At 39.7% G+C, this 144,179-nt stretch overlaps 8 protein-coding genes across 9 annotated transcripts in view; 4 read left to right on the plus strand and 4 right to left on the minus strand.

The window, feature by feature from the left end:
- Positions 1-8,487: 8,487 nt before the first annotated feature.
- Positions 8,488-52,975, plus strand: asap2a (ArfGAP with SH3 domain, ankyrin repeat and PH domain 2a; the record flags this gene model as incomplete). The annotated part of the gene is made up of 29 exons (XM_083885945.1): positions 8,488-8,613; positions 23,514-23,586; positions 29,645-29,790; positions 31,488-31,562; positions 36,048-36,097; positions 36,442-36,468; positions 38,389-38,518; positions 38,807-38,892; positions 38,977-39,052; positions 39,158-39,244; positions 40,467-40,570; positions 41,160-41,229; positions 42,350-42,437; positions 42,915-42,963; positions 43,288-43,454; positions 43,934-44,067; positions 44,511-44,605; positions 45,346-45,535; positions 45,669-45,754; positions 46,490-46,605; positions 46,976-47,043; positions 47,137-47,244; positions 47,382-47,583; positions 48,702-48,854; positions 49,011-49,116; positions 50,585-50,643; positions 50,756-50,835; positions 51,997-52,116; positions 52,901-52,975. The coding sequence occupies 29 exons, from the start codon at positions 8,488-8,490 to the stop codon at positions 52,973-52,975; spliced, it is 2,946 nt and encodes a 981-aa protein (XP_083742071.1).
- A 2,196-nt stretch (positions 52,976-55,171) lies between these two features.
- Positions 55,172-58,380, minus strand: itgb1bp1 (integrin beta 1 binding protein 1). Its single transcript, XM_083902926.1, has 7 exons — positions 58,341-58,380; positions 56,864-56,991; positions 56,691-56,769; positions 56,442-56,572; positions 56,242-56,334; positions 55,961-56,110; positions 55,172-55,872 (listed from the first exon to the last, which is right to left on the minus strand). The coding sequence occupies exons 2-7, from the start codon at positions 56,933-56,935 to the stop codon at positions 55,801-55,803; spliced, it is 597 nt and encodes a 198-aa protein (XP_083759052.1). The 5' UTR covers positions 56,936-56,991; positions 58,341-58,380; the 3' UTR covers positions 55,172-55,800.
- Positions 58,381-58,994: 614 nt separating this feature from the next.
- On the plus strand, positions 58,995-65,461 carry LOC310938819 (cleavage and polyadenylation specificity factor subunit 3-like; the record flags this gene model as incomplete). Its single annotated transcript, XM_083903441.1, has 18 exons — positions 58,995-59,065; positions 59,537-59,600; positions 59,976-60,073; positions 60,187-60,315; positions 60,407-60,584; positions 60,660-60,749; positions 60,846-60,996; positions 61,110-61,285; positions 61,990-62,148; positions 62,234-62,380; positions 62,467-62,619; positions 63,142-63,250; positions 63,343-63,441; positions 63,518-63,612; positions 64,323-64,410; positions 64,566-64,632; positions 64,728-64,824; positions 65,360-65,461. 18 exons carry the CDS (start codon positions 58,995-58,997, stop codon positions 65,459-65,461), a joined length of 2,073 nt encoding a protein of 690 aa, XP_083759567.1.
- A 1,372-nt stretch (positions 65,462-66,833) lies between these two features.
- On the minus strand, positions 66,834-68,468 carry LOC310941492 (uncharacterized protein; the record flags this gene model as incomplete). Its single annotated transcript, XM_083906679.1, has 1 exon — positions 66,834-68,468. The coding sequence occupies one exon, from the start codon at positions 68,466-68,468 to the stop codon at positions 67,452-67,454; it is 1,017 nt and encodes a 338-aa protein (XP_083762805.1). The 3' UTR covers positions 66,834-67,451.
- A 633-nt stretch (positions 68,469-69,101) lies between these two features.
- iah1 (isoamyl acetate hydrolyzing esterase 1 (putative)) lies at positions 69,102-77,912 on the plus strand (the record flags this gene model as incomplete). The annotated part of the gene is made up of 6 exons (XM_083906690.1): positions 69,102-69,164; positions 69,251-69,303; positions 71,698-71,852; positions 76,679-76,840; positions 76,920-77,041; positions 77,584-77,912. 6 exons carry the CDS (start codon positions 69,102-69,104, stop codon positions 77,758-77,760), a joined length of 732 nt encoding a protein of 243 aa, XP_083762816.1. The 3' UTR covers positions 77,761-77,912.
- Positions 77,913-78,064: 152 nt separating this feature from the next.
- adam17a (ADAM metallopeptidase domain 17a) lies at positions 78,065-90,574 on the minus strand. The gene is made up of 19 exons (XM_083905115.1): positions 90,446-90,574; positions 90,000-90,132; positions 89,082-89,215; positions 88,752-88,840; positions 88,413-88,593; positions 87,238-87,368; positions 87,014-87,100; positions 86,459-86,584; positions 86,033-86,177; positions 85,177-85,268; positions 84,582-84,734; positions 83,066-83,265; positions 82,841-82,944; positions 82,623-82,757; positions 82,221-82,351; positions 82,026-82,104; positions 81,856-81,944; positions 81,706-81,762; positions 78,065-79,844 (listed from the first exon to the last, which is right to left on the minus strand). Exons 1-19 carry the CDS (start codon positions 90,549-90,551, stop codon positions 79,437-79,439), a joined length of 2,580 nt encoding a protein of 859 aa, XP_083761241.1. The 5' UTR covers positions 90,552-90,574; the 3' UTR covers positions 78,065-79,436.
- A 996-nt stretch (positions 90,575-91,570) lies between these two features.
- LOC310944118 (14-3-3 protein zeta-like) lies at positions 91,571-99,420 on the minus strand. The gene is made up of 6 exons (XM_083909808.1): positions 99,341-99,420; positions 98,428-98,831; positions 95,051-95,174; positions 93,399-93,562; positions 93,214-93,309; positions 91,571-92,521 (listed from the first exon to the last, which is right to left on the minus strand). Exons 2-6 carry the CDS (start codon positions 98,707-98,709, stop codon positions 92,417-92,419), a joined length of 771 nt encoding a protein of 256 aa, XP_083765934.1. The 5' UTR covers positions 98,710-98,831; positions 99,341-99,420; the 3' UTR covers positions 91,571-92,416.
- A 26,570-nt stretch (positions 99,421-125,990) lies between these two features.
- grhl1 (grainyhead-like transcription factor 1) overlaps positions 125,991-144,179 on the plus strand; it is a 19,023-nt gene continuing 834 nt past the window's right edge. Inside the window, exons 1-15 of one of the 2 annotated variants that reach the window (XM_083885853.1) lie at positions 125,991-126,044; positions 129,132-129,321; positions 129,619-129,692; positions 131,225-131,358; positions 131,453-131,688; positions 132,184-132,257; positions 132,610-132,763; positions 132,876-132,987; positions 133,935-134,029; positions 136,387-136,630; positions 137,522-137,649; positions 139,772-139,803; positions 141,314-141,399; positions 143,251-143,336; positions 143,519-143,583. In XM_083885853.1, coding sequence (XP_083741979.1) covers positions 126,025-126,044; positions 129,132-129,321; positions 129,619-129,692; positions 131,225-131,358; positions 131,453-131,688; positions 132,184-132,257; positions 132,610-132,763; positions 132,876-132,987; positions 133,935-134,029; positions 136,387-136,630; positions 137,522-137,649; positions 139,772-139,803; positions 141,314-141,399; positions 143,251-143,336; positions 143,519-143,583 — 1,730 coding nt within the window. In that variant the 5' untranslated portion in view covers positions 125,991-126,024. The remainder of the gene's footprint in view (positions 126,045-129,131; positions 129,322-129,618; positions 129,693-131,224; positions 131,359-131,452; positions 131,689-132,183; positions 132,258-132,609; positions 132,764-132,875; positions 132,988-133,934; positions 134,030-136,386; positions 136,631-137,521; positions 137,650-139,771; positions 139,804-141,313; positions 141,400-143,250; positions 143,337-143,518; positions 143,584-144,179) is intronic. The other variant, XM_083885854.1, reaches the window with a different exon arrangement.

The following is a 144,179-nucleotide window of genomic DNA, read 5'->3' on the forward strand; positions in this document are numbered from 1 at the left end:
AACACTTTTTAAAGGTGCTATACAAAAAAACTACTCCGATACTGTGCTGCATCTGAAACAGCTTCATGTATCTTGACGTGAGCTGAGCAGGCGTGCGGAAATAAGTGGCTAAAGTGTCACAATCTCAGCAGTTTTGGATTTATTTAACCAGATAGAAAATCAATAAAAAATAGAAGTGAAACAGTAAAATAGTGACATAATAAAGCAGTAAAATGTTTTTTTTTTTTAAACTACATAGAAGTGTCCGGGTTGACTAGTTTTATCCTGAAGTGAAGGATTTCAAATGCTAAATGGTGAGGGCAGATTTAATTTCCATGGATAACTACAGGAAACGTTTTTAGTCAGGATTTTGGCACTAAAATCTAAAAGCAAACTGTTATTCCTGTTCTGAGAGGTAAAGATGGTGCCAAACCTTTAAGAGCTTTTAAAAGAACAACCATAACATTTCGAAATCACTCCTAAAACGAATATAGGAAGCCAGTGGAGAGTGGAGCGACACAGGTGTGTGATCTTTCCATGAAGACTGATTGATGAAGATATCACACATTTAGCTTATATAACATATGACTCCCAAGACTGTACCCATATGTCTCACTATTCCCTCTTCGCTTCTTCTTCTTCTTTTCGAACCGACTAAAACGAATGACGGCTTTTCGTGGAGGTGACTTTTAGCAATAAATCAATAACAGTCTAATAAGGCAGTGAGAGAACAGCTGATGTGATGAGTCATGTAGCTTCATCTCTGAGTTTAACCTAATCAAATAAATGAAGCGATCCATCATGGATATACTTTTAATAACCAAAATTGTGACACGTGAAAAATGTCCCCCAACGGCTGGAGTATTGATCAGTGTTTTCATTTACTGTCTGTCTCTGTGTGTCTGTCTGCTGCAGGACAGATTCCTCTTTTCTCCAATCTGTGTCTTGTCAAGAGGACGGATGAGGACATGATGAATGAGCTGTTCACTCAGAGGTGGGACAGATACAATCATCAGGTTACATGGACATGGTCCTCTGCAGCGCTCCCTTTGACGATAATATACCAACACATTCTCTACACACACACACACACAAGGCTCGCTTCATGTTAATCTGAAACCTCATTTCCTCACAAGACAGAGCTGAAACACAACAGTCTAAGAACTTGATACATTTTTTTGTTGGTGTCAGATTATTTGTAACATAATGGTGATGAACACTGGTTGGAAGGGCCCCCTGGGGAATTTTTGCATAGGGCCCCTACAGACTCTGGAATCGCCTCTGTATTTGAATCAGGTGTGTTGGAGCAGGGAAACATCTAAAATATGCAAGTATTCTGTGCAAGGCTTTGCATTTTTTTACATTCAATTAAAAGCTGTTTGCTTTGGATAACAGCATGGGCAAAAATAAACACAAGGTTATATATTCTTGAATCTACCCAAACAGGCTTGACCAGCAATGTTATGGCCACCGCTTATATATTCATATCTGTGTGTTTGTACTGTGGCTTAACAATTAATATCCTGTGGTTTTTACACTGCTTGCAGACGAGAGGAGATAATAGGAAATATACACACAGGGAAAATTGCATATAGCTACTGACATTTAATTGGTTCAGGAGCCAGTGAGAGTACACTGCAGGTGTTCTCATCCTCACACTTACCCTGGGGAACAACACAGAATAACATCATATATTCTGCTGCAGTGTAAGGGAAAACGAGGCATATTCTCAATCAGAAAGCACTATATATACGTTACCTTTAACATATTTGAGTTACTGCAGTGTCGAGGTGTGGGGAAACATATACATATACAAAAGCAATATTCAACCAATATGTATAATGCAGAAAAGGGCAATCAGTTACAGTTATATAACAGTTATATCAGTAATAAATAACGCAGGATATAGAGACAAACACAAATGAACATTTAGGCTTCTTTTTTCCCTTACTTATATATACAGAGCGTAAAAAAAATTAGCAATAAAGAGCATCTTATATCATGTTTTCCAGCACAACCTGGGCAATCTGATAAATATATATATTTTTTTTTTTCACCAACTATATAAACACACCTGAGTCCTCAAAATGTTTAAAATCGGATTGAATTTATAGAATTTTATAGAATCTATCTATCTATCTATCTATCTATCTATCTATCTATCTATCTATCTATCTATCTATCTATCTATCTATCTATCTATCTATCTATCTATCTATCTATCTATCTATCTATCTATCTATCTATCTATCTATCTATCTATCTATCTATCTATCTATCTATCTATCTATCTATCTATCTATCTATCTATAAAAGGGATGGGACAGACTGACAAGCAACGTGTCAGGATATAATGAAATACAGGGACACATGATATGCTCGGGCTCACCGGGCCAAATCCTAAGAGGAGGAATAATTACAGTAAAAGCCACTTGAACCTAATGATGATAGTCAAACAGCTGCAACCCCCCCCCCAGCTCTTAGCAATCACCACTATGATATATATATGTAGTGTGTGTGTGTGTGTGTGTGTGTGTGTGTGTGTGTGTGTGTGTGTGTGTGTGTGTGTGTGTGTGTGTGTGTGTGTGTGTGTGTGTGTGTGTGTGTGTGTGTGTGGCTAAAAACGTGAGGCAATTATTTTAACCAACATTATTCCTTGGGTGTCCTTCAGCGTGGCAAGGTTAAAGGGAAAAAAACCAGGAGCCAAATCATTCCTCTGGTTGACGTGTGAGGGTGTTAATGGAAAACAAATAATACAAATCAAATTACACATGGCTGTGTACAGATAATATACTGTCATCAGGAGAATGTTTAAACTCCACCATTAAAGTCCTCTGTTTTGACCCCTTTGACCCCAGCAACAGCAGTTTTCTTTGGGGTTGGAGAATATTATATACAGACTTTGATAGTGAAGTCCAGTAAATGTCATATATTTAAGATTTTACTTCAAATATTAAGTAATAAAAGTAACTTTTACTTGTAATATTATTTTAAAAAAGTGACTTTAACTTATACCAAAGTCATTTTCTGGTAAGATACTTTTACTTAAGTATCCCTTTAAGGTACTTTGTACTTATGGTCATCAAGACTAAAAACTAGTGCTGGGCACACTAACGGCGTTACCGTCGTCAACGTTAACGCATGATGCGCTTCCATGACGACTGACCGGAAAAAGAAGCGCTTGACATCATGTTTACGTGACTCCCTATTGTAAAAATTAGTCTCTAAAATTATTTGACACAGTTTTTCATGCCGCGGCACCGGAGTCCAGGCACCGTTTACCACTTAGCTCCGTTAGCTCCTTTAGCGCCGTTAGCCTGCCTACAGTCGAACTGGAGCGGTCTGTTTATCAAACGAAAAGAGCAGCGCTACAAATAACCAGCGTACCTGTGTACTGCGTGTGTGTGTTTTTAAAGTTTAGCGTTACTTTTGTGACTCAGCGTCAACGTTAATGTGCCTAGCACTACTAAAAACATTAAAACCAGACCATTTTCTGCACCATTTACAATTTTGCCTCATTTTACTTCAGTGAGTGGGACCATGGAACATCATCTGATATTCACGTAATTCATGTTTTATTAAATTTGTCATGTCAAATCCATGTATGGGTACAGTAAAGTGACTTCATTTAATGCAGTCAGAGCTCTGATCATAAAGATTGATAGATTATTTTATACAAATAAGCAGCTTAAGGTTCAGGACTGGGAGATCAACATGCGGAACAACCACTTGTTTCTTTTATAAAGAGTTACATAGTGTTGCTTTAATTCCAACTCTAGTCCGTGAAGGAGAATTCATCCATTTCATCCACTCGATTGGAACGAGTTGCCAATTATGTCACACACAAAGGAGTCATTCATTCATTCTTGCCCATTTGGACCATAAGAAGCTGGATTGTGAATTTATCCCACCTGTTCCACAATCATGATGTCATGGCAGAGTCATTTTGGAAAAAGTGACTCCCGCTCAAAGCCCCCACAAATCCTCTGTGTTGCTATGACATATCGTTGGTTCCTGAGAACACTTTTTTGGCCATTTGCGGCTCGTTCTGACCAAAGAATGGCTGGACTGACACACCCTGTGCCTTCAAAAAAAAGTCACAAACGAAAAATTGCTTTTCCAGCCCGGATCTCCGTGTACAGTATGACATCTGCTTTGGCTATTGTTCTGTCCGCAGCTGTCTGGCAGCATTTGGTTTGGTTTTTGTTTCATTTTTTTTTTTTTCGAAAAACCCCATCAGCTTTTCTTTAAAAGGAAAGTGACAGTAACACAAAGTTTCAGGTTTGTGGCTCCTAAAATGCTTGAAGATTTAGTTTAAACACAGAAAGCCTGAAGTGACGCAGAGCCAACAGGTCTCTGACTTGTTAGTGCAGTTTGCATGCAAACAAGGTCTGTATTGAGGATGAACTCAATGGTGAATGAGGCTTCTGTTCACTTAAATAAAGCAGATAACAGTTTTTCAGTGCTGCAAATATAGATATATACATATGATACAATAATGTATATAGGTCATGTAACTGTGACACTGTTTCTTTGTTATACTTCCTCATTGAAATGCATGTTTTTTTTTTGCTTTTTTCCAGATCCTGTACCTGATGCATGATCCCCATTCACCTTACAGTTTACGGTTTACAGTGACGCTCTTCACCGAGTGGAAAATCAAACTGAAGCAGCCACTGGTCTGGATATTTACCTGTTTTTTCCTGTTTAAAACCCCCCACTATAATCCAGTGTGAAACTGAATGAATGAATGTCTTTATTTATTTCCGTTAAATTCATATAAAAAGTAAACATAAAGTGAGATCCTTGAACACAATTATGCCAATAGCTGAAAAAGGAATAGGCTTATTTTTGAAATTTAGAAATGTGGAGAAAATACATTGCACTTAGAATTATAGTAGTAGACTTTCAATTTGCATTAAAAACCGCGCTGACGCGACAACAATCAATGGCCAATCGGCGTTGAGATTCTCTGAATGACGTCACAAACTTGCCAGCGTCCAAACTCCGCTCAGGGAAAAGTGTCAGCCTTTCGGTTGTGAGCCGCTCAAACCGAGCTGTAGCATCTTTCTTTTCTTCTTCTGTAGGAATGCATCCCATTCCCTGCGTCCAGACTTGTACCGCCACCCGATGGTGAAGTGAGATACTACACAAGATATGCGACATGCACTTCGCTGCATGCAGCATGAGCACAGAAGTATATAAGGCTACCAAGACCAAATTATTATTATTTTTCCTTTGAAGCAATTATACACACACAAAATCCTAAGCCCCTCCGAAATCTTACATAGTGGACCTTTAAGGAACAGAGACAGTATGAACGCATGACTCTATGTCAGTGATGGAGAGCGTGGCTGGTGTTGTTTGATCCCCGCTGACCTCACTGACTGAGCTGCTGTTCCTCTGGGCAACAGATGTTCACTGGAATTGTGTGCGTGTTCATTTCATACGGGGGAGATGACGCCTGAGAAGCCAGCGAGGGTCAGTCTGGGTCTCATTCTCTTCATTTAGCAGCTTGCCAGGAGACGCTGCCGAGCTGAAAAAATGTGTGAACACTGCCCAGATTCTGATTTAAAGGCTGCCCATGGTTTTTTTGCCTTTCCGCCGCTGCGATACTATTTATACTGGTCGCTGTCTTTGCCAGAGCTGAAGAAGCTGGGAAACATCAGCGGATTTTTTTAATCCAAAAACCACCGGAAAAACACAAGAGTCTTGGGAGGAGAGGTTGCTTTTTATATATATATAAAAACTCCTATTGACAAAAATTCATGCATGGGAGAGTTTTCACAAGTTTCCTGCAGTGCCCAACAATAGAATGTTTTCATTCTCCTCCACCTTCTTCCCCATACAGCAGGACTGATGGAGACACTGATTGTTTTTGGTCTTGTGTTTGTATTCTTGGCTCTGGCCTATATCAAAGCACATAGTGGGACAGAACATGGGACATTTGTAAGCCAGGAGCTACATACAGAGCACACAACGATTGGTATAGCACTCAATACTGGTCTCATTAGACTTTTTTATCTGTATACTGTAACAGCCAGAGGTGGAAAGTAATGACATTTTAGATAATTTTAAATCACATCTGTTGCTGAGTAACAGACAGGACAGGTGAATGATGAGGAGTGATGAGGATAGAGGACAGGGGAATGATGAGGAGAGGTGAATTGGTGCTAATTATGGTCGCTGAGTGAGTGAGAAAGCTAAAGCATTTGTGACCTTTGACCCATGTTGACTGGCATGTGATGTATTAATATATTTCATATTGTCAGCACTTTAATTTGTAAAGGTTTTACCTTTAACTAAAAACAATTCATGTCAGATTTGTGTCCCCTTTTTGCACGACACAAGAAAGAACCCCAACCTAAATTTTAAACAAGCTACTTTTTTAAACCAGTTCTTTTTACTTGTAAAATCTTATAAAAAATAGTGGTATTTTATTTTAATTCAATACTCTTTCCACTTCTGGTAATAGCACAGCATCAGGTCTCATTACTGTCAGTGCTGCCTCTGTCTGATCCCTCTTTTTTAATGGAGGACTTTAAATTATTCCTCATCACATAGACGGCTACGTAATGCGCCTGTTTTTACATCTCAATGAGGTAATTTGTCCGTCAAGGCCCTTTTAACTGATTAATTGAATTTCAATTAAACGAACCTTCAGACAATACAGACAAGGTTCCATTTAAATATGTACCTTTGGCCTTACTGTCAGAGGTCCAGGAAGGGGATAATAAATAATTAAGCATTTAAAGTATATTCCATTTCAGGGTATGCATGGATTTTTTGTTTTGTTTATACACAAACTTGTGGCTGAAAAATCCATATTAAAATGTTTGGTAATGTCAGAGGAAAGTTGCCTATAACAAATGTCTTGTCACAATCAGCTTATGCGGCAGTGTAGTTTGTAATAATGTAATAATACTAACATCATTGCTTGATTCAAAAACATAAGATACTTGCCCACAAGTGTATCAAAGCAACCTTCCTCCTATTCCTTCTGCTGCAATCAGTTTCGCAATATCTTTTAGATTTAAGAAACAAACTTCAGTTTAGTGGCAATGAAATCGAGGTGTTGCGTTCAGGTGCTGTCAGAAATATTTGTATCACACACTACAGCCTGAACAGTAAGTGAAAAACAGGTCGAATATATTTTGAATCTTGGAAACTGCAGTGCTGTAATAACTGTGTCATACATGGTACTCTTTTTACGAAAATGTTTGTATTATGTATATGGGTTAGTTGAACACAACTGACTGTCTTTCTCACAATTGCCACAGCAAAACAGTTAAATCTTTCTAGTGCACATATACTTAATTAAAATCAGTACTTTTTGCACACAGACCAAATAGTGATTGTGAAATTGACCTCTGCATTTAACCCAGATGTAAGGAGCACCCCCAGGCCCATTTGAACTGGCAACTTTCCGGGTTACAAGCCCAACTTGTTTCCTTTTCATCATTTGGTGCCAAAAATAACAATAAAAATAGCAATACGTACTGAATGCTACCATTAGTTGTCAATTCCACCTGAAAGGGCTTAATTGTTAATTTGTTCCATTAACACATAGTTATTGTGACTGTATGAATATCACTTGATGGTAAGACATGAAAAATGTTACCTTAGCTTAACACAGCTAAGATTAATTTACAATTAGAAGTCAACCAACTGAATGACCAGCTAACTAATGGGGACAATTGAATTGAATTACAGATAGTAATGAATGAATGAATGATTCCTCTGCTCACCCCTCACTTTCCCAAGCGTGTCAAGGAATTAAATATAAATAAATAAAAACGTTTTTTCCTCAGTAACGGATGTAATCACTAAGAATAAACGTCATCTATTCTAAAAAAAGAGATAATAACACGTTTATAGTGCGAATGCCACATAGAACTAGCCTTTACGAAGAGCAAGTGAAGGCAACATGAGCTCACGCCTTCCGTGAATGCTGATTGGCTGCCAATTACCAGCCGGCGCCTGTGATTGGCTGCTGCGGGTCCATTGAATCCCCTCCTCTACCTTTGTCAATTTCTTGCGCTCCCGTTGAAACGCCTGTTTGTTGTTTCTCCTCGGGCTCCGGGAGGAAGAAGTTAACTCGTCCTCGGCTCTGTCGTGTCTGCGTCTCTCGGGCGTTAAGGGAAACGGAGAGAGTTACAGAGAAAGCTCCGCTGCCTCCCCCCCGACCACAGGACGAGGGAAGTGTGGACCTGAAAGACGGAACGGATAAAGAAACGTGAACATCACCTTGTGAGCACCGCGCGGTGCTGCTGCTGCTGCTCGAGCCAACGTGCGACACTGGGAGTGAGTGTGGAGCAAAACCGGGGAATGACTTAAACACACCCGGAGATGGTTGACTACACGCGGGGGGCCTTCACAGACACTACTACCGCTGCTACTGTGAACTGTATGTCCTAAAACTGAACATACAAAGCGAGAGAGAGAGAGAGAGAGGATTAAACAAAGTGCTCCTTCTTCTTCTTCTTCTTGTCAGCAAACGGATTAATTATGCCGGACCAAATCACAGTCTCAGAGTTTGTGGCAGAGACGAATGAAGACTATAAATCACCCACTGCCTCCAACTTCACCACCAGAATGTCCCACTGCAGGAACACAGTGGCTTCTCTGGAGGAGGTGAATATACACTTTTAAGCTTTTTAAAATGCAGAAGAATATTTATGTGCAAAGTGGGAATTGACAGTTTAGTCCTAATGCTGTACTATCTTCATAAGTGGTATTATAGGTCACTTAAAAGTGTCCTCCACCCCATCCCTTATGCTCCATCCTCCACATTATTCCAATAAGCTCAGCTCATCATTCATCAAAGGGGTTTTTATTGCTGTGTGTGCTCCAAAGTGTGCCATTATACAGCAATTTTCATCAAGAAGTTGAAATTGGTCTGTCCTCTGAGGGAAAGCAGCCAGCCAGAGCAATCTATTCACAGCATATAGCTTTTAATCCAGATTTGCCCTAAAGGATTTTTTTAGGAATTTGCTTATGGCATGACCTTGAATCTGGATAAAGGAAAACTCTCGAAACAAATGCAAAGGATCATTATGGATAGGGTTGCAACTTATATCAAATTCATAAACAATCTATTGAATACTTCTTATTATTCTAATGGTTGTTTTGATTTATTAAATGTAGGAAATGGTGAAAAACATAGAAAAGCGTAAAAAGTAGTTTGTCCACACACCAAAGATGTTCAGTTTACTGTCATAGAAAGACAAAAAGAAACCAGAAGTTCTCACTTAAAAAAGCCCAAATCAGCTGAATAATCAACAAATAACCAATATTTGATTAATTCAAATGATGTAATTAGACAAAAACAGGATTTCTTTTTAATGTATGGACTGGACACTGTGGACGTACTGTAAACACAACTTTCAACCAGTAATCAGTGAATTAATCTTGAATAAATGATTGTTCATGTCGCATTACACGAGGATAGACGATATGCATTTGCTTCAGTGTACTTCAGCAGTGCACTGTGTGTGCCCAGACAGAGAAAGAGCACTTTGTGTCCCTCACTTTAACTTGCAGGTCATCAGGAGGAAGGACACTTCCGCTTTGTTCCCTGACAGCGCTCCCTCCCTCCCTTGTTGTAGTTTCCCCACTTTGTGTAGCAGTGCCTCGCCCTGCTGCTGCTTGATAGTAAAAATAGAATTTCCCACATGAGCCACACACAGTGTTTTTAAGTGTGTCCCCTGGTCTCCTGAGTGAGTGAGCACTTGTACTGTAGGTAGGTAGGGAGCTTTAAAGTGACAAGTGAGGAGGAAAGTGTCCTCCTGGCTCCTTCGGAGGAAAAGTTTTGAGTCATCATTTTGTGGCTTTTATGGCAAAAGCAGATGCCCCGTCTTTTGAATGCTTGATGATACGTGCAGAGACGAGATAAGTTGTTGCCCTCTAATGTCAGTTTGACCCAGTTAATCCACATCTGGGCTCCGTGACAATTTCACCTTAAGCTTCTCTGATCCTCTGCACCGCGGTGAGCATATTGGCGTCACATTTATTAACCTGTATTTGTGGAGGACTGAGCCAGGAAGCTACAACCTACACCTGCTCAGGCTGACAGGTGCTACGAGGTGTAACCTCAGTGTCAGAGCAAGTTGCTTCGGTGCTTTCTGATTCATTAAAATCCCTGTTGTTTTGAATAAAGTGTAATTTGCTTTTGGCAGTCTAACTCCAATCCAATCCAACTTTATTTATGGCACACTTTAAAAACAACAGCTGAAACAAACTGCCGTACATTAGAGATAAATAAAATATAGACAAATACTACCTAAAAAAACAACAAACAATTAAAAACAGGTAAAATTCAATGTCTCATACTGGGTCGGACACCAAAGAGTGAAAATAATAAATGTGCTTTTCTGTGGAAGTAAACAAATAAGTGTGTGGGTTTGACTCCCTTTTTAAATAGTAGCTCCGCTGTAATTGGTGGCTTGTGTGGATGAATTGTTGGGCCGAGGATCCAATTCAGTGGCTTTGTTGTAATTGTCCTGCTGCTGCCTTTTGTTGAATTGTAGTTGTGCAGACGTGGAGCAGTGTGTTGTTGTTGTTGTTTCACAGTGACTGACCCACGTTCAGGCTCGGGGAATACAAGGCCCTCATTGTTTTGGACAACGAGACTGACACTTTGGTCTGTTTGACCAATTAAACAGTGCCGTTCCACTTATTGTGTGCCCAGCCTCTCAAATACACACGCAGGCAAACAAAAACACATTTACATGCGTGCACACGGGCAGGATTTGACTAACCGCCGGGTGGTGAACTCTTTCACCCTTCACTTTTATGACGATATTGTGAATTCATGAAGAGCAAATGGGATGAAAATAGAACTATCCGACTTTAAAATAATGTGCTGATTCTCCAAAAATGATTATTCACCTGTTGTTTTTTTACCCTCGAGCTGTCGGTTAAAGACGGGCTGATTGTGTAATGCTACGGTGAGCTGGTGTATTATTTCTGAGGATGCTCTGTTTTGGAAATTGGCACCTCTGCATTTCTAAAATAGTATGTCTGTCTTTTTGCCGACTCAGAGTTGTTTTTTTTTTTAATTAATTCAGTCTCTCATTTCGCTTGCGTTTTGACAATATACTTGATTAATGAGGGTTGGTGGCTACAATTCATGCATGACAACACTGTTATGAAAGCACAAACACGAGCATAACTGGTTTTCAGTCCATATTGCAAAGCCATTATTCTCGATGTTGAAACTACCCTGAAAAGGGGAAGAATTTCCCTGTGACGTTTCGGCCTTGCGTTGTAACGCGATATGATCACTTCAAATGTACCTAAAGTTATAGTGTAACTTAGCGTCTGCAGCTTCTGTCTTATCTCAGACGTAATGAAATGAGCTGTATTTAATGGGCTTTTTCCATGACATACATTTTGTTCCCAGGAGGAAAGGCACAGGTGTTAATAATCAAGGGAATGATTGCTATGCTGCATTTAGCATCCTCAGTTTCAGGTCACTGTCACTGTTAATGTTATGAGAATTAGTTATTTTTGCACACCCGCCAATTGGTGACAGAAACTTTGTTTAACCCACATTAGTAACGCCTGTCCATGTTATGCTAAACAACACAACAAACATGGTGGAAAAGAGGCTGTGATCTGCATTTCCAGTTTCTGTTGTTTTAAAATAGCTGGTGCAATAACAGTGTCACCTACTCCCAGGACGTTTTAAATGGACCTTTGGGTCTGGTTGTTTATTGGAAGGCTTTAAACACTCGAGCACACACAGGTTTTACGTACAAGGGTGCACAATGCAGTGCAATTATTTATTTCTAAGCATTACTGCATCTGACATGATCTTAATTAGGCTAGTAGTTTTAAACTGCCAGCTATTAAGAAGCTATTCACAGAGCGCATGTGTGTGTGCGTGTTGGTAAAACCACACCAATAAAAACCTGTTGATCCAGTAAGAGGATGTTGGGTCATGATGCAACAGCCTTTTTTTCCTCCACACTTTTTTAGAGAGAAGTATCAAGTTGTTCGTTGTCTCCTCAAAGTGTCCAATATAACCTAAATAAATAGAAGTAAATGGAGACTGTGTAGCAGGTCACCAAGAATGCTCTAATCTAATCTAATCTAATCTCAACAACAACTAATGTGTCTGTTTCTGTTGTTTCATTGTTATTCAGAACTTTGTAAAGAGCAATTTCCTTACAGCTCTTACTTCACTTACTTATGTAATGTCACAGCTGGTTGTTGCTGTTCAATATGTGGTGTCATTTATTGTCATTGTCACATTTTGTGGAGCTGTTGTCCAGTTGTCTTGCCACTTGTTTAACAGAAGCTAGTACATGTATATGGCATTAAAAAAAAAGGTATTAGTCTTAAATTCAATGTCTTTAAGTCAGACTAACACATGCATACCAGGGCTATTCAATTACAAACATTTTCAAACTGAATTTAAAATGTAAAACCAGCACACATGTATGAAATGCCTCTAAAATATTGCATTAAAATAATCAAAGAAAGAAGTGTACATGAACAGAATCTGAGGGAGTAGCAGTAATGTTTTTTTTTTACTTTGAAATAAGTATATGTTGCTCATCCTGTCTGCATAAAAGCTGTCACGGTTGTTTAAAATGTAAAATAAATGAGTTGTCATATTTAACCAAGGTGCAACTCAATGTGCATAACATCAAAAAGGTGCACAATATTCCCCCCTCTAGAGCTTGTTTACTGGGACAAGGGCAGTCGTCCAGTTGTAGTTCGATTTGACTGTGCATGCAAACGTACTGTTGAGCGTACATGAGCAAAAACCCCTTTTTTCACAAAGCTAATTGTCTGATCATCTATGTGTCAAAAACCTCATCTTCGCTACCACACAGGTTTGATTGAAAGGCAGCATTAGTGCTGAGGGCAGTGCTGACCGCAGGGTTAAGCACTGATGTTGGTTAAAATTCCCTTGTGCTTTTGTTTCAGCCAAGCAAAATCTCATGCGTATGTCTGCACACTGTCTGTCTGAGACCAGAAACTGGCACACATTTTCATCATCAGGTCTATTTTTGCATCTTTTTTTAATGCCCCAGTTACTGGTTTCTAGCCAGCCAAAGAGAAAACCCTGAACGACACAATCGATAAAGTTGTCTCCTTGAACAAATCTCAAGTGCATCCACTTCTCGCTCAGGTATGAAAGTCTGTCTAGAATTCTGATGTTGGAATTTAAACCTCACTGTGACAGACATTTATAGATTTAATGGTGTGGCTATTCTCTGCTAGAGTGGGTCAGTTATTGGTGTCACTGTGTTTCACATCAAATGCCTTTACATAGTGTTGACTGACTGAATACAATGGGCATGAAAACGGATCTGACTCATACAGTCGGCTGCAGAAGACTGCTGAGTGTTAAAGCCTGCGGCTGCACATCAGCCACCACTACTTGACATTGAGGACCAGCTTTTGAATTGTCAGCAGTGCAGCCCTTTGATCAGACTGTCAGTTGCATGTTGTTGCACAGACGGACAGTATCCTCCATGACATTACAACTACTTTGTAATTAAAGGGGATTGATGGATGGAGGCTTTGATGGCAATACACCCTTGAACATTACTTGGTATTGTTGCATAAATATAATTATCCACGTGAAGCAAAGTTCTGTATCTCATGTTTTTTTTTTACCATGTTTGTCCCTGCGTATTTTGTCCAATAATATTGGAAACCCTAAACTCTTTCACTATGTATAAAGCAGCTGAGCCTCTGGTGTTGATATTTTAAATGCATTTAAAACCTAATCTACCCCTTCAACTAGGCTTTTAATCTGAATGTTTTACAATTATTATTTATTCAGTTTTTTGGTCTTCACTTCGAGTTTCGTGTACCTGTACAAATAGTGCTTTACAAGTAATGTATGTATTGGAATTGACAGATTATTGAGATGATGGCAGTGGACAGATTTTATTATTGTTTTTCATTGTAGCTTTTCCATTTATTTTTGTAGAAGCTATGTCTTTGACACGAATTACCCGCCATAATACCCCACAGAGGACAGAGAGCTGCTGCACATTTTATAGACTATCTCAGTGGCAGACACCCACCCACCCACTCAGCCGCTCACACAATCACACATCCCTTTGTCCAGTTTATTCGTTTTTGGTGCATGAATAATGGCTATTTATAATCCCGTCTGCTTTTCATGGGCCAGTGCTGGTGTCTTGGGGAGTTTGGGGCGGCTGCATCAGTCCTGAAGGCTTGCATCATTAGTCTTCCATCTGGCTATTATTTAATCTAACTGAGGTCCATCACACTTGGTATGCCAGCTATGCATGGGTAAGGCATGTTGCCTCGTTGCGTGACGTTGTTGAGAGTCTATTGGGGAGTACCTCTGGGAACAGCAATGGCATTTCGAGCATGCACAGGTGGTTTTCACAGTCTGGTTCTTACAGACTGTCGTGGGGGCCTCCTGATGTCGGTGTCTAATGAGGTAATGTGGCTTGTGCAACATTAAGTAGATTTTCATTGAGCTAATGAGTGTTAAAACGTATTTGATAACTGCCTGCTGTGAGAGGCTTTATAGCTCCTTTATCCCTAATCTCGAGCCACTCTTTGTTTGTGTTACTTCTTCTTTTGTTGACACAAAATCATATCTTGTATAAGTGTCTTCAATGCTATTTAATCGTTGCGGAACTCTACTACCGCTTTGTGTTGGCCCATTTCCTTTATAGCTTATTGATTTACGGCCGATATGTTACATCTGAAGGCAAGTGGGCTCTCATAACTCTTCTCCAAGTGTTGGTCTGTCGGCTTGTGTTGATGCTGGAGTTGTTCCCGGGGCCAGGGGAAGGCCTGGCCTGGCCTCCTCCTGTGCCGATTCCTCCCTCCCAAATCCAGGAATGTTGTCAGGAACGGCCGAGGCCTGGCTGAGAACAGCAGCTGCCCCTTGGGAACAGGTGGCCTGAAGGAAAGTTTTGACATGACTTGAGACAGTTGGATTATCAATGCTGGGACAATCCACGTCCTAATCGCTTTAGAGGCACACAGATGAGCTCTCGTACACACATGACACAAATGTGCAGTCCAGCTCGAGTGAGTAGCCACCTGTAGCCACTCTGGCTAGTCTTGAATGTACTACCCCCTATGAAGCTTAATGCCTCTACATCTGCTGCCAACACTCTTCTTTGGCTGTGACATAGTGTATTTAATGCAGGCCAAGTATAGTCAAGCAAAGCCAAATACATTAAGTATTAAAAAAAACAAAAAACTTCGAACTTGAACTGTTTTCATCCTGTTTCATCCTCTTTATTTTGTTCATTTTGGACGAGCACAAAAACATTAGAGGCAACAAGCAGTTTAAATCCATGTTTTATTATTGAGTATTCAACAGGAGTGTAATTTCAGTAACTGTAATCATTCCTTTGAGATGACTTGAGAGCTCACACACTTGTGTTTCCTTTGCTAGTGTGAGATTTATTGGTGTAATAATGCTAACTTAAGTAAAAGGAGATCTAATTTCCATAATTTGTGTCTGTCTTCTTCCTCGTTTTGGATCTTTGTTTGAAAAGAGAGAGTTTGTCTGTATTCTCCAGGGCCTGGTAATTCTGTGTTTGTGTTCTAATTCTAATTTTGATCAGCATCATTCATTATGATGCAGCAGACGTCCCAATGGATTATCTTGGGGCAAAGATCATGGTCCTGTTTCAATCGATTCCAAGCAGTGATCTCTCTTATCCCTGATGGACTTTGACTGTTGAGATGTGAAATTATTTGACTCACTTTTTCACACATTTTTTTCCCTTGTTAATGATTGTGTGTTGGAACGTGGTAGTGGCCACTGTCAAACCTGATAGATCTATTTTGTTTGAAGATGGGATCACTATCACCAGAATGAAGATCTTGAAGGTTTGATCCAGCATGGTGAAGGTGATCGAGGTGAAAGGGGAGAGCGCCGCTGTCTGTCCTACACAGAGGTTAGGGGGCTGGACACTGGGGACACTTAGGATAAATGGGGAACATAAAGCTCATCTCATCCATCAGAATGTCCCCGCCCAGATTGCCTGAGACGGTTCCTGTTGATGGCTATTGTTCACTCTCTTCATTAATGAACTCTCACTATCACTGACTTGTAGTCCCAGCCACTCGCCTCTGTTGAGGCCACAGTGGGACGTTAAAGGGAGAATTCTCATATTTGTGTTGTCCTGCTGTCACTTTCACTCTGAAAACAGACCTGCATGCCTTCTCTATTTGAATTTTTTTCTCCCACATTAACTCCTCTGAGGGTCTTTTTAATTTTAGACAAGTTTTATCAGAAAACTGTTGGAGTTCTCCTAAAGCTGGGTTTATGTACAGGCAAACTTTCTTCATTCTACAAGTTTCCAGCAGAGATCAAACAAACCTTCTCCTTCTCTTAAGCCCCCAATGGCACACATACACATTTATGCTCTCTGAAGTGTTTTATTGCAGTGTTTTCCAGGAGAGAGCAAATCATCTCCTTGCTGCATCTCTTAGGCATCGTCATACTCCTTTTTAAATTTTAGGAGAACGTTTTGTCACTTTGCCTCTGGCACTACTGCTTTGACACCATTTGTTCAACATTTTTGGCACATGTCTATGTGGAAAGGGACAAGGAGGAACTCCAATATGAAGTCTGTCAAGGGGTTTCTCTCAAATTGCAGCACATTTGGTCCTTATTTCCATGCCACTCCTTCAAAGAGGTTTTTATCAGCCTCCTGCTAGTTTATTAACTTTATTTTATGCTCTCTTATAGTGGGCAAGACAACAGGTTTTTGGTATTAAATTTGCATCTTTATTGTCTGACACGTTAGAAGTTTGTTAGTGTGTGTAATCCTTGGGTTTAGAAATGCAGGAAATGAGAGAATGCTAATTTTCCAACAGTGACAAACAATGCAGTAAATTTCAATTTACTTCAAATGACGCACAACAAACACCGCCACTGAAGTATTATGACCATGAGACACTGCGGCTGTCTGGGGAAAACCAAATGCCCAGGTCTGTCACATTGTAAAATGTGAATAAAAAAAGCCTAAGCGGTCAACATGAAAGTTTGTTTTCTCTAACACATAAATTATTGCAACTGATGTTGTCATTGCAGTGTGATTTTTGGCAGCTGGCGGTCAAGGCTCTGTTCCAACAGTGGTCTTTGTTGTGCTCCCTGTGGAGCTGTAAAGCCCCAAGTGTCCCGGTGCTAAAATACCAGACGGCTTGTAGGTAGATGAAACGTTTGAATAACTCAGGAGTAACAGAAAACCCCCCCAAAAAATGCTCTCTTGAAAAATGGTCTAAGTCTCCACATTTTTTTTAGTTCAGTGTCAACTTTGTGACCACAGTGCTTCTGCAAAAATTAGCCATTCGTTTTCTCCATGTTCCACACTGAACTTGCAGGCATGGAGTTTTCCATGCTGCCTTCGGGGCAGCTTTGACTACACACATCTGAGCTGTGTGAGAGCACAGAGAAACCCTGCATGCATGGCCTGTCAGCGGTGGCCTGAATGGAACCCACTTCTGTCCAAATATTGACTTTACTCACTCAGCATGGAGAGAAGTTGTGAATGAAACACTTGAAACCCTTGAAAAGATTATTTTAGGTCGATTTTTTTCATTAAGCAGTTTGGCTCCTTTACACTGTCTTTTAACGTAAATGACTGTAAAATGTAAAAGTACACATGACATATCCTTCTCTGTAATGCCTGCAGAGCTGAACAAATGTTTGACATCTACACCTGCAGAAAGGCTGACCTGTCTCATTCTGCAATGCAGCTTCCTACTAATACTTTGATGTTTATTTTATTTTCCTTCAGGGACAGTCTCCACAGATTGCCTACAGGTGACCTAACATAACATTACATTTGGCAGTCAGGTAGGAGGAAAAACCGGTGGTGCATTATATCAACATTTCACACTCGGCGGCACGTCATTACACAATTTTCTGCTGGTAATGTGTCCAACCTGTGAACAGAAATAGACGGAGAAACTACCTCAGCAGTTCCCTTAAGCCTTTTTGAAGCAAATCCGATGTGACGTGGTGTGCCCCAGAAATACCATCATTATGGCCTGCATGTTGATTGTGAGGGCTCCAAAAGTTGCTGCACCCCTGAATTTTTATAACTAGGTGTGTGCCAAAAGCGGTGCAGCAGATTTGTGTTTTATAAGCAGCTGCATGATCAGGTGCTTCTGGATTCTTGGTGAGGAGGTTTTAATGTAATAATTAACAAAGTAAAACAGGGAAGAAATGACATGTAAGCTGTATCAAACCCTCTTTGATGCCATGTCTCTCTTTTTGTTTTATTGTAGCCTATTATAAGTCAGAGACAGTTGTAGTGTTTGGAATATATTATCGGCAGTGATCAGCAGACTTCCTGTATCCAGACTCGCTTCTTTGTTGCAGTGTGGCGCGTATTGCTATTTTAACATTGTAGGAATGCATGAAAAAAAATGTGTGAGCCCTTCTATGTACCTGCTATACACAATTCTCAAGTGTTTTAGTGTTTTAGAGCTCCAATTAAACTGCTGGCTACATATTAGTTTGAAAACAATTTTTTTTTTTTTACGTTAGCAGTATTCCCTTAAACTAACCAAGCAACTGCTTGGAGGAGTGACTTGTATTCCTGTTTTCAGTGGAAAGCACAGTGAACCCTCACCATGTAACGATACACTAAACAGTTGTCATTTAGTAGAGAGGTGTGTGAGGTACAGCAACACCAGTGCTAGTTTGTGAGCTGATAGTTGATCAAAGAGCAGAATGAATGGGATACATCTGGTGTGGACAGGAAGTATATAAATGGAAAATAAATCTGTCTTTCCTATGATGTACCCTTAAAAACAAGGCTTTTTATTTATGATCTTTGTGAGTCAAGTCTTGGTAGCTAGCTATCGTTTTCTTTGTGAAATAAAACGTGTAACATCTGGTGCGCCAATTAAATGTGGACTACACCAGCACAGATACTGTACCCACACAGGGATCAAATAAACGGGTTAATTACATCCACGCCTGCTGCCTTGTTGCCTGATTCCTTTGTATGTGGCAGACTCTTTGGTCACATGACTGTTGCAGACAGAGGACATGAGGTCAGACAGTGTTCTTGGTATGTTGTATGTGTTTATGTGTGAGGGGGGAGCTTCAAAGAAGTTGTGTGGTGATGACATTAATGCTGCTGCTGCTGCTGCAGATGGGTAGGGTTTCTTTTGGATTGTCTTTGTAAAAATGTGTGCATAAGCTGTAGTGTGTAGATGGGGAGCCTCTGAGAAAAGCAGGAAAGCTCCTTGCTCAGTAGACATGCTGTCATCAGCAGATAGTTTGTCAGCAGGGACAATGGGGCTGGGTCTCTGTCTTGTCTGTCAGTCATTCCAGCATCCAATCATTCAGGAATGCCTTTCTTCTTCACCCGGCAGAGGAAGATGTGGAGAGTGCAGCGATAAAGGCGGCTGGTTAGCTGGATTTACTTTGCCTCGCTGTCCCCCTTGTCCCTCTCTCCACATGTCTGTGTGAAGTGAGCTATTTTCTGTCTTCACACCAGCATTGTAATGGTTGGTCTTTGGCTTCATTCATCATTTGTCATTTTAATGGACAAATGACAAACCTTACACTTTCACATTCTGCAGAATTAGTTGTATATTTTCTTGAATGAAATGGGTGCTCGCTTGTCTCAAAACTTCAATTCATGATGTAATCTCAGTGCGGCGTAGAGTATCTGCTCTCCCTCAGTCCGTTCTGGAACACACTTAAGATATTATCTGTCTGCCGAGTTCAGTAACCTGACACACGTTAGTCTAATTTTTTTGTATTATAAGTGAATGGATCACCTTGGCAACAAACCCTTTTGACCCAGTAGTCTCTGAAGACTGGCTGCGGCAGATGGTGACCGATTGTAATCACGACGATGATGATGACGATGGAAGATGGCGAGGATGATAATGTCATGCATTAAGAGAACTAATTCGATATAGTTTGTGGAAACAGCCACTGTGGCTCTAGGATATAGAGAGCTCCTGTTTGGAGGAGAGAAATGCTGACATTGCAATAATGAAGAGGGCTTTTGAAGCAGCTCCAAGCTCAGACTGAGGCTGGGTCTATTGTATGAGGATTCAGCTCTGATCCTGTGCCACTGGAAAACGCGGCACAGCAGTGGAAACCCCCCCCCCCCCCTTTCCTGTGAATAGTTTTTTTTTGTGGTTAAAAGTGTCCATTCTTAAAGTGCTGCAAACAAAAGGTGGCCTGGTGCTGGATGAAGAGTCATTTTGCCCGAGCTTTGAGAGCACGTCACAGTTGAAATGTGTTAAAGTGATTGAAGAGTCCTGTGTGTGCGTGTGAGGGTTATTTAGGGCTTCGTGTTTGTTGTGTTCATCTGGTTTATTACCTCGTCTGGCTGTACCCCTCACTTGTCTTCCTCGTTCCCCATCAGACTGCCCTCGGCAGATTGAAAGGCTCTGCTGGAGCGTGATACTGCCAGATTGTGTGTGTGTCGTTTGTGAGAGCGAGGAAGACTTTCTTGACGGTTTTGGTTGGAGCCGTGATGTTCAAGTCAATGTATGTGACTCGAAGCCACACGAGCTTGTTGCAGATAAACCTGTTCTGTCATCTGGTAAATTAAAACAAATTTTTCCTTTAATGTGTCTGCCACAGACATGACAAATGTTTTCCAACTTTAAAGTTAACCTGTTTGCTACAGTTCTTATTTGTATTCTATGGGTCACATTTATGTCATAGGGTGTAAGAGCGGTAACACATGCTCACAAGCAAATAATATTACTGCACTCATTGTAATATAGGTCCCTCACCTGCATATTAAACAAGCGCGAGCAGTTCAGACAACTGCGAGTGACAAATGACTAAGCTGTGTGTGCGTCTGTGTCTGTGAAGCATTATAAAAGGGACTAATTATGATCAACTATTTGATACGTTATCGGTTTGAGTGTGTTTTCAGATTTTCCAGCTTCTTAAAATGTGAATATTTGCTGGTTTCTTTGCTCCATATAACAAAGAAATCATATCAGAACATTATCAGTTCCAGGTTTGGGAAACACCAATCAACATTTTCTGTCATTTTATAAACCAAGCAAGTCCTTGATGAATCAATAAAATGATGCTGGTGCGGCTGGCTGTCTCACATAGGTCACTATGAGGTCAGACCTGGGTCATTGCAGCGTTGTTATTGTGACTGCACTTGACTGCCTTTAATTTTTCAGTTCAACAAACAGCTGAACTCATGTCTGTGCCAGAATAAGACCAGGGGAGTATCATGCATTGATGATGAAACAGCCTTGAAACCTCACTGCTCTCTGTGAATGTTTTAGGTCAACCTAAAGTATGCATAATTTGGATTATTATTTTTTTCCCTTTTTCAGCATCTGTTAAGTCACTGCAGCTTTTTTTTTTTTTACCACAACAAGCTTCACGATTCATGGGTGGTTCCCATGAGTTTCCTCTGTGTTTCTTTAGCCGCTTTTGACAATAAAATTAGTGAGTGTGACTGAGATTTTTTAAACCCAAATAAAGCTACAAAAAAAGGGGCGATAAACACCCCAGCATTCCTGCCGTTGGTCTGCGCTGTGGTGTTTGGTTTTTCACCCCAGTGTGAATTGTGATGACAACTTAGCCTTCTTCAGAGATACTGTTCTACTGTATAGACTCCATCACTCCATCTTAATATAATTTTGCAATACCAGTGTATGAAGTACAGAAGAAGAGGATGATGATGAGAGCGAACAAATTATCTTAATGGGAATCAATCCGCCTCCTGTGAAAAGTCTTTGTTCAGACTATCAACACCACTGTATTTTAACGTTGGTGATAATAAATTAATTTAAATGATCAGGTTTTATGAAATATAAGATATTCAGCACTGTCCCAATCCCAAGTTTTATGTAGTTGAATGCACAGTGAGTGCACCATAAATGGGGCATCTGTGGCAAAAAATAGAACAGAAGAAGAAGAAATTAGCTTGGTCTTGTGTTGCCTGTGATGATGAACTGATTAAAAACCTGCATGCATTGCTGAGTCATTTGATTTAAATCCAGGATTAAGGGAGTTTATTGACCAGCGGGAATGGGGTATTTAATTCAGGCTGTCTCTTTTTACCAGTGTCAAATTATTTGTCACTCTCACCTCAAATTGTGTGTGTGTGTGTGAGAGAAACATAACCCTGCAGAGAAGTAAGTGCTGAGCAGCAGTTCCTCCCTTTTGCAGTAGAAAACCTCTCAAAGTCTTGATATGGGTGCAGCACCGATTTATGGATTTAATAAGTTTTGAGTATTATAGCAGAGAGACCAAGAGACTATGTGTGTGTCCTTGTGTGTGTATTGTAGCTGAATGGCAGCCATTGTGTGTTTTTGTTTCCAGAGGGGTCTTGGTGATCTGATATGTGTCAGTGAGATGGCGAGCAGGGAAACCCGGCGCCGCCGACTCTGACCCGGGTTTGGACGGACATACTTAACATAGTCCCTAAAAGCTAATTTCCTAAAAAAAAATCCCCCTCTTCTCAAGAGATTCCCTCCCTCTGTCACTCATACAGTTGGTGCATTGTCTGCGCTGGACATTTTGTGTTTGTTCTGGGTACAGTGAGAGTCTGACATCCATAGGTGTGTGTGTGTGTTTGCAACTCAGCTAAATCGTCCTTTGCATAATTGACCTCAGATGGTTACTGCCCTCGACTCGTCCTACAGGCATTTACTCTGGGACACACACGCGCATACATTTGTGTCGACGTAGATGCCCAAAAACACTAACACAATAATTGACAAGGGAGTTGTGGTCTATTCTTAGATTCTGCCTTGAATAATGCATGACTTGCAGCCAGCATGGTGATGTCCTCCAGAAAGCATCCACAGATGTATCTTAACACTTAACACAATATTCAATGAGTGAGTGCTTCTGCCCCCTTTTTACAATATAACTTTCACTTTTGATATCTGGCAGTTATTCAACCGTTTAGGATTTACAGTTGTTCAGAGGAAGTCCTGAGGGCTAACTAATACTGAGATACAAATGACAAGTGCAGTTAGTATATGATTCCTCTAAGCTCTATTTCTCTGCTTTCCGGTAGTTTTTGAATATTCTAGCGGTCAAGGATTTACAGTAATGAGTACACCTGCCAAATCCTGTCGGCGACAAACCAAAACCTTATTAGTGGAAACTAAATTAAAGAAGAACTCAATGGAAATACAAAAACTAAACAAAAAACAAATATGCTTACTCACTGCCCATTGGTGGATATAAACCACTGCTGTATTACACAAATATTCAGAAGCAAACGCATTCATAATTATGTACTTTTACTATCATTTGGGGATGAACAATTAATCATTTTGAAATCGAAAAATGACAATTAGCAAATTGCAAAGGCTGCCATTTAGGATATAGTTTATGTAGCTATATCTGACCCAGGGTTTAAACTAATGGTTTCAGTCATGGCAATTCATATATTCACAGTAATTCATCCTATGTCGACTGCTTTATCATCCACATGCTGGAGCATCTACATCTCTAAATAGCTCACTAGTAAGAAATATTTTTTTTTTTACTTTTACTGTCACAATTTTGACATTGTTTGCACTGTCTCTTTGATCAGGCCCTGGACGTGGACCGCAGCGTTCTGTACAAGATGAAGAAGTCTGTGAAATCCATCTACACGTCTGGTCTGGGTGAGTCGTCCTGTCCTGTCTGTGCTTTTCCGTGTCTGTGTGATTTTATTTTCCTCATTTTAACAAAAATTTCTTTTGAGGTTAAAAGTGAGAATGTTATGTTTGGTTGCGTTTTTGAATTTCTGCTTTTCGAAGTCTAAGAACAACAAAAAAGCCGTTAAAATGCGTATTTCTATTTAAGGTAATTGTCTGTTTTAATTTTGGTAAGGAGTAAGGAAGAACATATTCGCTACTGATGTTGTCTTTTGTTGATTGTGTTTATTTGACTCATTGTTGTTTGCTGCATGTTCTGTGACAACAAGACAACATTTCCCATGATCCCAAGCTTCTTTCCAACGTCATAATCATAAACAAAAAATAGGTTAATATTTTGATTGAGACAGGATGCGTTATTCTCTCTTTAGTGTAGAGCTGCAACTAACGAATATTTTCATAATCGATTAATTGTTTGGTCCATATAATGTTAAAAAAATGTTGATCAGTGTTTGTCAAACCTGAAAATGATCATGGTCTCGAATGTCTTGTTTTGTCCACAAACCAAAATGATTCCGTTTTAATGACTTCTTTGTTAGGTGGAGCAACGATCACAAGCATTAATTGCATCTGCAGTGCCTTTGTCCCTTTGTCTTTGAGGCGGGAATAAAGGGAGAAGTTTTTCTCTCTCCGTGTGTGTGTGTGTGTGTGTGTGTTATTACCATGCTCATTGCTCATTGTTGCTGGCTCTGCCAGTGTTGGCTGTTTCCAGTGTCTTTTGTTTGGCCTGCCCGACAGAACCCCACTGAGAGGCAGAGAGAGGGAGAGAGTGGGAGACCTCTGACAATGTGCTGAGCATGTCTTTTTCACAACAGTGTGGGGCTCTGTTCAGGGCCGGAGAGACAGCTGTCTGATCCAGACCCTCAGAGCAACAGCTGGGGAGGGGGCACCGACTGTGTTTGTGTTGCTGCTGTATGTTTTTGCCGCTCAGAGTCCATGGACACTAAAGTTTGACACTTGTTTGTGTGTCAGGTGAAGACACAGTGGTCTAACCAGTTTCTCACACTTTTCAGCCGCCAAAATGAATGCCCCCATTGTCGTCAAATAGCCGTCATTTGAATGTGTGTGTTTACTTAGCGCGGCAGGTTACACATGCCTGAGATAAGGAGGCAGCTGAAGTTTGTTTTCATAATGAACAAGGTAATCTGATGGCGGAAAGAACAACAGCACATTGCCTTGTTATAACCTGTGCTTGTCTGGCCTAGTAAAAACCAAACATTTAATTTCTGTATAATCAGAGTAGTTAGTATACTATACATCATTTGACAGCTACGTCAAGCATTTATGTTCCTAAAACAATTTACAGGCTTAAATCGGTAGTAAATACCTTGTAAAATCAACCAATGCCTTTAAAAAAAACAATTCACACATACTTACGGTAGCTTAAGTGGACTGTATTAAATGTGTAGATGCGGATGGCGGCAGTTGCACTGCCTTTTCTAGAGTGAATCTCTCATCTGTGTGAGAGGATGCTGAGGTGAAGCCTGAATAATGAGGCTCACAACAGGGAGCCGTGTAGAGAATACACTTGTGGAGAATACTGGCTGTCATTCTTCAAACCCCACAGGGATATTTTTGGATATGACGCCAGGAAATGATGAGGAGGAAGAAGATGATAGGGAAGAGAGGGTGATATTGGAGGTTTCATTACAACAGTGAGGATGATTATGGGGAACCTGAGAGGCTGAGCGAAGCAAATGAAAGTGCGTTCCTCTTTATGTACAGTCTGTGGCCGTACCAGTGTAAACCACGGAGAAAAAAAAAGACAGGTTAGTGAGAGAGAGAAGCAGGTGAGAAAAGGTAGAGAGAGAGACACAGGGCAAAGCTTACAGATGAGTAGGAAAGGCCTAAGTCGCTGCAGGGACTTGTCAGGTTGTCAGCTTAAAGGGTTTTGATGAATAAACCAGCAGCAGAGTCTCAAACCCCTGAAGAGGCGGGAGCTGATCAAGCAGAGCTGCTCGGGCAGACCTGCCAAAGCTGACGACTCGGCACAGGAGTCAACCTTTACTGTTTCTGCTATTGCAAACATGCAGCAATTCTTTGGGGGTATTCTGTTGGCTGCCAGGTTACCAAGAAAATAAGTGTTAATGTAATAAAACTGGATGGATGTCTCAGGGAAAAACAACCCAGAAGGTTCAGTGAGATAAATAAAGTCTATACCTCTATTCATTCAAGTTAGATATTAAAAAGAATGCTTTATGTGAGATGAAGCAGGTGGAAATGGGGAAATGTTATGTCTCCATCTTAGATAATATAAACTCTGGCTGGTGCAGTGCCTTCCCACCGAGGTTAAGATGTGCAGACAGAATTATGAGAGAGTCGGGCGCTTGTTTCCCCCTGTTGAAGTGGCTTCACTTTTATGTGTACAGATAATGTCATTGATACCGTGACTCTGGACAAACACGGCTTTCTCTGTGTGTTGGTAGCCGTGTTGTCGGTGTTCAGCGTTGTTTTCATAGAGTCTGTAAAGCATTACGAAACTGAACTGAGGTCAGCTGCGTATTGTTTGTGAGTGTCAGCTGACCAGGACTGATGGAGCTGCACGTGAGGGAATGAATGTGGGGAAAGGCACAAGAGAGGAAGCAGAGGTTGGCCTGCTACCTGGTGATTAAACTGTATGCTTGTGTGCTTGTATTTGTTGCTGCTTTGGCAGCTTTTCAGGCATAAACACTGACCTTGTCAGGATCAGTAGTCCTCATGGAGACCAAAACCTGGTCCTCATGAGGTATAGCCTCATTTCTGATAAACTGGTTTAGTATAGGGCTAATATTTGAGAATTGTGGTTAGGTAGGGATAAGGGCTTGTAGGATGTTAAATTGTCCTCTGCAGACACTTTGAAATTCTATATTATATGTTATAGCTTATTAGCAGATTATTTGTGTTGGTTGTTAAGTTTTTAATAGTATCATGGAATCCTTTTTCTTTGTCACAACACGAACTGAGATTTAAAATGCCGGCCATTGTGCATTTTCTGAATGACTTGGTTCAAAGGCTCTGAAAATGCTGCAGGTTCAAAAAATAAAAGTATGTACTGTATATACAGTAAAGCCTGTTTAAGTGTCAGAGGCTTTTATTTTGACAAATTGGCCATGCTCTAAATACAAAAAAATGACCTAAATACAATCACTCTAATTTGTAGTCGCTAACCCATAGCCTGTAGGTCTGACCATCCTTCAGTCACCTTGGTTTCTTTTGAATACGCATAGTTATAATGTGGCTTTCCTGATATTTTCAGTCAATCATATGGTCATTGATATCTCAGTGTTTTAGTAGCTTGACTTGTCTCTGTTGTTGGCTGTTGGCTGATTGTTGGTGTATCTATTTCTTTAATTTAAGCGCCAGTTCACTTGAAAGGCATAGCAAACTGAGGAGTTAAGGGCTGACATTTATAGACGCCTATATACAGGGGTCACAAGATCATTAACTGGGAGGAAACAATGAAAATCTGTTATCTGTGGTCATGGGTTTGCTTCAAGGTCATTAGAATTATAACAGACAATGTTGTGTGCTAATAAACAACATGTTTGAACAATGTAATGCCTGTGCTGCTCTAACAAAGTCCATGAATGGCAGCTTAATATATTGTAAATATTTAGACAACATGTGATATAGGACAGACCTGTGCCATGCAGCCCTTTGAGGTTCAAAGCTGCTCTTTACTGTAGACTGCACATGACAATGCGTTTCAGTCATGTTACAACAAATACACATGTAGTCACTCAGCAGCCCTGAGGGGGGTTTGTACTGTTTGAAAGTCCCGAAAAGCGGAGATTCTCATCATGTGCCACTTCAAAAACAACAGCAGTGTTCCCGCCCTGTTGCCTCGGAGCCGGGCACAGCCACAACCAAGCAGCCGGCGCTGATGTGTAAACAGTTGACTGTGGGTGTATTATGTGTGGTGAGGGTCAGTGACTGACACTTGAAAGTGATTCAGGCTTATTATATCTCTTATATCGCACTGCTTTGAGCCAGAAACAGGTTGGACAGAGCTGTTGCTGAGTATTATATGAAATATTAAGGTCAGCAAAAGTCATTTTAGTCAAAATTGAGAAGAATGAGACAAGGAGAGTCAACTCTATTCTTTGATGTTTAATATAATATGTTTTCTGTGTTTGTGTTGTTCAAGGGACTGATGGTTACTTCAATTGTTGACAGATTTATTCACCAACCACAGGCTCTGTCAAGCAATACTATCACAACTGATAGTGTTTGTGGGTACACACGGGCAGTACTGCCCCTATGCTGGCCGTGTGTACCCACAAACACTCAGCAAGAAGAAAAGCAGGAAGCCTTTTTCCAGTCAAACTGCTGAATGACCCAGATTTTCAGGAGCAGAATTCCCCTCTGGAAGGGGCTGCTTCCTTGTGTTCAGTCATACTGCAACCTCTTTGAGGCTGTCTCACTTTACTAGCACAAGGTTGCTGTTGCCATTCAACACAGCCATGCTGAGAAATGCAGAGAGAGACTTAATTAGCATTGTATGAACTAATTTGACAGTTTATACGGTTTATATTTAAAAGCTAAATGTACTATTACTGAACTGAAAAATGACTTGGTTTTAAAAGTTATTTGTCTCCTTGGTGGTGAGAAAATAAAAGTCCAACCATCTCACTCTGCCCGCTGTGCTCAGGCCGTTTCATAGGAGCCTTATCGTTCGGCTCCCGCAATCGCATCAGTTCATATTTCAGGGGCTTTAAATTAGATTTGTCTGATGCGAGTAGGTCCACACAGGTACTGACTCAGGCCCTCGGCTTTCCATTTTTTAATAACAAGATGGATATCTCTGCTGCTGAGACGCAAGCTTATCCAGCTTTGTAAACCTGCCACATCTGTGAACCGGTGTCTGGCAGCGTCTGCACCTGAATGCATTCATGTGTGTGTGTGTGGCAGAAAAAGAGCTGACACATCTCTCTCTTTTTCCTTTTCTTCCCTTATGCCCCCCCTCCCTCCCATCCTCGGTCACAATCGTCAGTGTTGTTATAGCAACAGTCCCTCGCTCCACGACTGCCCCAGTGGCATTAGCTGTTATCAGCTGCCTAGTCTGACGTGAAGTGTATTAAGTGGAATCATCTCGGTCGAAGCCTTTAGACACGCTGTGAGACTTCAGTCATGGTTCATTTATGGGTGTCTCCCCATGTGGTGTTCTAGACTTGCACGGTATTTAGTTTTGGGGTCAAATCAGTGTGTTTTTTTTTTAACTTCCTGTTCATATTTGATGGAACGCTTCCTTTGGTGTCCCTCGGTTTTCTTTTGTCTCCGGGTGTGTTGATATGATCTTTTTCAAACAGCACAGTTGTAAAAACAAGGGTCAATCAATACTCCATTTTTAACCGACTTTTTGTTGTTGCTGTGTAGGAAATGCAAAATTAGAAATACAATGAAGATAAGGTTCATTATGCATCTAATCTAAGTCAGTATGTTCACAATCTTAATTTGGTAACACTTTAGATTAGGGAACACATATTCACCATTAACTAGGTGCTTCCTAACATGCATACAAGTAGCATACTAGCCCTTTATTAGTAAATATTAAGCACGTATTAACACCTTATGTTGGAAACGTCTTAATTCATGACGTAATAGAGGTAGAATAAGGTTATGTAGAATAAGGTGTTAATACGTGCTTAATGATTACTAATAAAGGGCTAGTATACTACTTATATATGTTAGTAAGCACCTAGATAATGGTGAATATGTGTTCCCTTATCTAAATTGTTACCGTTAATTTAAATGTAAATATGAAGGAAAGAGAGGTTATTGTGCCTTGTTATTATGCCAGCAGCAATTTCTATAATTTTTTTGTTTATTAATTTTCTGCTTCTGCAAAGCACATCGCATTAGGATCGATCAAAGGAGGATTGATCAGACTAAAAGGCGGATCTTTGTTCATGTCAAAGGCTTCCATTTATTATTCATTTACAGCGATTGATTTTTGACCTATAATGATCAGAGAGTGAGAGACCTTGGTTTGATTCATATTAGCTTCCTGTCAGTGCTGACCTGTGCGTGTCTGTGTGTTTTCCAGCTCATGTGGAGAATGAGGAGCAGTACACTCAGTCCCTGGAGAAGTTCGGAGAAAACTGTGTGTACAGAGATGACCCTGATCTCGGCTCAGCCTTCCTCAAGTTTTCTGTGTTTACCAAGGAACTCACTGCACTTTTTAAAAACCTGGTGAGTGCACTGTATTTTTATGTTTGCACATTATATGGGTCATTGCAGTCGATGGAAAGCGGGAGGTATAAAATCCAGGGGGACATCCTGTTCCATCCTGTCTGTAATTGCCTCAGTCCTCTTGGGTCACTGTTTGTGTTCTCTCACAAACACATACTGAGCTCAGACCTCAGGAGGAAGCTCCAGGTTTCCATAGAAGTAGTCACTCAGACCCTCTCAAACATCAAATAAGATCCAGCCAAAGCATTATTAGAAGAATTTGACACCATCGTGTGAGGTCCATCATTCCAAGTGGATGCTTTTCACTTTCAGACCAGGAGCTTCGTATTAGTGTTATCTCAACACCTAAAGATTAAAGAAATATGAGCAGCCTGACCTGGATGTGAAGATATAATCATCGCTGTATTTCTCTTGGAGTGAGCTGGAATGAAGGTCCACTACTTGTTCGGAGATAGAAAATATTTACTGTTTGGGTTAAAAATATACAAGGCAAGAAAACTCATTTCATTCATTATTTACCCTTTCTTTATTTTCAATGATGCTATTAGAGTATGCAATGCCCAATCTAATTACACAGACTTTATTAGATAAATCAAACCTCTGTGGCCACTGCAACTTTTCACCACAATGGCTGTCATTTCATTAAAGAAAAACTACTTATGCCACAATAATTACAACCCACTACTTATGTGGCATTGTCAGTACTATGAGCTACACTATTCTCAGCATGATGGAACTCTAACAATGGTTACACAATAAGCCACAACACACATGCGCCACAGGTGCACTCTGGTACTTAATCGAACAGCAATGGACCTCTGGATTTAATCTCTAAAAGCATTAGCAAGGCTTTAATAACGGCAGCTTTACTCACAGAGGCGATGGCTCAACAGAAACTGACACTGGGGACCTGTGTAAGTCTCATAATAGATCTTCTGTTAAATTTGTGCTTATTGATGTGAAGTAAATTTTCCTGTGTTTAAAAAGATGCAGATGGTTGCTGACGGCTTATATTATATGAGTGTAATAAACATTGTTTTATTAGTGTAGTTTCTCCAGACATTGTTTCATTGTCAGTGCCTCATTTCATTCATACTGATGCTACATCGGTGTAAAAGGTTTTCATTTAAAAGGCATCCAGATTAGCATTTCGGCTCTGTACCAGAAGTAATCTGCATCCATATTAACACTCTTAATAATCTATATCATGTGACCATTCAAGTAAGCTGGGTATGTACTGCTGTCCAGGACAGACCAAGCTTTTAAATGATTGTCCATTTATTATCCTTGTCGTGTCTCCTTTTTCTGTTTTAAGTTTAATTACACAGTGAGTGAACAAAAACAGAGTCAAATTCCCTGTATGTGGACTCGTATTTGGTGTAGGAGGTGGATTCTGTTCTCTTTGCTTAGTTTCAGAAAATGTTACTGTGACAATTAACGATAATTGTGAAAAGAAAGAACAGGGATTTGTGTAATAAGACTTAAATTGAAAGTAGGTGTTAACAGAGCTGTTCTTTCTCTGATTGTCAACTTGTTGCAGAAAACAACCAATGAGGAAGTAAATGTATGTGATTACATCATTGTCGTTGTTTCTGTTTTTAGCCGTCAGACTAAAACGCTAGGGTTACTGTGGAGAATGTGCAGAATTTTTGAGAACTAATAAAATGTTTTTTTTATATCTCCTCACTCTCCTCTAGTTCCAGAACATGAACAACATCATCACCTTCCCTCTGGACAGTCTGCTGAAAGGAGATCTGAAGGGAGTCAAGGGGGTAAGAAAAAAAGACATGTTTTATGGATTCTTGTGCTGAATCATCAGTGACTTAAAAGAAATACCGACTACACAGTCAGAGGACTGTATGTTAATTCAGTTGGTGCAAGCACTGTAGACATGGGGCCTGTTTTAAACTTACTGGTTCATCATCGATTGCTCTGTTTTCTATGCAGATATAATGCATTGATTGCACACAGGACATTGTGGAAAGGATACCTTGAGGTTCTCAAATTTGCACTGGACTATTGAGGAGGTCACATTTTTATGGTGTTTATGTGGTAATGTTTAACCTTTTAGAATATTTTTTTCATTGTGAATAAACCAAAAGCCAAAATGGAAACTATGTTCAGGCGTTTTTTCCAACTCTCTTCTCTCTGGTGACAAAGACCATTTGACTTGCAACTTCTCAGCCTTCAGAAACTTTTAGAATTTTTCCGATAGCACAAACTGTCACGTAATTACGGTAATGCAAAGTGCACTCACGCAAACGTGTCGTCTTCAATGCGCTCCGTGTCAAATGTAGGTGATTTGAGTGCAGCGCCACAATGCACGAGTGGCTGGAATAGCAGGAACAGCAGGAATAACATTTTCAAGGTTTGTTGGTGGAGACGATGACAAATGTTGGGAAATTGGTATGGAATGAGTGGATAAGCACATATTTATATATTTGACTATTATTAGGTTACTTATTTCAATTACCTGTAACCTGTGACACAAAAAAGGATGATGTTTCAGACAGGGGTCCCCCTCAATGGCTCAAAGTTGGCTTTCAGTGGAGCTTGTGTCCTCCAGAATTCAAACCATGACCACAATACGCTAATGCAACACATTCCATGGTCAGCCAAGTGATCATATGTATTGACCGACCGGACTAAACCCAGACAGATGCTAATCAACAGTCTGTGCCAGTGTGCAATATAATCAGTACTCATTACAGTCTGTGACCTCTCGCTCTCCAGGCTCAGGCTATGATGCGATTAAGTTAGCCGTCTAATGAGGCTGGATGCCATAGAAAAGGCGAGTTGTCCCAATGACCTTTGGACACTTGGCTGCGTCTCGACCTCTGATCCTCCTTTTGTCCTTTCCCGCCTCCTCTGTTGCTCTTTTGTTAATCGCTCAAGTGCAGTGTTTTTCTTTTTAGCCTTTTGTTGTTTTTTTCTCTTCCACGATTTCCTGTCTTTGTCTTCTTCACGCCATGACTATCTGTTTTCCACTTTCCCATGCATATTTCCGTCTATACTCTCTCTCTGCAGCCCCGTCCCATCTATAATACTTTCCCACTCATCGCTCATTACCCCTTGGATGATTCTCATTACCCCATTGACACGGGTCTAATGAGCTGTTTGGTATTTTGTACCTCAGGTCTCTCATAAATGTCACCCCATTATACTCTCCATAAACCTTAGACTCTCAGCATCAGGAATAGTGAGTCAAATTAGGACAGATGAAATTAAGTGATTGATTATTGTTCATCTAATGTAGCAGCTGCCCAACTTGTTGCTCATCTCCGCTGCCCAAAGGCGTTTCCCTCGTCCCTGCCTTGCCCTTGATCATTTTCCTCCTCCTCTATTATTATCCTACTCCGTCTCTCAGGGAAGTACCTGTTAAAGAGGGAGGGAAAGCAGGAAGAAGTCCAGACCTTCACAACTGCACTGTTTAGACTGCAAGAAGAGGAGGAAGGAGACGAGGGTGAAGTTATAATTTGAAATATGAACATCAACGACTTGAGAGAGAAAAAAAGAAAAATGACTGGTGGTGTTGAATGCACGCGATCCACAAAATATAAATAGGTCACACAAATGTGTATGATGATAAATTATGTAATTTATGGTTAATATATTTTCAATAACACCACCTAAGTTTAACAAGTGTAAAATTGTTTAATCAAAGGAATACTGTTCACCTTGAATCAATGTCAGTATTCTAATTTAAATTCACGGCCATAATGCCATAAAGAAAAGCCACGTGCCCTGACAACATTTCAGGCATAATATTTGATTCAATTATAGTCTGATCAAAGGAAAATGAATTGTACATTTTGTAAAGATTCCACATGAATGTGCTTAAGAGACACACATCTAAATTTGACAGATTTAGAGGGTGGTTAGAGTGCTACTACCAAGCAACCTGTCACTGCTTTTAATAGCACAATTTTCCACCTCATCTCCCTCCATTTCACTGCAGAGCCTGACTGGGTATTCATGTGCGGACAGAAAGCGGCTGTGTCATTTTTAAGTCGCCATCCCTCTTTGCTTTTTAATTCCCATACTTAGAACGGTGTTGATGCAGTGAGGGACACATAATAGTAGGTAAAGGTAAAGTAAATCCCTATAAAACTGCTTTTTTTGGAGAGAGAGAGAAATACTTGTGCCCTTGTTCAGGATACAGCTCGCTCACTCCTCTGGGAGCTGGTGTACGGGTTCATTGAAGACACAGGAGTTATTATTGTTGAAGATAAACATTTAGCTTTCAGCGGAAAATGGAAAGCGCTGAGTCCACGAGAAGTTGTGCTAACAGTGGATTTTCATAGCGGACCCCCGGCATGATGTCATGCCTGCTGCTTATTGACCAGTTTGTGTGTCTAACCCGCCATGAGTCATCACAGCTTATCACTGTTCAGTCACAGTGTGTGGATATGTAGCTGTTGTAGAATGTACTTTTTGTGTTTGTGGAAACAAGTCATTGTGAGGAAGGGGGAACACTGTGGACGTGAGGATGCGTGAGGCCAGCTGTGTCTCGCCTGTGTTCGTGGTTCAGGGGGTTGTGAACATTCAAACCTACCCTATGCGTTTTCTCCATTTGACATTTTAGATAAGAGGATGGATCGCAGAGGTTTTTCATCATGTGGTTCAATACAACCAGCTGAAACATCTGTAGCATCTGTGCTTGTTGAACCAAGACTTCAAAAACAGCAGGAGTTATCGTTTAAAGGCTTGGTTCGTCCATTTTTTTTACATACAGTACGTCTGGTTTTATCAATACAGATGCACTTTAGTCATTGTGTTAAATCACATACACTTAGATCTATGCAGTGTCTTTTCATTTTTATTGAGCATTCAATGCATCCATTGTGCACAGAATGAGTCGGGTGAAGTGGTCGTCTTCCTGCTATTAAAAAAACGAGGACTTATGGTCCAAACTGAAGTAGAGTGGGAGAAGGTGTGAAGAATTTGTAACGGGAAACTGCTTTTCCTGGACATGTGTGGTAGTTGTTGGTAGTAAGAAGTGATAAGTTTGCGAATGGAGGCTGTTGATGACGTCAAGGGCATGACATTCCTCCTCCTTCGTCCTTTTAGACTTTGTCCAGACAGGACACTGGAGTGTTTTGCCCTGTGCTTTGGCTCATTCTGCTCTGCACTTCCCTGCCCAGCGATGCCTGTGTCAGGTATTTTTAGCCATTGTTGCCATTTTTCGCTTTCTTTCTCTGGCTTTATTTCCTTCCGCTCCCTGACTCTTTTCTTTCTGGCCCTCTGTTGACCTGCAGCTCCCTTTTTAAACTGTTTCTTCCATTTTTTTCTCCTTCACAGACTATATATATATTTTTAACTTAATTTTTCAGTTTTTTGTGGTCTTGACTTTTCCTCTGACGTGTTTTTGTCCTTGAGCTGGCTGAGTGAACGGCTGAGAGCTCCTTGACTCGGGCCTAATGAAGCAGTAATCCTGAGGGCTGACAGGCTGAGCTTGCCACTCGTCTGCTCTTGAAGTGGAGGTCAACAATAGGATCACAGTCCTCTGCAGCTCCAAGAACAAAATATGTATAATATGCTTTCACAGTTATCAGACAGGATTGCTGGCTCTCCCTTTAGTGTTAAAACTTAATCGTCTCACTTGTAGTTTATGGGATTTAATAACAATGTGGAGCAGTGGCACATAATCCAACATCATTTTCTTGATTCTTAAGTTTAAGTTGCAAGCCATTTCCCCAGCTTCTTTGCTCTGTTAGTAGTAGGCAACATTTATTTTCACTGAATCAAGTCCTTATGGATTGATGCAGTAACGTCTGCTTTGTTTGTCCTAATCACGGTTTAATCAACACTGTAGAAGCAGGGATGTTGTTTAATCAAGCGTTTCACTCCAGCAGCTGTTTAAAGCGACCCGCGATGCTGTGGAATTGGCTTTGCCCGTCGACTGTGACGAGAGGAATTTGTGTGTAAAAAAAAAATGCCCAAAAAACGATCACAACATGCTCCTGCGTTCTCAGAAACCACCCCCCACCAATTTACCTCGCCCAGGTCTCAGCTGAGACGGCTGAGGGTGATTCAGCTTAATGATTCATACTGTGGTGAAACACACACCTGCAAACACACACAGATGGTACATTTGTTCACTCGTGAAGGAGAAATTAAAGTAGCGACGTCTTTGTGATTGTCTGCTGTGCTAACACGCCTCTCTGGAGTTTGTGATCGTATCATATGTTCTTCTACAAAAGCTGCTCTTCTTTGTACAACTCAAAAATGTTTTTTGTGTTTTTTTTCCCCTGCAGGATCTTAAAAAGCCCTTTGACAAAGCCTGGAAGGACTACGAAACAAAAGTGTAAGAAACTATACTGTGTCTAATCAGCGGCTCTTTCACGTAGACAACTTTTGACATTTGTTTTGTCTGACCAGATTGTGTTTTACTTTTTAATTCTACTTAGTTTTTAAAGCTAGCCTTTTATGTGTTAAATATAAATGTGTGTTATGTCTCTGTCTTGCTTGTCTCGACTAACTCTCCCTCTCTAACCTCCTCCACCTGTGATAATCTGTCAACACCTCCCTGATAATGTGAATAACCAGCCCTCACTGTCACCTCTCCATCTCCACCCTGACTCACCATAGTTGATTGTGCATGGAACGAACACATGACTTTTTTATAGCACTTTCATATATTTTTACAAGCTGCAAAGGACATTCTTTACTAAAAGGGTAATGCTTCTTCCCTCCAGACTGTTTTGATCAGACACTGCAGACTTTACTGACATCACAAATCCAGCCGTGACTGCTCCTCTCTGCCCTGAATTTTTTCTTATGTTTTGACTCTATTGATGCCAAACTGAAGACCATCAATAGAGTCTAGTTGTCTGCCTGATTGAGGGGGGAAACCATTCAAACCTTCCTCGCTTCTCTACTTTGTCATTGATCCTCTGGTTTGTCTCTGATCTCTCTGCTGTCCACGGTCACAACAGCAGTCTCTTTTTACATCACAGACACAGAGAGATGAAATTGAAATGAAGTTTTGATGCAGCATCGATTTCTCATTGCCCTGTTTTGGTTTGTGAGCTATTTGCATCCGATATTCAAGTCTGATTTGAACATCCAAATTGGAGATCATCTCACGTTGAACGCTGTTAAATCAGGGAGGGGGTCTCTTAATGTTTATTTTTAAGTCTAAATCAAGAAAAGTTTCATCCCTTCCTTGAAGTAACTGCACTGAAACTAAAACTTCAGTTCTGTCACTTTGGCAGGCAGCCGATCAGCCTGGCTAACATGTGTCTCTCTATTAGCTGCAGCCCTGATGATGCTATAAATGCTGTCAGCGCTGAAGATTCATGTGCTGACAAAGGTCCTAAGTGTCCTCTCAGCAAAATCTAATTTAACGCATACACAGAGGCCAAACTAAAACTAACAGTTTGGAATTTATTGTTGCCATTTGTCAGATTTGGGCTTTCCTAAAACAACGTTTTCATGTTTTCAGTAGAGTAAGTTAAAGCTATTGTTTGATTGTAAATCAAAGCTCCAAACTTGAAATTTGAGAAAATGCAGATCGTACATAATGAACATTAGCAGTAAAACTGCACCTCACTGGTGGTTTAGGTTTGAAACTCTGACGGCTATAGAGAGTGAAATAACAGCAAATGTAGTAAAATATGAGATTTCCGGAAGGATTAACTTTCTGAATCTTTTATTGTTGTCACCTTGAGGTTAAGCCAGACACACAACTGGCAAGAAACTGACAACTGAGCTATTTATTGAACTTCCTCTAAGTTCTCCCAAGAACACTCTTGCAGTTAACACTTAATTGGGATAATGGGTTTTTGGGCAGTTGAACATCAGTGAATAAAGTCTTAGATGCATGTGAACCAGGCTGAAGAGCTCTCAAACAGTTAGCCATCATCGGCACCAACACACTCCTCCCGTCTTTCTAGAGAGAACGGAATGCTGCATTCATTCTGCAGGTGATGAAAAAGGAATGCCCTTTTGCATGGACTGGTGCTTCCCCTCCTCTGTGTGGTCTGTTTTCCCTGATTGCCCGTAGGAGATAATGTATAGTTAGTCTTTGTGAAATATCAGCCCTGACGACTGACCTGAACCTGACCTTTAATCTTGCATAATACGTATGACCTTATACCTACATTCGTTTAAGATTACCATTCTGGGATTTGCATTTAAAATTGATGCAGATTTACAGTTTGTGTAAATTGTGTAATTTACAGTTTTTTTCCAATTCTTATTTGTATTCATTGAATTTCCTTGAGCAAATGTATAATTTTTTAACTTGTTTATCCCTTTATTTATTCTCCAGTAGCTGATATTTTATTTCAGGGCACAGTTGCTTTTGATGTGTGCAGGTGATTTAACGGCCGTTTTTCTTGCTTTCATCACAAATGACTCATGTCTTAAATGACACTCCTTATGTTGCAACAGAAATAAAAACAAACAGACCATAAAACCTCTTTATTTGACCATCATGATGACAATTATACACTGACATTTGACGTATGAAAAATTCATTGCCAGACAATAAATGGGGCTGATTTTAACACAAAAACTGCACTTTTTGTGCAAAAGTGGTGCTGTCGTGCATGTGCACTGTGAGCCCTGACTCGTGATGTCATTTCCTGGCAGCACCAAGATAGAGAAGGAGAAGAAGGAGCATGCGAGGCAGCACGGGATGATCAGGTCGGAAATCAGTGGGGCCGAAATCGCTGAAGAGATGGAGAAAGAGAGGAGATTCTTCCAGCTGCAGATGTGTGAGGTCAGTTTGAATAATGAGTGTTTGTTTTTCACGGTCAATGGACAATTTGGTGGTTGGTGACAGTTGATGCATAACAAAAACATTTTAGAATATCTGGATTTGCAAAAGACTTAATGATGGGAATTTGAAAATGTTGTCTTCCTGTTTTTTTTACTTTAATGAAGTTTCATTTGAAGGATGAAGACTTTGAAGTGTTGAAGCTATGAGATGAAAGAGTTGTATATGTTTAAATATGAGTGAACCCGTCCTGACAATGTCTGACTGTTTCTGTATTCAATGTGTTCACAGTATCTCCTCAAAGTGAACGAGATCAAAATCAAGAAGGGGGTGGACCTGCTGCAGAACCTCATCAAGTACTTCCACGCACAGTGCAAGTGAGACATAGAAAATGTGGTTTTATTTTAGTGCTCTTAACAGTGAAATCAGGAAAATCAAACATGGTCATCTCTGTTGTTCAGTTTCTTTCAGGATGGTCTGAAAGCTGTGGACAACCTGAAGCCTTCCATTGAGAAACTGGCCACAGATCTGCACACGGTGAGAAAACATCATAGCAGCCCTACTCTCATGTTATTACTCTTTAATTTACATGTTTAATTTCTCTGCTCTGTTGTTCCCGGTTTTCTTTTTTCCTCGCACCAGATAAAACAGGTGCAGGACGAGGAGAGAAAGCAGCTCACGCAGTTGCGAGAGGTCCTCAAGTCGGCGCTGCAGGTGGAGCAGAAGGAGGTAAAAACGTTGCACAAATGCCGAGTTTGAAAGTCCTTTTTGACCTTTCAATGTCAACGATTACACCAAAGGGTTATCTATTTACTTATTTATGTGAAATAATCCCTGTAAATTTGCCCTGAAATTAGATTATATGTGATACCAACAACCTGTTACCTTTACAACCCACTATTTCAGGGATAATGTAAGCATCAAAAACCATCACCACCTCTACACACGACATTTCAAGAAGCAGATATTTAACTGACAAAAACTCCTCAGTGTTTCCTGCTCGCTTCAAGAGTGCTTATGCTGTTTAAACATATTTTTAACTCAGCCCAGACTTGTGTTAAATGAGCTGTAGCAGCTCCTTGTCTTACCTGAAGATTGTTTTCCTTCTCTTCTCTGCTGCCTCTGTCTTTTGTGAAACAAGTCTAGGAGAGTAAGTAGATATCTGTGGTTGTTTTTTATAAATATATACGCTTTGTTTGCTTTCACGCTAGCAGAATATTATGCTTTTTGTTATACTGTGACTGTGCTGTGTTTCGTTTTTTTCTTTTGTGAGCTTATGTTGTGCCGTTTTCTGACTTTAAATGACTTTTTCGAGTGAGAAAGGAAAAGCTTGATCTGGAGTAAACAGACCTGCTCCTCCACAATGTGTGTGTTTGCTGATAACAGCACATGCCAGTAAAATCATTAAAGCCATGTCAACGCCGACCTTCACAAGTCATCCTTTCTGTTTTCCGTAGCGTTTCCAAACAGGAAATGACATATTTCATACAAAAATAGTCCTGACCCTTTAGTAGTTTGATAAACTGCAGTCAAATGTGGTAAAATGCATTCAGGCTTTTGATTTAAATGTTCATTTTTAATCTCTTCAGAATTACTAATGAGACTAAGATACTAATTGTGGCCAGCTATGGCAAAACTGGTCACAAGTCTACTGAGGAAAATTTTGAGTTATTTACAGATTCTGAAAGGGTGATTTCTAAGCTTTGCAGACCCTTATTTCAGAATCATTATTATTTTGTCCTCATGTAGAAAATCACTCAGGCTCACAGCAGCAGTTTTCCCATTGTTGAAATTCTCAGAGGAGCAGGGGAAGCGGAGCGTAAATCAGCCATTAAACACTTCACTGACTACCATATGTGAATTTATGAATCTTATATACACCAAGTGCTTTATTTAATTTGTGTAACAGCCCTAATTTGTGTTTTCTATTCATGTGTGTGTGTTTTCCCAGGATTCACAGGTGCGGCAGAGCACCACCTACAGCCTGCATCAGCCACAGGGCAACAAGGAGCACGGCACAGAGCGCAGCGGATACCTCTACAAGAAAAGTGACGGGTGGGTGGTTTTTAAATACATAAATATCACAGCGTATCAGTTTTTAAATGGGTAATGAATGCATTAAGATAAAGACTTTTCATATTAGGAAGTCCTGATCAAATTAGGCAGCCACTGATGATTCTTTTAATTACTAATTAGTAAATAAATGTCACAAATGAGTGAAAGAGCTGAAAATAATGAATTCAATTCACTTCGTTTTTACAAACACTGTATATAACAACAAACATATAATAAAATCAACATCAGTTGCTACTGATGGCTGGGTCAACAGCGTATGAATGGGCGTGTTAGAGGAAGTCCTGCACATGAATGCATCGTATGAATGCGTGAGTGAATGGGTGTGATTGGATTAATGGCAAAACTGTGTGGCCATCAAGACTAAGTTCTTGATTCAACTGTGGAACCAGTGGATTGTGTTATATATGGAATACATGTCCAGCCTGTATATCATAAGTAATGCATGTTAATACGACTCATAGCACGATCATTTAAAATATTTAATCAAATGTGTCTGTTCTGTGAATTCACTGTGTACGTAAGGTACTAATATGTGACTGACTGATCATTGGATTGTGTGTGTTTGCAGTTTGAGGAAAGTTTGGCAGAAGAGAAAGTGCACGGCGAAGAACGGATACCTCACCATCTCACACGGCACAGTACGCAAAAACACAAACTCTGATTCTCTTGTCTCTGTGAAAACGTACTAAGGCAATAATTTGGTTTTGTTAATTGTCATGTAAATAAGTTAGTTAATTAGTTAGTCAGTTAGTTAGTTAAAATAGAGCTAGTCTTAGTCGGACTAAGGTCGTTTTCCCACCTCAGTCCGCCAGACTCTGGGGTTAGGGTTAGACTCAATTTGGGGTTTGCAAAACATGTAGCTGGTCTTGCTAACATACTACACAAACACGCTGCAACAATGGGCTCAGCTATTTCTCCCGGCTATCGTTCTACACGTGCGTATGTTCGATTGTGTTTACCCACAGTGCCCTGCGCTGTAGTCCACCATTTGGTTCGCTTGAAGCTAAAACAGAGACCAACTTTTTAGGCGAACAAACCAGATTTTCCAAGCGAGCGAACTAGGGTTCAATTAAGAAGGGCTGGTGTGAATGCACACTAAAATACATGGATAATGTGATTCATAGTCCGATTACTCCTGCATGTACACGCTAAGTCAGGCTGGAGTCAGACATGGCGGTCTTTGACCCGGAAGTAGAAGGAGACGACGTATAAACTGCAGTACTGTTGCTGGAAGTATGTAGGCGGTGTCTTTGGACAACACAGCAACCACAAGAGCCATGCTCCATCTAATTTGTATCACGATTAACATGTACAGTAGGTACAAAACATGCAGACCCACAGCTCAATTAAACTGTTAAACTCGCGGATTTAACTTGTGCGCACTCTTTGCCACCTTACCCACATTAGTTCCAGTGTCCTGGCCACAGGCCAACTCGCACCCGCTGGTAATTATAAGCTTGATAAACAGCAAGCAAGCGGAGATCACTGGAGTTCACAAGTTAACATTCTTCTCACGTCGCTGCCTCGGCGGAGTCTCACCGAGCTCTTGTTTGTTCCCATATAAAGATTTAACTCCTCCTGCCAGCACAGTTCTCATCTCTCACAGAGCAGCTTATCAAATGTTTCATTTGGCTGCGGCATCAGTCCGATACGGTTAAACACAACACTCTCACTCATTCATGTTATTGTTTTCCTCCACACTCCTTTCCCCCCTCTCTCTTGCTCTGTGTGTGTGCGTCATCTATTTGTCTCTGGCAGGCTAACAGACCACCAGCTAAACTCAACCTGCTCACCTGCCAGGTAAAACACAACCCTGATGAGAAGAGGAGCTTTGACCTCATATCACGTGAGTTCATCCTCGTCCTCATTTCATTGCTGGTTATCTTCTTTGATGTTTTTGTTACAATTCAGTGTTGACATTCTAATTCAGTTACTGTTCATATATCTCATTATCTCCATTCCTCTGGGCAAGAGGAATTCCTGATAGAGTTCAAACGTTTTTAGAAAGCAGAAAATACATGTACAAGTCAGGTCGGACTATGAGATTGAACTGTTAACCTTTAGTTTAAGGAAGCTTGTTTTTAAGATGGAGAGATGAGATATTTAGAGACATATTTTTTTCATTTAGGAGTAGTTTCTTACCTGAACTGAGGGCCTAAGGACAGAGATTTGTGAATTTGAGTACAGTGGTTTAAAAATTCTTCTTTGTCTACCTGGTTATTAGTCAGTAATCAAATTTAAGCACATTTGAATAGCTGAGCATTTGACTCTCAGGCAGAAGGACACTTTCACTCCTTTCCCACTCCTCTCTTCTCGTTTTTAGACGACAGAACATATCACTTTCAGGCCGAAGACGACCAGGACTGTCAGATGTAAGCACACGTTCCTTCTCCTTCCTTCTCCTTTTTTGCCTGTGTGCTCTCGTGCCCTAAGTGCATCCTGTTTACCACCTCCACCACCACTTTCCACACACTTCCTACCTCACACCCAGCCAGATGTGTGGCCTTGTCTTTACCTTGCACCTCCTGCCCATTAACTGCCTTTGACTCCTGTCTCACTTATCTCTCCTTTTAGTTCGACTCATCTCAAATCATTTCTGCTTCCAACTCCCACCTCGCTGTCTACTTTTCCTCCTTCTCTTTCATTATGGTCATTTTCATCTTACATATCCTGTCTCCTCTCTCGCATTCCTCCAGTTGGATCTCAGTGCTGCAGAACAGTAAGGAGGAGGCCTTGAATCAGGCCTTTAAAGGAGACCAGCACGTTGGCGAGAACAACATTGTGCAGGAGCTGACCAAGGCGATCCTCGCAGAAGTGAAGCGGATGACGGGGAACGACGTGTGCTGTGACTGTGGAGCACCCAGTGAGTGAAGACACTGGAAATGAGGGAAAAACCATCAAGTTTATGATCTTTAAATGATTCTTGCAACCAAAAGTTAGACTGTGGTTTGAAAATCTAATTGCACACACATAACATTGGTTTTAGATGTATAATCACTAAAGCGACCACTTCGTTATCACTATTGCTTTGTTTTTAGCAGCATAATTCCACAGTTTAAGACACAAACTAAAGTTACTGCAGAAATTCTTGCTGCACCGATCATCTCTAATTTGGGAAACTGTTACAAACTCAAATCTGCTTTTCCCAAATCCATGAAGCTCCCAGTATTTTCCCATAGAATTTGACTCGTCTTTCCTCTGATATCAGTTACCATCAGATATCAACAGCATCCCACAAGGACACAGCAAATTTGGCTTAGGACAGTGTGTCACTGTCACTGTTTTTGTCCATTTTGATTCATTTATTTTTCCTGACTATTTCTGTTCTCCTCTGTGTCTTAGACCCAACTTGGCTCTCAACCAACCTGGGCATCCTCACCTGTATTGAATGCTCAGGAATCCACAGGGAACTGGGTGTCCATTACTCCAGGATTCAGTCACTCACTCTGGACGTACTCAGCACCTCAGAGCTCTTGGTAAGTCATATTTTGGCATCGGTCTTCTCTCTGAAGTTCCTCACTCACAGTTTGAGTCATTTAATTGTAGTGTGTGTGGAGAAAGAAGGTGAATCGCATTACCCTTTGGCCTCATTCTCTCCCTCTCTGAGACCTCTGGAAGTCTCCGTGCCCAGAATAGCTGAGATTTTGTTTGGCTTTTCTAATCACCGTTTGGTGAGGAGATTTACTGTCTGTGGGGTGGCCAGGATTAAATGCTTCTCGGCTTGATTGCTTGGTGTTAAGACGCCAGTCATGCTGTCCACACTCGGATGGGTGTAGTGCATCGTGTATAAGGTCTCCACATACACAGCGCAGAGTTGTGACAGAGGTGTCCCAATAAGTGGATGACTTTTATAAATGAGATGTGGTGTGAGAAAATGGGTTTTTTAATTTGTGTGTGTGTATTTGTATGTGTTCCACAGCTGGCCAAGAATGTGGGGAACGCTGGCTTTAATGAAATCATGGAGGCTTGTTTAAGTGCTGAAAATGTGGTGAAACCCAACCCAGCCAGTGACATGTAAGTCACCCCACCAACTCCCTCTTCCACACTCTTCCACATCTTTCCCCATCTCCACTCCTCCACTACCACTTTTCTCGCCGTCTCACATTACACTCTGCCACAGCCAGTCAACAACTGGTGACACTTTAACTCATCTCTGATGACACGATAAGCCTGCTGGACATGTGTCTTGAATCAAAACACAATGATTACATGATTACATGGAAATGAAATAATGTACACTCTTATTTTAGGTTTTACGTTTGCGGAAAGGGATTACATGATTTTTTTTTTTACGATTCACATTTCATTCACAGCTGTTCAAATCGTGTCCAAGTGTCACATCGCAAAGAGTTGTCCCACACACGGTGCTCACAGTAGGACATGGGGAGAATATTTATAAGAACAACTTTTGTAGGATTTTTCACGGTGTTCTGGGAGCCCTAAAACGCTCGGAGTTTTCATGTATAAAATCAATATGCACCTTTTGAGAATAGCGCCACCTCTCTAACCTAATTACGCGAGACATCACATGCACATCACGCAAGCTTTAGGCACATGTTGTTTTATGTATTTATATATAGTAAAATTTTACAACTACTGCTTCAAAATATCCACATGTAACATGCTATTTAATTCATGCTTTATGGTCATAAAATAGTAATTTATCTCTGAAATCATGACCCTTCCTTGCATTATTGCACAGTCCCCCTCACATACATGTTACAGTCTGAATCGTCCTCTATATCGTCCACCAGGCAGGTGAGGAAAGACTTCATCACAGCCAAATACACAGAGAAGCGATTTGCCAGGAAGAAGTGTCCAGACGCGGCGTCGCGGCTCCACACGCTATGCGACGCGGTGAAGGCTCGTGACATTTTCTCCCTGGTGCAGATGTACGCAGAGGGCGTCGACCTCATGGAGCCCATACCTCTGGCCAACGGACACGTCAGTACACAAAAAAACACTTCATCGGCATTGATTTTTTCCGCATTCATGTGTTTTTTTTTTTTATGTCTGTCAACAACGATCGTCTCATACCCTGAAGGCTTCCATGGACTTATTTTTATCTTTCTTTCAGGAACATGGGGAGACAGCCCTGCACCTTGCAGTAAGACTTGTGGATAGAACGTCTCTTCACATCGTAGATTTCCTCACTCAGAATAGGTATAGAGTGTGGTGTAAAAAGTGTATTTTTCTTTTTCTTACATTATTTATTATTATATATACTTTTATCGGTTACACTTTAGATAAGGTAACACATATTCACCATTAACTAGGTGCTTACTCACATAAGTAGCATACTAGCCCTTTATTAGTAATCATTAAGCACGTATTAACACCTTATTCTACCTCTATTACGACATGAATTAAGATTTTTCTTACATAAGGTGTTAATACTTGCTCAATATTTACTAATAAAGGGCAAGTATGGTACTTATATGCATGTTAGTAAGCACCTAGTTAAAGGTGAATGAGTGTTCCCTAATCTAAAGTGTTACCATTTTATTTTAATTTCTTTAGAACTGCAGTTCTCTGTTTTAAACTACAAATCTTTATGGGAAAACGTGATGTTTCACTTTTTACACATCACATTTCAGTTTATTTAATGTTTTTTTGTCCATTGTAGCAAACAGAAAAGTCTTACGGTTGCAAAATGAAATATGTGCCGTGTTTTTTTGTATGTTTTTCTCTAAATACCATCAGAATTTACCAAATTTTTGTCAAGTGTGAAGTATAGAAGCTCATATTCTAATTCCATCCAAATGTAGTTCTTTTTTGCAACCATTTTACCACACAGTCTGTGGTAGATATTACATATCAGTGCATCATTAAGGTTCTTTTATGCCTCAAGGTTTTACGATTCAAACTTCACCTGTCTGTGTTTGTGTCCCCTGACAGCTTGAATTTAGATAAGCAGACAGCCAAAGGCAGCACAGCGCTACACTACTGCTGTCTGACCGACAACAGCGAGTGTCTGAAACTGCTGCTGCGAGGGAAGGCCTCAATCGAGATCGGTGAGGGAAACACACCTGCATCCACCACCCTCCCTCCCTCACAAATATTTTTCCTCATATTCCCTCATCCACATCCTCCACATGCATTTCCCAGAGGTACGAGTGTTGCCAAAAGACCTTGGCAACTTTTCTCCTCACAACACCAGTTTATCTGCTTTGCTCTGACACCAACAACACCACCAGATAATAGATACACAGAGTAGGAGGACAGAAAGAAACCAGAGAATTTGTGCCGTGTGGGAAACGTTGTAATTGCACGTTTCTCATGTCACGGTGAAAGGGGAGGAAGGAAAATGGGGGCTGTGTCTTTGTGCTAATGTAGCATGTGGATACAACAATGATTACATGTTTCTGCTGTTTTGCTATCCAGCTAATGAGGCCGGGGAGACGCCGCTGGATATCGCTCGTCGGCTCAAACACCTACAGTGTGAGGAGCTGGTGAGTTTGCTGTGTGTTTAGAAGTCTCCTTCTTCCAGTGTACACTCCTGTAACCCGTGTCATTTATCTGTATTTGTTGATTTGTTAATGTAGTTGAGCCAAGCGCTGTCGGGGAAATTCAACGCTCATGTCCACGTCGAGTACGAGTGGTGTTTGCAGCACGAGGACATGGATGAGAGTGATGAAGATCTGGATGAAAAGGTATTTTGCAAGTATTAGTAAGCAAATTTAGCTGCCATTGATTCCATGATAAAAAATAATAATAACAGAAACAACCTGCTTTTAAATGATAAATTAAACGACATGATAAACATCAAATCTGAACCGCATTCTTTCAGCCCAGCCCTCACCGTCGAGACGAGCGCCCGGTCAGCTGTTACACCCCCAACACAAACTCCAACCACGGCCACAGCGTCCGCGACAAGCAGCGAGCGTACATGCCCAACCTGGTGAACAATGAGACCTACGGCACAATCCTCAACGCCAACCCGCCGCAGTCCATCAACAACTCTGCTCCACCGCTGCCCCCGAGAAACCTGGGTACAGTCAGACACATTAGCACACAGTAGCTTTTGACCTCATTTATCTGTACAGTCGGTCTGTGAAGGTGAAGGTGAAGACTTTTTTTCCCCCACTAGTTGCCATGGCCATGATGTAAATTACTCAGCGATTTAGAGGAACATTTTGACCTTTCTTTCTTCTTTTTTTGTTAACACCACAGATGTCTGTGGGTAGAGAAGCAGAGAAAAGTCACATGGCAGACAGATGGATGGTCTGCTTTCCCAGAAAGTTGCTGACCTATTCCTCACGAGGGAGAAAGTTGGTCTCATACAGACAATTGATATCAGGGCTGAACCTGAAGCTAATGTCATCAGATTTCACATTCTTAACCACTACAAATCTGATTTGTTTTTGCATTTGTGTATGTTTCATTTGGCAGATCCAAGCTTATAACTGACACACATGCACAAAAATACCTTGTTTGCATGCGTCCATCAACAATATAAAATGTAATCTTTAGTGAAACCACGTTGATTTGAAGTAGATGGGTAAATGGGTAAGATTCAGAAAAGGAAACTATCGCAGTGAATTTGTGCCACGCATCCATGCATACAGGCAAAAAGCCACATGGATACTGATATGAATGTTCTCATTCATGCCCCATGGCCACATGTCAGATAGGTGTCTTATCTTAGACCTTTGAAGTCATACAGATCGTCATCTTCTTTCAGCTTCTCCCTGTAGGGAGATCATCTGCCTCCATCTTGTCCTATCGCTGTGTCCTTGAAGTGACACAGGTCTGATTCTGGGATTCCAAACTTAACTTGAAAAAGACAATATGCTCAAAAAGGTTTGATAATAATAAAAAAAAAAACTTTTCCGATAAAGCCTTGTTCATGTGCATCTAAAATATATAAAGTCCAACAAGCAAGTCCAACACCGTCCGTCTTTAATAACATTAGTGTTTGACTGGAGCGCTGCCAGGAGAACAGAGAAGAAAGGATCACAGCACCCAGCCTCGTCACTCTGCTCATTCCCTCTCCCTGTTAAACGTTGCTCTCAATTACACTCAAGTGTAGATGGTGTTTTAAAGTGGAGTGCATTCTCTTTCTTGTCCCTCTGAATAACCTTCTCTTGTTTCTCTCTCTCACTCACAGTCCAGTTATCTGGTCTGGGAGGGATCAGTCAGTCCTCCATGTCCAGCAGCTGGAAGCCTGGTTCTTTGGACCTGGTCGGGCGACAAAGATCGTCGTCAGATCCCCCCAACATGCACCCTCCTGTTCCCCCGCTGAGACTCACTTCTACTGGAGGTATGGGGGTTATTCTTCCCTCGCAAACAGGTTGTTAATGCCATAAGCAAGTGTGTAAATGTTCCAGTTTAGTAAAGGTTCGTCGTGTAAGAATTAGTGCCTTTAAATATCTTTAAATGACTTCCAAAAAAAGTGATGAAGTTTCAATGATTCCAGGTCTGGGTCCTCCGATGGCAAAGATGGAAGCGATGAACATACAGTCCAAGTCAGGCCAGGGATCAGTGGGGTCCAGAGCACCAGCACCACCCAAATCTCCTGCAGGGTAAGAGACACCGCCACAATGAGTGAAGTGTTTTTTTCCCCTCTGCTTCATTAGCTCACAGAGTTTCATACACATTCAGGATCATAATGCATTCCTCTCACGGTTGTGTATCTTGCTGTTGTGAATGCTTGTTTTTGAAATGCACCGTTTGTTTCCCCCCAAAGAAGAATGAGTCTGCATGTCTGTTCAGCCACTTCATCAGCTGTCACAGGCAGAGTTTTTGTGTCTAAGGCAGACGAGCAGTAACTCTCCTCCACAGTTGCCTTTTTGTGTTTTCACAGGGCTTGATCGTGCTGCAGTTATTCTGCAGTGATGTCTCGGGGCTTGTTCACATGTAATTTTCCATGATCATAATGGTGACAAAATATCAGACACGCACAAGTAATAGCAACGTGGTCAGGATCATATCTGTTTCCTGTTTGTTCTGGCCACATCCACGTCCCACCGAGATAAAAGTATCTCATCTATTTGGAACGCAGCAAGCTATACTCTGGCCAAAGAAGTTGGTCTAAATCTCAATTTAGGGGTACTAGTAACTAGAACTTGAAATTTAAAATAAATTAATAGTCAACTATTTTGATAATCAATGAATCGGTTTGAAGCTTTCTGATTGTTTAAGCTTCTTAAATGTGAATTTCTTTGATTCTTTGCTCCACATAGCAAATAAATCATTACAACTGAATCATTTTGGTTTGTGGACAAAAACGAGACATTTGAGAACATCGTTCATCCAGGTTTGACAAACACTGATCAACGGTTTTAAACATTTTATGACATTTTATGGACCAAACGATTACAAAAAATAATCATTAGTTGCAGCTCTACTAGTAACCCTGGGGATACGTGTTAGAAGCGATAAATAAAGCATCCAAGCAAAACCCCTAAAAATAATTATTTAATAAATAATTTTATAAAAATTTAAATGGAAGTTCATAAAGTAAATGTTATATTCATTATATTCAATATCATTACAAATACAGAACCCCCCCCCCATACTGTACAAAATCTTTATTTGAATCCGAAAAGGGCACTTTAAACTCATGATGTACATATCCTTATGTATATTTAAGTGAATTGTTTCTTTTTTGTGAACATTTTTGTTTCTAAATTGTTCAAGCGAGATAAAGGCACAGCAGTGTTTTGCGGTTTTTAATCATTTAAATTAGACACTGATGGCACTTCACTGTGTTCTGCCTTTTCCCCCCCCCCCCTCAACCAAAAGTAATAGGCTTAACAAACATTTCACAGGGGTACATTATTGAAAAAAGTTTGAGAAGCACTGGCCACTTCAGTCATCTCTGTAACTCCCAGGGTTTGGTTGCAGAGTAATGGCCAATGGGACATAAGTGCAAATCCACAAGTGCAATCTCTGGCTTCTTCCATTTCTTAGATGCTGTGTGTGAACGAGAGCAGCATAAATGTGTGTCTTTACTTTTGCAAAAAAGGCTTTTTCTGCTTTTATTTTCAGCAATGACAAAAGTTTCAGCAGAGGGCCGCTGCATCGCACACAATCTATCGAAAGACCAGGTGAGAAACGTGTCAAGTAATCTAATCTGCGTGAGCCATCCCTCAAATCCTTGCGTCTTCTGTGGAAAGACTTGTTGCTGTTTGTGATGTAATTTCCTGTTCCTGTTTCCAGCTAAGGAAGTGCCAGGAGGCCCCCAGAACTCCATAGGTCATTCTCTGCCTCCAGCCCCCATGCCCAGGAAGGCCTATCCAGTGAGTTCCTCAAGCTTCCTCTCATTATCACGCAGATACTGAAGAGTCTAAAGTGCTTATTCATTCATGGAGTTTCACTGAATCACTGACCACTGCTTTTTAAAAAGAACGTTGTTGGTGATTCATGCTGTTATTGTCGGCGTGCAGTTCCCTCCTGTGTGGTGTTGACCCATTGTCTCAGGGTTTCCAGGGTCGACTTAGGCAGTAAATTTCCTTCCCGTTACTCTCACTCACTCTGTTCTCGTGCAAAGAGCTGTGCACTCACAGGGGTTTGAGAGTGGAATCAGAGGTCTCAAAGTAGATCCCACGTTGCAGCACATATAGCATAAGTTTTTTATGGTTTTATGGTCCAATAGATCTGTTGATTTATAGGTTTAATTTCAACCTGAAAGGAAGTAAATCAGGGGAGTGCTTTTGGAAAAATATTATACATTTAAGAATTAATTATTTAATAATTCAAGGTTATTATCTAATATATTAACATATTAACAAATAATGTCCTTTTTTGTTATTAAACATTTTATTTGGAGAAGTATTAGATTATACATATTGCTCTTTTAGATTTGTGGACAAGTCTTCATCACACCAGGCAAGGACAATAAACAAATAAATAAAAAGGAAAAATAGGATTCACTTTGCAGCTCTGACTCTTGACTTATGATGACACTCAACAAGAAGTTATTTTATTTACCTATATACAATCTGGACAGGTGGTGGCGCCCTTGAACAAGCTCACCTTCTTTCAGTGAAATCTGTCCTTAACCCTGAGTGTAAATTGTCGTGGGAATAACTCCTTATAAGGACATCCTGGGGGTGTGTGTTTATATAGGTCACATCTTCAGGCTTTAATGTGTTGCAAAGTAGCAATAATTGTGCATTACGTTTTTTCTTTTCTTTTTGTTCAAAAAAACGAGCCAAGCGAACTTTGAAGTGTGATGTATTTTGACATTTCATTAAATCATTCCAATTTTAAGTATTGGTAAAAAGTACTTTTTGCACAGGTGTGTTAAAAAAAAGGATATATGACACTCTATATTGCACCTTCTTATAGCTTCTGTATATACTGCACTGTACGTTTAAACATAATGATGGTTTTCTAATAGTCAAAACAATATATAAAGGTGAGAGATTGTTACTAAAAGCCTTTGCGTCGTCTCTCAGAAACAGCGGCCAAAGCGAGTGAAGGCCATCTACAACTGCATCGCCGACAACCCGGACGAGCTGACCTTCTCCGAGGGCGAGGTGATCGTGGTGGACGGCGAGGAGGACCAGGAGTGGTGGGTCGGTATCTCTCTCTTTGCTTTGCATTCTAGGGATTGTTTGCGTGCGTGTGTGCGATCTGAGATTTTAATCACAAAGCAGCCACAGTGGATGTGCTCGGTAACCATGGTGACTTAACACAAAAAAAAAAAGCCATGATCTCATCCTGACCGTTATTCCCCCCTCCTCGACCCTCATGCTGCCTCCTGGCCCTGCTCCTTTTTTCCTGCCTGCTGTCGCTTCCTCTGTGGAGCCCCTTGTGTGAACGTGGACCAGCTGCGATTTGTTGTCCTCGGAGCCGCTTTGTACAGATATGACCGTATTTAGTCAATGTCTCTGTCTCGTTCTGTCCCCTCCACACTTTCCCCTCTTTCCTTCTCTTATCAATCCTTTTTGTGTCTCGTATGCTGAAATGGAAAAAGCGGAGGAATGAGGCTGCACAAACACAGAGTGTGAAGTCTGTGTGAAGTTGTTAATTTTGGAAAATATGTCACTCAAGTTTTGTTTTTAGTCTCTCACGATTACTATTCAGTGTTTTGTCCTAGCATTTTTTGTCTTCAGGTATAGAAGATATTTAAATTGACTTTAATGGACATAACTTCCGTCTTCTTTTAAGGTAATATAATGTAGAAGGAAATCATTTTAAATGTAATAATATACAGAGTTTTATACAGTGTTATTATATATACTAGTAATGTATTTGTGTATTTGTTCTAGATGTTTTTGTTTTTTGCTCTAATAATCCAGTTTTTTTGGGTTGTAGCCGCTGCCTGACCTCTCATGACCTCTGTCCTTTTCTTCACAGCTGGGCCACATCGAAAGCGATCCAGTGAGACGAGGAGCCTTCCCGGTGACGTTTGTGCACTTCATCGCTGACTGAACTGGTCGTCCTCGTGTCTCAGGTCAAGTGTCACATGACGCCGAGTCCCCACCTTCGCTCGTCTGTGTCTCGTCAGCCTGGATTACAAAAAAAAAAGAAGAAGCGATTTTTGTTGTTGTCATCATTCTCAGCGTTTATCTTGCAGCTCGTTTTTGTTGTTGTCGTCGAGGCAACCATTGTTTGCCTGGCTGCCATCGATGACTCTTAGGGGACTGTATGTGATTTTTAATGCTTGCTGTTAATCTCTCTGACACAAACACTTTAAGGATTTAAAAAGAAACAACAACAACAAATATGTTTTTTGTGAGCAGCCTTTTGCAATAAATACACTTTCTTTGTCTTATCGTTTTTTACAACTTTAGGGCGTGACATCGCGAAGGCTCAGTGTCTTCTCTTCTTTCTTCAATGTCTTTGAACAACTCGCTTACACTATGCTGCTGTGCATGGGCAACTTTTCATTGTTATAAAACCTTCCATGATAGTACAGAAACAACATGGTAATCAAAATATTATGTTATGGTAATGTTTTTTCCTTGGTAATAACAATGTATAATGACAGTAATGTCGCGTTATTTAAGACTTACTGTAGCTACCGTCACTGTAATACTTTTAATATGAAAAGCAGTACGTCCCACACTCGTGTCCATTGTTATTATTAGTGATGACTGTACAAATAAGATGACAATACCATAATATTACAAAGTATCCACCATATTGTTACTGTACTGTGTCGTTTTGAGCTTGTATGTGCGACTCGTCAGACTGTAGAGTTTCCTAATGGTGCTAATTGAACCCCAGAATATGCTCGAAAGCTGCACCCAAGCGAGCGATTCACTGTCCTCTGTCCTCGTGTCAAGGACAAGGAGGGGGGGACGCTGCATGTGAACACAGCCTTCACCTGGAAGAAAACCTTGACTTTTTTTTTGTCGCATACACACACTTCTTTCTGCCTGCAGCTAATGTGTTGGGATCAACACTCAGCAGTTTCTTCTTCTTCTTTCTCCTGCACAGTTTTAGGTCAAATGATGACACAGTCTGGAACAGCAGCAGCCGCAGCCAGTTATTACTTTAGCGTCGAGTCTTGACACCTCAGCCAGTTTTCACCTGTCATCTGCCTTATTAGTGGGAATAGGAAGAGTCTCCTCTGCACAGAATAAGCTGAGAATGACAAAAGTTGGACATGGGGAATGTAATGAAAAGCAGGAGTCTGGAGTTTTACTTCTTTTTGTCTCTCTGACGAGGTTAAAATAAGTCTCTAACTTTGACGCATTCTCCTGGACGACGAGAAAAGAAAGTCCTTCCTCCAGCTCGATGTTCTGTTATTTGTACATTTCTGGGATCCTGTTTATGTTGAAGGATTAGTTTATCTATCGTGTGACGAGATGAATATAAAACATACAAATGTTGGTTGCAGAGCAACTTTCTTTCTCTTCATAATGTCGACATATATATATATATATATATGTATGAGGCATTCAAGCAGAGACTTTAGGCTCCCATGGGTTTGTGAAGGAGGAGAAAAAGCATGATGCTCTTCTTCTTCTTTCATTGTGTTTAATATTATTTCACTGGAAACAGGAAAACCTAATAACCTATTCATGTACATAATTTTTTTTCTGTTTTTGTTGATATTTAAATGTAAAAAAAATAATCTAGAGTTAAAAAGCTGGGAAGTAAATGTCTTTTAATGCACTGTGTGTTAATGAGCAGTTACGTTCGACCTCAGCTTGACCTGTGTGTGTGTATTAAACACATATGCACTCGCACTACTGGGAAGTTACACTCAGTTCATTCTCATCAGCTGTTTGTGGATCACTGCGTTAGCTCTCGACTCTGTTGTGCAAGAAAATGGGAAAATTAAACTGGAATAATAAAATATGAAATAGTACAAGACTAGTGTGAGTGAATTAATCGTGCATCTATGCGAATAATGTCAAATGAAGCCCATTTTTAATGCTTTTTATGTGCCCAAAACTACTATTTTAACTATATACCTGCATTTAACATGAATCCACAGCTCCCTCTAGTGGCTTTGTGTCTTTTCTTTACAAACACAATTTATCGCTGCAAAAATGACAATAGTTAAAGGGAATAAATATAATTAATGGAGAAAAACACGGTCAAATGTAGGTGAATTTACATTTTAATCAGCAAAATACTTGTTTATCAAACTCACACTTCGTTTCACACCGTTTCATGACTCAAGCTTAACTGGAACAGGGCGATGAGGACATGGTCAGTAATATCCAGTTAGTACCACAAATGTAAACACTTTATAAAACTCAAACAAAATAGTTTAGAGTGGAATAGTCTATGTCTACTACATTAGAATATACATCAAGCTTTTTGGTACCAAACGAGGAAAATTCAAAACAAACAACGTAATTAAAAAAAATGGGTAAAGTGAAAAAGATAAGGGATTTTTGTTAAAGCTTCTTTGTGACCTTTGTACCTTCCAGTCAAATAGTGACTGATACTGTACTGATACTTTTGTTCAAAAACAAAAACACACATAAAAAGATCTCAAAACCTGTTGTTAAAACTGTTTTCTCAGCATGTCTACCATGAGGCTGACGTGTACCTTGTACCATTTTGTATAATAAATAGGATTGACTTTAAAAGCGCTTTTTTAAAAAAAGCTGTGCACTCTCATCTCGTGTTTTCTCTCCTGTCTACGATTTACCTTTGGCTCCTAACTTTATTTTGAAAGTGAAAGACGGTGGGCAGGTGATGAGACTTGAAACTCAAACAGAAAGGGTTAAAAAAATTATGTTTTATCAGCTGTTACTGGCTCTGCGGTTCTCCTCCTGACAGCATCTCTGTCCTCAGGACTTGTCTGACGTCAGAGCGCAGTCAAAAGAAGCCGACAGCACCTTGCAGATAGACTGAGCCTGCTCCTGTTCACAAACATAAGGAAAAGGGGGGAAATCTTAATCATTTCAAACGTTTTATACCCCCCAAAAAAATTCATTGTGTCATACTCACTGAGCTGCTACACTGGTAAACCCAAATGCTGCATTCTTTTTGATTTGGATCAGTGGTTTTCAGAGCCAGGAGATTTTTCCCTGCACCGAGTCCGTCGTCGTAGCACAGCATACGCACGATCAGGTACAGAGGGTGACGATGCAGCACTTCCTGGTAGAGGGCAAAAAAAACAACTTTATTACTCAGTCGTGTTAATGTGTTTTAATGTTATATATTATATTTTAATATCAACAACAGAGTTCATTTCATGCCAATCCTACAGTTTTTAATCCACTACTCACACACTGGTCCACGGAGGCCACTTTGACGCCGTACTTGGACACGCCCAGGACCATGTCCTCGTCTGCGGGGACGAAGGGCAGCTTTCCATCTTGCTGAGAAAAAGCAGCGAAAGGCGTTTATAGCAGAGTAGTGTTGTTCTTCTCTGACAGCAGACATGACTAACTGACACCAACACTCCTGTGTTTCTCCAGCCTCTCACCTGAGCAGCGTCGATGTAATTGATGAGGTCCAGCGGCTCCTGGAGGATCCTGCTCATGTCGAACTGGAGCTTCTCCAGGGCTCCCACATACTTGACCCGGAACTCAGCACACGTGTCAGACGCACTGTTACCTGAGGGAGGGCGGATCATGACGAACAGGCCATGTAAGAAATGTGTTATATTAAGAAGAAGAAAAGGAAATAAATAAAGGAGAAGAAAAGATGCAGGTTCATGTGTTTGTTGACCGACCTGAGCTCTTCGTGGAGTCGGTGTCGAGGCTGGCGACTGTGCTCGATCTGGAGAGGCCTCCCAAGCTGGAGTCCACGGACTGACGGAGTCAAAACACAAAAACAGTGTGAGCTCATTTCAATATGCAGACACAGAATATCTGTGTGTGTCTGTGTGTGTGTGTGTTACAGTACCTTGCTTTTGGTGCTGATCTCACTGCTCTGCGAGCTGCTGCTGCTGTGGCGCTTTTTGACTTTGCGGAACATCGTTCACCATGACGACAGCATCGGGAGCCCTGCAGCCCACCACCACTACCGCCGATCTGCATCATCATCATCATCATGGACAACAATGTAAAACACAAGAGTGGGAAGACTGCCTTCTCAAGTCACATGGATGAATAATTCAACGCAGAGCACAGAGGTTAAATTTTTAATAATGTGCTAAGTGACCGTGTGTAGACCAGGGTTTCCCAGTCCTGGTCCAGTGCAGCCACTGTTCTGCATGTTTTAGATGTTCCCCTGCTCCAACACACCTGTTTCAAATGGTCAGCAAGCACTGCAGAAGCCTGATAACGACACATTTATTTGAATCAGGTGTGTAATTACATTTCTAAAACATGCAGGGCAGTGGGTCCCCAGGACCTGGATTGAGAGACCATCATCCACATCATCTTCACAAGAGAGAAAGAGAGAAAAATCCTAATATTATATGGCGCCATGATCTGTACTCAGGTGAGGTTGAACATAAGAGAAATGACGTCATAGAAACTGTACATGAGTAGGCTATTTTTGTGTACTGTAAAATGCGTAATGTTACTTTTACTTCAGTATGTTTTTTGTGTGGAAGGGCTGTACTTCACTACGTTTAAGATAAAAGGTGAGGACAGGTGAGTTGGCGTTAAGGTGAGAAAGTTAAAGCATTTGTGATCTTTGACCCATGTTGACTGATCCATTGTCAGCACTTTAATTTGTAATGGTTTTCCTTCAATTAATAACAATAGATGTGAGATTTGATCCCTTTTTGCACAACACAAAAAAGTAAAAAGTAAATTTTACTGAATTTCACTGAAAGCTACTTTAAAAAAAAAAAAACTTTAATTTGAGTACATTTTTAGACCAGAACTTTAAATTATTCTTCAGTAAAATGTTATAAATGATATAAATAGTGGTACTTTTAGTTGAGTGGAATATTTCAGTATTCCACCTCTGATATGCACAGTATATTTGCACACTGTATATTTACTGCATGTACTTCACTGTAACACACACACACACACACGAGTCCAACTCCACCTTAAATGTCTCCCATGTCTCACTTACATTTCCACTCAAACGTAAGGGCGAAGACTTTCACTTCATCTCAAAACACGAACACGGAGAACGCTAAATTGTCGACTTACAGCAGAGCAAAGCAGGACCGAAGTCTCCGTGTCCCATTTACAGTTGGTCTCCTTCAAAGTTTCCTGTCTGTTTTAATATCTTCAGTTTTAGTTTCACAGCCTACACCCAACACCACTTAAAGGCGACGCACCCGAACAACAAGAGGCTATAATACCTGTAACCTTAGCCGAGCAACGGCTTACATTAAAATATGTGTACATATAAAAATGTAATCAAGTTGTTGGTGATAACATATATTATTATTGTGAGTCGATGACAGCCACGTTACCTTCAAAATGCAGTTGATTTATTCGTGTGAGCTCGTCACCACAATACAAAAGCAGGCAGACCACTGCTGTGAAGCTCGTTTCAGGTTGGTACACATTCATTTCAAAGTAAGGTCTTGTGGCCCTCTGGTGGTCCATGCGGTTATTGCAGTTGGAAATCAGACATGGTTATAAAAATTATAACATTTATTTACCACATTCACATGGTATCTGGGCTACCTGTGTGGTCATTCTCAAGTTATTTATTTGTGAATAATAACATGACACAGTAGGCAATTTTACACTTTTTTTTTGTATTTTTGAAAACAAAAAATTATCTTCATTTGATTCTTGATCTACACGCTCTTAACTACCTGTGTGGTAAATTTCAGCTTATTTTACTGCAGCATGTTTTGAATAATAAAATGCTAAGTAGGCCTCTAATTGGCGTCGGAATATTACTGTATGTCCAACGTGAAGCTAACTTCCCTGCAGTAAACATGGAACGGTGTCGGACCAGATTCTTTGCTTGTCCTCACACTTGATTCCCGTCGGTGGTGTTTTGGTGCGCCACCGGAAGTGATCCCGTTTTCGTTCTCATTCATTTAACAAACAGATGAACTGTGGATGAATCTTTGCTTCTTATTGTCACATTACGCCGCTAAAATTAGCGCACAATGGCTACAAAACGCAAAGTAGAGGTGGTTGTCCCGGCGGAGGAGAGCGACCAGCTTATTATTCGTCCTCTGTGAGTTATATAACGTTTATAACGGTTCTATTACAAAAAATTTTTTTAGCTAGGCATTTTCCGCCAGGAGCAGGCGATAACAAATTTAAAAACACTTCAAATGGCAAAAAAAAAAGAGTACAGTATTAGTTTTAACTATATAAAATTTAAAATAAGTGACGTTGCACAATATTAGCTGCAGCATTTGTTTCTAATAACAAAATAAATATCAGTGCTATCAAGCCTATCAGACTACACATAGTGCTTCTTTCATTGCCAGTTATACTGCTTTTAAATACAGTAGATAATATAAATATTACATACATTTTATGTGACTGTATGTTGGAATTGAGGGACAGTGGAAAAGTGTTTGACTAGTTTTTTTCCCTCAGTATTTCTGGAGCGACCACTGGCTGAGCCACTATGTATTAGCATATTAATCAGGTTTTTAATAGTAATAAGTATAATACAAGCTTTTTTTCTTATGTGCAGAGGTGCTGGTCAGGAGGTCGGGAGGTCATGCATCATCCTGGAGTTTAAGGGAAGGAAAATTATGGTAATTATGATTTATTATTGACTTATTGTAGTATTTTGATATTATTTGGATAATAATTTTGCACACACACTTTGTGTCACACCTTAAAAACACTTTGGAGCTATAAATGGACAACTGTAAACTAAATGATTGTGTGCTTTGGCACAGATAACTATTGATTGTGTATTTGCTGTGCAATACATCTGTATTAAAACATGGAGTTTTATATTGTTACTAGGGATGGGAGGATATCACATTTTTGTGTCTGATAACAACAATATTGACTGTTATGATTAGTTTCCTTATGTTCTGTGTTGATTTCTTGAACACAACTCAAGAGGATTTTCTCAGTAAAATAAAGTGATATTTGTGTTTGTTTTTTGTTTTTTGTCATAGCTGGATTGTGGCATCCATCCTGGCCTGGAGGGAATGGACGCACTTCCCTACATTGACTTGATCGACCCCGCTGAGATAGATCTGCTTCTCATCAGCCAGTGAGTCTTTTTTCTTCACCTCATCTGCACAGTATCACACAAACACATCCTTGTGCCGGTAAAATATAGATACTGTACTTACTTCTACCATCTTCTATGTGACATGTTTTTAGTTTCCACCTGGATCACTGTGGAGCTTTGCCCTGGTTCCTTCAGAAGACCAGCTTTAAAGGCAGAACATTCATGACCCATGCCACCAAAGCCATTTACCGCTGGCTGCTGTCGGACTACGTCAAAGTCAGGTCAGAGCAGAAATGTTTATCTCTTCAGGAAAAACATTATCCTCTGCTGTGTTGTCGAGTAACTTCTTTTGGGGGTTTTTTTGTACTGCAGCAACATCTCTGCAGACGACATGCTGTACACTGAGTCTGACCTGGAGGAGAGCATGGATAAAATCGAGACCATTAACTTCCACGAGGTCAAAGAGGTTGCTGGAATTAAGTTCTGGTGTTACCACGCCGGTCATGTGCTGGGAGCTGCCATGTTCATGATCGAAATAGCCGGGGTCAAGGTAAAAACGTCAACAATCACAGGTTTTTGCATTCTCTCCATTGTTCATTGTTGACTCTAATGTTTGCCTCTGAAGCTGCTGTACACGGGAGATTTCTCCCGACAAGAAGACAGGCATCTGATGGCAGCTGAGATCCCCAGTGTCAAACCTGACATCTTAATCATAGTATGTATTACATTTTATACACATTTACTTTTTTTTTTTTTTTAATATATCTTTAGGTAATCAAACGCTTAAAGCTGTATTTTCTTCTCTCTGCAGGAGTCAACTTATGGCACCCACATCCATGAGAAGAGGGAAGAGCGTGAAGCTCGGTTCTGTAACACAGTCCATGACATTGTCAACAGAGAAGGTCGCTGTTTGATTCCTGTGTTTGCGCTGGGCCGGGCCCAAGAGCTGCTGCTCATCCTGGGTGAGAAATCATGCTCTGGATTTTGTCATTTGACCAAAATCCAACAATCAGAGCCACTTATTTATGAATCTTTATGATCGATAAGCATGTGTTTTTCTCTGTTCCCCTCCTAGATGAATATTGGCAGAACCATCCAGAGCTCCATGATATTCCCATATACTACGCTTCATCCCTGGCCAAGAAGTGCATGGCCGTGTATCAGACCTACGTCAACGCGATGAACGACAAGATCCGCAAGGCCATAAACATCAACAACCCCTTTGTTTTCAAGCACATCAGCAACCTCAAGGTAGAGAGCTCCACAGACAGGACGTGTCTTTTTAGGGACAGTGAATACAGTGAATACTGTGCTTTAGCATAGTTTGAAAGGCCAAAATCAGAGGTGGAAAGAGAACTGAAATATTCTACTCCAGTAAAAGCACCACTATTTAGATACATGTTTACTTAAGTAAAAGTAAAAAATACTGGTCTAAAAATATATACTCAAGTTAAAGTAAAAAAAGTAGCTTGTTTTAAAATGTACTCAGAGTAAAAGTTACTTTTTTCTTTCTTCGGTCGTGCAAAAAGGACAAAATCACAAATCTCACATGAATTGTTTTTAATTAAAGGCAAACCATTACAAATTAAAGTACTGAAAAGATAAAATATGTGAACACATTGTGTCAGTCAACATGGGTCAAAGGTCACAGATGCTTTTTCTCTCTCACTCAGGGATCTTAATTGGTGCTAGTTCACCTGTCCTCATCATTCAGGCCAACATTTTTTTTATTCAGTAACAGATGTGATTTAAAACGAATTGAAGTACAGTACTTATAAAAATACATACTTAAGTAAAAGTAAAATTACAAATTTTAAAAATGACTTTTTAAAAAAACCTAAGTAAATCTAGTTCATTACTTTCCTCCTCTGGCCAAAATGCACAGAGCTACGTCCAAAAATACTCCCCTGTGTGTTTACTGGGCCTTTGACCACCTGCAACTGTGTTCTTCACAGAGCATGGATCATTTCGATGACATCGGTCCCAGCGTGGTGATGGCGTCTCCAGGTATGATGCAGAGCGGTCTCTCCAGAGAGCTCTTTGAAAGCTGGTGTACTGACAAGAGGAACGGTGTCATCATCGCTGGATACTGCGTGGAGGGAACTTTGGCCAAGGTCAGAGCAGAGCGGAGTCTACTCTACTCTACGACAGACACATTTAATTCTGTTTTTGAAACACTAGTTGTTGTCTCTTCTGCAGCACATCATGTCTGAGCCCGAGGAGATCACCACCATGTCCGGACAGAAGCTGCAGCTGAAAATGTCAGTGGACTACATTTCCTTCTCGGCGCACACGGACTACCAGCAGACCAGCGAGTTCATCCGCGCGCTCAAACCACCTCATGTGGTAGGAGGAAAAAGAAAAATCTTTAGTTTTACTTGTTTTCCATTTAAAAATGTCAAGCTTTTTATGCTCTGCCTGTGTGTTCTCAGATTCTTGTTCATGGGGAACAGAATGAAATGGCCCGTCTGAAGGCTGCACTGATCAGGGAGTACGAGGACAACGACCAGGTTCACATCGAAGTCCATAACCCTCGCAACACGGAGGCCGTCACCCTCAACTTTAGAGGAGAGAAACTGGCCAAGGTCAACAAACTTCTTCAAAAACTCCTGTTTTTCCTCTATTAAGGTTGTTTCCCAAATGTTTCAAATGGGAGCCCACTATTTAAAGATCAAGTGTGTGATAGATATTACACATAGTACCATCAAATCTGTTTATAATCACTTACAAATATGTTTTCATAGCCTTAGAATGAGCCTTTTTAATGTACCTTTTGTGAGGAGGCCACCATCTCACACCACCATGTTTCTACAGCAGCCCCTGAACGGACAAACCCACACTAGACCTTTTAAGGATGACAAACCATGACGGGACTTGATTCACAATAGGAATAGTGAACTGCCATTTCATTCATTCATTCTGAATAGGTAAAGCAACAACTTCATTTCATGCACATGAATGTTCCTGAAAACAAATAACACTTCAGTCTTTAAGCGGCTCAGTCTCTGGGGATGACATGACACACACTTGCAGTAAATCCAGCTCTTTAAATGACACAGATGCTATAAAGTTTTTAGTGTCTGACTCATCTGTGCCTCTTCCCTCAGGTGATGGGCTCACTGGCGGATAACAAATGCGCTCAGGGTCAGAGGGTGTCAGGCATCCTGGTGAAGAAGAACTTCAACTATCACATCCTCAATCCCTCTGACCTATCCCGTAAGTAGCACATGAGAAACAGCAGCCTGAATGAGGATGATGCCTTCTTGTTACACTTACTTACTCGCACACTTACTGGGTGTGTTTTCCAGTGTACACCGAGCTGTCCATGAGCACAGTGAAACAGACGCAGGCAATCCCGTTCACTGGACCTTACTCGCTGCTCGTCTGCCACCTGAGGAACCTCACGAGTAAGAGAGTAAAGATAAGGTATTATATGTTTTGTTCGCCGTGTGTCCTGTGTAAGAGTTTTTGTTCTGGTCTCAGGTGACGTAGAGGAGCTGGACGGCACGGAGAAGAACACTTTGAAGCTTTTTAAAAATGTCATTCTGACCCATGAAGTTGGCATGGTGCTGCTGGAGGTGAGTAGTCAATACACGTCCTTCATCCTGACTGATGGAGCGTTGTCACGTACATACTTTATGTTTTTGCGAAGACCAGGGTATCAAACTTGAGTGGTATCGAACAAACTCTTATTTGTCTTATCACCTAATATAGAAAATGTGTACAGAAAAAAGTTTTGATTCAGTTAATGTCACCGTGTCAAGAAGCAAACCGCAACATGCATGTTTGACTGAGAGTTTACACTGGGTGGTGCAGGAAGTTACGACCACAGACACAGCTCGGTGACGTGTGGGGACCTAACTTGACTTGCCTTCTTTATGTTCCCATAACGTAAATGACTACATTTTAAGGTGAAAACGTGTTTTAAAGTTAGGCTGAGGTCAGGGTTAGGATTAAGCCACTACTAGTAATGGTTAAGGTTAGAAGTCTCCAGGAAATTAATGTAAGTCAATGCAATGTCCTTTGAAGTCATGGAAACCAGTAAGTGTGTGTGCGTGTGTGTGTTATGAGAGGCTGGTGCTTGTTTAAGGAATAAGGTTATGACGAGAAAATTCAAAGAAGTGATGCCATTTAATTTAACACTTGACATTATATGGAAAGCATAAAAAAAATTCACAGCAGAGTTGAGGAGTTACTATATTGTTATGGAAAACCAACCAAACTGTGTCTGATTGGAGGCGTGATCATGTTGTGGCTAATCGACTAAACGCTCTCTCTCCTGTTGAAGTGGACAGCAAACCCTCTGAACGACATGTACGCTGACGTCGTCACCACTGTGGTACTGGAGGTCCAGTCAAACCCAAAGGCTCAGAAAGGTAAGTTTGTCCAACAATGACATTCATACATACATCTTTATAATGTTTTTTTAAGTAACTGCAGGACTCCAGATTCACTATCACTGCATATATTGTGTCTAGTTCTGTATTTTTTTTTTATTTGAATAAATGTAGTGACTCACTTTCTTTATCAGTCATGGAGACGCAGGGTGTCACGATGGACATGGACGTCTTCCAAACCAGACTGGCAGTCATGCTGCAGTGAGTGCTACACTACATATTACACATGATTAACTGCTGCATAGAAATTAAAATACTCACATATGAATGTCTTTTTCTGTCCTCTCTGTCTTCAGGGACATGTTTGGAGAGGAGTGTGTGGATTTCAGTGACGGTAAAACCATTTCGGTGACAGTAGATGAGAAAACAGTTCACATTTGCTTGGAAACGAGGGTGAGTCGCATTAAGGGAATTATTTTATTTCTTAAAGTGTGGTTGTTTGTGGTACAGCATCTTCGATACGGCTGAAAATCAGTGTTTTTTGCTCGTGGAGGACTCAGGAGTTTCTGCTGCCTTTGTTTTATTTAGGTACATCTATACAATCCATTTTAAAGCTCAAAGACCTAATCGTAGAGTAATCGTACAGTATATGTATATACTGTATATTCTTTGATTTACCTGTCGATTATTTTCTCGATTTATTGTTTCATGAAATGTCAGAAAATGTTGAAATTGTATTTCTCAAACCCAGAAATTATGTCTTTGTCTTTTTTTTGTCCACAAACCAGAGATTATTCAGTTTGTTTTGTTATTTGAAGCAGAGAAACCAGAAAATATTCACATTTAAGAAGCGAACAAATCAGAGAAACTGGTTTTAATTCTCTAAAAAACACTGAAACACTGAGTGTTTGTTTTCGGCCCAAGTACATTTTATTAATTGATTTTATTAGGTGAGCCAATTTTCAATGACTTTCTTTCTCCTCCTCAGGCGGTTTGCTATGAGGACGAAGGCACTGAGGATGATTCCCTGAGAGAGATGGTGGAGCTGGCGGTGCAGCGACTCTATGATGCTCTCAACCCTGTCATCTGAGGACAGAGACCGGCCTGCATGGCTGAAGACTGACTCTGAGCCAGTTAAGACACTTTCTCAGACTCAATTATCACAAGATAAAAAAAACTTCCCTAACTCTGTGTTGAAATCTAACCAGCAGCTTGTACGTGTTTGCTCAACACTCCAAAATGTGATTTCCTGCTGATCAGTGACTTGTCTGTGTGATCGTTATGTTTGACGTCCATGTTTCCACACACTAACTACATGCTCCAGTACACTTTCACCTTTTGAATTCAAACAGAAGAGATTAAAACTTGGCTTTTATTTACGGAGCACTTAAGGACGTAATGGAGCATTAACAAACTGTGAACGTAGAGCTACTACATTAGTGCAGAAACTGAATAAGCTAAGTGTATTCTGTCTTTATTTTCAGATTTGTGTTTTGTTTGTTTTTTTATGATACAATTATTTATTTAATTTGTAAAATGTATTTGGATATAGATCCACTGCAGCAATGTGCAATTTCTTAGTGACTAGGTTCCTCACGTACAGAAGGAAAAGGAATGAATTACATTTTACTTAATTTGGCCTAAATTAAATAAAATTAAATAAAATTAAATGACGCACTGGAAACCTTTGGCAGGGAATGATGAGGACAGGTGAGTTGGCATTAATTAAGGTCCCTGATATTTTATTTAATCAGCACTTTAATTTGTAAAGGTTTGCCTTTAATTTAAAACAATTCATGTGAGATGCGTGTCCCCTTCTCCTTTTTGCACGACACAAGAAAGAACATTTTAAACAAGCTACTTTTTTTTTTACTTTAAAATTTTAGATCAGTACTTTTAAAATGCATCAAATAGTGGTACTTTTACTGGAGTAGAATATTTCAGTACTCTTTCCACCTCTGCTCATGTAATGTGATTTGAACTGTTATTTCCTAATGCACTGAATCTCATGTGTTCACCGTGTTATTCCTGTTTTAACAAAAATGTTTTACCACACTTTGTGTTCTGAGTTATTGGTCTCAGTGAGAGGGTAGTGGATGGTGACACGTGGGGGCAATAATGAAAGACCCAAGCGACATAATTTGACTGTGATCATAATCCATTTATTTGTTACATATCTGCACAATAAAACCAACAATATTTACAATAAATATGATCCAAGGCACATTTTAACTTAACTATCTGAGCATGAACGTACAGTCCCTCAAATGCCTAATTTAATCGGCTCTCTCCCTGACACTGCTATGAATATTTACATAGCAGCAAATACAAGTGTATACTTAAGTTACATAAAATCATTGTCATGACTTTATAAAAGTTGAATGAGTTGAACCACAACAGGTTGCAAATCAACCACTAAAATCTTCCCCTGTCAGCCTGTAATCACACACTGACAGCGTGAAGTGTGTCACAAAAGGAAAAACAACATAAAGAGACAGACGATAGAACTGAGTGATAACGTGTGTTTGCTTCTATGCACATCGTAGGTCTGCAATTTAGATTATTTCTTTCAAATCAACAATTAGTATCCCAACAATATCCACTTTCATGACATTTCATTAACATTATTTTTTATTCAATTTGATTATGTGCACCAATGACCTGTTAAAATTGCTGCTTTGCAAATGGCCCAACGTGACGTCATTGCAGATCTAAAATGTTTATATGAAGAACTGATATATATTTCGATTTGGTGACATATTGTTGCCCTTCCACGTTCAATACATACAGTAGTTTATGCACCTTGTTCTTCATGTTGTGAATAAATAGAGAAATCCTGCACTTTTTTAACTTTTCACGTTAACATTTTCTTCAGTTAGACAGATATTGTGATGTATCGCTATGTTTATGTCTTGTGATGTTTGAGAGTCGTTGTATCGTGGTATTATTGGTATCATATCATGAGGTACTCTGTGATTCCCACCCCGACTATAAATATATCTAGACCTGATATTAACGGTTTATAGTTGCAGTAATGTCTACATTCTCCAGAATCTGGGAGGGTTTGTTCCACTTTATCCTCAATTCAAGCAGAATATTAACCCCATGGCCATCACCAGCATCAGCCCGGCCCACACCTCCACCCCTACATTTCCCAGCTTTTTCTCCCTCGACTCGCTTTTCTCCTTCAGCATCTCCTCTCTGCGGGCTTGGATGTCTCTCTGTTTCTGCAGCTGCCCACTGTAGTGCGACTTGAAGAACTTGTCGAAGTCGAAGATGCCATCGCGTGTGTCCGTGTCCACCACAGACCGCCTTGTCCCGGTGTGCACTTTGCCGGAGCTCTCGGTGCCGCCGCTGTCCCGGGAGGAGGAGCGGTGGCCTGGTGCGACAAGGTCCCCCAGGCAGAGCAGTCCCCGGTCATACTTCCTCCTCAACGCCTTGTTGCCCAGCACCGTGTAGGCCTCGCTGATCTCAGAGAAGCGGACGGTGGCCCCCTCGCTCCCGGCGTTTCTGTCCGGGTGATAGACGAAGGACTGTTTGTAGTAGGCGGTTTTGATCTGGGTTTGAGTTGCAGTCGGTAAAATCTCAAGGATGTCATAATAGCCCGTTTTGGTTTTGTGTAGTGGTTCAGCTCGGGTCGAGTTGTTGCTGTATTCTCTGATAAACACACAATGTCTGTGTCCATAACTCACACATTGACTGTAGGGACTGAAGGTGCGCAAAGTCCTCCGATACTTTGCGGTACTCCAGCGACGAGGGGGGTTTACTCCTGCAGTCGACCCCCTGGTGTTTTTATCAAGTGAGTACAGTTTAAGTCTGTGATAAATGTCATAGTTGGCGATATTTTCCTTTTCCCACGTATCGCCAGCAGCGTCAAGGACCGGTGTTACGAAACCGGGGGTCACTCTGTGCGCAGCATTTGCGGCTTCATTCCGTTCGCAGTTTTCAGAATAACCCGTCAGAAGCCCGACTGAGAGAGGCGAATTGTTTATTGCACTTTTACCGTGTTCGTCCAGACTTCTTTGGAGGTCGCGGTTGAATAATTTATGTGCAAATCCTTGCGCTCCCCTTCCAAAACAGAACCTGACCTCCGCCATGTTTACAAGGGAGCGCAGAAGAAAACACGTCATATCCGTGTGGCCGTGTAGTTGTAGCGCCCAACAGCGCCCCTAGTGGTGAAACTGTATTTATAGTGTTTCTTCTTATAATAAATAAACATGCTATGCACATTTTTCTGTTGACTCCTTACGTTCAAACACAGTGTACAACAATTTACAAATACGATTTAACATATTATTGTAAGCTATGTTCTTGTGAAGAGTTTTGGACCGGAACACAACAACTTCCGGTCCGGTCCAAACCTCTTGACAACATGAAAATAGCTCACATTATATAAAGTTTTAACAGTATTGAGGCATACTTTTTAAATACATCAATAAACTATTGTTTAAATTATTATTTAAACAGAAAGTAGATGGTTTATGTTATAATAATTTTATAAAATCTATAAAATATTTGACCAAGATTTACAGGGTGTCATTTAATATCTCCTATTTCCTATGTTTACTTTTTTTTTTTTTTTTTTTAATTAAGTAAGTAGTAAGTGCACTTAAATGGTCCTTAATGGTCAGTAAATCTTTCGGATATTAAGTCTTTTATTGTGAAGTACACCCAAGGACAACAACCCGGAAGTTCAGTTTAAACCGTAGTCGGCGTGTTGTGGCTTCGTGATGTCTAAACTCAAAACAGTAATTTGGCCTAGAGTCGTTTTATTTGGCGACTCCATCACACAGGTTTGTTTTTTTTAATTATCTGCCCTGAGCTGCTAGTTTGTTTAGCTTCAATCCGGAACTAACTAACGAGCTGTGGTTTCTGTCAGTTTTCATTTCAAGTGAATGGCTGGGGAGCAGAGATTGCTGACAAGTTAGCAAGGTTAGTTTCAGCTTCTTACTTGTTGTTATCGTAGCTTGTGCTTTATATCAGCATAATTGTTTTAATCAAAGTAGTTGCTGCCGAGTTCCAAGTTGCTAAAAACGGCTTGCTTTGCACAAATATCTGCTGTGAAATGTCAGGTTTACTACTTACATGCTTGAGCATTACATAGTACAAAATAAAACCCCTCTGAAATAACATAATTAATATATATTCCGGCTAAATCCAGACTGTTATAAAAAGGCAACTACCAGTTTCCACAAGCTTGATACAGACAATAGACACGAAATATCAGATCATTCTGATGTGGAATTTCAAAATAAAAGCATTCTGAAATGGCAGAATTGAACAATTTCCCACCATATATTCATCTATAAATCTATAAATCTATACATCTATATATATATGTGTGTGTGTGTGTGTGTGTTCGTTCTTGTACTTGCGGCATATTGAGGACCAGTGAGGGTTTTTAACCAACAAAGTGAGGTCATTTTTAGAGTGTGAGGACATTTTGGCCGGTCCTCATTTTCTTTTCATTGAAATCACTTCCTTAGGTTGCTAAAACATGCTATACTCAATTTGTCCAAAAATTAAAAAAAATTAAAAAATTTGGGACGACATAGTATAGTATGACGTTTTTATCAAATTTTGGACCAAAAATTTTGGGCAAATATTTTTTTCAAATTTTGGACGACATAGTATAGTATGACGTTTTTGTCAAATTTTGGAGCAAAAATTTTGGACCAAAAATTTTGGATAACATAGTATAGTATGACGTTTTTGTCAAATTTTGGACCAAACATTTTATGTCAAAGATTTTTTCAAATTTTGGACGACATAGTATAGTATGACGTTTTTGTCAAATTTTGGGTCAAATTTTTTTTTTCAAATTTTGGACGATATAATATAGTATGACGTTTTTGTCAAATTTTGGACCAAAAATTTTGGACCAAAAATTTTGGATGACATAGTATAGTATGACGTTTTTGTCAAATTTTGGGTCAAATTTTTTTTTTCAAATTTTGGACGATATAATATAGTATGATGTTTTTGTCAAATTTTCGACCAAAAAAATTTTGTCAAAGATTTTCAAATTTTGGACACATAGTAAAGTATGACGTTTCTGTAAAATTTTGGACCAAAAACTTTTGACCAAAAATTTTGGACCAAATAATTTTTTCAAATTTTGGACGATAAAGTATAGTATGATGTTTTTGTCAAATTTTGGACCAATAATTTTGGGTCAAATTTTTTTTTCAAATTTTGGACGACATAATATAGTATGACGTTTTTGTCAAATTTTGGACCAAAAATTTTGGACCAAAAATTTTGGATGACATAGTATAGTATGACGTTTTTGTCAAATTTTGGACCAAACATTTTATGTCAAAGATTTTTTCAAATTTTGGACGACATAGTATAGTATGACGTTTTTGTCAAATTTTGGGTCAAATTTTTTTTTTCAAATTTTGGACGATATAATATAGTATGACGTTTTTGTCAAATTTTGGACCAAAAATTTTGGACCAAAAATTTTGGATGACATAGTATAGTATGACGTTTTTGTCAAATTTTGGACCAAACATTTTATGTCAAAGATTTTTTCAAATTTTGGACGACATAGTATAGTATGACGTTTTTGTCAAATTTTGGGTCAAATTTTTTTTTTCATATTTTGGACGATATAATATAGTATGATGTTTTTGTCAAATTTTCGACCAAAAAAATTTTGTCAAAGATTTTCAAATTTTGGACACATAGTATAGTATGACGTTTCTGTAAATTTTGGACCAAAAACTTTGGACCAAAAATTTTGGACCAAATAATTTTTTCAAATTTTGGACGATAAAGTATAGTATGATGTTTTTGTCAAATTTTGGACCAATAATTTTGGGTCAAATTTTTTTTTCAAATTTTGTACGACATAATATAGTATGATGTTTTTGTCAAATTTTGGACCAAAAATGACTACAACAAAAAAAAAATCGAAAAAGTTTTCCAGCCCTTTTTGCTCTGGGACTCCACCTGCAGACATTTTATGGTACTGCAACCAGTAGTTCTTTATAGATGTCATTCATGAAGTAGATATTTGTAATTGTGTTGATTTATAAAGTGGAAATGCTGGTCCTCAGTATGCAGCAAGTACAAGAATGTGTGTGTGTGTGTGTGTGTTTGTGTGCTATTCTTCTTCTTCTTGGACCAACATTTGACAAAAAGTCAAAGTCAGTTTGCAGTTCATGGTGGATCATAACATTGCTGTAGGGTGCCTTAATTTGTTAATAAAAAAATATCGATATTTGCCCTGTTGTGTTATATTGCACGAGGAAAGACAATGACATGTCACCAAATCGATATTTTGACCCACCCCTACTGTGTGTGTGTTTTCCTCTTCAGAAAGTGTGATGTTGTGAACAGAGGGCTGTCTGGCTACAACTCCAGATGGGCCAAGATCCTTCTTCCTCGCCTCATCAGTAGCCAGAGTTCAGCAGAAAACAGCAACATCGCTGCTGTCACTGTCTTTTTTGGAGCCAATGACTGTGCTCTCGAAGGTAAAGCCGTAATTCAGTTTTACTAGTCAGAATGAGGTCACCTTTGCCGTTCATGTGGACTGTGGAGCTGTGACCGTGTGATGCACCGAGACCTGCGCCCACTTCACCACTGATTCCTGGGGAGGCTGCTTTGTCTTATCGTCACTATCTGTTCATAAAGTTACTAATAAATGTGATGAACACATGAATTAGAGTTGAAGAGAAACATGTTGAGTGAAACAATCACTCAAGTTATAAAACTACTTTTAACACGTTGTTATTGTTCATAATAATATGATCATGTTAGTCTGCAGGTTTTCTGGCCTTACTTTATTTTAATATTTAATGATGAATATATTCACCATAATAGTAATTATAAAGAGAAGTTATTTTTAAGTTTATTTGTAAACCACCTCTACAAAAATTTGTTACAAATTTGAACTTTGAAATTTAAACCAAACTACAAAACATAGCAATGAGACCAAAAATCCTATTCATGTTAATATTCAATGCAATTGTTTTTTAAAATCATTATAAAAGTACTTAATGTTGTCATTATTTTTTTGGACAATAATATATAAAATCCCTGAGTTCTGTGACAGCAAAATTTGGATTTTACATCATTTTTGATTATTAACATACAGTATATCAGTGAATAGAAAATCAAGCAAATAGCTTGAAAAAAAAGAAAGAAAACAACATGATTCCTGTAACGACACATATAAACTAATAGACACCGTCAATTAAATAAACCATTAAATGTATAATTTTAACCTTTAATGACATCATAATACTTTTCAGCTTACTGTATTCACTATCGGTTGGTTTAGACATTTATGTATTACTAGTTCGTATTGCATAGATTTATTATCATGGAGTGTTCCATGTGAACATTTATACGGTGGCCCTGAAGTGCAAATCACCACCACAAATAGGAAGAAAACACCAACAAATAACAAACAAAACACAAATGCAAGTTAAACAACTGAAAATCACAAAACACAAAGTGGACTACATGTATTATACAAGGACTTCCAAAGTTCCTGAAGAAGACTACAAGGACAAATAGCTCATGTGGTTAAGAGAAAGGCTTGAGTCCCTGAGGTCAGGGGTTCGAATCCTAGCTGGAGTCGTTTTTTAAGTACAATATTCAATGCAAAGAGTAAATAGGAGTTAAAAAAAAATCTAAGCAGTGTGGAAGGTTAGCTCAGCTGGTTAGAGAGCAGACTTTCAGTCCTGACGTTGAGAGTTCAATTCCTTTATACTTCAATGTTTAATGTTCCACACCCAAAGTGAAGAGGTAAATGCACTGAAAGCTTCCAAATCTAACAGGGATGTGTGGCGTGGTGGGTTTGTTCACGGCCGTAAGGTTGTGCCAGTCCGGTGATGGCTGGTTCGAATCCACCTCGCGTCCTAAGAGAATATTCACTGGTGGAGGTGCATGTGGAGTGTTGTGGTGGTGTGGAAGAACGGGGCTGGGCTGTGGCCCCCCCGGACCTCCAGAGAGATGATAAGAAGGGGTTATGCCATTTTATTTGGAAAAATTCAGAAAAAAAAATGCAATTAAAAGAAATAGATTGCGGTCCAGGTGTCCAGTAACTGCTGCTTAAAAATGATCCACACATTAATTAGACTTCTGTGTGATTAATGCATGCACATGATTTTTCCATTGTGAACAGGTGACTTTAATAAAAACCACATTGACTTGTTTGCTGCAGCTGCAAACAAGTGAATGTGGTTTTCACTAAAATCACCTGTTTACAATGAAAATCAATGCAGACACATTAAACAGAGGCTCTGTTGACAAGTGCTGTTCACATCCGTCTGAGGTGATGAAATCACAGGTGAATCCTACTTTACTGCTCCATAAACAAATACACATGTACACTATTTGTGTTTTCCTGGAAATGATGATGTTGTCAAATGTCTTGTTTTGTCCACAAAGCAAAAATGATTGAGTTTGAAAACAAAGACAAAGAAACATCAAACTTTTCGTGGATTAGCATTAAAAAATATAACTAAATACATTAACATTTCAGTCCACTAGATGGTGCCAAGTGCTCACTGTCAGTATAACACAATAAATGACTTGGCAAATTTTGTGATAAATCGTATCATGGCGTCTCTGATTTTTAAAAAATATATAAAACAAGTAGGGTTGCAATGTTTACTGCACTATTACAATATTAAACCATTAATAAATTGAATGTCAAATACTTTAATCTTTTTTTTTTTTGTTGATTGTTTTTTATTATTATTATTACAAATGTTGAACATTTTCTGGTTTATTTCTTCCTTATAGAAATAATTCAAACTGAATCATTTTTAGTTTGTGGATTTTAAAAAATGACATTTGAGAAACATTTTCTGCACCAAACAAAGACAATATAACATTTACTATATTCTCTGTCTTTCTGTAACAAACAGAAAACAACATCAGCAGTGACGTCACATTAGCATTAGCAGCAGCAGCAGGTGTAATCTGAACACCTGTGATCAGATCACTCAGGTTGGATGTTAACAGCAGGTGTGAACAGAGCATCAACAGAACATCTAAGAAATGTGTGGATCATTTTTAAGCAGCAGTTACCACATGTTTGTCCCTGCTGCTCCTCGTCCTCCTCCTGCTCCTGCTGGCTCCATGTGGTGTAAGGTCTGGCTGGCAAACAGGAAGTGGATGATTCCAATTAGATTTATGGAGAGAGGAGGGTGCGGATCATACTAAGTGAGGAGGAGTCCACTTTTCCTCATTGTGATTTGCAGTTGTGTTTAATTTGCATTCGTGTTTTGTTGTTTTATTCCTATTTGTGGTGGTGATTTATTACTTGAACGAGTAATAAATAAATGGCAAAACCAACCAATAGTGAATACAGTAAGCTGAAAGGTATAATGACATCATTAAAGGTTACAATTATCAATTTAATGGTTTATTTATATATTTATATGTGTTGTTACAGGAATCATGTTGTTTTCTTGGAAGCTTTTTTGCTTGATTTTCCATTCACTGATATAGTGTATGCTAATACTCTATGTTGTAAAATACAAAATGTTGCTGTCACAGAACTCAGGGTTTTTATATAGTATTGTTATATAAAATATAACATCATAAAGTACTTTTATGATGATTAAAAAAACAATTCCTGAATTTATATTTTGGTTTAAATTTCAAAGTTCTAATTTGTATCCTTTTTTGTAGAGGTGGTTTACAAATAAACTTAAAAAACCTGCAGACTCTAACATGATCATATTATTATGAACAATAACAACGTGTTAAAAGTAGTTTTATAACTCCAGATTGTTTCATTCAACATGTTTCTCTTCAACTCTAATTCACATGTTCATCACATTTATCAGTAACTTTATGAACAGATAGTGACGATAAGACAAAGCAGTCAATCAATGATGAAGTGAGCGCAGGTCTCAGTGCATCACACGGTCACAGTCCACACCGTCATCAGATAAATCATCAAAACTAACATTAATCCAAATCAATCATGAACTGAAACTACAATGAAACACATTGGCACCTACAATGACATTACATATATCTGTTATGGTAATTCCAGATAGTCAAACAATTAAATGTTAAAAAAGGCTTGCCATCAGAGCCTGTACTGTGTGTATAGACTTGTGTAAATAGTTCAACTGCAGCCTCTCTTAAAGCACACATCTCCAGGGCTGTTTCCAGATCTGCACTGGAAGATCAGGTGACATGATGTCACTGGAGGTTATGAACCAAAACAAAGTGTTTGTTGCACCAAATAGTGCAACGCTAAAAAAACAAACCACTCTAATTACATACATGCTTCAGAAAGTATTGCACATCACGTCCCGAGGCAGTCGCACGTATGAGATAAACAGATGCTTGGTTTAGTTTAGTGTTGATTAATGTGAGATGTTTGTGGCGCAAGCTCACCTCTCTCACCTTTTCAACATGAACTTCATGTTGTTTGTGAGTTGCCTTGTGGGTAAATGCAAATTAAAAGAACCCAAAGACAAATAATAAGTCACTTTTATTGACTTTTCTGTTAGGGTGGACTCTGAAAACGAGCCTTGAGATATGTAGTTCAAAAGATGGCCATGAGGACATCCATTCAACCAGGAGGCATCTTCAGTATGGTTGCAAAATTCTGGGAATTAAAAAAAAAAAAAAAAAAGTCAAACTTTCCATGGCAATTAATGGAAATGTTCCAAGTTGACGGTTGGGAACATAAATATAGTTGGTAAAATAAAAATACTGTAGCATAATCTTAGCTAAAACAATCAGATTTGATGCGAGTATCAATATGCCATGACATAGCACTAACTGACTTACTGCGGGGCATCACATGCACAATGATTTCTAGAATTCTGAACGACTGAAGCGACTTCATAAGATCATTAGAAAACCTCCTTGACTTTATGTCGTCCTTTGGTTCAAATGTGTCAAATTGTCTGTATCTGTGTTGTGGGCTCAGAAAAGTAGCTTCAGTAAGTTTGAACTCATCATTCCTGTTAATTTCCCATAACTCAAGTGAAATTTCTCTAATTTGTTAGTGTCCTCCCCTGCAGAAACGTAAGCGGCAGCATTTTTCATGGACTTCCCTTTCATGTATTCTTAATTCTAATTGCATTTTAGTGATTTTAAAGTTGTGTTGATGCTGTGTTGATTTTTAAGCTGCTTAAGGGCAAAAACAATTAAGAATCTCTTCTATTCAAAAATGATGTTTAAAATCAAGATATTACAGCCTCTTCTGTCCCTTTTGTTCAGCAGTCTTTCACCTGCACCTGCCTCAGCAAATCCATAGTCTGCATTTTTACATCATATATGAAAAATATATATTTTTTTTTTTACCTGTCCTGTGCAGATAAAAACCCACAGCAGCACGTGCCTCTGCGCGAGTATTCAGAGAACCTGAAGGAGATCACTGGGCTTCTGGCCGCAGCCGGAGTGTCGGCAGACAGAGTCATCTTCATCACCCCGCCGCCCATTCATGAGCCGGCCTGGGAGAAGGAGTGCATTTTGAAAGGTAACATTTGTCTTTAAAAACTTTTTCTTCTTTTACTGTAACATGGTAAAGTTTAGGTTCTTGCCTGTGTCTCTTTCAGGATGTCCTCTCAATCGCCACAACTCTGTAGCGGGACAGTATGCTCAGGCGTGCGTCCAGGCAGCTGCTCAGTGCGGGACAGACGTCCTGGACCTTTGGACGCTCATGCAGAAAGATGGACAGGTGAGCGCCTCAGTGTTTGCTGCTGCTTCTTCAACTGTTTCACATCCATTATGATCCACAGCTTATTTACAATGAAGCAAATGACTGACATATATTAACTTTGATGATTGCCTTTATTCGTTTTTGTCGACTTAATATTTTAGATTCTTAACCCTGAGAACAGAGCATTTAGGCTGCTACCCCCCCATTACTATTAATTATTAAAACTGCCTATTTGTGACTTCTAATCCCGGGTTTTTAAAAAAAGATATGCAATATAAAATGAATCATACCTTTGACTCAACAACACATTAAGAAGACAAGAAAATGCATTTTTAAAGCCTGAAAATGTGACCTATAAAGACACACACTACCAGGATGTCCATATAAGGAGTTGTGTATTATTCCCACGGCAAGGGTGCACCTGCAGCACGCACCTGTGCCACGTGAGCACTAAGGGTTCAAAATGTTGCCTTCTGTGTTTCAAAATAAGACCATCTGTACGTTTTTGACCAGATTATACAGAAGAAAAAAGTGAGATGTTAAATTTGTCTGATCCACAGGATTACTCGGTCTACTTGACTGATGGTTTGCACCTCTCAGAGAAGGGAAACCAGTTTGTGGCCCGGCACCTGTTCACGCTGCTCGAGAGCAGAGTGGCCGACCTGCCCTTCATCCTGCCGTACTGGGGAGACGTGGACGCCAAGAGCCCTGAGAGCAGTCTGCTCTGTGACCAGTGAACGAGGACAAATGTTGATCTGGACTCTCTGTTCTGCCAGTCCTGCAATCAAACACTTCAATCATTTATTAATGAACATTAAAAATGTTTTATTTAGAGAAGTGCGTAGGTGATACAAGCAAGATACTTAAAAAAAAAAAAAAAAAAAAACAATATAAAGAACAAACATCATAGGACACAACATCTGCTATAGTTGTGTAGCGGTTCACATTCGTCCAAGAGGAGCCCACAGCCTGTCAGCAATATACATTTAAATTCACGTTTTTGTACGACTTGAACAATGGCAAGAAGGAGCTAAACAAGAGAAGAAGGTGCTATAATTCACATTGGCACGAGAACAGAAATCTGAAAAGTTCAAATTCAACGTTGCCTCAGTTCTGTTCCGTCAACCTTCTTGTTTATTTTTCACAGAAATACATGAGGCCAGAACAGTAATAGTATGAAGCACTATGTTCTTTCATACAGGAATCAACCACAATAAACTCAGAGACAGTAACATTTGCTTTACGCTGTAATGCTCAGCAGACTACGACTTGGTTCTTTGCAAAGATTAAAGCGGTCAAATGGACAAAATAATACATGTACAAAAGTTAAAAAGCCAACTTTCTGGTAACGTGGAAAAAAAACATAACTTCAAGTGCTGTTGGGACTCAGATTTCATTATATGTAAATAAAAAAAGAGTCAATTATCCATTTGCTTAACATCCCTCTGAAATGTGTGCATTTATGGGGAAAAATAGCCACTACTACAACAACATTAATAATATTAGAACATGTTGACCTGTTAAAAGTGTTAGTAGAGCAAAGCTGTGAGGAGACGCCGTGTTAAGACGGCACTTTGTGCACGTTTTCTCCTTGTGGTCCACAATGAAAACTTTATTTAATTAGGGCCTGTGAACACGGAAACAGGTTTAGGTGAATACGTATACTTTCTTTTGTCGGAGATGGTGTTTTAGTGGATCTGAAATTGTATTTTTTATTTTTTTTTTATCTCAAAACACTGGCCAGAATACACCAAAGTAATAGGAAAAGGACGACGTTCATTCATCGTCTTGTGTTTGGAGACAGTTTTTCCAACTACTGTCAATGAAAAGTAACTAAAGTCAGTCTGAAAAGACACAAGATATCACTAGAACACATCCTGTCTTTAGAGATGTCACACATGGAAATGCAGACGTGGCCCTAAACACCACACTGGTATATACAGGTTGATCTTTGGGATCAGTGTCATCAGTTTTATAATTTTTTTGATCTTTGGGGAATAAAAAAAACTCACTTAGCCCATGGGTTATGAGAAAAAGACAATTAAACTAGTTATGTGATGTGTTCAAGGAACCAGCCCAGTGTGGATATTACCCCAAAGACCTTCTCAGACCTTCCTCTGGTTGAGGAGATCATCATCATCATCATCATGTGGTTAACTGAAAAAGGCACAGCATTATTTTACACAGGCACACAAAAACTGAACTAAAACGACTTTTAGTGCAGTCTGTGACAGTGATCGACTAAGACTGAGGAATATCCAGTGTCTGAAATGTTATCCTTTTAAGCCTGACCTAAAAATCACAATCTATGATGTGCGATGAGAGAAAAAAAAAGCCTACTAGCGCTGCATTGACCTGCATGTTCCCTAAACCACTCATCAGGTTGTGTTTTAATTATCGTCGTTGATTCTACTCAGCACTCGGTCTCTTTGGTGTCAATGCAGTCCTGCCTCTGGAGGCGCCACCGCTCCCTGGCCGGCTGGTTCTGTTCTGTCAGATCCTCGTAGGAGGATTTCGTAGCCGACGAGCAGGCTCCTGCGGTTGTGAAATCGTCCGTTGCCGCCCCCTCCTCTCCCGGGTGAGAGTCGCTGCTGGTGTCCTCCTGGATGGTGGCCATCCGCAGCCCCCCTGCGCTGTCCGGGGTGGGGACGTAGCTCGGCCCTGGGGCCGGGATACTGCTGCTGGCCGCGGGAGGGCTTACCTGATGAAGCTGCGGGAGCAGGGAGGAGGGCGCGGTCCGGCCGGCGGAGGAGGAGGGATGCTGATGAGGCTTGACGATGCGCACGGACGCCGACTCGATGTTGTTCAGCATTTCTTGACTCTGAAAAGGTAGAAACAACAGGTGAGTGTGAAGAACGTCAAAGCTGAGGTGGACTTTTTACTATGTTCTGTCGAAATGACAACTTCTGATACATCTTGCATCATAAGATGATCTTACGTCATATTTAAACGGCCTTTGTGAAACTTTTCTCACACTGGACAGTTTGTGCCTTCAAACAAGGGTATTAACTAATCCGTTTCTGGGCAACAGGGCCCCGATTGTGCAAACTGATTCATGTACAGGACTAACCAGCACATCTACACTAAGCCATTACTGAGATTTGAAGTTTCATGTTCTACTATTACAATCCAAACTGTCTGCTGTGAGAAAAACATCTCGAGGAATCTGTTCCCTTCGTCTCCAAAGTTTCCTCATCAACAGCAAAAGGGTGATTTTAAAATAAATAAATATATAGACGGATCACCAAAAGGACAATACCCTGGTCTCACTGTGGCTCTGAACAACAGCAGATGCAAACTTAAAACGACGACAAACACTGAATCCAAAATGTCACAAATGACAACAAGGTACAACCTTGTGGGTCCTCTCTCTGTTTGAATACTCCTGAACTGCATTCTTACTTTCTTGGGGTAATTTCTGATCCGGTAATGTGCAGGACTAGATTAGAACATCGCAAATGTCCACAATGATGGGTTTAGCTCAGTGCTTCGCAATTATTTTCTGTTATGCCCCCCCCTTAGGATGAAGAAAACATTTCGCCCGGCCTACTATTTGAGAAGGACTGGTTTAGCTGCTAGAAATGCACAGCCTGATCAGTGATTACGTCAAGGAGTAAGTGACCGCAGGAGTATCCCAAACCATGGGGCCACTGACCATGCATCGTCATGGAATCACCAGCAAACGCATCGCAACACCAAGCCATTATATGGCACACACACTCACTCACCTATAGGGGGAGCTCTATTACAGACCTCCACCATCTGCTGCAGTTCCAATATGAATGGAAAGAGCCAAGGCAAAGAGTGATGGACAGGTCATGTACGTCCCTGCCTTTTTCCTGAATCGTTTCAGAACTGCGAGCTGATTAAACACCAAATTTGTCAGCACTAATGATGTGAAGAGAAAAACAATCGGCTTCAAGAGAGCGCAACTGTTTTGTGGCTTTAAAAGAAACAAAGAAATATAAATAGGAAAGAATAATAAATAATTTAAAAATAAATGTCTGACTTGATTGTGTAGAAGAACTTTGAGAGAGATTGACTCACTGTGTTTTTATTATGTCCAGCACATGAACTGAAGAAGTTGGATTTTTGTGTTCTTTTATTTTAAACTGTGTCATGTCTAACAAAATTAAAGAAAAGCATCATGAGGGGACCATATAAAAATGCTCCAAAATTACTGGAAAATTAGGAATTTGGGAACAAAAAATGTAAAAAAAAAAACACCCGGCAATGGTGTTCTAGGGTTAACAAGACATCCTTGTATTATTTATTTGTCAATGAAAAATGTATCAAGACTGTACAGAAGGTGTGACTAGAAAGGACCTGGAAACATGACCTGACTGACATTTACTCATGTAGAGCGCTGTCATTTAATTTCATTGTTTAAGTTCATGCCATTTCTAAAAAAAAAATAAGAATGGCCAAAAAGGAGAGTTAGCTTTGCTGGCAATTCTTATTTTACTGAAGGTAAATCTATCAACTGTATTGTGTCCCCAGCTTTAGAGAGATTGTGGATGAACTAACATTTGTTCATCACTCACTTGTTCATTTTTACTCATCATCACTCATTGTAAACATGTGTAAAACAATCAACATTCATGCTACCGTCATTGTTAAGGATGCTAGTGTTAGTTTAGAGCACAGGATCAAAAAGAGTATAATAGAGGTGAGGGACTTACATTTGGAGGGTAGTAGGACTTAGTATTCTCCTCATACTGCTGGTCGAGTCGTTTGTCCTGTAGCGCGAAGCACAAATAGAAAAGCACGGTCAGAATATGCATACAAGGGAACAAGACCCAAGTGAAAAGCGACGTCCATGAGTTTCTTACCACACAGTGAACCAGGATACTCAATGGAATCCAGAAGACGAGAGAAAACACCACCACTGAGCCCACGATGTTGTCGGCCAGGAATTTACCTGATGGGAGAGGGAAGGTTGGTGACAGTGGCATGGACCGACTGAATTCAAAACCAGCGTTGGCTGCTAACAGGTTTTTACCAAACGTGTTGATGTCCAGCTTGTCGATAAAGTCCCACAACCTCTCGATTGCATCCTGCACCTGCTTCATGCACTTTCCCTGTTTGAACAGGAGAGACGTTTTTAAAACCTTTAAACCTTTCAGAGCTGGACTGTGTTAAGATTTACAAAAAAACATAACATAATAATGGAAATATGAAAGATTTGATGACTCACAGTCTCGTCACAGAATCCCACCGTGCACGGTTTCCCCTTACGAAGGAAAAGGAAACTGCCATTGGTCTGGACGAAGGGAGAGCAGATGCCGTCCTTCCTCCTGCAGCACACTTTACAGGAATGCTCAGTTTCTGGGAACAGGAGAAAAAAGGTTGTATATATTCAAATAAAGATAAATAAAGCACTTTAGATGCACTTGTATAAAAAAAAAACATTGTCACTGGTTAGCTGTAGACAACTGGACTTGCTTAAGGTTATGTTAACTTAAAGTACAGCTAACTATTAGAGATGATTTATGACCTTCACAGACTTTAAAATGAATTACACTAAATTAAGTTTGTTGATTCACATCAATCTTTACACCATTATTTAGATGATATATACAGAGATAAATGAAATTACCGTTGCAGGCACAGGACTGAAGGTTCTGCATAGCCTCGCAGAAAGGGTTGCACTCTCCTTTGCGACAGCGTCCATTGTCGACGCACACTGTTTTGTCCTCCGCGTTTGCAGGAGGTGGACAATCACTGCTGTTGCCTAAGATACGAAGGAACAGTGGTGTGATGTGATGCAGTTGAAGTGGTAAGTTGTCTCGTGTCAGACCAGCAGGTGGTGCTCACCTGTGCAGGAGGAGTTGCCTTTACATGTCGCACTGATGGGCTCCTGACAGCGCACTCCTGCCTGCTCAAACTTGCAATATCGACAACAAGGGCTGTTTCTGTCGCTATGGAGAGAAACAGGAACGCGTCAGCCTCTCCGACTCTCATTAGACACAAATATTTTCTCATACAGCCCTATGTTTGAATATGTGTTTAAACTTGTGTCAGAGCTTTTGGGCCAAATACCTGCACTGTGCACCGTGTTTAAACTTGCAGGTGGATGAGCAGCAGAGGTCATCCTTTAGGTGGAGTAGCCCGGGGTCGCACTCCTCCCCTTCCTCCACTCTAGAGTTCCCGCATACCTTACTGTTCCTCTCTTTGAAGCACATCGGAGCCTTGAAACGCAGGGTCTTTCCTACGGAAATCTTGCTGCAGTTGGAGAAACGCTTCAGGGCGAGAAGGAGAGGGAGACAGATGTGAGATCCTCACTGGGAGTGATTGAGTTCTGTTGAGCCAGTGAGGGGGAATGGTGATGAAGGAGCATGAACCTTCCAACTCAGGGTTATGGATACAAAGGGGATTTTGCTTGAGTTACTGTATTGTTATTAATTTACAGCTACACTAATGTTCAAAAGTTTGGGGTCACCTTTACAATTTTTTTGGTGTTTTCCATTAAAACTCACTTTTATTCATCAAAAGAGTTGCAAAATGAATAGAAAATAAAGTCAAGACATTGACAAGATTAGAAATAATTATTTGTATTTAAAATAATAATTTTCATCAAAGAACCAGCAAAACTGTTTTCAGCTGTGCTAACATAATTGTACACAGGTTTTCTAATCATCCAATAGTCTTCTAACATGATTAGCAAACACAATGTACCATTAGAACACTGGAGAGAAATGGGCCTCTATACACCTATGTACATATTCCATTAAAAAACAGACGTTTGCAGCTAGAATAGTCGTTTACCACATTAACAATGTATACAGTGTGTTTCTGATTACTTTAATGTTATATTCATTCAAAAAGGTGCTTTTCCTTAAAAAAATAAGGACATTTCTAAGTGACCACAAACTTTTGAAAGGTAGTGTATATCAACTGGTTCATCTGGACAAAGTCATATTTATTTCTCAGTGACATGATTTAAGATATTATTTAATCCCTTGCCGATATCTTCCAAGAGATTCCTGGTTGAGGTGCAGAACAAGTCAAAACAGATAGTTAAGTGCATATTTATGAAGTGTTCAGGCCAATGTCAGATGAGGTGCAGCAGTTTATTTACAGTCATGTTTCACAACTGTGACTCACCCTTCACTTGCACTCTGCAGACTCATTTAGGAGTGCTCTCTACACTTCATATTTAACTCTGTGTGTCCTCTTCACTGACTGACAGCATAGGCTGCTACACAAGAGTTATTTGTCTGTTGCAATGAACAGTTTGTTGAAGTTAAAACAGAAAATCACTGCGACATGAGATCACAAAATATGCTGATTCAGTCTATCAGCTCCACACGACTCCGTTTCTCAGTATAGTAGTGTTTAGATGTCGTCATCTGTGACTTTCCTGCGATGCACAAAGGAAGTGACTTGTTTTATGTCGAGACATTTAGGCATCATTGCACTTGCAAAGCAAGACAGCTGCAAACTGGTTTGAGTATGACTGAAAACATAAAGATGTACCCATAAATAGTTTCAGCAGTCAATTCCACTGCTCAAAAAAATATGAGGGCACTTGTTTTCCCATATTTGATCTCAGTACCTTGTTGTTGACATGGTCCCCGCTCACAGCGATAGGGTACATGACAAATTTGCCCCCTTGGTCATCGCTGGGAGCGCAGTAGGGGATGTTGTCTGGGTCGTGCTCCGCTCCAAAGTTGTGTCCCAGCTCGTGAGTGGTCACCAAATCTGCTTCCTGAGTGCATAAATGCACCGGATTTAACTCATGGTTAACACTTTGTTTGCAACAACATTCATTCACGGTTCAGTTAACAGCAAATGGCAAGAAAACAATATTCAAATCAGGCAATATTATTTCACGTTCTCTTACGCATAATACTATCTGCAGTACACACAACATAACGTGTCCCAAAAATGAATATCTTTCTCCCAGTTCAAGTTATTGTTTTGAAATTTTAATGCAGATTGTGCTGGGGAGCATTGAACCCACCAAAATGTATTTTTTTGTCAGCGTCAAAATACAACAGGGTTAACACCATTTCACACGACAGCCACAGAAAAAGGTGTGGCTGCTCTACTTACAGTCTTAACATCACTGAGTGATATGTAGCATTACATCCTGAGTGAAAGTAGCAGCACAAAGACAAATGGTTGTGGAAGGAAGTGGAAACGATTACCTTTGTGAGGATGGTTTTGCCATAGTTCATGGTGCTTGTCAAGCCTGTGTTCAGGTAACTGGGATTCTTGACAGAATGGTGTGGGTAGTAGGCTACAGAAGGACACAGTCGAATAAAGAGTTTTCAGTGCTTTAAAACAAAACATGAAGCTTTTGGTTTTAGGCCTCATTCAGATAACCAGGCTGAAGTGACTCATATCCAATTTTTTTTAGTTGATATGACTCAGCGCTGTGCAGACACAGAAGCCCAATCACCTTTTTTTCTTTTTTTCTTTTTTTTTTTTAAATACTGGTGATATTTGTTATCCTGTAATGTGCATTCTGATTATACTCTAAAAATTAACTTGGCAATAAACTTTAAAAAACTGGCTGGATGACAGCAAAGAGAATGATATCAGCAAACTGTGACTTTCTACATTTGTTATTCCCCAGACATATTATGAGCTATTCTCTGATGCTAAATTGTTATTTGTAACTGTTCTAGTTGCAAATCAGATCTGTGACTCTTTGTTTTATGATCCTGGATCAGATAAAGATCAGGATTCTTGCAGCTTTTTGCCTCTACACATGCACTGAGCGTTGACATCATCGATTCTCTAGACTTAAATGTCACTTACAGATTTTTTTACAGATTCGTTTCCGATCCTGAATTTCTCCCTGAATTGCGGATCAATAATTTAACTTACTATACTTATCTGCTGCTTGAATTTATATCACTCAGAAATATTTATTTGATGTTGTTAATGATGCATGTTCGCCAATATTTGTGTGCCATTTAAGAGGGAAGTCGTGTTCACATTTTCTCTGGTCTTGAGCATTCTCTGACAGTGTAATGTTGCTGCTGCACGACACCTTACGTTTAGGGCAGAGGCCGCCCAGGGCCTGAGCCTTGGTGGGGGCCACATAGGCAAGTCCCAGTGTGCCCTCAGCAAAATCCTGGTAGGTGAAGAGGTGAGCCAGACACACAGTCGAGGCGTTGCCAGCTATGTCCGAGCTGAATTGCTAAGGAAACAGAAGCAGAACCCATTTTAACCAACATTTGTATCTGATAACAACAGCTACTACTCTATTTATCCACATGGTAAATGCAGAGTATGGAAATATTTTTCATTTAAATGAGACAGTTCAAATATTTTTTACACTTGTATTTCTTGTTATTTATTATCATTACCATGTACTTCAGCATGTTTGGAACTAATTACTAATGGAAGCTCCAGGCTGCGGAGCATTTTACACAGTTGTGTAAAACCTTTTCATTTTATGCCAATGACTCCTTTCCATACCTCTAGAAGTTTTTTCGCGTCCCACGCCTCTTTTTTAGGATCGGGGCTGTCCTCCATGTTATAGTGGACCCAATTGTTGGCACTAAAGCCAGGGGGGGGTTGTGTCGGCTCCTTGTTGATGATGATCTGATAGGCAAAGAGGTCATTTCTGAATAATGTCCTACACCCATTGCAACAGCTGTAATTGGACTTTGTATGGTTCCATACTTAGGTCAGACAGTTGATTTTAAAAACCATATAATTTATTTACAGACACTGGGTTTAAAATGCATGTCTTTTCAGTGAAGAGGCACGCAGCTTATCATGTGGAACACAGTACGTCTCCATTTATTCTTAAATTACCTCATGAGACACAAACAAAGGCTTTCAGTTCAACCTAAGAAAAATGCTGCTCTCAAACTCCCCATATACTTCAGCTTGACTTTTCAGATCAACTCGATCCAAGTAAAACAAAGCCACTGTACTGCTGAAAACAGTGATAGCCGGTGTTGTAAGAGCTACAAATCAATCCACAAATATGTCATCGACTGTCAAGATAGAGTACAAAACACACACCTGATTGATCTGGACCCCATAGCCTTTAAACTCATCATCCCATGTTGTGTTCCTATAAATGTCATCAACTCGATCAATCAGCTCAATCTGAAACGAGAAAAAATATATATATATTTTTTTTTTATTATTTTTTAAATCACATAACAAAAAATATAACCACTTTAGGCCAGTTCCATTCAATGTAATAGTGCATTAGGTTTGTAAACAGGATCATAAAGTCAGACCAGGTAGTTGAGAGTGACGCTTTCTTGTCCTCGGCCCATGTGTCTAAAGAAGCGGTAATCTGCAACCAGCAGCAGAGGGCAAGTATTCTTCTTGTGGTCGTGGGCATGTCTTTTCTCTCTGTGGTGGTACTCTATATAAGTTATAGGAAAAAAAAAGAACACATTCAGAAAAACCAAGGAGAAAAAACAATCATTCAGCTATTTTGTAACTATGTCTAGGCTAATCTGGCATAAAGGCAGATAAATAAGGACAGCAAAATGAGGCCATGCTCTCGTATCCCATTGTTAATTGCCCTCCTTTTCACATTTAGCAACACGTCTTCTTTAATATGCCTCTGAACTGATTAAGTCTCTGCCTCTGTTCTTGGAGCCAGAGTTAAACAGCCATTTATTGAAGAAGTGGATGCCTGGGTGCATAAAAAGGAGGTGTAAATGGAGGAGTTTAAGTGTTGTTTAGGTTCTTTTTTCCAGCTAAAGCAGCAGTTTTCAGGTTAATGTGCACTAACAATACTGAGTTTTAACTTTGTGGACGTTTTGTTTGGTGCTGCAATCAATGTGTATTATTATAGGTTATTCATCTATAACAATCAGTTCAACTTTGAGATTAAATGTTCAATTGTTTTTGAAAGCATTACATGCGTCTGAGCAAATGAATCACTACTGTTCAGAGGTGTGGGTGGACAATGTGCATTTCTCTGGCAGTGGGAGATGGATGACAGTTCCAGTGTTATGGTGTTCGCAAACAATTCATTATTTTAAAAGAAGAATCGTTCAGGTGGACGAACTGAACTGAATCACTTCCTGACCGAAGATGTGTCAACCCAGGCATGAGTCACTCACTGAATCAGCATATTCCCGCGTGTCCACACCCACAAGCGAGTGAAGGAGAAAAGCTGAGCAGCAGAGACTGCAGTGAATTAAAGTGATTCATTCACTGAATATACAGTGAATGAATCAGTGAACACAGCCCTACCAGTACACTGAACGTGTGCCCTGAGTGATATTCAGCGACTTAATGCGTCAGAATCAGTCCCAGCAAATCCAAGAACAATGTTGAATTGTAGTTCAGTTAAAACAACTTAAAAAACCTATAAACATGCGTTAATCGCCAACATCTAGCAAGGACATTACTGAAATCTGATGATTTAACAGAAGAAACAGACAGCAGCACTCACCTTTCTCCTCATCCACCTCCTGTCCATCCTGGGGCAGCAGGGATTGGGATGGTTCCATGTCCTCCGCGTGGATGTAACCACACATTTTTGGCGAGGTGATGCGACTCAGATTCTTAATATCATCAGAACGATAAACCAGCAACCTGCCATCTGTTGGGGAATCAACAAACCTCCATAGGGGCTAAATAAAAGACATGAGTATTAGACATTTCACTGTGTGAAGAATACAACACTTAACTGTGAAATATTGAGATAAGTGGAAAAATGTGGCTGGACAAACGTCTAACAGAATAAAAAGATTTTCTTGTCAGAAACAATAATTGTGCTGCCTCTTCTCACCTCTACGTTGTACTCTGCCTCGTCAGTCAGAATATGAGCGGAAAACTCGTCTCCGTCTATGTGTGCCTGCACACGAGAATTCTCCTCTCCTGCAAACACAAAACAACATATACTATTATTGAAATACTTCCTCAACATAGATTAAATCTTAGTAGAGGTGCAAACACAGAGAACTATACAGCATTTTCATCAGCCCAATATTGCTGATATTCAGAAAATATAGTGCATAATTTCTCTGATTAAAAACTTCAAATCTTTTTTACCGTTAACCCTATAACATAAAAAAAACCCTAAACGGTTAATTCATTAATGTGTTAAGTTTCCACTCACCAACCACATGTCCTGTGAAATAGTTCTGAAGCTGTACGTCAAAGTTCTCCTCCCTCCCATGTTTGTCAACAAACACAGCTTGGAAGTTGTCGGTGAAAATGTCCGTGTTGGTGGTCAAGTAAAGCTTGAAATTCCTGCAGTCGAAAAAGGAAAATTAAAACATTAATTAAAACATAAGGAATAACATTGGATTTTTTTCTTCATGTCAAAACAGTGACATAAAACACAGATGAAAATCGATACATTTGATCACAAATTTACATGTGATCAAGATATTTTTTTTTAGATCAAAGCAAAGTGAGCATGCTCATACTGTAGGCTGACAGGGTTGTGAGCCGGTACGTTTACAGCCCATGGAAAGGAATTGGGCTGGCTCAATCTCAGGAGCCAGTATTGAGTTAATTTAGTTTAGTTAGTAAATGGTTAATGCAGGATTGCTTTAATGTGTGGTTAGTTAAAGTAGTTAACCGGTAAATGGATGGATATTCTTCTAAAGGAAAGGAAAGTGATATTGAGGACCTTTGATGTTATTAGAACATCTATTTGACCATGGACCCTTTGATACCTTTGACAGCTATGATAGATAGAGGCATAGGATGATATGTATGACTCAGTGGTTGTGTCCGTTCGAAGCGGAGCTCGGATTGTTGTAAAAAAAAATTTGACCGTCATGTTAAATCTATAAATTGTCATTCACAATCTGGAACATCAAGAGATATCCGTTGTTGATTCGAGAGAGGCTTGGATATACAGTATGTGGATGGAAATGTAACCTGGATGTACGGCAAGTGGAAATAAAAGTGCAAACCAGTTACAAGGCTCCTCCTTCCCTTGGTGATTACGTTTGCCATTACAGATGGGTTAAAATCACCATCACCATTGGTGTGTGTGAAAAATAACGAATTCTAGTTCTAGTACCTGTGCAGGGCTCTGAAGCTCACCAGGCGCTCCAGGTGGGACTGGGTGTGGACGTCCCTTTTTCTGACAGAGTGAAGCTGGAGGCCCGACAGTGGCAGGACCTCATAGTCTGACAGGACCGAGCTAAGATCATCTGGGAGACACACGAGTGGAAACAGCAGACGTAAACAAAAAAGTGCCTCGGTCTGTCACACACCCCAACTTGGAGCTCCCCACATGATATATGGATTTAATAGGCAGCTTGCAAAGACGTGACAACTAAATCATTTCTACTACTACTATTAATAATAAAAATAATAATAATAATACATTCTACAAACACAGTATTACAATAGACAAAAGTCTAAACAAATAATATCAATGTATATACTTAGTTGTTTGGTTTCCTTCATCGGCACATTATTTCCGTAGAGGCTGATGTTAGCTTAATGTGCTAAGTAACTTACCAAACTCCGGTTTTCCATCGTGACTATCGTCTCTGGTAATGCTTGGATTAATCGCACAGTTGACCCAGTAAGGAGCAAGAAAGGTAATTAATAGTATGGTCCTCATTTTTAGAATGCCCAGACAACTACTATAGCGCTGTCATTCTCCCAGCTTATTTAGGTTTGACTAGACTGCTAACGTTAGCCTAGCTACCCGGAAGTGCGCCGATTGTAAAACATCCGGTTTTCAGGCAGCACAACGAACGACCGTCAGTCCTTCACAATTTAATACATTTCTCTAAATACATAGATAAACAACTGTAGCTTTTGTAACGCGGAACCAGAGTCTTTTACACATGTATTATTTATTTATCATTTTGGTCTCACCTGACAAACCATATATTGTGTAATACCCCCAAAATGTTGAAATGAGTTGCAAAAAAATAAATAAAATGTAAATCTGATAATCTTGTATGTAAGTTTCATATACATAAATGGGTGACAAAGGTCCATCGCCTTTCGAAAAGAACACCCAATCACTATTATCAAATAAATCAGGCTCCCACTTTAAAATGAATAAATAAAAAAAAAGCATTTAAAACTAGTAGTACTAGTACTAGTAGTAGTGTCCATGTTAGACGATTATATTGGATTGACATTAATTCCAAAAAAAACTTGCCTTTATACAGTGTAAACATTTAATAAATTATCCATAAGGTAAACAGAAACATTGCACAGACTTGATCTGATGCTTTCGAGGTCCTTCCATTTAGATTTCAATGATTTTGATCTATGGGCAAGTTACTGGTGATTTATAATTCATTGTATTAAAGTGTTTTCCTCCAATGTAAATATAATTTCATTTTCCAGCCATTTCTATTTTGCAACCAAGTCATTGCATTTGCAAAAGCCATGTTTTGTGAAAAACATGCAGTGAATTTATTATATGGTAGTTTCCATCCACATACATGACTGATTAGCAGTATCATATGGATCAACTGATTAATACTAACTTTTATGAAATTCCTAAATGAATAAAACCTCACCTTTGTCTATAGCATGTTTGATAACAGACACAAGACATTCAAAAATGTATCCATTATGTGAGCAAGTAAAGAAACCAAAGACAATCTTGGACATGGTTTATAAAATGTTTTATTCATGTTAACATAGTTGATACATGGGGATTGAAACAGTTCCACAAGGCTTCTGGGGACTACAATTGAATGAACAGCAAAATAGTGGTCCAAATCTCTAATGACAATCACTGGACAGACTAACAATTCACCCTCCTGTAGGATGTGTACAAATCTGCAATGAAAACAACCAAAAACGACACTTGGAATTGTGTGTATTACAGCAATTGTTCCCATTCCAGTGTAATATCTCAGACATGCATGTTAGAATAGACTTTTTTTCCCCAATAAAGGTCCCCACATTTGGTCAGACAAATCAGCACCGGCGTTTCTCCGACAGACAGATATGCTTCACTAATAGAATGGCATCATAACCAGGGCAAAATGCGAGGATTTCACAAATGGACACTACCTTAGGTCTACGATAGTATTGTCGCCAGCATGAAAAATGCACTGGCGTTCCCTGCAGTATGAAAATTATATTGATTATAGTTGGACTTCAGCTGCTGTGATTGTACCATGTAACTGTAGAGACAGACGCACTAAAAGAAAAAAAGCGCTAAACATTTCTCATAGGGAGGAGGGATCAAACTTTCTCAATTGATGGACTTAAATTTTCTTCAGTTCTAAATGGAGCAAGAGTGGAGCCAAAGAGTCCGACATCATTGGCAAGCCATCAATCATTTTCCTCCAACTGAAACAGCAAAAAAGGTATGGCCAGGACAGGCACAAACCAGAGGAATGGAGTTTTGTGTGTTTTTTTGAGTGGGGAAATAGGGAATGACGGATGTGTAAAACTTTTTTTTTTCCTTAATTTTGGAGATGACACCAACACAGAACTTGTTACGTTTATTTCTCATTCGACACCCTCTCCACCTTCGCCACCCTCTCCGGCCTCTCCACCTTCTCCGCATTCACCGCCCTCGCTCTCCTCTTGATGAGTTTGTTCCGATGTCCATAACTGGGAAGAGAAGCAAAAATATTTAGAACAGTCAAACGGACTGAACTCAATCGGGCTTTGTGACATTCAACCCTGGAGTCTAACGGCTAAAGACAGTATTGTTGTCTTTCGATATTAACATTAGCAACAAGCAGAGCAATGTAAATTATTGCTGGGCAGACCAGCTCTTGATAAACCTAGTCAGGGACCAGGATTTACCAAGAGTTAAACAAAATCTGTTGCCCATTCTTCTGCTCGCTGTGAACATGTTTCACCTCTGCCGTCTCTCTGGATCTAATCTGTGGGAATCCGGTAAAATGCTCTCCCATTAGCCCACCCCCAACTGTTATAGCATCCCAGGGCACAACAGCCATCTACAATCTTTACTTTTACGATGAAAACTTGTAAATACTAGACTAGTTGTAACTCATTAAGACAAATCACTAGACAGATTATACAACAATTGAATTCCACTTTATGGCTCAACATAGATTAGCAGCTGATAATTATATGCAACTTTCTTTTAAAAGGTATCTGACAATTAGATCTTGAGACAGCTTTGGACAGCCTTACATGCTTATTGACCCACATTGTACCACTTAAAACATACTGAGCATTATCTTGTACAAGTCTGAAACAAAAAGATGGTAACGAGCCAGATGTCATTCCACAGTAAGGATCATTAATGTACCATAGTGATGAAAAATACTCACAGTGAGGTTGTCTCGCAGCAGCTGCATGATAAGAGTGCTGTCTTTGTAGGACTCCTCACTTAACGTGTCAAGGTGTGCAATGGCATCATCGAACGCCTATAAACAAACAAAAAGGAAACTATTTACAAATTGCATGTACGGACAACGGAGTGTCGGAGGCAATTTTAAGAGAAAATGCTGCTGACCTCTTTAGCCAACTTGCAGGCTTCAGCTTGGCAGTCTTTGATCTCATAGTGGAAGACAGAGAAGTTGAGAGCCAAGCCCAGGCGGATGGGATTTGTGGCCGCCATCTCTTTCTTGCTTTTATCAAGTGCATCCTGGTATGCAGCCATTGACTTTGCAGTATAGTCTGAAGTGTCAGGAAGAATCAAATGTTATAACAATTTGTTTCGTTCAAGGTTATAATCCAAATTTAGGGCCATCATATATTGAATACAGTTTAATTTGAGCAGAATGCGTTCGAGTATAGTGTCTAAACAGGTTTTCAAGATTACATACATTTCTATTGAAAGGAACAGTAAAATCTGTTGTCTCATCGAGCCAAATGAGCGAACACAATAACCCATGACTGACTATTATGTGCCAGTAGCAAAGAAACCAATGAATATGTATTGTTTGCTGCCAATAAATACCTCCCTCAGCAGCAGCTCAAGCACAATAGTTACAACTAGAGAGAAACTATGAACCAATATCCATGTTAACCATGGTTTAAATCCTCAGCGACAATCGCCCTCTGATACTCTAACGTAAAGTACCATGCAGCAACAAGATCGGTTTATGAACCACACTACAGCATAGTAGGTTATGGTCACGGAACGACACCGTTGATGCTTGTTGCCCCCCGACATAAAATAATAGCTACATCATCTAAGCAATGGCAGAGAGAAAAGCACTCGAACCTCGCTACTACTGAGCAAACAACTTAAGTCACTGGTATGAGGCCAGTTTGGATACTCCCAGAATGATCAGTGGGTCATTTAAGAAGACTGATATCCAAGAAAAACTAAAGCTACAAAGTGTCCAATACCTCAAATGTATAGCCACATGTTTAAGATAATCCAGCTGCACACCACCAAGTGAAGAATATTTAGTGTAAATGTGCTTCATGAAGTGCTGAGCTGGTGCAAATCAAACATAAAACGAGTCACTAGTAGTGAGTAAAGAGCCGTATTCTTTTCATCACAATGTAAAAGAGAAAATTTATTGGATCTAATGCTACACAACAAAAAAAACAGGGACAACGCAATAAAGCCAATAATCAATAAAATATCAAAATGAGGGTACTACGTGTATTTGTCTGCTCAAAGAAGTGGCATGCTTTATGAATGATGAAACATCTGAGACATCAACATGTGATTTACATAAATGGATTTAATGCACCAGCACAAAATAATTCAATGTGCTGCCTTCAGTGCCACAACTTCACAGGTTGGCTTTTTGTAGCTTCCCATAGAAATGATTACTTGTGTAAACAATAGGTGTTCATCTTCATTATAAGCACAAACAGTGTGTATAGACACAAGTGGACACAAAAAGGGAACATTGTTTTGCCGAATAGACCGACCTATAAAATCCTGACAATTTTGTGGTAATGGCAAAGCAGACTATATTCAATGGTTACTAACCAACTGTTGAAAATATAAACTATACCATATAATACAACTATTAACTGTAATCAACCTGTTCAAGGGGCAGCCCACAATATACGCAAAGAAACATATCAATGAAAAACAAAAAAAACTACATAGCTTGAAACTTAAAATGCTGGGTATAATTAACAAAAAAAAAAAAAAAAGAAAAAAAGAAAAAAAAAAAAAGAGTAGAGATGCAAGCTCACCTTCTCGGTCACCATTAACTGCAACTTCAGCAAGGTATCTATAGTAATCCCCCTTCATCTTTAGATAGAAGACTTTGCTCTCAGGAGTTTTGGAATGTTCAATTAAATAATCATCCAGGAGTTTCTGTGGAGACAAAACACAATACATGACAACCTTGTATTGTGATGGCATTGGCAGTCTGTGTTTTTACATAAAATTTGATACAGCAATACATTTAAATTCATGTTTAATCGACTACTGCTAGTAGTAAGAATAGCAAATTAGTAATTTTTTGGGGAAGCACTGCACTCAGAATTGGTCACAAACACACACACTACTTGGACTAAATTCCAAAAGAACCTAAGCATGAGGCTATAACATGTCAAAATATAAAACCAAGTATCAGGGTCCTAATATCCATAACACACTGCAGGTGTAGTTTAATAGCCTCCATCCACCACATGAGCACAGCTGCTTGTCTCAATGAGATATATATATATATATATATATATATATATACATATATACATATACACATATATATATATATATATATATATATATATATATATATATATATACACATATACATATATATATATATATAAAACCATTTTAGATTAGAAATCACTTGACTGAAAAGACACTCCTGCTTCTACAGTTCTCTTTGCTGCAGAAACAACCACGAAATTCCTCTACTTAACAAGCAAATATTACTACAATGATACATTGAAGCAGCAACATACCACCATACATCAACAGCAATTGGTGCCCTTTGACTCAGAAGGATCCTGACCTATCTGAAAGGAAACAAACCAGTTTGTAGACAAACCAAAAACATAGCCCATACACACTTCTTACAAGGTGCAGATATAGAATGTTGTGATTATTGCAGGTAAACTACCCAACTCTAATTCGATCACACTAATAGGGCTGTTGCAATAACTGCAAAAATGGAAACACTGCATTAGCAACAACACAACCACCTAAATTTACACCGGTAGCACAACAAACAACTCCTCACCCGAATCGGTGACTTGAATGTAGAGTTGCACGATACCCACGGTACACCGCGGCGCCAACTCGTAACAGTTCTTACGGTACTAGAAATTCTATGAGACGGTAATACCGTGGATAACGATATACCGGTGCCAGTTTCCGCTACACAGCAGCCGTGTCTACGCTCGTGTTAATCGCATCGCTGGTAATTTCATGAATTGTTAATGTATCGAATCGTTGGCAGTGTATCGCATCGATGATGAAGATTCCCATCTCTACTGTGGAGGTATGGAGAGGCATAGATGTGATGTTTGCTTTGAGAGAACGAAAGCTTATGTATGGTTGGGTGCCAAGAGAGGAACAGTGGTATTGTATGAGGAAGTCAGGAGTCAGAGAAAAGTATGCAAGGGTGGTGCAGGATATGTATGAGGACAGCGAGACGGTGGTGAGGTGCTGCCAATTGTGATCCAGATGCTCAGAAGCCAAAAAATAAATGCTAACAAGGACCCATTAATAAATATTATTTAAAACACTTGAAGTACAAAGTGGATACAGTATTAACAGCAACAAATTAAAGCAGAGTATTACCTTGTCCAAAATTAGATTAATTAAAACTTGGGATAAGAGACATCTCCAAAAAACAAAACAGCGTACAATACGGTGTCCCACCAGGACAATGGCTGATTTGACACTTAATTGATTTGTTACAAAGCTTCAGTTTTGTTAAATGGAGGTGAATCTACTAAATCCACTCACCGGACATCCTGTCTGGTTTATGAGGAAACCAAACATGCCCATGCTTGTGCTGCCTTGCAACAAAGACCTGCTTTTTCCTGCGACAAGTCTGGTTTCACAATCTACTGTGCAGGAAATCAACCAAGAGGGCCACATTAGCAGCTTACTTGTCACTTGCAGTCCCTGCTCTTCTGCCTCCAAGTCAACAAGTTCAGGCATGAAAACCAACACACCCCACTCTACTGACAAACTTTCAGTCAACATTCAGACACTAAAAGCCGAGTCGCAGTCATGCAAGAGCACCACCACGCCCATGGGAACCTGGAGGGAAAATGACTGGCCCAAGGATAAGGATGGGTGATGCAGCCATAGACAACATAATTGCATTCATTTTATCAGTAGATAGATATTTATAAAAACATAGAATTCGTTTTTAGAGACTTATAACTTGAGGGACAATATTCAAAACCATGTATTATACCTTTCAACACACTTGGCAGCACTATATAATTATATCTATATATAATTCAATACTATTGCAACAATTACCATCATTGTTTCATCACAAATACAGCAGGAGCCAAGCATTTAAGGACAGCAGTATTGGGTGGTGGGGGGGGGGCATTTTGTGCCTTTGCATTAGAGGTAAAATCATCATCTCATCCCTGGTATGTCAGTGAACGTAAGCAGATAGTAATGGCAAACAAATTGAACCATGAAGCATGGTTTAAATGACTACACAGGTGCTAAAGAAATTGGGATTTGACGTATGAGTCATTCATGCATATAAAATCTTGCTTGCATTACACTTCTATTATCCGGATGGGACTGTGTGGACAAAGAGCATAATACAGCTTCACAGAAAACAGGGTGTACCGGTTATCTTTCCTGTGTGTGGCTTCAGTTCCTTCTCCGCCCATTCAGACACACCTTGCTGTCAGTTTACACCCTAGCAGGGTTCCAAGCCCATTGTTCTACATACAGTTTCCCATTAGGCAGGCATGGTGGGAGGAGGACACAATACTTCCTTGTCCTTTTGATAAGAGGCCTTTTTTATACACCAGAGGGCCTCGCAGAAAACGGGGAAGATGCCATATTTAAAACATTCCTGACCGGTGTGTACATGTTGAAGGAAAAGTGAAGACTTTTTAAAATGTCAGCACAAATATGGTATTTAAATTGTGTGAATAGGTTTTCTTCCCCCTTTTACTAGTATTATATATTTAAAAAAAAAAAAAGGCTATACAAGAAAACATTTTTGACATGAGAACTTCTTCTGCAAAAGAAATGATTCTCAGGTGATTCTCATTTTATATTAAGATACGCATCCATCAGGATGTAAGACAATGTGAAAAATTCTTACCACGCTTTCCCTGACCAAAATAGCAATTTACTATGTCATTGCAACAAGAATGGAATGACTGGCCAGATGAAAGCTCCCCCTTGTGGCACCTCAAAATAAATCACGCGGACTACATGTTGGCAAGCAAGCATTTTCAAGTCACTCCCGAGAAATGTTAATGATTTTCCCAGTTAATGACAATCACCTTATTGTGAGAGCTTTTTAACGTAGTGTACAATATCCTAGATCAATCCACCTCTGTGAGCCATGCAGCAGATTAAAATTAAATTAAATAATAAACGTCAAAAATATATACTTTACCAAAACGACGTCGCAGGTGCTTTTTAGTTCCTGTTCCACTGTCTCCTTATACATATTGACCAGCTTCTTCTTCGAATCGTTCTTCCCTGCACTGCTCAACACCCTCCATGCAGACCGCCTCGCCCCAACCACATTTTTATAGGCGACGGACAGCAGGTTCCTATCCTCGTCTGATAGAACTTCGCCCGACTCCGTATACTGCTTCATGTAACTCGCCATGTCTTCGTAGCGCTCGGTCTGCTCCGCCAGCTTGGCCATTTGAATAAGTTCGCTTTTCTCCATAGCTGTGCGTTTTTTGGAGGGAGTGAGATGGCAGAAGACACGGGGTTCGTTAACAGTCGACGACTGCTCAGATAGGACAGTGTGCAGCAAGGGCTTGATTCTTCAGAGCACCACCGTATGAGCTGCGAAGAGAGGTTACAGTTATCAGATGTGGAACTCAACAGCAAAATAATCATTTATATAATCGGGGTAAAGAACACACGTACGCAGGGCATTCGCTTTTAAGTGCAAGTCCTCGAGTAAAAGGCAATTACCAAAATACTTCAAAGAGAAAAAAAAATCCGCTTTCAAACACTCACATTGCTAATATCGCCAAACCCGCTTTGATTACCTCTAGCGTAAAGATTGCATTACACCATGTCGAGTCGAACAACGATCCGAGGTTTGCTACGAGCACTGACTGGAGACATTCGATGGCACACCCGCCACAAAGCTGTCTGGTGGGTGCAGCTAGCGAGCTAGCTGTAGCCAGCAGGCTTTAGCTACGTTGGCCACTCCTTTCAGTAAAAAAAAACCCGTCTCGTTACCGTTAGTCGCACTAAACCTTGGATTGACCGCAGTCCGTGACCTTTAACGGTCGTCCTGTGACAACACACGACACACAGCACGAAAAAAACGAGAGTGTACTTACGGTTTGTGGCTAAATGAAGGACAAGTTTGCTTGCAATACTGGTCCGATTTGACAGACTCGTCAGGAAGGCGAGGGGAACGGCCGCAGCAGAAACAGTCCTACTGTGCGTGCTGAAAGGGGGTGGGGCTTAAGGACGTCGACTGCCCAATCATAAATCGGTTCCGCACTTGATTGATAGAAACTCGTCGCCGTGTGAGCCAGTAGTTGTTTAGCGCGGGGGAGAGAGGCGGGCCTTCACGGGTAGTTTGATAGACCGGAACGCGGCAGCGGCTGAGGCCGCGGGGTTTCCTCCAATAAGAACAAGGAACGAAGACGTCATCGCATCGCCATGGAGATGTTCCTCCAATCATCCTGCGCTTTCACACATTGAAGGCAGTGTCGGCGGGTGTGGCACCCTTTACCTTAAAACTTAGGTTTGTATCTCCTTTAAAGTTTTTTTTCTAATTCCTGATATTTTAGGCCAGCAAATTCCAGTAAAAAACACAAAACAACAGAACTGACTTGCTTACATGTACTGACGTTTTTTTTGAGTGGCAATTTTGTCTCAGTAGTTTGGTTTCCATTAACCTTAGAATTATGCAAAACCTAAACATCCATCCATCCATGTCTCTGAGGGTTGTGGGGGTGCTGTGTCAATCTCAGCTGACATAGGGTGATAGGCAGGGTCTATTAAGAGTGATAGGCTACAATCAATTAAAGGCGCATTATGTAATAAATCTAAAGCAACTGGCCATAAAATTCTGACTCAGGAATAATATTCATATAACAAACTGAACTCACCAACAACAACAGTACAGCCAAAATATTTACATTAAAAAATAGTTTGCAGACTGCAAATCATGTTTATGTTTTGAAATCATGTTTTGGCATGTGGCGCCACCTACCACCGTCTACCAATCATTGCAGTCAGTAGAGTCTCAGCTGCCGAGCAACCAGGGGTTGCCAGTTATGTCAGAAAACAAAACCAAAAAGACCTTGGTATTTTGAATTTGAATGTAGTAACCAATTTTGGCCCCATTCTTACATATGGCACCTTTAAGAGTGTCAAATTAATTGCAAACCCGGGTCTTCTTTCCTGCAAAGGCAAGAGTGCAACACCTAAAGATCGCAATAAAAAAATGTTAATGGAAACACCTAAATTTCAGAAACCTGAGTCCAGGTCAACGCCAAGGAGAAAAATATGTTTTTTTGTAAAGGAGATTTAACCCTCTTATGATCAATCAGTGCACTGGTGTCCACGCAGGCTCCACTTTCCTAAGCATTTGTGAGGCTCAAACACAGCAGATCTTAATGATGCAGTCTGCATTAACACACACCTATGAAGTATTTGTGAGAGTGACAAGAGAAGAGGAGCGCACACCCGCATGCAATCACATGCTGATGCACAGTTTTTTAGTTGTTGTTTTTTTGCCCACACCTGACCTGTTCTGTGGCTCACTTTACACCGTGCAACTCACAACTGACCGTGCAATTTCACTCTCTCTCATTCGACTGTACATTGTGTGGTTTCTTTTTCCATATTAAATATGTGGGCACAGACAGATGGCAGATACACTGTGAGTAGTAAAGCCTGAGGTTGGACTTTGTCACACAATCTTGATCAGAAGGTTATACAATAAAGTCACTGTACTATGCTATTTCACACTGGGGTCATTTACTCACAAACACGTGTATTAAACATATCAGTTGGTACATAGCTTGTAGTTGCTCAGACATCAGGCAGGGAAAATATCAGGGCTTCTTTCTTACGTAATCCAAAATTCTCTCTGTGACCTTTGAGCTCGCTTGATGCCCTCTCTGCTTTAGCGCTGAGTCACAGAGGAGGACAGAGTGATTAGCCGCTGAGGTCATGCAAATGCTTGGGGCTTACATAATGGGTTTAGGAAAAAAAAGGGTTCAAACAGTGTTTCTTAGCTGAAACCATCATGTCAGTGGACACACAGATCCATCAATCATTCTAGCTACGCAGCAGGCGCCTGCACATCGTCTTCCTTTGATCACCTCACACTTACTCTTTGAGCACACTTTTAAAGGCCTTGTCAGATACCACTTGTTTGTGTCCGATACCAATATCAAAAACTGTGGCATCCACCGATATTAGTCCGATACAGTCATTTTAGGCCATTTATGAGCGTATGATGCTCACATTTCAAAGCCATTATTCACCAACTGTGTAACAAATATTGTTCTCCCCCAAAAAGAAGAAATAAACAGCCCAAACATGACTCAGCTAAAATGCTTTTTGCTGATTTGTATTTAAATTTTAACAGTCTGTGCGTAGTGAAGCATGCTATATATATACGAGTTTTGGATTGTATCGGATAATCTGATGTTCATCGGACTGATAATGATACTGACCGATAACGATTCCCATCCCTAACGAAAACTCACCAAACATGGTGTAGCGACACATCCGGCCCTGTGGAAATTGTGAGTTGAGTTTTTAAGGCGATCCAGTGAATTATACTTAAAAAAAAAAAAAAACACACACATTTTCACATTTTCCCCGTCTAACCGGCAAAGCCAGTCATTGCTGCACACTGGCAGACAGGAAGTGAGCCTTCAGTAGTGAAGCTCTCACAGGTGTGGTCTACTTTTGCTCTACTCTGACAGCATATTATTGGTGGCTTCTCCCTTGTGATGGACTGATGACCTGTCCAGTGCACCATGTTGTTGAGGTTGTTAGGTTAGTTTCCCCCTGACTCAGGTGAAACTAACAGCCTGAAATTGGGTCGGGGGGAGTTAATGTCTAGAGAGTCATTAACTTCATGACTCTCTAGACAGGTTTTCGGTAAATCCGAACTGAACAAGCCTTATAAGAGTACAGTATCGTATTAATGTAGATAGATAGATTGAACATACATACATTAGACATTAGACATACATAATGTGGACAACAAACAGACGTGAAGTGACCCTCCTTCACAGCGTTGCAGGTCAGGGGGGTGCGTTTCAAAAACGACAACGTCTCTCAACAGGAAAAGCATAAAGGGTAACATCCTGTCTCTGTCCAAGCCTAACCACATGGGAAGCCTTTTCTTGTTTTTACACACTCAGAGGAATTCAGACTGGTGAACATCTTCCAGTCATCTCCTCACAGCACTGGAACCAAGGAAGATGTTATTTAAACAGAGTGTGATGCAAAAGGGTTTTTGAACAGGATGACCTGCAGTGTTCAGCACTTGAAAGTTGAATTTCACTACCATAGTGTCTGGATTGAAAAAAGGTCCAGTTAACATCTGAACATGGCTGCTGATTATAACAGAGAGGCCTCATCCGCTCACTTTTTCCAAGCGCAGCAGGGAACTGCAGTGGCCATCACACGACAGAAAGGCTATTTTTCTTCTTCCTTTACTTATTAATGCAAAAAACACACATGCTCCTCTTGGTTTGTCTGTTCAGTTTGCTTCAGAAAACTTGGCGGCACAAGATGGCAGCCTCTGTAAAGGCTTATTCCGAGGCTACAAATATGATATAATGATCATATGCTTATGCAACCACACATAATCAATGTCTGCCCCTAACCCAAAAGTCATTAGATGTGGTGTTCTTCGATGAACACTTTCTTGTCCACAGTAGGTCACATGCTATAAATAGTCATGGTTAATAGGTTGGAAAAATCCCATGGCATCGGCTCCAGTTCTGAGCTGCTTGTGTAGAGCAGCAAGACGATGACATCTATGGCTCACTTGTCCTGTTACACCTGATCTAATACAATATTTTGTACAATATGTGATGATTCATTTTTGATTGAATTTACTTGGTAGGCTTTATATATTTTGCTTTTGCACTTGAGTGTCGTCGCTGTGCCTTCGTCTTCGCCGTGCAGCTTCCAGCCTCCTCAATTATCTGCCCTTAAATTAGAAACCAGCCTCTACACATTTCAAACAGAGGAGATCTAATTCTAAGGCCACGAGGAATGTGTCTTTGTGCAGCAGCCGTGAGCTTGATATGCAGGTTGCATTTATACTCCCTCCGCTGATTGACTTTGCACATGAATAATACATCACCTGTGCTCGCTAAGTGCAAAATCTCTGTGGAGATTCACAAAACCAACCAGCGGAAAATGTACAGTGAGTAGATGTGAGACTGCACTGACCTACTGCAGCTATCGCTCACAACTGACTCAGCCTTTCCTCAGACGCTCACACCACCAATCGCTCATCATTGGCAGAAAGTCCTGCTCTTTTTCCCCCTATGTTTTATGAACACGTGTGGACCAAACCAACCAAAAATGAACCTCCCTACTCACGCACACATGTGCACATGTGCACGTGTGCAACATGCTGCAGCGGCTCTACCCTTGATGTGCATCATTCCACTTCGCTGCAGAGCAGAGACGTCACTATCTCTCTCTCTCTTTCTGTTCCATCCACACCAGCAGAACTTGTTACAATAGCTGATGTAGTGCCATTTTTTTTCCTCCATTCATCTCCAACAAGAAATGCAAATCAGTCCAATATTGTAATTCTTGTACTTCATGTGCACCTACAGTGTTGTTTCTAAATCAAACTTTTCTTTTTTTTCTTCATTTTAAATTGTTAAATGTCAATAAATGCCAGATATTGAAAGTTATTCTGGGAGAAAATAGTCAAAAGGACATTTTCTGGCTCTTTGATGGTTAAAATTGGCTGTCTGTGCCAACTAATTATGTTGTTTCTTGAAATATCCCACTCCAGTAGATGACAGCTGATCTAATACAACCTCGTTGTAATAGAGGTTTGGCGATGGTGTGGGGGGATGGGAAAAACTGTTACACAACAAGTGGGTTTCCAATACTCCCACTCACTTCAGCAGCATCAAGGACTCAAACAGAGACAGGAGAAGCTGAGGTGCTTCTTCTTTTTCTTTGCTTCATTTTTTCCCCTTGTTTCCCAGCAGTGAGTATGTGTGTATGTGTGTATGACTTCACACCCTCTCTGTCGCCACAGAAACACACGCTGTGTCACCAAAACACTGCTTTTGTCTGTGTTGTAAGCATTCTCTCCGTGTTTGCAAGGTACACACACACACACCAAAACACGGCCCGGGCGTAGTGCAGGAGATCAGACACAAAGAGACTTGACACAGGCTCTTGTGTAAACCTGCAGAGTAGTTTCTGCACAGGAATGCAGCCAAGAATGAAAAAATGAGAGCGAATGCGCTGATCCCCAGGAGATGCACATGATAAGGACATGTTTCTCCTGAGGGAAGAAGCGCTGTGGCGCTCAGCGTGAGCATATTCGAGAGGGGTTGGGAACCAAAAACCTGTACATGAACAGCATTTTCTGTTTCTGGGTTCCATATTTTGTTGCAGAACAGAAAGCATCTAAATCAATGACTTACCTTCAGATATGACTTTGGTGCATGTTCCTAAAATACTGTGCCAGTGAATTTGCCAAATATGTAACACATTTTTTTTTTTTTAAATGTTACACAAATTATAATAAATCTTTAATAATGCAGTTTTTTTGCATATAGAATCAACAGTGATGTCACCTGAAATATTTGCTATGTCATGACTTCAGGAGGCAGCCATGTTTACATGTCAACTGCCTGCAACTCTATGGGAAGTAACTGTGCAGAGAATATTCAAATAAAATGAAGAGCTACACACGGAATAAAATTGTGCTCAAGCACCACCCGAGTCTGGCTTTCACACAGGCCTCGCCCTTCCGCCTCTGTGGTGAGTAATGGAAAGTTACAAAGGCAGGGTTTATGATACCCCTGCTCCTCCCAGAGGTTTACCCAAAAGGTGAAGTGAAGTAAACTGCATGTTTCTCGTGTGTGTGTGGCTGCGGCGTGGATCAACAGTGCCTGATAAACGCAGGGAGGAACTAACATGTGATGAACATGACGGCATAAGGCAGTGGATTCTGTGTGAAGGCCCTTTTTTTCAGGCTGTTTGGTATTTTATGAGTCATCACGGGCGAGCGCTCAACCACTGGGCAAGGTTATAATAGTTTGGGATTTTTTTCATGAGGTTTAGTTGGTATTTAGTTTAGACTTTGACTAGAGTTGTAAATGCTTCGTTTTAGTAATTTTTTTAATTAGTTTTAAAGGTCCCATATTATACAATATTTCTCCAAGTTAAACTAGTTCCCTGGTGTCCTAATGAACATGTCTGTGACATGCTTTGGTCAAAAGACCATAAGGATGAAGCACCACAGCAGTTCAGTCACCCTGACAAAACAGCCCTGTTCAGAACACTCTGTTTAGTAGCATTTCTTATATATATATAAAAAAAAGGGGGAATGGAAATGACATCAGCCACAGAGGCTACTGGGAGCTAACCGTAGTTAGCATTTGGAAAAGTGATCATTTGCAGGCTCTAGCAGGCACATTGCCGTCATATATAACATGTATCCACTGGACAGATAAATCCTCTGAGGCTGGAAGTTTGTGTAGGACTCTGTGCTGCACTGTGGAGCCAAGAATAGAACTTTCCGCGGAATTTGCTAAAAAAAACAAACAAAGCGGAGATCTTCGAGACAAGTCCAGGAATTTAGCGCATTGTGTCGTCCCAGTGAGCGCAGTCAACATCGCATGTTTCATCTCCTGTACTTAGACTGAGGAGGACCACAAAAACATGAGTGAGTCATCTTTTTTCACACTTTGGCGACTGATAGGACCTCCAGAGACCAAAATGTAAGGATTTAAATGATAAAGTTGATTTTGCATAATATGGGACCTGTAGTGTAGAGTATTTGCCAAGTGCAAGATCACAATAAAAAAAGGTCATAATAAGTATTGTTTTATTAAAATGCCATTTTAAAAAATGTATTGGGACAAATGAACAACCATCTCTGAATCAAATGTGCAAAATGTGCATCATAGTGCTGAGGTTTGGATGCAGTTGAAGTGTGAAAGGTAAAAATCAAATAGCCAACAGACTGAAGACACACATGAACACAACATAAAAGATAAGAAATAACCCTCATGAGACACACATCACATTGTTTATGAGTCTCAGGAGTCTCTGGAGCTCAATGTCAACAATAAACCCAATAAAAGACGAGAGGTTTGATTCAATTAGATGAACCAACTCAACCCAATTAACTACATAATTAATTTAATTTTTAACTTGCATATAGACTTATGTCCCACATTGTAAACAAAATAATTCTATTATGAATGAAAACACCACAAAATTGCTAACAAGGATAACGGGAAAAGTGCATTTATGGTCCAACTGTGACGCTATTAGAAAACAATTTTTATGCCCTACATGTCCCTTTATTCAATTATGTCATAGGGTAAAAACAAGAAAAGTGTGGTACACACACACACACAGCTGCAGGTCAGGCCTCAGCCAAAGGTCACCTATCTGTGACCCTCTGTATCATCACCATCAGACACTAAAGTCCAGCCAATCACAGCACGAGCACAGCCAAAAATCTATGAGTCCTGGCCAGAGGGGCTTTTCCAGTGCGGAGGGTTGCAGAGCCACAGTGATAATGTCGGACTCATCACACAAGGTCACACACTCAGCACTCCTCACCCTGTGTCAATATATCGGCTATAACCCACTGCACCAGTTACAGCAGTGTGGTGCATTTGCTGCATTGTCGGTGCCCATAAACACTGCTGTTTCCTGGTGTTCGCTGAAGGTGTGTGTGTGTGTGTAAGAGTGTGTGTGTGTGCTTGAGGTCATGTTTGGCCTCATGTGCATACCACATGTCTTTAAACAGGTTTCACAACATATAGCAAGACAGGGAAGTCAGGGAAGACGTCGATGTTTAAAAGAAGCGTAAAATACAACACAAGCTGTGAGGTGAAGTGGCTCACATTTAAAATAACCAACATTTTGTCACATTTAGCTTCAAACTATGTTTAAAAGTGTTGTGTTTTTAAGTTTTTCCCACATTTAGTCCAATATTTGTTAACTTATTTATAATGTTAAATATTTAATGTTCGCCTAAATGTTAAATATTTAATCTAAATATTAAATGTATATTTAAATGTTAAGAATGTAAGTACCAAAATAAAAGCTGACTGTGAATATATGTATAAGTGAACAAATATTGGTCTAAATGTGGAAAAACACTTTTTTAGTGTAGTTTTAAGCTTAATAATACCATCGACACCTCATACTGCAGGTCACACATGGAACTAGAGCTGCAACTAATGGTTATTTTCATAATCGGTTAATCGAGTAATCGTTTGGAGAAATGTTGATCAGTGTTTTTCAAACCTGGAAATGACAATGTTCTCGGACGCCTGGTTTTGTCCACAAACCAAAATGATTCAGTTTTTAATGATTTCGTTGTTATGTGGAGCAAATGAATGAAGAATATATACACATTTAAGAAGCTGAAACAATCAGAAATCTTGTTTTCACAATGAAAAATACACATATATTCACTTTGAATGTGTGAAATATAAGTGTTTTATGTCCACAATCAACTTGTTTTCTTCAACTTTCACTCGGGAGCAAAAACTCAGTCTTTAATTTCCGACAATAAAAAGAACACATACTGATTTTAGACTCATTTGATAATCTGTTATCGTGGTTACATTTTTGGCCACGTTGCTGTTGATTATCAAGTGGCTTTTCATGTTAAACGGCGGCAAAAATGTGACAGGAAACAGCACACTGAGCTGCTGTTGCTGTATGTTATGTAAACAGAAACACACAAACACAAATTGTGTACACAGTAGGTCAGTAAGCCAACAATATACCTCTTGTTCTTTTCACTTATTGCACAATTTAATGGGCACATCAAAAGAAAAATTGTTTTGTTTTTTTAAATACAGTACACAGGACAGTATGTGCTGTACTCACATTATCAGTTACAGGAACAGTAGTATGTGTTTGTCCTTTTCCGTCCTAAGAAGGAAATGTGTGACGATTGGTGTGTTGCTCATGTCTGTTTGCCCCTGAGGCAGTGCAAGGAACTTGAAATACTGGGGTATAAAAATACATGGATTTCCCCCTGATATTCCAGAGTTAAAGGAGCACAACATGTGAGCCTGAGCTGTGCGTCCCGTCAGATGCTTAGGCATGGCTTTCACAAAAAATACACAATCTGTCCAATATGTGTTTTTTACAGTTATGTGTAAGATTATACTGCACGTGCTACAATTTCTTTGTTCGGAAAGAATGCATCATGGGCCGAGCCTGGGTCTGATGACTTCTATTGTGTGAGGAGAGCGTCCTTTGAACTGTGACACACAGCGTAAACTCCTGTAAACGCTGTCATACCCTCATCTTCTTAACCTCTCCTGTCGCTTTGTCTTTTGGCGTCATCATGTCTCGGTTGTCGTCCTCTCTCTCCCTCTCTCTATCCTCCTCCTGTCCACATCATAAATGGAAGGCAGTCAGCATATATATATATATATATATATGTATATATATATATATATATATATATATATATATATATATATATATACATATATAAATAGTAGCAAACATCCCCATTTTACAATGTAGCTAGTCAGCTAGCTAGCTATCTAACTATCTATACTGTTGTGTTGAGCGGGGCTAGCTAGTTAGCTAGCTAGCTAGCTAGATAGAGACCGAGCGATAGATACTGTAGATAAGTAAACAAGTAAAGGTCATAGATAGATAGATAGATAGATAGATAGATAGATAGATAGATAGATAGATAGATCCAATCCAACTTTATTTATAAAGCACTTTAAAAACAACAGCTGAAACAAAGTGCTGTACATCAGAGATAAGTCAATAAAACATACTTAAACGTGTGACCTAATAAGCCTAAGAACAAACAATAAAACAATAAAATACTGTAGGAAATATATAAACAGCACAAATAAACAGGTCATACAATAAACCTTTAAACTTAAAAAAAAAAAAAAAAAAAGTCTCATCCTAACAAGTAGGCCGGTCAGTCGGTGCAGACAAGAAACCCATTAATGAAACTTTCAAACACCGCAATCTGTGATTACTTTGGCGGGACACGGACGTTTTCATTCATCATTTCGCCAAAATTTACAATCACTAAAACCATTTGTACCAGGAATGAAGGCCGGAATTGTTGCAAATATCCTGTGACTACAAATGCACAAAGGGTATCTTTGGAGGAAGTACTCCTACACAGGTCATCCTGGAAACAACACTTCAACAGGAAGTGATTTATTAAGACCTAAATATGGAACATCTGTCAAGTCGTTTGGTTACTGTACTTGTTTCAGCAGTTTCCATTTGTTTTTTTGTTTTTTTAAGTTGAACAAGATATTAACAGTAGTTTGTCAAAAGGATCATTTATGGCTTAACTTTGGGCCTTTTCTTTTCTCTGGGATAATGTTAGAAGTGACTCTACAGTGTTGTTACATTTCACAGCACACGAAAGATCATTATGAAGAGTGAACATTAAATCATAAAAGTGGGTAAACACTGCAGTATAGGTCATTATTTGCCCACAGAGCTTCAGGGAACAAACACAGCTACTGCTATTTCACTATGAAACATATGGTATCTTCTGGTAGGCCCATGGAGATGTTTTCTGTGATATTATTATTTTATAGTGTTTTATATTTTGGAGCCACACTGGAAATGTATCTGTGAGGGAATGTGGAGGCTGTCAGCAGGTCAGTTACAGGAATTGTAATGACAGTAATAATGATGGATGTGGGGGTTTTGAACAATGCTTGTCACGTAGCTTGGGCTACAGTACAGTAAATGTCATATTCATTATGTTACACTATAAAAAGTAATCCTGCATTAATCATTTAAACTTAATCTAAACTAAATACATTATACAAAACAAATAAAAAACTAAGTAGGGAGTGTAATTTATATAGCTAATCTCAACTTTTACCTTATGAAATGGTTAGAATATAGACGATAATCTCTCTCTCTCACTCTGAATACATAGATTATTTTTGGCCAGTGACTACATGCAGTCAAATTTAGAGAGAGAGAGAGAGAGAGACTGTAAGAGTCAGACATCAGACATAGTTTTCTTCAGAGCGAGGATGCCAGAAGACTGTGTCACCACTGACTGGTCAGTAATAATATGGCCGACAACACAGAGACAAATAAAGGGTGAGTCTGTGTCTTCCTTGTGGCGTCCATGACTAACCATGAGGTCATAACTGAGCAGAGAACAGACGAACCAGAGGCACCAGACACAAAGCCAAGACAGGTGGATGTGCTTTCATTAACTATTTATAGAATAAAAATAAACTTTTTTAAAAAAGAAAATGTAACTGTAAATTCAAAACGAATCAATTAAAAAAAGTGATGATGTTCCTGTTCCTGGTCCTTGTGCATTAGAGGTGTTTTTCTGTAAGTAACTGGTAGCTTTTTTATAGTCTTATTATTAACATGTTTATGTATTACATTAACACAATGTGGAAATGCATGTTTATCATTTTATTACCTTTATATTTACTGTCTTTCCCCACTGTGGGACTAATAAAGGAATTATCTTCTATCATAAATAAGTATCATTTGACATCTAAACCACAAAATAATAATGTGCTTTACTATTTTTTTTTCTTCAGCATTAAAAAATACACGCATAACAACAATAATAATTATATTAAATTAAATATATAAATATTATATAAAAAAGTCATTTTCAGTTGAAAAGCTTATAGAAACTTTAAAACTTTAAAAACTTTTGCTATAAATTTTTTTTAACTAACTGCACACTAATTATAGCCAACTCAGCAATATTATGCACATTATGCGATGGTTGTTCATGTGTCCTAATGCATTTTTAAAATGGCATCTTTTGCTGGCTTTTTAATGACACAATACTTTTTGAATCTTACACCTGGCAAATACTCCATATTACAAAAAGCTGACGCTAAAACTAATAAAAACTAGCAAACCCGTGCTAAAAACTGATTAAATCAGGTCAAAATGAAATAAAAACGAAATCTAATTAAAAATCTATTATCTATTATCTATTATGACCTTGATTGGGTGGTGGTCTAATAAACCTGTTATTTTACATTTTTATTCTTCGAGTCATCATTTCCCTACAAACACTTCTTAGATCTTGCTTTTTACATAGCAACATCCATGGAAGATGTGAGAAAAGACACACACACACACACACAAAGCAAAGATGTGTTGCGTGTACAGTAAAAAAGCGAGGACTGTGGCCTTGTCGAGTCGATGAATGTGTCCATGTGTTTTCTCCCCGCAGTGAGTGGGATAGTCCTGTTTAGTCATGACGTGATGCCTTTCAAGCAGCCGGGTTTCCATGGTTACCAGCAGCAAGCCAGCTTTTTCACAAGTGCACCGGACTGGGAATGAGGAGAGGAGGGGGGATTAGAGACAAACATCTGTGTGTGTGTGTGTGTGTGTGCGTGTGTGTGTGTGTATGTGTGTGTGTGTGTGCGTGTGTGTGTAGTTTGGTGAGGAGGAGGCGTGGAAGATGTTGCTGTTCTTCTCCCTCCTGACGTCCTGTTTCCTGTTTCCTCCTCCCCCGTGAGGAGTGGATTATCTGTCTATTATTCTCCCCATTTTTCCTTTTGTCAACTGGTGCATTCACTTTAACTGCGTATATGTGTGTGTCGTACACAGTGCATTTCTGATAAAACACAGCTCTAATCACCAGGTTCATCACAGTGGGTGTCATCTGTTTTTTTGGGGGACACACAACAGCTCTATTACCCATCAATTCTCTCACATGCGCTCACATATTTATCAAAAATGATGAGAGTGAAGAAAAGAGGTGAAGGGGCAGCAACAGGAGACTAAAAACGGAAATATTCACGAGTTGTTTTCATGTTTGTGTTTGCGTGTGAGCGATGGAGAGATTAGATCAGATTATTATCCTTATAAGAGGATCCTTTCAAACTGAAGCCTCATGTCAAACTGTCTTTTATCCGCAGTGTCAGTTACAATCTGCCACTCATTTCCATAGACGAGACTCTCTAAACTCTGTCCTACAGGAACACATTTGCATAAAAATAGAGAGGTCACTGTAGAGGATCAGAGTATAAAGCCCTCTTGTGTGAAGCTCTATGTGTGTGTGTGTGTGTGTGTGTAAATGTCTTTCATAGGCTGTGTGGACCAATTGGAATGAAAGCAAATCTATCTTTGTGAGGACATTTTGAACTTGAGGACATGTTGGCTGAGGATTAAGACCTGGTTTTAGGGTTAGGATTGGGTTTAGTTTAGGGTTAGGGTAAAGGTCAGGCATTAACTCTCTAAATGTCTGTTATTGTCTTATTGTCATTTGGATGAGAACATCTTTGTTGACGTGTGTGCTGCGAGACAAAGAAGAGGCAGAATTTCACTAAAACATAAACGCACAGGTAAAGCGCAAGCAGATACAATATACAATATAATATTTAAGTCGATAAGTGGCTTTAAAAATGTGATTTTAATCTGCACTAGCATCATCCTGGAGGTCAAAGCTGCGATATACAACCACTGCACAAACATGTTAGTTATCATGGTTAAGGTTAGGGTAAGGTGTGAGTGCAGGGGCCTGCAACCTTTAGTATGAAAAGAGACATTTTTGTTCCCTCTCCATCTAAATAAAATGAATCTGGAGCCACAAAAACCCATTTGAAACATAAAATTAAGATAATATTACATGTAATTAGTTTTTTTTAAAATGATAAACTATATATACCGTATATAAAAGAATGTTGCATTTATGAAATTTAAGAAAAAGATAACTGTTGACATTTCATTGCTGTTTATAGCCAACCTTTTACGAAGTGGAGAAATAAATAAAGCATAAGAAAACACTTAGTTTTGTCAGGTTTGGGTTGATTTTCAAGATCGCATTTGACGTAAACATTGGATGTGATGCACAATTGTTAAAACCCTTTTATTTATCACCTTGATCTCTAAAAACTAGGTGTAGAAAGAAATAAAAATGAAAGTTTACCAATGAAATTAACTTTTTCGTCATGAAAAACAAACTGTGTGTGTGTGTGTGGGTGTGTGTGTGTATTTTGTCGTTTCCTGACTGCAGTACAGAGAAGACGTGTTGGAACAAGTATTTTTTTTAGTGTTATACAACCTGTTCTAGTGGGAGTGGATTTGAGGCTGAATTCACACATGTGATGAATGTTGTCCCACACTGCCATCTACCGGTGAATGTCTGGCACTGCTGCACAGACAGAGACAAGACATTTATCACAAACAGAGAGGGAGTGGTTCTGAAAAAATAAAATAGAATAAATCCTAATTGTCAGATCTTTATCAGAGTTTTTTTCTATATTTATTATTTTTGGAAATATTTTTTCTTTGCTGTTACAGGTGACGGAACAGGTTGTGCTCTTGATTTTAGATAAGGCTCTGCTCTCGTTTAAACAAAGACACTGTTGCACAATTTGCTTTAAAAAAATGTCTGTGTGACTCTGCGGGCTCCATCCACTTTCTTTTTCTGTGAAATTGAAATTGAAATGTTCTTTGTCTTTGTTTTTGGCTTTAGTTCATGACCAGATGTCTTAATGTATTAGATGTTGGAATGAAAATGGATTTTGCACTCACACGCACCATGTACTGTGCTTTGACTGTCCTGTTTGACATCAAATGAGACTCAAAACTGATAAAAAATTATAATATTATTCAAATAATAATAGTGTGGAAAAAATAATACTATATTAAAACATTAAGACTAGAATAGAATAGAGGTGGAAAATTGTCTTTGGGTCACCAATTAACAGAAAATAAGACCGAAAACCACAATAAAAGCACATTATAAAATATTATAAATAACAGCAGGTTTTAAAGTACAAAACCTGCTTTGCCAGGTGCATAATGCAAAAAGCTCATATTAAGGATTTGTGCATCATGAAAACCCAATAAAAGCATATAGTAAACAAAAACAAAATAAAAAAAATATATATTATGTATGAATTATGAATGAAAATGCTGTCTCAAATAGAAAAAATTAAGACACTTCAGATGAACCCAAAAGGACTATGTATGAAATAAATGCACACAATTCAGTTTCAGTTAGTTATGGTTTATTTTGTTATCTATAATAACCTTTAACATGAACATTTCATCAAAGTGGGTTGAAAACAGTATTAACAGTCACAGCGAGTGAAACCCTGATCACTGCACCCAGACAGGTGACAGTTGGTCAATAATCCAACTCGCACTGATTTGTCTCTGCTCCGCCCTGGGATTGACTGAGGACAGAGGTGCTGCTGGTTGGACTGGTCTGAGGATCAGTTGAACAAAAGACGCTCAAAGTTAAGTCAAGTAAAAGTTGCTTTAGCAGCAGGTTTTCACACTCCCACTGACCCTGCACTCAGCACACACACACACACACACACACACACACACACACACACACACACACACACACACACACACACACACACACACACACACACACACACACACACACACACACACACACACACACACACACACACACACACACACACACACACACACAGATTAATGCCTGACATGTGATGTAGTGACTGATACTAGGAAGTGGAGATTGGAGCAGTTTGACCAGATTTACAATCTGGCTGTTGCTCAGCGTTACACACTTTTACAACAGTAATCTAAAGATCTGTTTTGTATTAACATCTTTCACAAATAATTACATCGGGAAGATGTTTAAAATAATTAGACCAAGAACATCAGCCAAACATCTTGTTTGTTTCGTTATAGTTATAGTTGTAACTTGTGCTGGTATTATTTCAATTGTCCTTAATGAAATTTAGTTATCAGTTTTATTAAGCTGTTAAGCTCTAAATGTCTTCACTATATGTACGCAGATAAAGGGGGACATTATTATTTTAATTATACTGATTATTATCAGTCATTTTCATGTTTTATTTGAATTCTTGTTGTCTTTTAACTGTTAAAAACAAGATTTTGAGCCTATATTTAACCACGTTTAGCCCCACCGAGACTCTCATATAGGACACGTGCACACAGGCAACATGGACTTCTAAAGTTTTGAAGTTAATCATCGGACTGTAAATCATTCCAAGTATTGTTTGTGGAAAAACTTTAAAAGCCTTTTTAAATTTTGATGATTTTAATGGTTTTATAATTATTATTGCTGTCATGGTGAAACTTGTGTGCGTAGGAGGCTTCCCACTCTATTTCCTTGAGTCTTTTTATATATGCAAGATTATTATTTTTTTAAATATATGTCATGTGTTATGACAGTCATTCCTGCTCTTGCTCTGCCCCCCCTCAGGGCTCAGAGTCTTGGCCCTGGTTCAAGTGAAACTCCACTGTTTTCTTCTCTGTTAGGCCTGACACTAAACTTCCTTTGGCTCCATTCTCTTGTCATACTTGTCACTTGCCAGTGCGGGAATCCTCTTTATTCATGGCAACGAAAGCAGGGACGCAGCGTTCCAAGCGTACCCCCCCTCTCCCACACACACACACAGACACACTGAGAGGATTATTAGATTATAGGTCCAGGCAGCAGATCATGTTCACTGTCGCCGTTCTGTATGTTACAGGTGTCGGAGGAGAGAGAGACCAAAAATATTGCAGCAGTTTCTTTCGCAGCAACGGTTGGCTTGAAGACAACAGAAACTCCGGCATGTTCATACATGCCCTGCGACAGCTCCCATGTAGAAATCAAATCTGAGACTCTGTCTGTGAGTGTGTGCTGAATCAAATCGATAATCCCTGAGTGAAACTCCTCCGATGTCACTTTGTCCATGTGCGTTTTCTTTCTCTTTACATGCATTTATTATTCAATCATACTTGTATTGCACTAACCTTTCTAACATGACTGATGCTGATGATGATGCTCAGATGGTTTGAGCCAAATCAGCTTCTTCAAATCCTCATGGTTGGCAAAGGCATCCAAAAAAAAAGAACAATATTAGCAGAAATGTACGCGTATCCTGTGATGTTCCTTCAGTTTGTAACATGTCCAGTTGTAGCGTGCTGCGTCCAAGTGTCGTGCCTTGACGTCTATCAGTGAGGACATGCAACACAAATTGTGTTTTTTTACTTCTCTCTTTAACCATCGGCGTAGAGGCACAGTGACAGAATGGACTAACCTGAAGGACATGTTGGTCTACTATTTAGTTAGTTGTTGTTGTTGTTGTTGTTTGAGTGTGCAATATATGTGTCTTGCATCCTTTCTTTCAGCACAACCGAGACTAAAATATAAACACAGGTGAGCAAAATGTACACAAAAATGTCTTAAAATCAGATTGAATCTGTGAAATTTGAAACTACGCCACAGTTCAAAGTTCACTTGGCTCGGTTTTATGAACAAAAAGAAAAGAATAACGGGTCTATTTTGCTACTTTATATCACTATACCAAAAAAATGCGGTATAAGATGAATCATAACTCCTCACGTAAGGAGACTGAAAAATCACATTTTGTAAAGGCTGAATATGTGATCTACAAGCACACACACACCCCCAGGATGTCCATATAAGGCGTCGTGCAGCCTATAAATGCTCTAAGGCAGGGGTGTCAAACCTTCTCTGAGGGCCACATCAGCATAATGGTTACCCTCAAAGGGCCAGATAACATGTCATACAGAATAAATGTAACTAAATGTAACCAAATATAATGTAAACTAAAGGTAACTACTCTGTAACATATTGCTAAATAACATTCTGTATTTATTCAAGTTACAAATATGATGCATTATAGATGTAACCTGGTCCCAGATGGTGTATCTTGTCAAACTAACAGTTTTAAAAGCCTGTATCTGGTCGCGGCAGACCTGCTCACACACCTTCTGCTGCGATCACAGTCTCAATCTCAATTTCACTCGTCGCGTGATGCATATACACCGCGATGTAGTGCCGGAATGCCATCACTTTGCGGGTAACGCAATCGCCATGCATTGTGGGAAATGCAGTTTATGGTCAACGCACGCCTTAAAGCAGCATAGACCTATTTTAACACAGATTTTTAAGACCAATTAATCACTCGCGGGCCACATAAAATGACGTGGCGGGCCACATCTGGGCCCCGGGCCTTGAGTTTGACACGTGTGCTCTGAGGGACAATCAGCTTTTGAACCGCCAAGATGTTCACTAGCGTTAGACTGAAATAGCAAACAAACTTCCCAGCAAACAAAGTCTTATCTTGCTTTGAGGGATTCTAAGTTGCCAGGTTTGTGTGCGAAGCTGCAGAAGAAAATGTGACGCTAACCCCTTCAATATTTGCGGTAAATGTAAATATTCCAAGTCAAGTCATCTCCAGTCATTAAACTCACGTCTAAGTTGAACGAAAGTCTCAAGTCATCAAATTTGCGACTCAAGTCAGACTCAAGTCACGTGATTTGTGATGCTCATGTGACCTGTGAAGATCCACCTATGATGAGATAATGCACTGCTGCGGTCAATGTCAACCTGTTTTTTTTCATTTTTACATGTACCCGTATGTTTTAGAGCCTGCTGAGATGAATTTCAGGTTCGACGGTAGCTGGATCTTAACTTGTGTGTGTTGCTAAACCTGAAAGTACACCTGAATACATGAAGATGACAAGTCCAACAACATCCAATTTAAAAATAGACATCATCTCAGCTGCCTCAATGCCTGAATTTATAAATTGGGGTGTTTGTATACTATTGTGTCAGATGGAAAAAAAAACCTTTACTGTACGAAAAGCCACTTTGAAGTACGTCAATATTTTAATTTAAATTAATTTCCTTTAGAAATCCTATGTATTTACATAAAGCTCACACTGATAAGTGAGGAGGTTGTGATTTATGCCTGCACCGCTGACTTAGACTCAATCACGACAAACACAAAAACTGGACCGGGCGGAATGGGAGGCTGAACCGGGTGAGGGAGTGGCAGAGCTGGTTTTTCACACAGTCTCCCACGCTTTCTTTCAACAATAACCGTCTTCAGGGTAAAAAAAAAAAAAAAAAGTCACTTCACAGAGTCCTGACCATGAGACTCAGCCACTCTGTCAATGCACACATTGTTATTGTCACATCACATGCTGTCTGTATGACACAAACACTAGACACTCTGGAGTCTGGACGAAAAAAACCAAGATTGTAATAAGTCGTCAGCATCGAGCCATTTTAAAGCTTGGTGAAATATCATCGAATCACCATCTCACAGCAGAATGATCCTCAAACTAGTTCAACAGCCCATTTCCAAATGACAGTGAGTGCGTTAAAGTTATCGATCTATCGCCTTGATTGTGAAATCATTCCTCTGCTCTGCGTGTGGATATTGATCAAAGGTGACAAGGCTTTCCCTCATGATGTGAGTGGTGTAGGGTGTAGGTTGCATCTAAAGTCACGCAGGAATGCCGCGTGTTGTGTTTGCCTGCATTCCTCAAACAGCCGACACACACAGTCACACTGCTTATAAACAAAAAAAAAAAACAAAACAAAAAAAAAAAACACCGGCATCCACAGATCGGCATCCACAGATCATCAAACATGAAACTGCCTTCAATTAAACGGACACTTCCTGCATCTCAGCCGCAGTTCAAGTAAAGGTCATTAGAGCTAGCTAGCTAGCTAGATAGATACAAAAGTTAGCTAGATGGATAGAAAGATGCTAGTTAGTTAGCTAGCTAGCTACCGATAGATAGATAGATAGATAGATAGATAGATAGATAGATAGATAGATAGATAGATAGATAGATAGATAGATAGATAGATAGATAGATAGATAGATAGATAGATAGATAGATAGATAGATAGATAACAACTAGGGATGTGAATCTTTGGGTGGCTCACAATTCGATTCGATTCCGATTCTTAGGGTCACGATTCGATTCAAAATCGATTCAACCGATTCGATTCATACGATTCTCAATTCAAAAATTGACACAATGCATAGTGTGTTAAGGCAAATTATGGCATCAAAAGAATACAGTTTGTATAAGATAATGTGATAATGTCATCACACAAAGGCAAACTTAAGACAAAAGTTAACATTTATTCATTCAAAACAAATAAAAACTTACCTACTGTACAAAAAAAAAAATTACTTGCATAAATAAAAGCTTAGGCTTAGACTAGCTGCCTTTTTCTCCCAGAAGTTACAAATAATCTGTACACAAATAACACAAACTGGTGTTTTGTGTGGTTTTTCAAAATAGAAAAAAAAATTTAAGTTTATGAATCGATTCAGAATCGTGGATGATTATAATCGCGATTCCAATGTGAATACATTTTTCCCCCACAACTTATAACAAGTCACTGGCGTCATCTCTGCATTTTTTAGCCAGAGTCTTAGAGTATCACCAGGAACCAAATTTCAGGAAACATGCGGCACTGACGATAAATGTCCTCGTCAGTCTGTTACAAAATGTCCAGGATGTTTCATTAAACTGCCCCGACAACTTAAAGTCAGGAAATGTCATGACATTTATCTTCCTCAATTAATTACTTTTTTAAACATTTGTGCCGTTTGACGTTTGGAAATTAAACAACCTTGTTGCACCGGTGTGTGTGTGTCAATAATCTGTCATCAAACGCCACTGCCAAAGGATGCTGCTCCTGAATTTGGACCCAAATGTGTCTGAGCAGATTGATTTTTAAAACATTTTAAGACTTAAAACTAACACTAGACTGCAGAGTGTCAATCCTGGTACATGATTATCATATCCCTGGTACCCATGTGTGAAGTTAAACCACTACAAATCTTACATGAGCTCTTTTTAGTCTTTCTTTCTTAATTCTGACATTAGATAGAAACATCAATGCAGCTTTAAACACATTTTTGAGTACGGTAACACCAGTGCAGCACATTTTTTTTTCTATCCATTAAGTTGATTGATGAATTCTTAAATGTTTTAATTTATTTAAATTCAATTAACGGCACAGTAACAACATTTACAATAGGTGGTACTATACCATCTTATCTAATACCACGTGTGTTTGTTTTTAACAGGTAATATTTGACTTAATACAGATAACATGAATGTAACACAACAATTACCATATTACCGCCACACATTTTTCATTGTTGTTACGAGGCCATTACTTTGTGATGACCATAGATTTAAGATAAGTATTACAAGAACCTACATCCGTAAAACAAATATTACTGCACTATCTATGTACAATATTGTTACTGTACATATTGAAGCTATTTATTAGTAAGTAAAATAATGAAGTAGCGAGAAAAGTCGATGTCACGAGAGCAGGGAAAAATAACGGTCTCTTCACAGTTCAGACAGACCGACTGGTCAGTAATATCCACAGCTCGGGGCTAAAACATCAGCGGTGTTGTGAAGCAAAACATTCGTGTACACGTAAACACTAAAGAATCCCAGAATCACAAAACACCTGGAAAAAACACACTGGCCTGCTTCCTTTTCACTTTGTCATGCACTATGTGCATGTGCATGTGTGTGAGTGTCTTTAACATGAGTGTTTTAGGTGTTGCAGGTGAGTGGCATGCGGGTCTGCCGTGCCCTCACTGACTGTGACTGTATTTACTGTCATCAGTGGGAAAAAAGTATGATAACATCTAACCCCAGCCTCAGCAAAAGGCAGAAAAACACCACAGCCGTGAGGCTGTTAGCATTCATTTCTGCAAGTATATGAAAATTAGTATGAGAGTGACGCAAGTGAGAAAGACTCATGTGATAAACTAAGGGAAGATTAAACAAAGTTTGGAGATCAAACTCAGTCATGTGCCTCAGGATATATATATATATATATATATATATATATATATATATATATATATATATATATATATCAGAGGTGGAAAGAGTACTGAAATATTCTACTATACAGTTATACAGTTTTTATCAAAAGTTATTTTAAACAAGGTTCTTTCTTATGTCGTGCAAAAAGGACAAGGGGACACAAATCTCACATGAATTGTTTTTAATTAAAGCAAAACCTTGCAAATTAAAGTGCTGGCAAAATAAAATATGTAAACACGTCATGTATCAGTCAACATGGGTCAAAGGTCACACATGCTTTAATGTTCTCACTCACTCAGGGACCTTGATTAGAGTCCTCATCATTTTATCTGTCCTCATCATTAAACTATTTTTTATTTTTGAATTTAAATTCAGGCCAACAATTTTTTTTTTTATTCAGTAACAGATGTGATTTTAAGTGTAGAAGTACAGTACTTCAAAAAAGTACACACAAAACCCACTCAATTACAGTAACGAGTAAATGTAACTAATTACTAATTAGGTATATATGTATGTACACACGTATTATATAAATATGTGTATATATACACACATATATAGCACCTTTAAGGCCCAGTTGCACTCTTACAGTCAGCAATGTCAGTTAACATTTAGAAGGCCAACAACCGACAATATGATAATGATCTTCAAAAACCCATTCCCGCACTTTCATTGTTCATATAGGCTTCGTGTATTTACCCAACAACAAAAGAGCTTCACTGTGTGTGCTCCCAAACTTCAGCTGCGCCCGAGCTGATGGTCTGCTGCTGCTGCGACTATGAAACAGATCTGAGTACAGTTACAATGACATTTGGCTCAGACAAGTGCTTACATGCTTACAAGTGCTTACAAGAGTGGAGACGGATTTGCATCTTATTTCCATCCCAGTTTGACGCCTGGAGTGAGTTGGGATAGCGTTAGAAAAAAAAAAAAACAGTTGCCTTCCAGGATAAGGGAGGGGACAAGGGGAAGGGAGTTAGAAAACAGGGATGGGAGACAAGGTGGGGGTTGGGTGGAGCTTAGGTCAGCTTCCCACTAAGTAAATTGACAAAGATGACACAAAGCGTCCTGGAGGGTTAGAGTCGTTGGAAACTGTTCGAAGCCGCCCCGCGTTCCTCCAAGGTGCACTGACTCATGTTTGGGTTTTCGCTTGTTCCCTTGTCTGCCGGGACTTGACAGTTTATCAGAGCAGCAGTTATCACATTGTGTCTGTCGTCTCGAACCAAATAATTGGTGAGATCATCTCTTGGCCTCTGGCAAATTGAATGCCTGTTATTACAGTAGACTGTGAAGGAGGGGTCTCTCATCTGTTAGAGAACACACTGACTTTAGAACAAAAGTAAAGTCCTCTATTTGAAACAAAAGGGAAGATTCTCCTCTCTTGTATAAGACCATAAAGGTCTTTAGCATAGCTGCAGAGTTTTGGGTTTTTTTGGGGTATCTTGTGAAGGCAGGTGTCACTAAAAATTATTCTGACCTCCATGCAAATAGCTTTTATGCACGTTAACCCCCTCAAAAATGACAGCAAAGCCACAGATATAGCTATAATAATAATAATATTCTGAAGGATTACAATAGGTTCCTGGAGACAAATTTGTGCCAGGAGCCGTTACATCCCCCTAGCATTTGTTCCCAGGGCCCTAATTAAAATAAATAAATATTGTATAGCTGTTTTGGTAGCTTCTGGTTTTTCTGCTTTTACACAAAGCAATGAAACAGAAAGATTGGCATCTGATTATAAAATCCCCCCCGAAAAAAAGCAAATTTATACAGAAATCATTTTTGGAAAAACTGGTTTTGATGATGTTACTGTTTACCGAGCACAGCTACTGTGTCACCTCTGAATGAAAGAGGCAAAACAATCCAGTACTTTTCTGTTCCCAAATGTAAAAAAACCAAAACTTTTCTCTCACTTTTCTGCAAAGATAAGATGTTTTTAATCTATCTAATATTAATAATAACAGAAAAAGAATGCAGAAAAACATACGCGTATCCAGAACAGAGCCTTGTGGTACACCACGAGAGGTGGATGACAACACCTTTTTTCTGAAAGCAACTTAAAACTTAATTTAAGTTGCCTTCAGAAAGAAGTAAAGTGTCGATTAGGCGAATTGGACACTCTAAATTGACCGTCCATGGGAGATTGAGAGAGAATGGTTATTTGTCTTTATGTTTCCCTGTGATGGACTGGCGACCTGTCAAGGGTGCGACACCGCCTTTCTCCCTTTGTCAGCTGAGATTGTGGAGGATAAAGCGGTAGAAGATGGATATATGGATGGATGGAGTACAAGTAACAACATTTTACTGTTATCGATCCAATTTGGACTATAAGTCTTGGTCTGAAGGGAGAGGACTCAGACTTCAGGAAGCTTGCCAGTTTCTGTGGGAGCAGACACGTTGACGAATTGTCTGTCGCAAAGTTTGTTTTTCCAAAACCACAAATAATTTAAAAAACACGCACACACACACACAGCGGTGGCACTCCCTCCCTAGCGGTGTCATACTGCAACAAGTGGAGATGAATGAATGAATGCTCCTCCAAGTGGAAAAATATTAATTTAATAATATCAGCCCAGCTGGTTTGTGTTGAGACATACAACACTATAAAACATATATATATATATATATATATAACTACATATAGTTAAGTGCATTTTGCTTTGGTTTCTAAAAGTCTTGATCTTGTCTTGATCTTGTTTTTAATGACACAACATTTACTTGCAATGTGATATTTTGGGCTTTATTGACTAACTACCAGCGAGAGTAACAGAGCTGCTCTTTTCTCATGTTTGATCTGACGCTTTGATCCAAACTCTGTTGTCTTTGTCTCTGTCCCCGTCCCCGTCCTCCCCCCATGGTTTGGTTTCTCTGCTTCTTTCTGTTGAGTCAGCAGCATCGGACCCACCACTCTACTCTCTGGATGGACCCATATTCCCAGCTTCTCCTCACACACACACACACACACACACACACACACACACACACACACACACACACACACACACACACACACACACACACACACACACATACGCATCCTTCCTTTACAGTGCTATACAGTGTGTCCTCAGTGCAAACACAAACAAGCTCCAGTAGAGGCAGGTGTCCTTGCAATGAGATAAATAAACAGTAAACCAGGATCCAGGAGCAGGAGGGCGTGTGTGTGTGTGTTTGTGTGTGTGTGTGTGTGTGGGGGGGGGGGGGGTGATTACAGTTAGTTTCTGTGGGGAGGAACTTTGAATACGGCTGATAGCATCAGTTAATCTGCCCCCTGTCTCAGATAAAGATGTTTGTTTTTGCTCGTGTTGTTTCTTTTCATCATGTGCTTCTGCTGGATTATAAGGGTTTGTTATAGATTTGGGCTTATTTATTTTTAATGTTATCATAAGTGGCCCAAAGCTGATACAGATAGATAGATAGATAGATAGATAGATAGATAGATAGATAGATAGATAGATAGATAGATAGATAGATAGATAGATAGATAGATAGATAGATAGATAGATAGATAGATAGATAGATAGATAGATAGATAGATAGATAGATAGATAGATAGATAGATAGATAGATAGATATTTGCATACGTTTGCAAATCTCTCCTCCAGGAGAATGTAAACAAATTGGTGGGAAAGAGTGGAAACTTGTCCCTTGTCTTAAACAGCCACGTTACTTAACATTTTGTCAGTTTTATTATTACGCAGCACCACAACATATGGATAGTAAAGATGTCCAGATGTCTATTACGCTGTAGTGATGCTGTTTGAGCACATGAACTCATGTAAGGGGAAAAAAAGTTCAGATTTTTTATGTTTTAAATTGAATTCACGTATTAAAATTGACTTTATACAACAATGTATAATGTATTTGCGGTCTTTTTTTTCTTTCTTTTTTTTAAAGTTGTGAACGATCCAGTAATAATCTGCATTGACACAGATGTCAACATGGATCTTAAGTGGACTGGGTGTCAGTACATACTTTTAAAAATTAAACTATAAAACATAAGCAAGAGATTAATGTTTCACATTAATGTGCAAACAGAATAAGATGAAAAAAATAAATAAATGCATGGCGTTTACATGTTCCCCCCGCATGTGCATGGCTTTTCTCCGGTTCCTCTCGAAGTCCAAAAAACATGCAGATTTGGGTTAGATTAGGCAATTTTAGCGTTATAACACAGCAACTTTATTTAGAAAGCACATTAAAGACAACGCAGTTGGCCAAAGTGCTGCACACAGACATAAATGCAGAAGTAAAAACAATAAAAGACAACAAAAAGTAGTATATTTAGATTTTTTAAATACATTTTATGTCAGAAAATTACTTTAGATACGTAAGTACTGTAAATAAGTACTGTCATATACTTGTCATCTATAGACTTTTACTTAAGTAATAATCACTTTTTTATATATATATTATTATTAATTTTAAAAAAGTGGCTTCTTCCAAAGTCATTTACTGGTTAACATACTTGTACTTTTACTCAAGTATCACCTTTTCAGGTACTTTATACGCAGAGGTGGAAACTAATGAATTACAGTACATTTACTTGTGTTACTGTAAATGAGTAGGTTTTTTGTGTACTTTTACTTGAGTAGAATATTTCAGTCCTCTTTCCACCTGTGATTTTTACACCTAGTATTGTAGTATACTTTAGATACGTAAGTACAGTAAATGTCATATACTTTAAGACTTTAACTTTAGTAATATGATTTTTTTTTAAAGGGAATTTTATGGTTAACACACTTTTACTTTTACTCAAGCATCACCTTTTAGGTACATGATCAAATCTGGCCCCCCTTAAAAAAACACTTTCCTTGTGCGTGCGTGTGTGTGTGTGTGTGTGTGTGTGAAACCCTGCAGTCTCTGCAGCTGCAGGTATAGGAGCACGCGTGAGCCAATGGCAGCGCGCGACACGGATAATTGACAGCGGGGCCCCGCCCACGCGTCCACCTGTAATCCAATCCGCGCGCCTGTCACAGGTAAAACCGGCCTCGATTTCTCCGCATTGCGCCCAAAAAGCGAGAAAAGCCGACAAAACCCGTTTGTCTCCCAGTGAGGGACTCGTTGTTTGTTGCCCTCATCCTGTGGTAGCGGAGGAGTTTTTCCACGGCAAAGAAGACGGATCGGATTTTCAGTACCAACTAGAAAGTCCAGTTCGACCGACCGAGAGATGTCACAGGAGCATGACAAGTAAGTCGTCCTGACTCTCCACTTTTATTTATACCCTGGCACTCAGGCTTGTCACTATCAGCTTTTTATTATATTCTTTTTCTGGATTTATTTTTATTTTTGCACCTTATTCATTTATTATTATTATTTTTTTTAAAGAGCTGACAGGTTTGTTCACCTCTGACCTGCAGGGAAAAAAAAGTGTATTTATTATTTAACTCTTATTATAAGTGTGTGTGCCAGCAACGAAGAGAGATTATCTCACAGTTTTCCCATGGTTCATTCCACCTGTCGTGTTGCAGCCTGTTACAGGTGTTTTCTCCTCCACCTGTCGTGCAAAAACAGCTCACGCACCTGTTAGAATTAAAAGAAAAAAAAAGTAAAGAGAGAGAAAAGTGTCCCGTGACGACGCTGGGGCGGTTTAGTGTTTGATTTTGCTTTAAGCTCTAACTGTTCGGTTGTGTGTGTCTAGTCCTAATGATGTTTGTACAAGAAATAAACGTGGCAGAAAGAAAAGAAAGAGGGAAAAAAAGAGGAAAAAGTTGCCTCTGCTGTGCTGATAGTTTTTGGACACAGTGAATAGTTATCATATATAATCATTCACACATTGTGAGATGGTTAGACCACACTATATATGTGTGTTGTGTTGTGTTTTTTTTTTTTTTTTTTTTGGAGGATAATAATGACAAGGAGACTTTTGAGAGGAGTGAAACTGTACACCTGTTAGGCGTTGGCCCGACTACTAACACAGACAATGTAAGCAAGCACAGGGCTATATGAGGTCCTTACTCTACATGAGTCAAATGTGTATCTACAGGTACACATTGTGGGGGATTTGTGGCTGAATTTTGGCACAGAATATTTAATTTTTAAATTTTTTCTTTTTTTAAAATCTTATTCTATATGAGGACTTTACTGTACGTGAGTCAAAGGTTTTCTGTCAAAGTTATGAGGACACAAGATTCAAGAGTTTCATTCGTCTTTGCATGCATCGTTACACTCATATAAAATAATTAGTGACGTGTCATGATGAGTGGCTCTAAGACTGTAAACATGCAAGAATATAAAGAATAATAAAGGGGGGAAATGCATACAACCAACTATATTGACAGACTATAAATATGTAAGTACATAATTATACATACTAAGTGTAAACAACGTCATAAACAACAAACAACAGCAAAAAAACAGACCAAAAAAACAAAAATTAAAGTGAGTGAGAAAAAGTTAATGTGCTTTAATTACATTTATATTGATTTATCCTTTATTTATAACCAGGAAGGTGCCATCTCTTCCTCCAGGGGGGTTCTGGACAAAACAAATTGAGATATAAAACTAACGACAGAATATAAAAAGCTAAAAGAAAGTAATTACAGGAGTTAATAGGAGATCTTATCAGATTGCAGTGTATGATGAGCACAATTAGATATAGGATTACTAATGAGCACTTTGCTCTTGACCATTCAGAGGAAAAACAAAACAGAAAACCTGTATTTGTTGTAGATACTCGGCGTGGAAACTGAGCCGGTCCATTTACACTTTATATCATAGCGACTACTGTTGTGGCAGAAAGTTCAGCAGGTGGACGACTAAAGTGAAGGTGACGTGACAAAGAAAGGAAGGGAATTGTTGTTGTTATCGCCGATGAAACTTCGCTGGGAACTTTACTTTGTTCTTGTCGTCAGGTCAAACACCTTTTAAGTAAACAGGAGCCGAGCAAACATTTAGTTTATTGTAAACAGGCGGCGTCGTCACTCAGTGTTCCCTTCGGAACGCACGAAAATACAAAACTAGTGACAGAGCAGGGACTTCTTAAGATGGCGAGGAAGAGGAAGTGCAGGGAGATGCAGGTCGTGACTGTGCCTTAAAAACAACTTCTCACAAACAGGTTCTCTTACAAAAACAGAGCGCAGGAATGCCGCGCGGTCACATACGTCACTTGCGGTCAACGTCTGAGCCAATGAGCGGCGGCGAAAAAATCTAGTCGTCGCACTGGACGAGCCTGTAGAGCGTCTTTCTGTCGAGACGTCGCTGTCGTGGTGCGATGACTGAGATTTATTGCACAATCGTGTGGAAAATCCTGAACAACTGGTCTCCTTGTCATGGTTGATGTCTGCCTTATAACCTGCTCGTCTGTTTCCGAACGGAGAAGCAGTGATTGGAAGTCTCGGGACATGAATCGTTAGTTTTTTTACTCTAACGCTTGAGAAAAAGCACCATGAAGGCCTACAATCTCTACCCACGGCCCGTCAGTTGGCAACACCCACATGAGAAACCATTTTAAATGACACGACGTACGCAGCATCTTAGCCCTTAGTGCTCACAAACACAAGCCTTATATGGACATCCTGGGGGGGTGTGTTTGTAGGTTACATATTTAGGCTTCACAAAATGTTCCATCTCTTTACGTGTTGTTGAGTCAAAGTTATGATTAATTTTATCCCTTTAACTCCCAACCCTCAAAATGTCCATCTGGACTTTTTGTGTGCGCTTACGTTAACCATAGAAGGACCAGAAAATGTAAGTGCTTTTGCCTGTTTTTCCTGTGTAACTTCCAATATCTGGCACTTATTTACAATGTACTGCATGTTGAAATATTGTTTTAACAAATTAAACACCGCAGTTGTACACAGAACAACAGATTTTGCATGTTAAATTTGAAATTTGGACAGTTTAAAACATAATTCTTTTGAGTCTCTCAATGTGCAAAAACTGGCCAAAAAATGGGAACTATGCACCGGTGTTCTTCCCACTCTGTCCAAACTGTCGCGTAACTACGGTAACGCAAAATGCGCGCGTGTAAACGTGTCGTTAGCGAGACGTTAAAGGGCATTGGATTTTTTGGTATTTGATATAAATTGGCAATAATTGTGCAGAAGTCACAAAATTTATTTTATTTTGCTTCATAAAAAACGAGCCAAGTGAACTTTGAATTCCGAAATCCGATTTGAATTTTTTTAATAGTATTTTTTGCTCGTGTGTTGGTCACGCACTTATAGCCTCAGTAGAAACAGTAAAAAATCAGCCTAAATGCTCTGTGTTCTAAGGGTTAATCCGTGGATTATCCATGTACTAACGTGTAAAACTCTCTGTTCCCCCTCCACACAGTAAGCGTGCTGTCCTGGTTCTTCAGAACGAGCCGGGTTATGGCGGGCAGCGTCGTTCCTACACCACGGAGGACGAAGCCTGGAAATCGTTCCTGGAGAACCCACTGACGGCCGCCACCAAGGCCATGATGAGCATCAACGGAGACGAGGACAGCGCCGCAGCTCTCGGCCTCCTCTACGACTACTACAAGGTATCAGAGACGGAAAGTCACTTACATGACCAATGAGTAGGATTTAACAGCATCTTTCTTCAGAAGAACATGTAGGAGAACCTATTTCAGGTATCATAAAAACTAAATTAGGGATAAGTTACAAATTCTTTCACGCTTTCACTTATACGACCGCCATTGACGCAGACGACACCTGTGAGGCACCGTGTGTGACATGTAACTGATCTCGAGGCCCCGCATAGACATCGAGGATGACCCGAGTTTGTTGGATGTGATGTGGTCAGATGCTGAGCGGCTGTGTTTGCTCTTCCCATACAGGTGCCCAGGGAAAAGAGAACAATAGCGCAGAACAAGCCAGACGCACTGGTCTCAGATGTGGATCCCAACAAAAGGTGAGCGATCAGAAGCCCCCCCACCCTTTTGGAAAATAAAAGCAGCAGAAGTGAAGCACGGCGTGAAGGGAATGGAGCGATTGAAGCTCTTAAACATTCTCAGCATTTTTTTTTTTGTGGTGTGGATTTGCATGAATATCGGAGATGAATGCAAGAGACAAGGCTATTATTTATTAAAAACATACGCACATATAACGTCAGGTGATCACCAGATAGTGGATCTGAGATAGATGTCACGTTGTCGAAACAACAGAGGAAGTTCTGCTCTGTTTCTGTCAATTATAACAGAAAGGATCTGCAAAAAGAAAATGAATACAAAAAATAACAGGTCAAATTTAATCCAACTCTGTAATAGAACGTGAATAAAACAAACACAGCAGCATCATAATGATGATAAGTTTATTCTTCACTTGACCAATTGGGAATACATGTGTGAAACAGCCCTTTAAAGTTTATATACAGAGGAAAAAAACACACAAGTTAATAATTCTTAATGATAATGACCAGTATAAAGCTACTTCAGCAGAGCTTACTGACGAGCTGACCATTTGAATCAGGTGTGTTTGTTGCCCAGTTGGGCTACTTTTGTTAGACGGGGAAAAAATACATTGGGCAAGTGAATAAAATTTGGGCTGCTTTTGTTCACATTTGTCAAGTTTTTGTAGTACTCATGCAGGTCATTTGTGATGTAAATAATGAAATTATTAGGCCTAAAAGTGCACCTTTAAGTGCAGCTGGCATTATTACTCATCTGGGACTGGCGCTAGGATGCCAGAGGTTCATTTAGCAATTTGTGTAGCCTATGGTTGATTTACTGCACTCTTGTTGGTTGCAATTTGCAAAAAAAACCTATTATTTATGTATGGTTATTTGATGCAGCTATGAAGCTCTATGTGATTTTACGGGTTTACACGGGTGTCTGGCAACTTTGTGGTGTGGGCTGTAATTATGTAAATATTTGACGATGGGATAAAAAGTAGTGTATAAATTGAGTTGTGTGTAATAGGAATTAATGGGGGTAAGTACATATCAGGTTATACTTCTGCCTACTCCTTTTCAAACATGTGACAGGATGTAAATGGAAATGTGTTGTCATTGTAAATGGAAATGTGTTTGAAATAAAACTATCTATCTATCTAGCTAGCTAGCTGTCTTTCTAGCTATATATCTAGCTAGCTATCTTTCTAGCTATCTATCTTTCTAGCTAGCTAGCTATCTTTCTATCTATCTATCTATAGTGGATTTACCAGTCTGAGTAGTGCATTTCATATTTTTACATGGCTGGAATGGCTTGAATTCTTATGTCTGGTGGTTTTGGCTTCAACAAAATATGCTTATACAAATTCCAATACATGTTTGACAGGTAACAAAATTGATACTTGATAGAAGCATTAAGTACACTACCTCAGCGTACACATTTTTAGGTCTATTTCTTCATGCGCAGAGTGCTGCTATTTAATTTATAAGAATATGCGTCAACACAAATGTGAGTACCAAAATAAACTAACTAATTAATGAATTTTCTTTGGCAGGCACCACATCCAGGCTGGACACTCCATAGCCCCACTCCAGGAAGCTGGTATGGAGAGCCGGATCCAGGTTCTGAAGGGGCCCTTCAATATTCTTCAGCTGGCCCAGGACAAGAGGACCCAGTTCCCTTCACCAGGTCAGTCCTCGCTCTGCAACACACAGTAACGGACAGTAAGCTTCTTAAAAGCAGAAAGCGTGACTGTCAGTCTTGCTGATTTTGTTTTATTCAGACACGACAGTCACAGTTTCCATTGCTGCAGTGCCAAACTACCCGCCCGTCAAGACGGAGGTGCCCACCCACGGCTTCTCGGTGACCGTGCCAAACAACTGCGCCGAAACCGATGGCCACGTGAGCGTCTTTGACCGCCAGCTCACCCACAACACGGTCCATTTCAGCCCCAGCACTCACTCCCGCACTCCGCCCGACTCCACCTTCTCCGAGAGTTACAAGGACGGTTCCCAGGAGGTGAGTGTTTCGATTCCCGTCCGCCTAAAACCCCACCACCGCTCTCCCAGCCGCCTCCCCCCTCCTCTCCTCCACTTTCCTCTCTCAGAACTTTCCCATTAGACAATAGGACTTTCACCTGATCCCATGGAGCCAGTGGTGGGCTCAGTCTTCCTTGGTTTTATTTGAACATGCCAAAACAGTGGCTAGTGTGTTATTATGTCATTGTCTCACCGACACAATAAAGTGCTGTACTTTTCTCTTACAATAGCCAAAGCTCTTTTTCTCGTTCTTATAAAAACCCCAGTACAAGAGGAGGGGGGGTTAGCAACTAACTAAAGAAATTAAGATGGAGGGTAAATTAATACTACTTAAACTGTGGTGAGTGGTGGAAGAAATAGGAAAATCCCTGAGTGGCATTAGAGCAAAAACTGTGTCATTTAAAATCAAAGCAAAGTGAGTTGTTTCGTATCCTCCTGACTTCACACTTGTTGTGTTTTTCTTTGTGCGCCTCAGGTGTTCTCTTTCCCAGGAGATCTCCAGTTACGTATGACGCCCGACGACTACAGTCACTTTAACACCATGCCGGGGTAAGTCGCGCTGCCGCCGGGCCCACCGCTCAACTTCCACCGCCACACCACCATTCAGCTTTTGACACAGCGCCGCAAGAATGGCCTCATTCATCGCTGTCACTGGGGGAAACACCAGCCTCCCCTCTGTGTGAAAGACGAGAGTCTACACACATGGGCGTTACCTGGCCCATCTCTGAGTCAATTTGGCAGAGGGGGGGGGGGGGGTTGCTGTGCCAATCTCAGCTGACATAGGGCGATACAACCTGAATTAAATGTCATCTTTTACACAAAGCTAAAGATTCCTTTTTAGCTCAAAACATATTATTTGTGAAGCGGTACTTGATGCCTCCCCCTGTTTCTTTGCTTTCAGGAATAACTTTGAGTACACTCTGGAGGCGTCCAAGTCTCTGCGTCAGAAGACGGGCGACGGCACGATGACGTATCTCAACAAAGGCCAGTTTTACCCCATCACGCTCCGAGAGATCGACACCAAAGGCCTGCAGCAGCCCATCACCAAAGTCAGGGTGAGAAGAAAAATAAAACAATAAACCCCCCAAAAAAACAAGTAACAAATCGGGATTAGTGGGAAGTGAGCATGGACGTCATATACATCATAACACGTCGATGTTCTTCCAGAGTGTCGTCATGGTGGTGTTTGGAGAGGAGAAGTGCAGAGATGACCAGCTGAAACACTGGAAGTACTGGCACTCCAGGCAGCACACTGCCAAACAGAGGTGTCTTGACATCGGTAAGAGATGCTGCCGTTCTTGTTGTTTTTTCATTTCTATTTTCTGATTGGCTGACAGTGCTGTCAATCTCATTCTATTGGCTCTAATGAATCAAATGAGGCGAAATTGATCAATCCAATGCAGGAGATACAGGCTTATACTGGGTTACAGCTCAGTCACAGCCACCTTGTGTTCGTTACTTTTGGAATGGGAAATATATGAGTCTGATTCTCACAAGTGTTTCCTTTATTATGACACCCAAAGTATTTAAAGAGACCTTGTAGTTACAGATATATACTCATTTCATTCATTATGAGTATGCAGAGACCTACAAAATAGGCTAAGGGCTTAAAGGGTTAAACGCTCAATTACGTCAAAGAAACTGCAAAGACTTTCTTTTTTTTTGACAGACTCATTGTCCAGGAAATGAAAAATAAAAATAGAATAGAGAAGAATGCATAGAAATACAAGACGTCTGAGATCTGAAATCCAGGCTGTATACGGTGTCACACAGTAACAGTAATAATTAACTTTTCTGCCTTTTTAAAGATGTATTTCATTCCATTTATTGAAATAGATGTTTATAACATTGACATATAACATGATACACACGGAGCTTATCACATTTATTTGACCACCTAAAGCCTTATTTGGCAAATAACAAACTTCTCACCTTTTTATACCCAAATTTGAGTCAGAAATTAATCAAGCGTAACAAAATGAATTGTTCTGTCCAGGAATGCAAGTAACTGCAAGTCTTAATCAAGAAATAATAATATGCTTGACTATTTCTTGTTTCTTTGTGAAAGAGTGCATTTGAAAAGTCATGGATAATAATAATTGCATTTTAGCATTAAAAATATAATCTCACGGTTAAAGAGCTTCTACATACTGGTGTAAAACAACGATTTTGATCATTACCAATGTTATCACTGAACTCCCAGCGTTTTGTTTCTTTTGGTCACAGCTGATTACAAGGAGAGCTTCAACACAATTGGCAACATCGAGGAGATTTCTTACAACGCCATCTCCTTCACCTGGGACACGAACGAAGAAGCCAAGGTAAGACACTTAAAGCCACACGCACTTGCACATGCAACTCAAAGTGCATGAAATCAAAAAGGTGCACACTTAGCATTTGTTTCTCTTTGTAATTAAATGTCAAATATGACTCACAAACATCTCAAAGTGACTGAGGAAGTTGGTTATGGCCCACAGTCTTAGACTGTCTCCTCTGTCTGGAGCTCATCTTGACCATTTCCTGTTCAGTTTTCGACATGGAGATTAAGTTTAGGTTTTGTCTGTGGACACGACTTCATCTGTGATCATAATTCGCTTAAAAATCACTGGGATTCCCGTGAATTTCAGGGTAAAAGTAAACATGGACATAAATAGAAGCGAGAGAGCATGTGTGTGTGAGTGTGTGTGTGACTGGTCCAACCTGCCTGTCACCTCTATTGTGATGCTTCACGTTGAGGAATGTCTACACGACAGGCAGGAGCGTCAAAGGGCGCAGGAATGAGGAAACTCAGCGGGGGGGTGGACAAAGACCGGATTGGTCAGTTGACAAATAAATTCCTGTCCGACAGGTGACAGACAGAAAGGAGGCGGAGCTTTTTCCTCCACACTTTCGTCTATTGTTGATATTTTCCCTCTCTGTGTGGCACGGTTTCTCACCAACCGCCGCGAAAACTGACGACGAAGACGACTGACAACTTAATTAACAGACAAAGAGACAACGTGAGTCACTTTGCACTGTGATGTCTCTGTGTAGGCTACACACACACACACACACAAAAACAGGATGTGGGCCCAACTGTCTCATGACTCGAGGCCTGTGTCCATAGGATGTTCATCCTTGTGTGTTTTTGACTTCATGGTGTGTGTGTTTTTGGAAGTACCACCCACCAGGTTGTTTTAGCGTCTCATTAGTGTGGTGTACGGTGGCAGGTGAAGGCGCGCGTGTGTGTGTGTATATACACTCACTGTGGTATAAACACTTGTCTAGACCAGTGGTCACCATGTTGACCAAAACCTGGTCCTCATAAGGCACAACATTAACATGTTTTAGGGTTAAAGTAAGTCTACAGGAAATGAATGTAAGTCAATGCAGTCATGGAAACCAGTGTGTGTGTGTGTGTGTGTGTGTGTGTGTGTGTGTGTGTGTGTGTGTGTGTGTGTGTGTGTGTGTGCCTTGGGGTGATTGTCCTTCATTATATATGTAATTGCAGTGTATTTGCAAAGGGCAGCCCCACCTTTTTTATTTACATACTCTGGGGCAATTCATTGGAATCATCCTAAAACGAAAAACAAACAAACACGTGACTGGGTTTGCATTATTTTTAATTAGTTTAAACTGTCCTGACACATCACAGCACGGCAACACATTTTGTACAGAAAACACGCAGCTAATCGTGTAAAAGGAACAGATGAGTTTATGAGGAACAATACAGAATAAATGCAACAAGTAAAACTACAGTTCATCTCCTAAAATCTATGTATTAATTTATTTTGTTAAGCTGTTACCGCAAATTAACTCAACAGGGCATTTTTCTCAGATTTAATCAATGAAATGTTATTTGTGACGCCCATATTCTGGGCTTCTGATTCTTTATTTTAACTCAAGATGTATCATAGGCATTAAAGCTTACATTTTTACTATATTATGTATCACATTTACATTTTTCATAACACAACAATTTAAAAACAAAACTGTTTTATTTAACCTTTGTATAAGTGTATCGGTGATATCTGCTCCTCAGCCCTCAGGTCGTCTCCAGTGGGTGTTTCAAACACTATTTGTTGACATAATGGTAGTAACCTGTTTGCTATATAAGTACCAGAGAAATGGATTACTAAAACAACCTCTGCATACACGACGTATCTTATCTCTTTATCTTTATCTAGTGGCACTGATCCTTACATGAGCAGCGATGGGTGAAAGTGAATCTGACACCACTGTAACTCCTAAAAAGTAAAAGTTGACCTAACTTTACTTAATCAACTACAAATGCTTCCTTGCATACGTGGTTATTATAATTAACAGATACTTATCACCTTTTTGCATCTTGCACCTGGCAAATACTCCATATTACAAAAAAACTAAGCAACAAAAAATAAGACTAATCAAGACTAACTCATTTTAAAAAGCAAAAAGTCAAAACAAATGAAAAATGATTAGAACTTGAACAAACAAAAAGAAAGCATGTAATGACTGTGAATGACCAGTGGAGGGCAGCACAGTACAGCGAATAACCTTAAGGCCTCTACTGCAGGAAAGTCTCTTACACAAATGTCAACCTGTGAGAGAAGAAGATGGGTCACTTAAATAGACTTATTTGACTTATTTGTCTTATTTGTCCTCCCTGTCCTCTCTCTCTCTCTCTCTCACACACACACACACACAAACACACACACAGATCTTCATCTCCGTCAACTGTCTGAGCACGGACTTCTCGTCCCAGAAGGGGGTGAAGGGTCTCCCGCTCAACCTGCAGATCGACACCTACAGCTACAACAACCGCAGCAACAAGCCCATACACCGCGCCTACTGCCAGATTAAAGTGTTCTGTGACAAGGGAGCAGAGAGGAAGATCCGCGACGAGGAGAGGAAGCAGTCCCGCCGGAAAGGGAAGGTGTCTGAGCTCAACCCCGGCATGAACTGTGAGTCACTGTTTTATTATTAAGTGTGTCATATTATGAAAAAGTGATTAACTACTAATGGTGACTCCTATTAGTATTACTATATTATACTACTACTTAACTAGTAGTGACTTAACTAAGAGTGTTAGGGCCACATTTTAAAAAAATGAATGAATTCTAATCTGATGACTCTTAATCTTAAAAAAGTCAGAATTCTGAGATTAAAGTTGGAATTCTGAGAAAAAGGTCAGACTTCTGAGATTAAAGTCAGAATTCTGATATTAAAGTCAAAATTCTGAGATTAAAGAACAAGTCAGAATTCAGATATTAAAGTCAGATTTGTGAGATTAAGGTCATACTTATTATGAGATTAAAGTCAGAATTTAAGAAAAAAGTCAGACTTCTGAGTTTAAAGTCAGAATACTGATATTAAAGTCAGACTTGTGAGATTCAGGTCAGAATTATTCTGAGATTAAAGTTAGAATTCTGACTTCAATCTAATGACTCTTAATCTTGAGTCACTATCTTAAGAAAATCAGAATTATGAGATAAAAGAAAAAAAACAAGAATTGTGAGATTAAAGAACAAGTCAGAATTATGAGATTAAAATCTTTTTCTGACAATTAACCAAGGGTGCACTAAGGGTTAACGGGGGTGAAGAATCGGAATCACAATACTTTATTAAATTCTGGTGGAAATCATGTGGTCACAGTTGCATCCATGCCAGATTAAGAGATTTACAGTTACAAGAAGGGAGTAAATATTACAGAAGAAATATGATTACATAATAAAAATGAAATGAAATACCCCTTATCAAAGAGGGCAATAATGTACCAGATAAAAACATTATCAGTGTGATAAAAAGAACACTGGTAGCAGTTAAACTCATTCTTGGTTTGCTTTTCCCCATAGTTGTCGACGTCAAAGTTCCCATTCTCCAGAAACGCAATGACGTGACCATCTTCAAGATGATGACCGACCTTGAGACTCAGCCGGTGCTTTTCATTCCCGACATTCACTTCTCCACCTTGCAGCGCCATGTGAGTGCTTGTCTCACACGCACACACACACGCACACACGCACACACGCACACACACACACACACACACACACACACACACACACACACACACACACATACACACACGCACACACGCACACACACAAACACACACACACCTGATTCAAATGACTCATCAACAAGCTCTGCAGAAAACTGATGTGAGGTGTGTTGGAGCAAGGGGTAACATCTAAAACATGCAGGACAGTGGGGTCCCAGAGCCAGGATTGAGAAACCCTGCACTAAATAACACACACTCCCACACGGTGCCAAAGTCTTGTACGCTGCTTCTGGGAATGGACTTGTTTTCTTGTTGTGCTGCTACGTCGCCGCTTGGCGCCCTCTCGTAGCATCTTTCTGCGCTCCATAAACAGTTTGTCTCTTACTTACGCCTCCACCCACTCTTCTGCCAGCCTGGGTCGAGGTGACCTGCTTTGCCTGTTACTTGGCACGTACGGCGAGTTCTGGTTTGGAGAGCTGTGATAGAAAGTACAACGCGCTCAGGGCTGTATTTCAGGCTGCTTACTCACAAAATGAATCATTCACCAGCAGTGACTCAAAACAAAGTGGAGTATTCCACACTTAGAAACACTTTAAAGGTCCAGTGAGTGACATTTAGGAGGCAGAGAGTGACTACACTGTCTTTTGACCATCATTATAATCAGGATGTAGAATTGTCAAAAAATGTTCAATAATCCAAGAAAATTTCAACAAAACAAAAAAAATATTTGTGTAAACAAAAAAAAACATTTTTTTAAAGCCGGACTATGTGACCTATAAACACAAACCTCCAGGATGTCCATATTAGGAGTTGTGTATTATTCCCATGGCAATTCACCAAGGGTAAAAGTAGTTGTGTTTTTTTGGTAGTACTTGAATAAGCCGTTATATGTACTTTAGACGAGGGTCTTGCCTTATAGAGGCCGCCATCTTGGGCCAAACAGCCAGATTAGGTTATTAGAACATCCTTTCTGTGTGAATGTGAAGGCCTCCATTATCACCTGGCATGTATTAGCTTGGGGCGTCTTCACATTTGGATGACTTTTAAATCATTTCGCACACACATACAGAAGAAATAGGGTCGTACAACTGCATGTGTGGATACTATATGAGGCATATTCTTATCTGTGACTGGCTGGACGAGTCACATGACACTTCCAGAGATCCACCTGGCCTGCAAACATTTTGTTCTTTTGAGGGGAAACGTGGTAATTCACATAAAAAAGGATGACGAGAAATTTCACTGAGAAATTCCACTATTTGTGAATTAAGAGCCCCCCCTGCTGGTTAAAACATGAGCAACACGCAGCTGAGCACCTCAGAAAAAGTGTTGTCGTCTTCCTCCTCCTCCTCCTCCTCCTCCTCCTCCTCCTCCTCTTCTTCTTCTTCTTCCTCCTCGGTGCAGATTTGCTTTCCTCACAGCGAAGGCCGAGCGGCAAACAGACAGACAGGGGGGTTATTTTTGGTTCCGCCGGTGACATTGAACCCCTCTGAACTGTTCACGGCCATGCTATCAGTTTCTGATAAACTCCAGAGTTTACCACGATCCCTCCCAAAATAGATTTCTATTAACAGTGACGATGCCTGCAATCGATACAGCTGCAGGACAAAGGGCTCCAAATGTTTAAAAAAACAGCAGCTTTCCAGGAAAAACTAAATTTTTCTGAGAGTTAAAAAATGCCTCAAGATTCAAGACTACTGAAATGGGGTGTCTTATATTTTTGTTGAATTATAGTGTCTGTGACCTGTTCTTTGATCATCAGTTCTTCATATTTAAATATGCATGCCTTTGTTCCACATATATACTGCACTGTGTGTCTGTGTGTGTGTGTCGACCAGACTCTGTTCTCAGTAATGAAGGAAGAATAAATCGATCGACACTGGAAACCTCTTGGATTGTGGCTGTTTGACTTTGCCTTTGAACTCGTTGATGCGCGACATAACGTGTTTGAAGTGCAGCGGTCGTATATCGCGGCACAGACCTGCACTATAATGCTGTGGTGCAGATTAAAATCATGCTGAAGTGCATTTTTATCGACTTAAATGTTGTATTTGCTTGCGTTGTTTACCTTTATCTGACATTCTGCCTCTTCTTTGTCTAGCAGCCTTTTGCAGCAGAAGACACAGAGGACAAGTGAGTTCCATTTTCATTTCTTTTATTTCATTTCACCTTTATTTTTTTTACCAGGATAATCCCATTGAGATTGCTAATCTCTTTTCCAAGGGCGTCCTGGCTTCAGCATCAACAAACACACACACGTCAACAAAAACAAACTCATCCAAATGACAATAACAGACGTGAGAGAGCCTTAAACAGCAGTGACAGAACAATGATTTAGAGTCTAAATCCTTCAGAATGAATTTAGAATAATCCAGAGAAGCCAGATTTAGGAGTTTGAGTGTTTGTTCTGTAGATCTGTCTGAAGGAGCACAATACTGGGATGCCTTATAGGTTTGAGTTTGTGATCTCACGAGTTTCTCCATTTTCTGCTTTCACACATGCTTCGCCATCCCTGAACGTTTCTACACGTCACACCCACAGTATGTGTCTGATTCAGCGGAACTAGACATTAGACAGACTTTACACTGCCAGCTCCTGGGTACAAAGTCTGTGCAATGTCCGCCTGAAATGTGCAAACAGATAAAGAAAAGGGCTGAAACCAGCCGGCACCAGATGACTGCAAATACACGCATGGTGCAATAATGAATGTTTTCACCGGCAGCCCAAAAACACCTTTTCACAATAAGTCAATCGTGGTGAATTTCTTTTATCGCGATAATTGTGAATGGAGAAAAAAAATTCAAATTTCAAGTTACTAGAAAACGGTGTCAAACTCACCAACATACAGTCATTGTGACTTATATTACCCTAAATTTAAAATGTATCCTAATAAGGCATGTCCCTATACCACTTTTCTGTGTCCGATACTGATATCAAACACTCGAGTATCTACCGATACAGCTATTATTCAGATACTTAATGAACGTATGAAGCTGTTAGCAACACATTTGTGCCAAGTCATTTTTAAAGACTGTGTCACAAATATTGTTCTCCCCAAAAAGAATAAGAAAAAAACAGCCCAAATATGATTCAGCTTAAATGCTTTTGCTGATATTTATTTACATTTTTTTGCAGTCTGTGCCATGTGAAAAATGTGTCATATAGGATTTTTGGATTGTATTGGATTTTACATTTTTATCTGTCCGATATCTGATCCATTGATTTAGACCGATACCGATTCCCACACCTAGTCATAATGATAATATAACTCATGCTATCATCAAAACTGTCTTGACTTGTCATGTCAAGTAAGTTTAAAAAAGTAAATTAAAAAATGGCAAAAGATTACTCATTAAAGCATATTATTTCAATCATCGCAAACATTGGTCAGCATCATTTTATATGGTCCCATGCCTGGCAGCTTCCCATTATATAGAAAACCTCTATATCAGAACCAGGGACAGAGTTTGTGTCAGCGTGCATTCTGTACAGATCAGAGACCCAGCAGTCAGGAAGGCCACAGGGGAAGTTGTTTCTAGGAAATGCCTGTGTATGTGTGCTTGCTTGTCTTTTATAGCCTGTTTGCAGGTCACAAAGGACATGTAACTAATGTGTGTGTGTGCGTGTGTGTGTGTGTGTGTAGCTCTGGGATGAAGAGGTTACCCTTCAGTGACGAAGAGTTCACTTCGCCTCCAAACAAGATGGCGAGAGTGGAGGAGCCCAAAAAAGGTACTTGTGTTGGTGCTGTGACTGTTTACATGCTGATCAGGAGGTTTTGAATGATGTACTCCTTTGCCTTGAAATACTGTTTTTCCACTACATGGTCCCGCCTCACTAAAAAAAGTGCCAGGTGATAGCACCTAACCCCCACACCACACTGTCTCTGTGGGCCATGTGATGATTCCAGGTCTTTGAAAACACACACACACACACACACACGCCTGAGGCCTCCTCTGACCAAGCAAAAATACTGCTGATCACTACGTGGCACATACATGCAAACAAGCCTGTGCCCTTTAGCCCATTTCCTATTTATAGGCACAAGAGGAGGCAGTTTTTTGAATGGCTTCACCTTAATTCACACTGATTCTAAATAAATAATATTGTATGTGTGTATTCAACAGCACAAAAATATTGGTCTTTAGATGAGAAAATATGTTGTTGTTTTTTTCGGTTGACAGATTCTAAAAATGTCAAATCTTTATCCAACTTTATTCTGGACATTTTGAGTTTAATCTCTACATATTAATCCAACTTTGTTCTGGAAATGTTGAGTTTAATCTCGACATGATAATCCAAATTTATTCTGGAAATTTTGAGTTTAATCTTGACATTATAATCCAACTTTGTTCTGGAAATTGTAAATTTAATCTCGACATGATAATCCAACTTTATTCTGGAAATTTTGAGTTTAATCTCGACATGATAATCCAACTTTATTCTGGAAATGTTGAGTTTAATCTTGACATGATAATCCAACTTTGTTCTGGAAATTGTAAATTTAATCTCGACATGATAATCCAAATTTATTCTGGAAATTTTGAGTTTAATCTTGACATGATAATCCAAATTTATTCTGGAAATTTTGACTTTAATCTCGACATGATAATCCAACTTTGTTCCGGAAATTTTTATCTTAATTTGGACATGTAGATTTAGATTTTTCAGTTCAATTTTGACATGTGATTCCAAATTTATTCTGGAAATCTTGAGGTTAATTGCGACATGTCGACATTAATCTATATTCCAACTTTATTCTGGACATGTCGACTTTAATCTTTATTCCAACTTTATTCTCGACATGTCGACATTAATCTCGACATGATATTCCAAGTTTATTCTCAAAATTCCGAGTTTAAAGTCATCATGTCGAGATTAACCTTGTAGTGGCATTAAAAAAAAGTTTCTTCAGGCCTTAATACACTCGTGTATAGTGTCATGAAACCCAAAAAGCTGAAGTTATACACTGGGAAACAGGCAATTGACATCAAACACACACAAAGTTCTTATTTATAGATTACACCAACTCATTATAGATTACACCGACACTAGTCACTTGTTTCTTACTTGTCCTTATATGGAAGTGAATTAAACTAATGTGCACATAAATAGTGTATTTGTGAGAGAATCTGGCAGAGAAACCTAGAGGACGTCTCAGTCTCATGTTGAGACCACAAATATCACAAAATCCTGTATAAAAAAAGGTTGGAAAACAATACGGGCGGCAAATCCAGTGAGAGTTGGATCTATTTTGAGAAGGTTGGCTGTAGTGAATGAATGAGTGGTTCTGCTAACGTAGTCTCTTTTTATAACCACCCTCCCGCTCGACCATCAGAGCAAATAAAGCCATAAAATGTGTACATGTGCTTTTACTCTGACGCAGTAAAGTCACACAAACCCACATAAAATATCATATCAAAGCAGCAGATTAGGCCGTCTCTCTTCAGCCTGACTCGCTGAATGTCAACTCGTGACTTTTCCCCCCTGAGGTTTGTTTTTGGTTTATGTTCAATCGGTGAATGTTTGTGCTTTGTTTTGGACCCCCGTCTGACTCGGTCTTCTTCTCTGTTTACCACACAGTGCTGCTGTATGTGCGCAAGGAGACAGAGGAAGTGTTTGACGCCCTCATGCTGAAGAATCCCACGCTCAAAGGCCTGATGGAAGCTGTGAGTTATTTTGTTGGTGCTGTTAATGTTTGCCGGTCATACAGTGTGTGTGTGTGTGTGTGTGTGTGTGTGTGTGTGTGTGTGTGTGTGTGGGGGGGGGGCAATAAAAATGGACATACGGTTCGATTGAGTCAAGAGAGAGAGGGTGGAAAGGAGAACTAATTTGTATTTTTCTACAACAGATTTCAGAGAAATATGAGCTACCTTTGGAGAAAGTTGGAAAAGTGTACAAGAAGTGCAAGAAAGGGTTAGTATTTCTTATTTTATTGTGTTATTTAATGTGATTTCTTTCATCTTTACCTCAGGTCTTTGTTACGACAGTGTATCAGGGCCACGCATGAAGAAAAATGTTGTGTTTTTTTGCCATGACGACTTTAAAGTCGACTAAAAATGTGATATTCCAACTCTAATTCTCAGAATTGAATCAGATTGAATCTTTCAGTTGTCGACATCCATTGATTTTATCACCGCTGTTATTACCACTTTATCCTCCACAGGGGGGTCGCGCGCACGGGGGGGGGGGGGTGCTGTGCCAATCTCAGCTGACATAGGACATAACTAGGACTTAAATCTTGACAAGATATTCCAACTTTATTCTCAAAATTGTGTTTAATTTCGACATGTCGACAATCGAAAGTCCAACTTTATTCTAGAAATGTGTTGTTTAATCTCGATTTGTCGACATTAATCTATATTCCAACACTTTAGATTAGGGAGCACATATTCAGCTTTAACTAGGTGCTTATAAGTCTATATTAGTAAATATTAAGCACGTGTTAACACCTTTTAAGGAAAAATTTATGTTAATTTGTGTCGTAGTAGAGGTAGAATAAGGTGTTATTA

Source organism: Microchirus variegatus (assembly GCF_963457635.1).
Source record: "Microchirus variegatus genome assembly, chromosome: 2".
Taxonomy (NCBI): Eukaryota; Metazoa; Chordata; class Actinopteri; order Pleuronectiformes; family Soleidae; genus Microchirus; species Microchirus variegatus.

Bases quoted from the DNA above. Each gene is read 5' to 3' on its own strand.
- itgb1bp1 (XM_083902926.1), bottom strand. From the start codon at position 56,935: ATGTTCCGCAAAGTCAAAAAGCGCCACAGCAGCAGCAGCTCGCAGAGC. The intron at 56,573-56,690 runs GTCGGTCAACAA...GCCCTCCCTCAG, and splicing joins CGACTCCACGAAGAGCTCAG to GTAACAGTGCGTCTGACACG. The intron at 56,335-56,441 runs GTGAGAGGCTGG...GCTTTTTCTCAG, and splicing joins ATTACATCGACGCTGCTCAG to CAAGATGGAAAGCTGCCCTT.
- LOC310944118 (XM_083909808.1), bottom strand. From the start codon at position 98,709: ATGGAGAAAAGCGAACTTATTCAAATGGCCAAGCTGGCGGAGCAGACC. The intron at 93,563-95,050 runs GTGAGCTTGCAT...CTGACACTTCAG, and splicing joins AGTTAATGGTGACCGAGAAG to ACTATACTGCAAAGTCAATG. The intron at 92,522-93,213 runs GTGAGTATTTTT...TTCTCTTCCCAG, and splicing joins TGCTGCGAGACAACCTCACT to TTATGGACATCGGAACAAAC.
- adam17a (XM_083905115.1), bottom strand. From the start codon at position 90,551: ATGAGGACCATACTATTAATTACCTTTCTTGCTCCTTACTGGGTCAAC. The intron at 84,735-85,176 runs GTAATCGTTTCC...TTATGCACTCAG, and splicing joins GCAAAACCATCCTCACAAAG to GAAGCAGATTTGGTGACCAC. The intron at 81,945-82,025 runs GTAAAAACCTGT...CTCTCCCATCAG, and splicing joins GCTGGACATCAACACGTTTG to GTAAATTCCTGGCCGACAAC.